This window comes from Apium graveolens, chromosome 2, assembly GCF_009905375.1.
Source record: "Apium graveolens cultivar Ventura chromosome 2, ASM990537v1, whole genome shotgun sequence".
Lineage (NCBI taxonomy): Eukaryota > Viridiplantae > Streptophyta > Magnoliopsida > Apiales > Apiaceae > Apium > Apium graveolens.
This window is the reverse complement of record NC_133648.1, coordinates 1110087-1249118: the sequence shown is the minus strand read 5'-3', so window position 1 is coordinate 1249118 and position 139032 is coordinate 1110087. Positions and strand designations below refer to the sequence as shown.

The 139032-nt window shown below is 35.1% G+C and overlaps 14 protein-coding genes and 2 long non-coding RNA genes across 22 annotated transcripts; 7 read left to right on the top strand and 9 right to left on the bottom strand.

Moving 5' to 3' along the window:
- Positions 1–18377: 18377 nt before the first annotated feature.
- On the top strand, positions 18378–26421 carry LOC141706612 (NAD-dependent protein deacetylase SRT1). The gene is made up of 14 exons (XM_074509384.1): positions 18378–18554; positions 19543–19572; positions 19655–19747; positions 19950–20069; positions 20554–20654; positions 20825–20933; positions 21497–21576; positions 21969–22047; positions 22291–22344; positions 23277–23367; positions 24112–24194; positions 24391–24458; positions 25284–25386; positions 25742–26421. Exons 1-14 carry the CDS (start codon positions 18456–18458, stop codon positions 26078–26080), a joined length of 1449 nt encoding a protein of 482 aa, XP_074365485.1. The 5' UTR covers positions 18378–18455; the 3' UTR covers positions 26081–26421.
- A 673-nt stretch (positions 26422–27094) lies between these two features.
- LOC141706610 (disease resistance protein RPM1) lies at positions 27095–30230 on the top strand. The gene has a single exon (XM_074509383.1). The coding sequence runs from the start codon at positions 27192–27194 to the stop codon at positions 29904–29906; it is 2715 nt and encodes a 904-aa protein (XP_074365484.1). The 5' UTR covers positions 27095–27191; the 3' UTR covers positions 29907–30230.
- A 1091-nt stretch (positions 30231–31321) lies between these two features.
- Positions 31322–37574, top strand: LOC141706609 (acetyl-CoA acetyltransferase 2). Of its 2 annotated transcripts, XM_074509382.1 has the most exons (15): positions 31322–31566; positions 32075–32124; positions 32918–33016; positions 33125–33298; positions 33414–33519; positions 34276–34414; positions 34742–34819; positions 34898–34963; positions 35375–35460; positions 35877–35976; positions 36086–36196; positions 36300–36341; positions 36580–36666; positions 36740–36842; positions 37348–37574. In XM_074509382.1, the coding sequence occupies exons 2-14, from the start codon at positions 32094–32096 to the stop codon at positions 36827–36829; spliced, it is 1209 nt and encodes a 402-aa protein (XP_074365483.1). In that variant the 5' UTR covers positions 31322–31566; positions 32075–32093; the 3' UTR covers positions 36830–36842; positions 37348–37574. The 2 variants fall into 2 exon arrangements, with proteins under 2 accessions (XP_074365483.1, XP_074365482.1); XM_074509381.1 differs by lacking the exon at positions 37348–37574 and having other exon boundaries at positions 36740–37298.
- Positions 37575–38427: 853 nt separating this feature from the next.
- On the bottom strand, positions 38428–42376 carry LOC141706608 (transmembrane emp24 domain-containing protein p24beta2). Its single transcript, XM_074509380.1, has 5 exons — positions 42220–42376; positions 41922–42120; positions 40005–40191; positions 39784–39891; positions 38428–38758 (listed from the first exon to the last, which is right to left on the bottom strand). Exons 2-5 carry the CDS (start codon positions 42117–42119, stop codon positions 38625–38627), a joined length of 627 nt encoding a protein of 208 aa, XP_074365481.1. The 5' UTR covers position 42120; positions 42220–42376; the 3' UTR covers positions 38428–38624.
- Positions 42377–43532: 1156 nt separating this feature from the next.
- Positions 43533–47728, bottom strand: LOC141706607 (uncharacterized). 2 transcript variants are annotated; one of them, XM_074509378.1, is made up of 7 exons: positions 47283–47728; positions 46217–46498; positions 46085–46130; positions 45639–45948; positions 44828–44903; positions 44508–44712; positions 43533–43923 (listed from the first exon to the last, which is right to left on the bottom strand). In XM_074509378.1, exons 1-6 carry the CDS (start codon positions 47598–47600, stop codon positions 44542–44544), a joined length of 1203 nt encoding a protein of 400 aa, XP_074365479.1. In that variant the 5' UTR covers positions 47601–47728; the 3' UTR covers positions 43533–43923; positions 44508–44541. The 2 variants fall into 2 exon arrangements, with proteins under 2 accessions (XP_074365479.1, XP_074365480.1); XM_074509379.1 differs by having other exon boundaries at positions 46106–46130; positions 47283–47727.
- A 16036-nt stretch (positions 47729–63764) lies between these two features.
- On the bottom strand, positions 63765–68200 carry LOC141706606 (indole-3-glycerol phosphate synthase, chloroplastic-like). Its single transcript, XM_074509377.1, has 10 exons — positions 67933–68200; positions 66940–67194; positions 66654–66830; positions 65983–66057; positions 65813–65857; positions 65561–65725; positions 65008–65086; positions 64732–64814; positions 64556–64624; positions 63765–64252 (listed from the first exon to the last, which is right to left on the bottom strand). The coding sequence occupies exons 1-10, from the start codon at positions 68104–68106 to the stop codon at positions 64169–64171; spliced, it is 1206 nt and encodes a 401-aa protein (XP_074365478.1). The 5' UTR covers positions 68107–68200; the 3' UTR covers positions 63765–64168.
- An 865-nt stretch (positions 68201–69065) lies between these two features.
- Positions 69066–75497, bottom strand: LOC141706605 (ribulose-1,5 bisphosphate carboxylase/oxygenase large subunit N-methyltransferase, chloroplastic). The gene is made up of 12 exons (XM_074509376.1): positions 75011–75497; positions 73871–74034; positions 73690–73773; positions 73484–73541; positions 72535–72588; positions 72110–72181; positions 71687–71767; positions 70993–71165; positions 70757–70859; positions 70555–70683; positions 70097–70219; positions 69066–69354 (listed from the first exon to the last, which is right to left on the bottom strand). The coding sequence occupies exons 1-12, from the start codon at positions 75392–75394 to the stop codon at positions 69262–69264; spliced, it is 1518 nt and encodes a 505-aa protein (XP_074365477.1). The 5' UTR covers positions 75395–75497; the 3' UTR covers positions 69066–69261.
- A 327-nt stretch (positions 75498–75824) lies between these two features.
- LOC141706604 (long chain acyl-CoA synthetase 8-like) lies at positions 75825–82260 on the bottom strand. 2 transcript variants are annotated; one of them, XM_074509374.1, is made up of 12 exons: positions 82106–82260; positions 80321–80888; positions 80165–80245; positions 79799–80071; positions 79316–79447; positions 79065–79238; positions 78730–78959; positions 78290–78407; positions 77323–77454; positions 77097–77231; positions 76698–76904; positions 75825–76279 (listed from the first exon to the last, which is right to left on the bottom strand). In XM_074509374.1, the coding sequence occupies exons 2-12, from the start codon at positions 80804–80806 to the stop codon at positions 76115–76117; spliced, it is 2133 nt and encodes a 710-aa protein (XP_074365475.1). In that variant the 5' UTR covers positions 80807–80888; positions 82106–82260; the 3' UTR covers positions 75825–76114. The 2 variants fall into 2 exon arrangements, with proteins under 2 accessions (XP_074365475.1, XP_074365476.1); XM_074509375.1 differs by lacking the exon at positions 82106–82260 and adding an exon at positions 81001–81122.
- A 3198-nt stretch (positions 82261–85458) lies between these two features.
- LOC141705329 (uncharacterized) lies at positions 85459–86025 on the top strand. The gene is made up of 2 exons (XR_012568298.1): positions 85459–85680; positions 85775–86025. It is a non-coding gene; the product is annotated as an uncharacterized LOC141705329 (long non-coding RNA).
- A 1006-nt stretch (positions 86026–87031) lies between these two features.
- LOC141706602 (uncharacterized) lies at positions 87032–89272 on the top strand. The gene has a single exon (XM_074509371.1). The coding sequence runs from the start codon at positions 87356–87358 to the stop codon at positions 89063–89065; it is 1710 nt and encodes a 569-aa protein (XP_074365472.1). The 5' UTR covers positions 87032–87355; the 3' UTR covers positions 89066–89272.
- Positions 89273–89633: 361 nt separating this feature from the next.
- Positions 89634–93195, bottom strand: LOC141706603 (heterogeneous nuclear ribonucleoprotein 1-like). Of its 2 annotated transcripts, XM_074509373.1 has the most exons (7): positions 93001–93194; positions 92633–92673; positions 92363–92526; positions 91184–91283; positions 90909–91078; positions 90099–90465; positions 89634–90047 (listed from the first exon to the last, which is right to left on the bottom strand). In XM_074509373.1, exons 1-7 carry the CDS (start codon positions 93054–93056, stop codon positions 89887–89889), a joined length of 1059 nt encoding a protein of 352 aa, XP_074365474.1. In that variant the 5' UTR covers positions 93057–93194; the 3' UTR covers positions 89634–89886. The 2 variants fall into 2 exon arrangements, with proteins under 2 accessions (XP_074365474.1, XP_074365473.1); XM_074509372.1 differs by having other exon boundaries at positions 89634–90465; positions 93001–93195.
- Positions 93196–97544: 4349 nt separating this feature from the next.
- On the top strand, positions 97545–98379 carry LOC141706601 (uncharacterized). The gene is made up of 2 exons (XR_012568866.1): positions 97545–97672; positions 97839–98379. It is a non-coding gene; the product is annotated as an uncharacterized LOC141706601 (long non-coding RNA).
- A 53-nt stretch (positions 98380–98432) lies between these two features.
- On the bottom strand, positions 98433–100340 carry LOC141706600 (putative E3 ubiquitin-protein ligase XERICO). The gene is made up of 2 exons (XM_074509370.1): positions 100178–100340; positions 98433–99128 (listed from the first exon to the last, which is right to left on the bottom strand). Exon 2 carries the CDS (start codon positions 99112–99114, stop codon positions 98647–98649), a length of 468 nt encoding a protein of 155 aa, XP_074365471.1. The 5' UTR covers positions 99115–99128; positions 100178–100340; the 3' UTR covers positions 98433–98646.
- Positions 100341–103016: 2676 nt separating this feature from the next.
- On the bottom strand, positions 103017–107806 carry LOC141706599 (zinc finger protein CONSTANS-LIKE 10). Of its 2 annotated transcripts, none has more exons than XM_074509369.1 (5): positions 107664–107806; positions 106066–106818; positions 104993–105214; positions 104115–104410; positions 103017–103830 (listed from the first exon to the last, which is right to left on the bottom strand). In XM_074509369.1, the coding sequence occupies exons 2-5, from the start codon at positions 106642–106644 to the stop codon at positions 103701–103703; spliced, it is 1227 nt and encodes a 408-aa protein (XP_074365470.1). In that variant the 5' UTR covers positions 106645–106818; positions 107664–107806; the 3' UTR covers positions 103017–103700. The 2 variants fall into 2 exon arrangements, with proteins under 2 accessions (XP_074365470.1, XP_074365469.1); XM_074509368.1 differs by having other exon boundaries at positions 107660–107795.
- A 3982-nt stretch (positions 107807–111788) lies between these two features.
- On the bottom strand, positions 111789–116507 carry LOC141706598 (uncharacterized). Of its 2 annotated transcripts, none has more exons than XM_074509366.1 (4): positions 116267–116500; positions 116085–116181; positions 113781–114170; positions 111789–112208 (listed from the first exon to the last, which is right to left on the bottom strand). In XM_074509366.1, exons 1-4 carry the CDS (start codon positions 116371–116373, stop codon positions 112080–112082), a joined length of 723 nt encoding a protein of 240 aa, XP_074365467.1. In that variant the 5' UTR covers positions 116374–116500; the 3' UTR covers positions 111789–112079. The 2 variants fall into 2 exon arrangements, with proteins under 2 accessions (XP_074365467.1, XP_074365468.1); XM_074509367.1 differs by lacking the exon at positions 111789–112208 and adding an exon at positions 112258–113112 and having other exon boundaries at positions 116267–116507.
- A 12291-nt stretch (positions 116508–128798) lies between these two features.
- Positions 128799–132868, top strand: LOC141705324 (protein transport protein sft2-like). Its single transcript, XM_074508331.1, has 4 exons — positions 128799–129143; positions 130750–131008; positions 131163–131267; positions 132363–132868. Exons 1-4 carry the CDS (start codon positions 128938–128940, stop codon positions 132471–132473), a joined length of 681 nt encoding a protein of 226 aa, XP_074364432.1. The 5' UTR covers positions 128799–128937; the 3' UTR covers positions 132474–132868.
- The last annotated feature ends 6164 nt before the right edge of the window (positions 132869–139032 follow it).

Below are 139032 nucleotides of genomic sequence, written 5' to 3'. Positions count from 1 at the left end.
TGTGTAATAGATTTGCAATAGCAGATAGATGATTAACACTATTACAATGCACACAGCTTTTTCTAGGAGCATACTTATCAGGTGTGTAATTGTTAGTTTGTTAACCCCTACCTTCCCATTTCTATTAGATTTCCTTTTAGTTTCCTTTTTATCCTCAACCACTTTGAGCCTATTCTTTAACTGTTCTAAGGTCATGTGTCCTATATTCACCTTACTGAAATCTTTGGATGTGCTTGCTTCTTCTTTGACAAAGTTCTTGGAAGTTGAACCAAACTTTTTGTTGAGTTTCTTTAGATTTTCACTGTTAGAAACATCTGCCTGTTTTAATTGAGGAACCTTCAACGGATGCTCCTTTTCTTCCTTCAACGGATAATTTTCATCATCCGTTGATTCCACATCCGTTGACAGCCCATCAATTAATTCCATTTTCTTTTTGTTTTTATCCCAGGCAGTCTCACAGAATGATTCAATTCCTTGGACCTTGACAATTTGAGCACTAACATCCCTAGATGTCTTCCAGGCTTTAATCACCTCTTGCTCTCTCCCTAATTGATTAGAAAGTATTTCTACTTTCTTAACAGATTCAGCTAGTTCATTTTCAACAGATATATAATGTAGCTTAGTTTTCTCTAGGTCAATCAACTTATCTTCTAACACAACATTTCTATTACTTAAAAACAGATTGTTCTCTTTAATCCTACTATTTTCTTTAGCAAGAGATTTAAGAGACACACGCAAGTGATACAATTCAGTAGACATGTCATTAAAAGCATCATTGCACTCTTCTTTAGTAAGCTGTGTTAAATCAGTAGTGATTACCTGGTTGCTTGATGAACTAACTTCATTTTCCTCAGAATCAGCCATGAGAGCCAAGTTGACATATTCCACATCTTCATCCTCTTCTTCTCCATCAGCTGCCCGGTCTTTTTCTTGAGTAATGAAAGCCTTCTCCTTTTGCTTGAGCAGATCAAAATATTTCTTTTTGTAATCTACTTGGTCAAATTTCTTCTTTTCAGTAGTTGGCTTTCTGCACTCACTTGCAAAGTGTCCACTTATACCACAATTGAAACACTTGAACTTGGATTTGTCCACCATGTTCTTATGAGGTTTAGTGGCTCTAGTGTTTTTCTTAAATTTCATCTTTGCAAATCTTCTGGATAGAAATGCAAGATGCTCATCAATACCATCAGAGTCATCTTGGCTGGAGTTGTCTTCATTCTCAGCAACTTGCTCCTTCCCCTTGCTTGATTCTGATTTGCTTGTGCCATCTTTGGAGTTTAATATTGATCTCACAGTTTCTTGTCTGCATTCTTTCTCATTTTCAGCTACCAAGGCAACTGAACCTCCTTTCTTTCTTCCCTTCTCCAATACCTCATCCTGTTCCAGCTCTAGTTCATAAGTCTTCAAGATTCCATATAATCTTTCAAGAGTGAAGTCCTTATAATCTTGAGAGTTTCTCAAGGAGACAGTCATGGGTTTCCATTCCTTTGGCAAGGATCTTAAAAATTTAAGATTTGAATCCTTCACCTGGTACACTCTACCATACAGCTTCAGTCCATTCAACAGCTTTTGGAATCTATTGAATGTGTCATTTAAAGATTCATTTTCTTCAAAATGAAAATACTCATACTGTTGAATGAGAAGCTGCATTTTGTTTTCTTTTACTTGTTCTGTACCTTCACACAGTAGCTGAACTGTGTCCCAAACCTCTTTGGCAGTTGTGCAATTTATCACATTATCAAACATATCCTTGTCAAGACCATTAAACAAAATGTTCATAGCCTTCTTATCCTTGTGGACTTCTTCTGTGTCTTCCATTGTCCATTCTGCTCTAGGTTTTGGAATGGATTGACCAACAACAATTGTGGCTGTAGCAACTGTGGCTACTTTGTGGGGAATGTGAGGACCATTCTCAATGCAGTTTACATAACCTTCATCTTGGGAGAGTAGATGAAGGTGCATTTTCACCTTCCAATGGTGATAACTGTCTTTGTCAAGAACTGGGATTTTTACTCCAATATCCTTCTTACTCATCTTTGTTAGTTTCCAAGAACTTTAAACTCTTTGTGTGTCAAGAGCCTGCTCTGATACCAATTTTTATTCCTAGTGAACTAATAATGAGATTTACAGAAGGGGGGTTGAATGTAAATCTCAAAACTTTTTCAAGTTTTGAGCAGTTTCAAAGGCTGTGTGTTTAAGATAAACAAGTGTGTGAATTGCTTTATGCTAATACAGACAGATATATATTCAAGCACAAAAGTACAGAACACAACAGACCTTAAAAAACTTTTCTGGTGGATTTGTTGTTCCACCAGAGATGGTATTTCAGAAAATCTGTGATTCAAGAAGTTGATCACAGCTGCATCCTAGTACAAACTAGATAATTTTTCTCAAGATTTTTCTAAACAGCTCTGGAAAAATTCTCTTCTAATTACTAGCTGCTACTTGGTTTATATAACACCAAGTTTACAAGTGAAGACAAAGATAAAAAGTACAATAATAAAATAAGTTCTCCACTTGTTTCTTCTCCATTTTACTCCAGTGCATTGTTGACTATTGCCTCTTTATACTAGAGTAGAACGACTGCTTTTTCTGATGTTCCTGAAATAGGCTACCACATCTCAGTTGTCTCTGTCAACCCATGTGCCTCTGTTTGTAGGTACAACTACCACTTGTCAACTGCTATTTAACAGAACATCTGTTGAAGCCTTCATCCGTTGATGGCTTTATCCGTTGATGTGTTAGCAGTTGAAGCTCTATCCGTTGATGCACTCATCCGTTGAAGGATGTTATCCGTTGAAGCTTTAGAGACATCCGTTGAAGCTTTGTTTCTCATCCGTTGAAGGTCTTTAAGTTATCCGTTGACACCATTTCATTTATACAAAATTACAAGGCATGAAATATTTACAATTGGCCTTCCTATCTGCATATCCTTTAATAGTCCACATGACTTATAATTTCCCTCAACATTTAAGAATTATATCTCAAATTCAGAGACTGAAATGTGCTACAACACTAGACTTATTTCTAAGTAAAGCTACACCATCAACGGATAGCCAAAGTGGTCTTATCCGTTGAGGCTACAAACACTAGATTTCTACTTAAGTGTTTTGTTAAACATATCATCAAACTAATGCACATATATTCCTAACAGTTATCTAAATATGGTCCATACTTGTTATGGATAAAAAACTAAGGTTATTATTTGCTGTATTTATTACTAAGATTCGGGAGCTCAAGGCCTTTAATGGCTGCTCTCGTGTTTCGTAGCTCAACTCTGCCTTTACGAGATGCCTACGTATCTCTGTGAATTACAGAATCAAGCCAAAAAACGTAGTTCTGATTTGTGGGGTGAGACCCCTTATATAGATGTTGAGAGTCCTTGAATTGGACTTGGTATAGGAGACTTGGTGGGCAAGTCTCATAATTAGAATGGACTTTGGAGTCCTAAATAGTAGGAAACTGATTTCTTATCCTTTTAGGTCCCCTTGAGGCCAATCTACAAGGATTTATATCCCCACTAGGACTTATCTTAATAGCTGTTTTCCTCCTTTATTTATTAATAATTAATAAATAATCAGGGTTTTTGGGCCTTCTTTGTTCCATCAGGCCTGATCTGGTCCATCAGGCCTGATCAATGTGTTGACCTTCTTGGTCTGAATGTCATACATCTTCTTATTGGGCCTACCAGCCCACACCTTGCAATATTTATTTATACAATCAGGATTTATTTATCCCTATCATTTGCCCCCCAACTTTGGGAAACATTGATTAGGTTTCGCAAAAGTTAAGTCTATTCATTCCCTTACAGAGTTTCGTTTTTGTGTAAAGTGTGGAGCGACCTACATATTTACAACGATTTTTCCTTTATTTCTGGATTTTCCCTAATTTTCTGGGATTTATCCTTAATTTCTGGATTTTTCCCTAATTTTCTGGGATTTATCCTTAATTTCTGGATTTTTCCCTAATTTTCTGGGATTTATCCTAATTTTCTGGGATTTATCCTTAATTTCTGGATTTTCCCTAATTTTCTGGGATTTATCCTTAATTTATGGATTTTTTCCCTAATATTCTGGGATTTATCCTTAATTTCTGGATTTTTCCCTAATTTTCTGGGATTTATCCTTAATTTCTGGATTTTTCCCTAATTTTCTGGGATTTATCATTAATTTCTGGATTTTTCCCTAATTTTCTGCCTTAAAATCGATCAGGATGTATAAAAAATCGATCAGGATGTATAAAAAATCGATCAGGATTCTTGACCGATTTCGATCAGGATCCTGATCGAACTAGCTCAGGAAGTAACATTCTGGTCGATGGGATCTTCGATCAGGATCTATGCGGAATCGACCAGGATTCCTGATCGATTTCGATCAGGACTCTGATCGAACTGGCCTTCAAAGTGACACTCTAGTCGACTGAAACATGGGCATAATCGACCAGAATTCTTGATCGATTTCGATCAGGATTCTGATTGAACTAGGTGGCTTTCTACCGTTCTGATCGAATGAAATATCGATCTGGATCCTCTTCTGTGTCGATCAGGACTCTGATCGATCTTAGTGGTTTTCTTTCTTCTTGCTCGAATGAGATATCGATCAGGATCCTTTTTGGGGTCGATCAGGACTCTGATCGAACTTAGGGGATTTCTTTCCTCCTGTTCGAATGAGGTATCGATCAGGATACTGTTTGGCATCGATCAGGACTCTGATCGAACTTAATAGGTTTCTTCCCTCTTGATCGATTGAAGTGTCGATTAGGATTTTCTTCTTTGTCGATTAGGACTCTGATCGAACCATTTTAAATTTCTGGTCGATTTTCGACCCTTCATTTTCCATAGGAGCTTCTAGATTATTCCTGATATTTCTAGTAGATGGGCTTTTAGGTTGAGCCTGGCTAAATGGGCCTAGAAACGCCTCGTATTCCGAGCTTTTCGCCTATATAAGTGTAGTGTGAAGTGAGAATCCTCACTTCACTTCACATTTCTCATTTTCTCTCACAAATCTCTCTAGAGTTCTCCATTTGAGAAGGCGATTTCCGGCGACCTCAGCCACCGCAGCTCCACCTTTCTCAGGTTTTTCTGGGTTTCAAGCCTTCAACCGAAGCATATCAATGGCGGATCGTGACTTGGCTCGTTTGCAGAAGATGAATGTCTCTAAGAGAGGTACAAACATTCAAATTCAATCTCCATATACTTCCCTACTTGATATGATTAACTCGAGAGGTGATGAATATCCCTCTCTATCTGAGTTAGATTCGTATAATCATGGTAACACCTTTCATGAGTTAGATGGTAGGATAGAGTCTATGAACACCCTGTACAGACTTCCACCCCACCTTAGGATTACTCCAGCCGCCCCTGGGGATAGGACTTGTAATTGGGAGGGGGATACTTTGTTTATCTATCGAGGAGCCCTGACCGCGGGTCTCTGGTTCCCATTCCATGAATTTATTCCTCGCTTACTTGCAGATGTACAAATTAACCCTTGTCAACTCCCTCCTAACGCTTGGAGGAACATTATCTGTTTTATGGTCCTTTGTCTTAGAAACAATTTTCCTCTTTCCGTAGCTGTCTTTAGGAAAGTTTTCCAATTCTATAATAGCGCCATGAGTCAACCAGGTTGGGTTTTAATTCGTCAACGGCCCAAAATCCCTCATATCTTCGATAGTAATTCTATAGTTGAGAATAACCCCAAATGGAGGGACGAGTTTGTGAGGCTGACCTGGGCTGGGGGTGATTAGGCCACACTCTTTCGTAGGCCCTTTTGCAAAGTGTCAGATGGGAGTCCAGGTAGCATCAGATTATCTGATGAGGAGAAGGTGGCCTACGAAGCCTTAATTTCAGATGATGGGAAAACAGACACCTGGACCCTCTTAGAGGAGTTTTCTCTGAAGAAAGTTGGTCTCTCTCAGGCCAGTGATAAGGGTAAATTTATAATTGGATAACCATTTTTCCTTCCCTTTAATTGTAACGTTTTATCTCTCCTGCAATTTAGTATTATTTCTATCTTTCCTTTTCAGCTTGCGAGGCCGTCAATAATGTCAACAGGCCCAAGGAAGGGGAGTCAGGCCGCCAGAAGAGGGCCAAGCTAAACAAGGACCCCAGGAGCAAACCTGACGGTCCTTCTTTTCTTAAGCCCCACGTCCCGGTGGTCGAGTTGGGGGACGATGTGGATCCTCCACTTAAGGCACATTCCTTCAGGCCTAACTGGGGCTTCAGGAGGAGCGATACGGTGGTTGGATCCACCAAACATGCTAAGGATTGGTCGTACCATTCCATCACTCCCCATGACTTTACTGACATTGTTACGGGGAGTGATATCGAGACTATTGAGCTTCTGGGTTCTCAAGCCCAAGCTGCGGTAACTTTCTTTTTTCTCTTTTTCTTTGAATCCCAACTTTCTCGTATTTCAACGAACTTGTGCTAACTCATACATATTTCTTTGCAGAGTAATACCTACTTTCAGGCGGCCCTCCACCAGGCTAGGTCCTGGAAGGGTAACTCAGATGGGTTTGAGAAGGAGATGAAGAAATGGGAAGAGAGAGCCAAGGTCCTGGAGAAGAAGCTGGACACGAAGAAAGAGGAGCTGGCTAAGGCTCATTCCGAGCTGGTGAAACTTAGGAGCGATAAGGATAAGCTCATTGATGACTACATGGATTCTGACAAGTTTAAGAATCTCATGGAGATTCATGATGAGGGTCTTTATTCCCTACAGTTTACTCAGGGATGGGATGCGGCCGTAAAGGCGGTTTCTGAGAAGCACCCGGGCTTAGTCGACCCTAAGGACTTTATAAGTCCCGAGCAGGCTGAGTCGGAGGACAGCATAGACGCCCTCTTCAACTCCCCTCAGCCAGATGATCGCATCTTGGATCCTAACACTGCTTCTCCTGCGAAGGATGCTGAAGGCGCTGATAAGGAGCAAGAGAATGAAGGCTCCCGCATGGAGGAGTAGTTTTTCTATTCTGTAATTTTATCCTTAACTTATGTCTGGACTTTTGTTTGTATTAAAACTTATTACCCTCCGGGGCTATTTTATATGCTACTTTCCTTATTTGCATTCTCTCCTTTATTTTTTTCGATACTTTAATATTCAAACTTGGCTTAATGGGCCACACAAGTATTATCACAACTCAAACATCCATAGGTTGAAATAATTTCGAACTCTTCAATTTCAAGTCTGGTTTTCCAAAACCTTACATAATATGGGTTCGACCCTGATCTATAATAGCTAAAAAATAAAAATCCTATGCAAACAAAGCTTCAAGGTGCTTTTAAACCTACTTGTCACAATGACAAGTGAGAATCGTACTTCGACCATCTTACACGTAGTAAACCTTCAGGTTTTGTGCGTGCCAGGTTCTCGGGACTTCAAAACCATCCGTAGTCTCCAGCTTGTAGGTTCCTCTACCCTGAACGCTCTTGACTATGTACGGCCCTTCCCAATTTGGGGCAAGTTTCCCTTTCTGTCCTACCCCAGAAGCTTCTATCTTCCTCAAGACTAGGTCACCTTGTTTAAAGAACCTTTCTTTAACCCTTAAGTTGTAGTAGAATGAAGCTTTCTTCTGATACTCTACTATCTTTGTATGTGCTTCATCTCGCACTTCATCGATTAAGTCTAGAGCCAATCTTTGTCCTTCCTCATTTTCCTCGGCATTGAAAGCCTGAATCCTTGGAGAGGAATGTGATATCTCCACTGGAACTACTGCTTCTGCCCCATACGCCAACATGAAGGGAGTTGCTCCTGTCGTGACTCTACAAGTAGTCCTATAGGCCCACAATATGGGAAGTATCTCATCCACCCAATTATTTCTTGACTTCTCGATCCTCTTCTTTAGTCCATCCAGGATTATTCGATTTGCTACTTCTGCTTGCCCATTGGCTTGTGGGTGAGCCACGGAGGTGAACCGTAACTCAATTTCATTTTCTTCACAATACTTCTTGAATTCCTCGTTGTTAAACTGCGTTCCATTATCGGTGACTAGGACACGGGGAATTCCATATCGGCACATAATGTTTTCCCACAGGAATTGTGCAACTTGTTTAGTTGTGATTTTGGCCAAGGGTTTGGCTTCAATCCACTTAGTGAAATAATCAGTGGCTACAATCAGGAACTTCCTTTGTGTCGTGGCCATAGGGAAAGGCCCTAGAATATCCATTCCCCACATAGCAAAGGGAATAGGCGAGTTGATAGATGTCAGCATCTCGGGAGGTTGTCTAACAACAGGTGCATGCTTCTGACAGCGGTCACACTTCTTCACATATTCTTTGGCATCAGCCATCATTTCCGGCCAATAAAAGCCTAGACGAGTTATCTTATGAGCCAGGGCCCTGCCCCCCAAGTGTTGTCCACAAATACCTTCATGCACTTCTTCAAGAGCCAAGCGTGCCTCATCGGGCCTGAGACACCTCAAGTAGGGAACCACGAAAGATCTTTTGTAAAGAATCCCATCTATCAAAGAGTACCTTAGTGCTCGAACAGTTAACTTCCGTGCTTCAGTTGCATCACTTGGCAACCAACCGGTTTGAATGTGAGCCTTGATAGGATCAATCCATGACGTCCCCAGGCCTATAGGAGCCACAAGCTTAACATCTATGCTTCGTGTCTTCAAAACACGGAAGTACACACTTTCTGAACTTTCTTCTATCTCGGATGAAGCAAACTTTGATAACGCATCTGCCTTAGCATTTTCTTCCCTTGGAATGTGCTCAACATGAAATTCATTAAATTGGGTCATCACAACCCTTACTAGGCGGACATACTTAGCCATCGTATCATCCCTTGCCTCAAATTCTCCCTTTACCTGGGATATGATCAGCTTCGAGTCTCCCCGGACCTTTAAGTTTTTGACTCTAAGTGTCCTAGCTAGATCAAGGCCAGCAATCAGGGCTTCATACTCTGCCTCATTATTTGTGGTTGGGAAGTCTAGCTTCATAGCATACTCAATTAAGAATCCATCAGGGCTTTGCAAAACCAACCCTGCTCCACTGGAATTTGTTTTTGATGCTCCATCAAAATAGAGAACCCAATATTCTTTCTCCTTATCATCCTTTTCTCTGTCCCCATTGTCGACTCCCTTGTATTGAGGTCTGGTATCTTCCTGCCCCCCCGACTTCTTGGTTGGGTATGGTACATTCCACCATGAAGTCAGCTAGTGCCTGGGCTTTTATGGCCGTACGTGGCTTATACTTGAGATCGAACTCTCCCAGCTCTATTGCCCACTTAATCAATCTCCCACTTGCCTTGGGACTGTGAATGATATTTCTCAGGGGCTGATTTGTTAGCACCTCAATCTGGTGAGCCTGAAAATAAGGACGCAGTTTTCTCGAAGCCATTACTAGGGCTAGAGCAAATTTCTCAATAGTTGAATAATTTAATTCAGCACCATGCAGAATTTTGCTGACATAGTATACGGGTTTCTGGACTTTCAGTTCCTCCTTAACCAACACTGCGCTCAAGGCGCTCTCTGAAACAGCCAAGTACAAGAACAAAACTTCACTTAGAACTGGCTTGGCCAACAACGGGGCCTGGGCCATATACTTCTTTAACTCTTCAAATGCCTTCTGGTTTTCCTCACTCCATACAAAGTCTTTGATGCTCTTTAGTGACTTGAAGAATGACAAACACTTGTCTCCCGACTTGGAGATGAACCGTCCTAGTGCAGCAATCCTTCCTGTGAGCTTCTGAACATCCTTAACAGTTTTTGGTGGTTCCATGTCCAGGATCGCCTTTATTTTATCAGGGTTAGCCTCAATTCCCCTCTTTGAGACCATCAATCCCAAAAATTTTCCAGATCCTACTCCGAAAGCACACTTCGTAGGATTCAACATCATCTTGTGGTACCTCAGGACCTCAAAAGCTTCCCTCAAATGGGTTATATGATCATTCTTTACTAAACTTTTGACTAACATGTCATCAACATAGACTTCCATAGTCTTACCAATAAGATCCTTAAATTTTTTGTTTACCAACCTTTGATAGGTGGCTCCTGCATTCTTGAGACCAAACGTCATAACAAGATAACAATAAACACCAAAGTCAGTGATGAATGATACCTTTGGAATGTCATCCTTATGCATTTCGATCTGGTTGTATCAGCTAAATCCATCCATGAAACTCAGCATCTCATGTCCAGCAGTGGCATCAATCAAAGTATCAATTCTTGGCAGCGAAAAATAGTCTTTAGGGCATGCATCATTCAGATCAGTAAAGTCTATACACATCCTCCACTTTCCATTAGCCTTCCTTACCATTACAGGATTTGCTAACCACTTCGGAAATTGGATCTCCTCAATGAAACCAGCCTCTAAGAGCTTTTCTACTTCCTGTTTTATAGCCTCTTGTCTTTCTGGGGCAAAATTTCTTTTCTTTTGTTTTACTGTCTTCCGGCTTGGATCCACGTTTAACCTGTGAGTAATCAACTCCGGGTCTATGCCTGGCATATCAGCTGCTGACCATGCAAATACATCACTATTTTCTTGCAAAAATTTCACCAACTTCCCTCTAAGGGGCTCCTCTAGTGTGGCTCCAATGAAAGTCATCCTCTCAGGATTCTTGGGGTCTAAAGGAACCGAAACCAAGTCTTCTGCTGGCTTTCCTCTCTTCTCGTCATTTTCTCGGACATCCATATCTTCAATAGGAAGAACCTGCCCCCCGACTCCATTTTGGCCCTCAAAGAGGCCACATAACAACTTCTAGCCATTTTTTGATCTCCTTTCTCTTCTCCAATCCCATTTCGGGTGGGAAACTTCATAACTGAATGGTAGGAAGAGGGGACTGTCTTAAAGGCATGTATCCCTGTTCTCCTCATGATAGCATTATAAGTTGAACTAGCCTTTACTACCACGAAATCCAACATCTGCGTTGCTTGTCTTGGTTCCGTACCTATGGTGGTTGGCAGTTTGATTATTCCTTCCACAGGACATTCTACTCCAGCAAATCCATATATCGGCATGTCGGTTGGTGTCAACTGGGAATCGTTATACCCCATCCTTAGAAAGGCGTCGTGGAGCAATATATCCACAGAAGCACCATTATCCACAAGAACCCTCTTAACCGGGCTATTTCCTATTATTGGTGTTATGACCAACGGGTCGTCATGAGGAAACTTTACGCCCTCTAGGTCAGAATCATCAAAAGCCAATGTTACTTCTGTCCTGGCCCTCTTCGGGGCTTCTCCAACAATATGCATAACCTCTCTAGTATATGCCTTTCTTAAATTTTTGGACAATCCAGCAGCAGTCGGACCTCCAAAGATCGTGTTTATCACAGGTCCTCGAGGGCGTCGTGGTCCTCCAAAAATTACATTTATAACCGGCCCTCTAGGTTGGGGATTCCGCCCCTGATCGTCTTGGTCCCTCCTACGATCTTCAAAATTCTTCCTTCCACTATTATTTATGTCCCCTCCATCTCCAGTATACTTGTTCAATCTTCTTTTTCGAATCAAAAACTCAATTTCATCTTTCAATTGCCTACACTCATCGGTGTCATGGCCAACATCCTTGTGAAACCTGCAATATTTGCTCTTATCTAGCTTGGCGGGATCAGCCTTCAAGGGCTTAGGCCAGCGAATATCTCTATCCTTCTCAATCTCCATCAAAATTTGACTTCTAGGAGCATTCAGCTTAGCGTATTCAGTGAACTTTTGCCCGGGTCCTCCCTTCTTGGAGGTTGAATCAGGGTTTTGTTCGGTTCTAGGATATTTGTCCTTTGCAATATATTCTAGATCAGTTTTCCGCTTCTTGCCTCCAGTGGGCTCATTACTTATTACGGTCTTCCTCATACTTTCTTCAACCTTGATATACTTCCCTGCCCTCTCTTGGAGCTGCAACATGCTTTCAGGGGGACGTTTGGCCAAGGACATCTTAAAAAATTCGTCCCTAGTTCCTTGTTGCAGTGCTATCATGGCTACCTTATCATCAAGGTCCGGGACTTTTAAAGCCTCTTTTGTGAGACGATTCAGGTAATCTCTCAAGGATTCCTTAGCTCCCTGCACAATACTCATAAGAGATGCTGAACTTTTCTCATGGACTCTCCCGCTGATGAATTGCTTAATAAAAGTCTGACTTAACTCTCTGAACGATCCAATAGAGTTTGGGGGTAAGCGACTGTACCATCTTTGAGCCATACCGACAGGGTTTGCGGGAAGGCCCGGCACTTAATAGCGTCATTCACGGGTTGCAGCAGCAGTGCATTAGAGAATGTCCTGACATGGTTAGCGGGGTCTCCGGTGCTATCATAGGCTTTGATAGTGGGCATCTTGAATTTCCTTGAGATATGGGCATTCATTATTTCTTCTGTGAAGGGTGGAGTTGGATGATCAGGGTCTCCAAGGGGAAGGAGATTGTTTGGATCAGTTCTTGGGAAGACAGCCCTTCTTCGTACCGGACCATCCAGGTCTATGACAGGAGGAGGATTTCTCCCCCTAGGAGGCATCTGGGGTCTGGTGGCCTGGTGAGCTTCCAAGTCACGCCTCAGCCTTTGGATCTCAGCCTCATGAGCCCTTATCCTTTCCTGCACTTCCTGGGGATTCGCCCCTTGGGTGCTTCGAGGGCGTTGCCTTCCATCGGCCATCGGCTCCTTGCCTGGACGTCTCCTTCTTGGGGCCACTTCATCATCCGAAGATTCGGAATCTCTCTCAGTGTAAGGACCAGAAAATTCCCGATCCTCGGGGATAGGAGCCAAACCTCGTATATAAGGGGGCGATTGCCCTCGTGCTTTACTTCGCCCAGCATATCCACTTTCTCCAACCTCGGGGTAAAGGGGCATCCCATAAGGGGGTTAGTGGTAACAACAATTGAATATTCATACCCGACGGGTCGAGAATTCACAGGTATATGTACTTGTTGAACTTGAGGATTCGTACCTTGAATAGTCGGGGGAGTCGTCCCTTGTGGCTGAGATTGAGTTGCCCCTATCTGGGTTTCCGCTTGAGTAGATGCATAAGTTGAGTGGGGAGGAATCTCCACGGTTGACGAAATCACCTGAGTTGTCCCTGATGGTGTTCCCTCCTCCAGAGCGCTAGTTGTTCTCCGTGTTCTCGCCATGGTTGTTGTTCACTTCCCACAGACGGCGCCAAATGTTATGGATAAAAAACTAAGGTTATTATTTGCTGTATTTATTACTAAGATTCGGGAGCTCAAGGCCTTTAATGGCTGCTCTCGTGTTTCGTAGCTCAACTATGCCTTTACGAGATGCCTACGTATCTCTGTGAATTACAGAATCAAGCCAAAAAATGTAGTTCTGATTTGTGGGGTGAGACCCCTTATATAGATGTTGAGAGTCCTTGAATTGGACTTGGTATAGGAGACTTGATGGGCAAGTCTCATAATTAGAATGGACTTTGGAGTCCTAGATAGTAGGAAACTGATTCCTTATCCTTTTAGGTCCCCTTGAGGCCAATCTACAAGGATTTATATCCCCACTAGGACTTATCTTAATAGCTGTTTTCCTCCTTTATTTATTAATTACGAAATTAATAAATAATCAGGGTTTTTGGGCCTTCTTTGTTCCATCAGGCCTGATCTGGTCCATCAGGCCTGATCAATGTGTTGACCTTCTTGGTCTGAATGTCATACATCTTCTTATTGGGCCTACCAGCCCACACCTTGCAATATTTATTTATACAATCAGGATTTATTTATCCCTATCAATACTATAGTAGTCAAGCCATCTTCAATCCTTTTTATGCAACTTTGTTTGATAATTGTTTGAGATTCCATTACACAACGTCAAGCAAAACTCGGGTTCTTGCCAACTACTGCATTCAGGAAATCAGTGTGTGGGTAGTATATAGTAGGGGTGAGCATCGGCCGGTTTGGGCGGTTTGGAGGGTCCAAACCGAACCAAACCGAAATTAGCGGTTTCTCTAAAATCCAATCCGAAACCAAACCGTTATGTGAAAAAACCAAACCAAACCAATCCGTTTAAAACGGTTCGGTTCGGTTTGATTTCGGTTTAAACCGTTTTTTCTATAAAACAAAGTTAGAAATTAAATTAAACTTGAAATTGTAAATAAGAATCAAAATTTTGTATCATATTATACAATTATATTTTCTATTATAATCATATTAAAAATATATATATATAAAAATAATGACTTTGAAAAATAAAAAAAGGCAATAAGACGTACGAAAAAGATGCGACCAATTCTTATGCTTTTTTAGAATAAAAATAAAAATAGTGAAAATATAACACATACATGAATATTTATATCTTAGAATAAAATATATTATGATTAGTTCTTTTATATGTTTTAGTTTACACATATGTTGAACATAATAATTTTATTATTAATTGCACTTTACTAATACATTAAAATATTAGGTTCGGTTCGGTTATATCGGTCGGTTTGGAGGTAAAAACCGAAACCAAACCGAAAAAATTCGGTTTTTAAAATGTTAATCCGTAACCGAACCAAACCGTTAGTAAACCGTAAAATTCGGCTTGGTCGGTTTGGATTGGGCGGTTTCGGTCGGTTTGGGTAATTTATGCCCAGCCCTAGTATATAGCCTTCATAAAATTAGTGACTAAGGGGTTTATATTGTTAAAAAGTATAAGATCTTGTTCCGGCCTTACTCTACCAACTTAAGATTTTAGAGCGACCGATTACTTAACATGGTATCAAAGTTCGGTTTATGGAGGGACTCGCGTTCGAGTCCTCTCACCCCCATTTATTTAATTTAGATATTTGTTGTTCGTATTGATATTTGTATTGGTTGTATTTGTCGTTGTCAATCGTAGCGAAAAGTATCGTACGATTGAGGGGAAATGCTAAAGAGTATAAGATTATGTTCGGGCATTTCTCATCTTAAGGTTTTAGTGACTGATTATTTAACATATATTATTGATCAATTTACATACTTGTTTAGCCAATATAGCCACATTAAAATTCCTCATCTTCCTAATAACCCAAACCCCCTACATCTTTTATTGAAGTAAGTCTCTCTCATAACATCCATTTTATCCGTCCTCACCAAAACACATTCATTTTTCTCTCAATTATGTCACATACCTCAGCTGAAATTATGAACAAGTTCATCCAAAAGTTTGGAATAGATCAAGCTATTGTCTTTAAAAGAATAACCTTATCAGCCTTAAAGATCACTTTATTATTTTATACTTGCAATTTCTATTCTACACGCTACACCGGGAAACTAGGGGCTGATACTTTACTACGCCCTATTTGCATTGGCAAACCCAAATACTTTCCTGGGTGCTACATTTCTTCTACTATTAACCAAAAACAGACTGCTTCTCTTTCTGGTTCCTTTGTATTTGGATAGAATGTTATAGTGTATTTATTAAAATTTATCACATGGCTTGAAATTTCTGCATATATTTCCAAAATACGTTTCATGACATTAACTTCCACTTTCGTTGTTTTTAAGAAAAAGTAACAATTATCAGCAAATAAGAGATGTAAAATTAGTGAAACTCCTTTAGCCATATTGCAACCGTGTATTAAAACCACCTCATCATTACGTCTAATAATGGCATTCAACCTTCAACACATAGTATATGCATGTGTATATATATACATATATATATATATATAGTAAAGTTCTATGGAGTCCACCTTTAATTGTAGTCCTCGGATTCCATCTATGTTCTGTAAATAAAATAATCTTCTAAAACGTGTTATCTTGCAAAACATGTTTTACAAATATCATTACTTCAATAAAATCATGCAAATCTCATACAATTACAAGTACAATATGTATGTTCTGCAACATGAACATTTATGTTCTGCAAACTAAGCATGTTTTGTAGAATAATATATTTTGCAACGTTCTACTTGTAAAATCTATGCGATCTGCAAGATTTTCAATAAAATTGTGATATTTATAGAATATCATTCGAAAAATAATACGTTTTGCAACAATTTAAGCTATATTTTACTTGCAGAACATATATGGACTTCAAGGACTCCAATGAAATAGGGGACTCCATAGAACCTAACCTATATATATATATATATAAGAAACGTTGCACATAGTAAAAATATTGTTAAGTCAGATTTTTAAAAATTATAAAATTTCTAGTTTTTATTTTAACATTGTTTCTATTTTCACGGTCCCATATATGCCTTTATTAAGAGAGAACCCTTTTAATTATATAAAAAACCGTAGAGAACCCTTGATTATATTATAGAATTTTATAAAATTCGTTGCTTATGTAGAATAATAATTATATTTAAATATATTAAATCGTTTAACAATTGAAATTTGAAAAAAAAATATTTTAAATTTTATTTTACTGTAGAATAATTTTGGATAAATGTGATATTAATGTGATTGTACTACATAACCACTTTAAACTATTTCATCAAATTTCAATGAGTTTTTAAATAGAAAAATTGTGCAACTTCATTTTTTAATTTGGTAATTAAAATTTGTAAATATACATGATAAAAAATGAATTAAATTATGTATTTATAATTTTAAATAATGATTCACTACGAACCTCAATCTAAGGGAGCCCTATGTGGATTGCATATATATAGACATTTCTTCAAGAAATGACACTCTTATACAAAAAACCAGAGAGTTACCTTAATTTTATTATAGATATTCATCAAATTCGTTGCTAATGTAGAATAATAATTATATTTAAAAATAATAAAACGTTTTACAATTGAAATCCAAAAAAATTAATTTTACTGTGGAACAATTTTGGATAAGTGTGATTTTACTGTGATTCTACTACATGATCATTTTAAACTATTTAATCAAATTTCAATAATTTTTTAAATAAAAAAGTTGTGTAACTTTATTTTTAATTTATTAATTAAATTTTATAACTATATATGATGAAAAATGAATTAAAAATGTATTTATATATTTAAAACAATGGTTCTCTACAGAACTCTATTTAAGGGAACCATTCATGAATTATCATATATATATATATATATATATGACGATATATGATCCCGTCGGTGTAAACCTCGTCCGGGTATAACATCTCCAAATTCGACACCATTTTGAATAAAACCATATGAAACGGACTGGATAAATTTCTTCACTCTAGCAATCTATATCCCATTAAAATCGATTTTTAACATCATTTTCTTGATAAATCCCACTCTGACATGTCATACGCCTTTGACACATCTATCTTTAGTTCGTCAATTCCGTTATTATCTTTTGTACGTCTGTTCATGTAATGATTAACCTCAAAAGCGATGAGTGCATTGTCCATAAGTTGCTTTCCTTCAATAAACACACTTTAATTATTCGCTATAATCGAATTTAAGCACCCATTTTAACTTTTTCGACATAACCTTGGATAAAATTCTAACAAATACATTGCACAGTGATATTGGTGTAAGTTCCCTAGTATTGTGCGAATTTTTTACTTTGGTTATCAGACATACAAATGATTCGTCACCCCTTCTGGAAACTCTCATGTTTGCATAAATTCACGACGGAAATTAACCTCGTACTTTTACTCGACATCCCAAAACGCTTGATAAAATGTTAGGTTTAGGCCGTCTGGGATGCATAAAAAACCGTTTGTTTCATTTATTCAGTAGTGACTTCATTTATTAAATTCGAATTTTGCACCTTCGAAACCTATTTCAATTGTTCGCAATCAAGTAACTTACTATTTGTCGTTTTTGTTGTAAACTGTAAATAATTGTGCAAATTAATCTTCAATCACATTTTGAATTTCATTTGTCATTGTCATTCTTTATTCTTTTCCCCAAATTCGCTTTTCTTCGTGTTGATGCATATTGATGAAAGAAACGTGTATTCTGGTCATCCTCGCAAAGATAAAATTGTTTGGCTTATTGCTTTTGATATTATACTTTTTATTTTTCTAATAAATTTAAATATTGTCAACATTCCTTATTGTACTCATTTATGATGTCATATTATTAGAAAAAAATGATAATAACTTATTATACAATAAACAAAAATCCAAATCGATGTTTCGGTTACATTTTTCAATTTTTTAAATCATATATATATGGTTCCGATTTTATTCAATAATCGATCAAATAACCCACACAAATGTTCTTGTTCTTGTTCTTCCAGAGTAATAAGCAAGATTTTCAATATAATTTATACCATACAAAAACAAATGGATTTTCAATTATACATAGGGCGAACTACATTTTTACGAGTTCGGTAGATTTTAATTAGCAAGAAATTGATAGAAAATTCGGCCTATATTAAAATAATGCCAACTCGAATCTAAATCATTTATCCAATATCAATACCAGCAAAAAAAGACTCTTATCCTAAAAACAATTCAAATTCCCTTTTTCTAAAAAAGGAAACGAATACCAAAGGTCATAACTCAGAAGGTGGAAAATAAAAAACTTACAGCAGTTACTTCCAAATACAAATATAAAAAAAAAAAACTCATCATATTTACCATACTTGTTTTTGGGGGTTTTAGCTTTAAGATCATTCAAACAAGCTTGAGCATTTTGATCGAAGAAGAAGAATGTCTCTAGGTTATGCTCAGAAGCTCTCTTACAAAGAAGATGTTGGCTCTGTTGGAATGCCCGAGTTTTTTGACCCGAACAAATTGCTCCAACAGAAGGTCCTCTCTCTCTCTCTCTCTCTCTCTCTCTCTCTCCCTCTCCCTCTCTCTCTCCCTCCCTCTCTCTCTCTCGCTCCCTCCTTTCATCTCTCTCTCCCTCCTTTCATCTCTCTCTCTCTCTCTCTCTCTCTCTCCCTCTCTCCTTTCATCTCTCTCTCTCTCTCTCTCTCTCTCTCTCTCTCTCTCTCTCTCCTCTTTCATCTCTCTCTCTCCCTCTCTCCCCCCCTCATTTCATGTTATTGTGGTTTTCTGATGTATGCTTTGTGATATAAAGTGAGCACAAAACTAATTATATATTATATTATATCATGTGCCTATGTATGTTTTCAATATAATTTTTATGTGAAATTAATTTTTAGGGTTTTATTAGTGACGTGTTTGGCTGTCGAGTAACTGATGTTTGTTAGAGTTTAGAAATGTTGATTTGGATTTTAGTTGGGGTTTCAAATTGTTTTAGTTGCGGAATCAGGGAGGGTGAGGTAAGGTTTTAGTTTCGAGTGTGTCGGAGGCCTTGTTCCGTAATTGCTATGCATGTTGGTTGATCAGTGTGTGTTTTTATGGATTTTGGTCTGAAAGCATTATAGCATAGTATGCTCCCTTCGTTTGTAAGGAATAGAACTGAAATTTGTGAAAAATCGCGAATGAGGATGATGTAAGGGGAGTAAGTAGGAAAGTGAGAGGGAAATAAGCCTTTGTTCTCACATTGGCGAGGTATTAAAAATGAAAAAACAAGAATATATACCTACAAAATAGTGATAATTAGATTAGATTCATTTTTAATAATTCAACCAAATGGGGGCATTTGTATATTTGTTTTTAAGTGCTGATGCTTTGTTTACTATTAAGAACCCTTGTTTATAGTTTTTTTTTAAAATTTTTAAATTTTAATTGTGTACCTATTATCTCTTATTTGTCATTTTGTCGGACTGTTGTTTTGGACTGTTGTTTTAAGCGCTCTAAATGCTGCTGATGTCATTGTTTTTTGCAGATTGAAAAACTTGCACGGATGATAGAGAAGGTTGACTTGCAAAAGCTATCTGTCAATTTTCATGAGTTTTACTAGTTTTACAGTCTTTAAACTTGTATGACTTCGTTTGCAGAGTAAGCACTTGGTGGCATTTACAGGTGCAGGAATATCAACTTCTTGTGGCATACCTGATTTTCGTGGCCCTAAAGGAGTTTGGACACTTCAAGTATGTGTCATGATTTCCTTTGTTAATCTCACTCTGTTTTTTTTAATGGGTGGAACAAATAAGGCTAAAGTTTTGCCTCCGCTGTTGCTTCAAACACATCCTGTGCCTTCCTTCAACCTGAACCAAGAATAATACAACTAAGATTTCAGTTAATGTCCACAATGTTACTTATTTGGTTTAATTATTATTTCTTATGTTGCAGCATGAAGGGAAAGGTGTGCCTCAAGCTTCATTGCCATTTGATCGAGCAATGCCAAGTATTACTCATATGGCTTTGGTTGCACTGGAAAAAGCTGGTATCCTAAAGTTTGTCATCAGCCAGGCAAGACTTATTGTTGTAATCATTCTTTTAATAATAATAACAATAATAATAATAATAATAGTGTGATATCAGAAATAATACTAATAATTTTCATAATAGGAACCTATTATACAAATATTTCATTCTAAAATAAGTGAAGTTTGTAGATCAAGAGTAAAGATTAAGAATGCTTTGCAGCATAATTGCAAAACTTTATCAAATCCCTTGCAGCATATTTGCAAATTTCAACTACACTATAACACATTGCCACCTCTAAAATGAAACCAATATGAACACAAAAACTAAATAAATCTACAAATATTCTTTTTGGTTAATTTTTTTTGTTCTGCCCTCTGACATTAACCTGCTGTAAATAGTCATCACTCTGGTGCATTGTTTTAAGGTTGACCTGGGTTTTCTTTTCCTCCTTTTTTCCTCATCACTGTTTTTTGTTGTTAACAAACACATTTAATCTATTCTTACCCTTCATGCTTATGTCATCTAGAATGTCGATAGTTTGCATCTTCGATCAGGAATTCCCAGGGAAAAACTTTCAGAGTTGCACGGGAACTCATTCAGGGAAGTTTGCCCTTCATGTGGAGCAGAGTAAGAACTAATTCTGTGTGTCTTTGTTTATTATCAATTTTAAGTCCCCAAAATATGTTTGTCCATGTTATCTTTGAACTATGCCCCCAGGAACTTTGACCTTGAAAACTCAAGTCCTTTGCATGAGAAGCCTTTTAATGTTTTTCGAACTACATTTATTTTGTGGTAAGGTATGTGCGGGATTTTGAGGTGGAGACTATTGGGTTGAAGGAGACACCAAGACGTTGTTCTACCAATAATTGTAGGTCAAGACTAAGGGATTCTGTTCTTGATTGGGAGGTATTAATTTTTTATTTATTTTAAGTTTACCTAAATAACATTCATTTTATGGCATGTGACTGGCTATGATATGAGATTGAATTGTTTTTCTCTGTGACTATGTTTGTGTAATAGTTATGAGTTGTAACTTGTTATAGTATTAAGAAGCACATGACATAGAGTATTCTGTTGGAAGAGTATACATCATGTCCAAACAATGAGCTATCTCAAAGTGATGAAGACCAAGAAGGCATTGGACCCAACCAGATAGGAGTTTGAACATGGGAAAACAGTTTTCAACTATCTACAGTAGACATTTCCTATCATGGACACTGTATGATGTTTTCAATCAATCTAAAATAGACATTTCTCATGACAGTAAACTTGTGTGCAACCTTAATCTCTTCACCCTAGCCTGCCAGGCCTTTTGCTTTTCTAGTTTTATTATTGTGCGTTATTTGAATTTTGAGGAGCAAATGATATTATTTGAGTTGTTTTTTTTGTATTTTTTTTGTTTATTCAAGCTTAGCTGTTTGTGTTTCTAAAACCCTCCGTACCTCTCTTTATTAACATCTTGTTTTTAGGATGAGTTACCTCGAAAAGAAATGAATTTGGCGGAAAAGCATTGCCAGATGGCTGATGTTGTGTTATGCTTAGGGACCAGGTTAGTATCAGAGTGCGAGTTGCGTGGTTATTCTTTAAATTAAGTGTCCTCGTCTATGATGTATATCTGATATACAACTAAGTTATGCAATATATCTTTTTACTTTTAACCCAAGGCCACATAGGTTGTATAAGAACATAATTCCTTAACATAACAGCAGTAGTACCAGCCAAATCTGAAGTATCTAGTACATCAAATTGCAGGATTCTGGATTAAATATTGTAATTAGCATCTAGTGGCTTTGAATGACTATAATGTAGGACCTCACGGTCACGTTTATGAAGTTAATTTTAAGATTGCTATTTCTAGTTGTAATTTAATCGTGTAGGCCCTTCTACCAAAGTGCATTCTCAACTCCAGAATGGTAACCTTCTATAAGCTATACCTTGCAGTTTGCAAATAACTCCAGCATGCAACCTTCCATTAAAGTCTGTCCGTGGTGGGGGAGAAATTGTAATCGTCAACCTTCAGGTACCAAACACTCATACAGACATAAAGATGTATGTACTATCAAAAAAAGGATTGGCAACAGTCCCTATAAATAAGAAAAAGATTCTCCCATGAATGCAATAGGGAGAAAAGGGAAATGGATGTTGAACCTGCTTAGGGTTAACATGAATATTTCTTAGTGCTAATGCATAAATTAGGTCTTAGGTATTCTTTTACTTTAAAGGAGATTATGGATAGACATACACTTGTGTTTTGTCTTTGCAGCAAACTCCAAAAGATAAGAAGGCCAAATTGGTGATTCATGGTCTTGTTGACAAGGTACGGTACAGTTTAAAATGTGGTGTAGATGACATGATTAGATGCTGTTTGTGCATAATATTAAAGTAATTATAGATTAGAACTATGTCACGGGATTATATATGTAAGACAAATCCAGCGCTATGATCATCATTCTTGATTAAAAACAAATGACTGAATCAGGTTTGCACATATAGTTACGTAACTGAATATAAGCTAGTATGACATTATCCCTCCTCCCCATTTCTCTCCTTCCGCAATTTATCTTTTCTCATCATATCTCAGTTTTTTATTTTTATGAATAATTTTTTTGACAAGTCGTTTTCATGAATATTATTTATTAAAGTACTTATCAATTTTATTTTATGTCTACCTGATTTTTTTCTCTATCTATCTACACAATTATCTTTAGATAATGTCATAAATCATAATGGTTGATATTGTCAATATCTTGCTAAATCTTTTCTACTTCTTTCCATCCACTAGTTATTCTCACTCACTTTCCTGTGTTAATTCTCTCTACTTTTTTTTTCATTTGTTTACCCATTCGTAATATTGCATAATATACATCAATTAAATTTATATTTTTTTAATTAATTAATAATTTTTTTATTAACTCTTAGATATTTGTGTAAGATTAATTTAGTTACATAAATAATTGTAATTAAAATTTGTAAAATGAAAATATTTAAGTGACATATATATAACACTTTATTTAATTATATTTTGTAAGTATATATGACTTTGTTTTGACAAATATTTTGAATATTTATAATTAAACTAACATATTACTTTTTAAATATAACACATATTAAATATCCGGGCATCAGCCCGGGAACTAATCTAGTGTAAGACTAATCCAGCACTATGATCATCATTCTTGATTAAAAACAAATGACTGTATCAGGTCTTTGCACATATAGTTATGTTAGTGATTGACTGGGTACTGGCAGGTAATTCTGGGGGTAATGCAGATTCTTAGTATGCGGATTCCTCCATATGTTCGAATTGATCTCTTCCAAATTATTTATGGCTGCAATACAGGTATGTTTACCTGAAGAACATATTGGTGGCTATATGCCCAGTATTCATAACAGTAAAAAGTCTATGTTTGACGAACTCTGTACCTTTTTCTGCTTAAATAACCAATGTTTGCATGTATGGTAAATGTAAACCACCATTAGTGTTAATGTTCGCTTCACACCGAATATGCTATTCGTCAAGGATCGTCCATTCGTACTCAGAGGAGATCTTATTTACTTTGGAGTGCAATGTCATATTTCGAAGTATTATTTGATAAGATTATGCTAGTATATGGCAGTAATCGTATTTCAAGCTAAAAGGCATTGGTATAGACTAGTGTTTAGTGATTGCTTGGTTCAATGAATGTTACTGGAATGTTACTGGCAATAATGAAAGTGGTATTGATATTTATATTTTCCACATAAGCGTTAGTTATCTCTGTTTCTGGGAAGGATTTTTGCTTCAGTTCTGTACTCAAACTATCATTTTCTCTTTTCAGCCAAAAAATATTGTATTGCAGACTGCATTATTGTAGCCAGTAGTTTGATAGTGGAAACTGTTTCGTAGTACTAGTATTTGCTGGTCTTGTCACCATTAGTTCATCTCAGTGGCTCCATGATTCTCGCAGAGACTGCAACTTTGAGTTGAACTACTGTGTTCTCTACTTGTTTTATGACTCGTTAATATAGTTTTCTTCCAGTTGCGTGTATCAAACCCGATATCTGGATTTTTTGCTGGCTAATGAAATTAATTCATGACTGGCAGGGAGTAAATATGCAAGATGGTCGATTAAAGTCTGTAGCGTGCATGGAGAAAGTGCCCCTTTGCCGTTTATTAAATCAGTTGAGGTATGAAGTATAATTTGTTGTATAAATGTTGAACTGTCAATTTATTAGTGGCTTATATATATACATGTATATATATGTATGTAAATATGTATGTGTGTGTGTGTGTGTGAGTGAATGTATATATTTTTGTGTTTATCCTTGCATTGTGGCACCTTTTGTTAGATATATATTCTTGCTCACTGAATTTGATATTTAGGTTTCGTTCCCTGAGAGACCAGAACTGAAAGCAGCCTTACTACAGCAGCAACCATTTTCACTGAAAAGGTAAAGTTTATTTTAATTTTTTAGCCAGGGTTGTTGTGGGCGACATAGTACTAAAGAGTTGGGATAGGGATGTTTAATTTTTCTTGATGCTTGCTTGATTCACCGTGATCTTTTTGTATCTGGTTATGTCACCAAAACTAAGCCTGCTAGTGGGCATGGTCACTTTGGTTTGTTCAAGTGGACAGGAATGGTCCTACTCTTCTACCTCTTTAGAATAGCCTACAACCAATCTTTGATTTGGAACTGTTTTGAAAAGTTAAAGCTAAAACATAATGGGAATGATGATATTTGTTATAAATTAACTTTTGTAGTTATCTTCGATGCACAGTTGTTTTTTTAATGAATATCTTCCTATAAATCTTTTTCGGACTATTAAATAATTAACTGGTTTGTTTTTTCTTGCAATGGGTGGTGTAAAAGCCTTGAAGCTTCAGCAAATTTGTGGAACTGTTTAGGAGACATTAGGTTTTTTCTAAAAAAAATAAATAATAGAATTGTTCTCTTAGTAAAGTTAAATACAGATTAAGAACCCAATTTAATATAGTATCTAGGTTCTTCATTTATTTCCTAATTTTTATACACACACACACACACACATGCATACATACATATTGAGTGTTCGCATGCGTGTGCCTAGATAAAGATTCTGGAGCCTTAAATTTATAGGCATAAATCAATTGCTTTACTGTCCTAGTGAGATGCCTGCCCCTGCAAATAAGTGCATTGAACAGGCGACAATTGGTTGCATAAGCATCTATTTTTTAAAGTCTGCGGTTAAGAATCTGCTGCCCTAAAGTCTGTCCCTATTTCCTTTCCATTTTACAGGGAACTGATCAGAACAAGACCAGTTAAAGTGGTACTGAAGCTTAACTTTAGTGATGGATGTGCTTGTCGTTTCACCTCTATCGAGTTACCTGTAGATTTTCAGGTAAGGATTTCGGCGACTGTTTTACCTCTATAACCCTTTCATTTATCTTTTTGAGGGGGAGTTGAGGTACCAAGCTGTCAGTATTTGATGAGCATGAAACTTCAAACGCAAGGACCCATTTTGCTCTATATTACTAAATGTGATTACTGATTGACTAACCCATTCAGAGCACGTGCATTGTGATTTGCTGAGACCAGATGGACTATTTTTTCAATGATAATGAATTTGTATTGCAGTTGTCCTTTTATACATGATGAAATTAAAGACCCTTATCTAATTACCTTCGTGTTTATAAATTTTCTGCCTGAATCACGCTGTTCCAAGCTACAAGTTGTTATGGAATTATGCTTTGCAGGCCAGCGCAGACTACATTAGTCGAGAAAGGAATGTTGTGTTTCAGAATCTTAGAGACACAGCCATTGAGTCTGAGTGCTGCGGTCATTTTTCAGTTGTTGAGAAGAAGATGCTTTCTGCCCCTGCCCCTACCGCTAAAAGGGAAAGCATGACTTACGCTATTGCCACAAATATTATTGAGTATGCTGGTGTTCCTCTCAGTAATCGCCTATCCAAGTTCAATCCCAAGGGAAAACGTGGGAGTAGAAAAGTGAAGTTATTGGGTGATGGCAACGTGGTGAAGAAGCACGAAGACGTAATTTCTGCTGAAACGCCTATGAAGAGAGTAAGAGCCTATTAATTCGTGCTTTATGGTGTATAGGTGTTCTGCAGATTTTACCACGGGAAGGAAATATGTTTTTGGATCTTGGCACTGCAGTTATAGATTACATGTAAAGAATTCCGTTAGCTATCAAGTTTAGATGAGGACACATGGTTACGATTTCCCACCTTTTTTTGTGCAGATTGAAGTTATGAGGTGAAAGTTTCAAATGAGGTTAAGTTAAAATATATGTCAATGGTTGTTATCCTCCAAATCATTGTATAGATATGGTTCTTGCTTGTGTTCATGAATAGATAGTTTCTGAAAGTGTAGCATATATGAGTTCTCAACCATGATAATCAATTTATACTTGCCGTTGATATGAGTTCCAAACCAATCCAACTCCCTGATTTGTTTTACTATAATAAAAAAAAAGTTTACCAAAACACCATAATGCTGAGAGAGGGTCAAATTACCACCTAAAATTTGTATTTTGAAGATTATCAACTGGTATATGACATCAAAAATCACTGTACCTTGTGCCTAGATGTGCATTTGAGAGCGAATTTTGATTAAATTTGAGGACAGAAACTTTCTTACAATTGCAACGAATTGTATTTTCCGGACATCCCAACTAGTACCACGTCGACTGTCTTACATTTGCGGTGAATTGTATTTTCCCAACATCCCCACCATTACCATGCCGGACCGGACATCCCAACTAGTACCACGTCGACCGTCTTACATTTGCGGTGAATTATATTTTCCCAACATCCCAACCATTACCATGCCGGACCGTCTCAGGACCACGTAACATGTAAATCGGATTTATTGAGCGATAAAACCACACTGGTGGCTGAGTCTATGACTGCCTTCATACAAGCATAGAAACAAAGTTACAAATACCCCTTGTAGTAAAAACCTCTAACTTTAGAAAACAAAGGCCTCTCAGAAGTCTTCCAGAAGTCTACCCTGACTTTGTCAAACATGATATTAAAAATGGAACTCACACACCTACTATCAAATTTGAACCTTGAATAAGACTAATCAAGTCACTTGTTCTTGCTGAGAACCTTCCTCTTTGGTTAGTTTCTAACTTAGAAGTCTATGCAGTGGAGATTGGTAGGGAATTACAGACTGAAACAAAAGAATGGCTGATGGTGCTGTTCAGTTTTTACTTGATAAACTAACTACAATTCTGTATCAGCAGGCCTCACTGTTAGGAGATGCTCATAATGAAATCGTCGAAATCAAACTTGAGCTAGAAAGCATGAAATCCTTCTTAGAAGATGCAGAGAGGAGAAAGCATAGGAGTGAACTGGTGGAAACTTGGGTGAGGCAGGTACGAGAAGTTGCAAGTGAAGTTGAGGATGTGATTGATGAGTTCATGCATTATAAAGATACGCGGAAGGATAGGAAGGGCTTCAAGCATTTTGTTCAGGATGTTATTGACAGTCCAAAGCACATGAGCTCGAGGCATCAGATATCTTCCAAGCTGAAAAAGATCAAAGCAGAAGTCTGTGAGGTTTCTGATAGGAGTAAGCGTTATGCATTTGACAAGTCAGTTGATGAAGGGAGACGCAGACATCCTCCTGATGACTGGTGGCAGCATCATGGGGAGTCTTCAATCTTTGATGGCGGTGATGAGATAGTGGGGATGGAAGAAGATAAAACTAAACTGTTAGCATGGCTGGAGGATGCTAATCCACGACGCACTGTTATTTCAATCGTTGGCATGGGAGGTTTAGGGAAGACAACTCTAGTTACAAGAATCTATAATGAGCAGGTAACTCGAGACTTTGATTGTTGGGTGTGGATATCAGTTTCAAGAACAGATGAATTTGAAATTGATGAGCTGCTGAGAAGCATGATCAAAGAATTCTTGGGAAAGAAAGTGATGGTACCAAGCAACTTGGGCTCAATGGACTACAGGCACCTTGTGGAAATGCTCATTGATATTTTGCACCTTAACAGGTACTTTGTTGTTTTAGATGATGTCTGGAGCATAGATCTGTGGAGTAGAATAAGAGGTGCATTTCCTGATAATGGCCGCGGAAGCAGAATTCTTTTTACTACAAGGAACGAGAATGTGGCAAAATCTGTTGGACCTGGAAGTCATGTCCATCGCATTGAGCCTCTGAAAGAGGATGATGCCTGGTCTCTTTTCTGTAGGAAGGCTTTTTGGAGTAGTCCTGACAGAAATTGTCCCTCGGAGCTTGAATCATCAGCTCGCTTCATTTTGAAAAAGTGTGAAGGGTTGCCTCTGGCAATAGGGGCAATTGGGGGCCTAATGTGTTCACGGAACAAACTGGCAGTGGAATGGAAGAAAGTCTGTGATAGCCTTAATTGGCAGTTAAGCAACAATCCCATGCTTGAACGAGTGAAGGGCATCTTGTTGTTGAGTTTTAATGATCTGCCATACAACCTAAAACATTGTTTCTTGTACTGCTGTGTTTTTCGTGATGGTTACCCAATCAAGAGAAAGAAGCTGATACGACTTTGGGTAGCAGAGGGGTTTGTTTTAGAACAAAAAGGAATGACAATGGAAGAGGTTGCAGAGGACTATCTTACAGAACTTATTTATCGAAGCATGATCCATGTCACAGAGACTAATGATGTTGGGAGGGTAAAAACATTCAGATTGCACGATGTTATGAGGGAATTAGCTATGACAACTTCTCAAAAAGAGAATCTATGCGCAGAGTATGATGGCAGGGACTCGAGGCTTGAAGAAAAAATTCAGCGCTTATCAGTCTACCACAGAGGTGAAAACATCCAATTAAGTAAAAATACATCTTATCACCTTCGCTCTCTCTTTGTTTTCCCAACTGATGCCTGCTCTTCATTCTCTTTAAGTGCGATGTCATCAAGATTCAGATTACTAAGGGTGCTTGACTTACAGGGAGTCAATATTGAGACAGTACCAGGTACATTGGTTAACTTATTCAATTTGAGGTATTTAAACTTGCGAGAAACAAAGGTTAAGGAGCTTCCTAAGTCAATGGAAGCGCTTAGAAACTTGCAAACCTTGGATTTAAGAGACACTGGTGTCAAAAAGCTACCCAAGGATATACCAAATATGCAAAAACTTTGTCATCTGTTTTTGGGCTGCAACATGAATTACAATTTGGATAGTTCAGGTTCTTGTCATGGACTCCCTGTACCAGCAGGGATAGGAAGAATACGAGATTTACAAACTCTGACATGCGTTGAAGCAAATGAACAGCTAATCCAACAACTAAGCAATTTAACAGACCTCCGGAGGTTGGATATTACAAAGTTGAGGCCAGTTTCTGGGGAAAAACTGTGCACTTCAATCCAGAAGATGACAAACCTCTGTCGTCTAAGTGTTGTAGCAAGTGAAGATCAAGAACTCGTGTTGGATAACTTAACCATACCACCACTATTCCTCCAAAAGTTAACTTTGATAGGAGGGCTGAAGAGGCTGCCTCCATGGCTTGAGTTACTAGATAGCCTAACTCATCTTCACTTGGTCTCTTCTCATATCAAAGATGATCTGCTCTCTTCTCTACAAAAGCTGCCTGCACTCGTGTTCCTTGAGCTTAACAAAGCACATGAAGGTAATGTATTATGTTTTAAGAAACACGGGTTTCCTAAACTTGTCAAACTGAAGTTGAGGGAGCTTCTAGCCTTGGAAAGTGTGAGACTCGAGGAGGGCACATTGCGATGCATAAAGGAGTTACATCTAATACATTGTCCAGAACTAAAGGTGTTACCACAAGGCATTGAAAACCTGACCAGCCTTCAAAGCTTAAAGTTGGAGGCAATGCCTGATGAAATCGTACAAAGACTTGAAACTGATTTTGCTGAGAAGCATAGTTCAAAGGCGCGGTTCATAAGTTGAATAATCCACTTATTCTAGGTAGATTAACAAACTAGATTAGAATGTACATGCAAATCAGATTGGTTTGAGTGAAATTATGAATCATTAGGCCTTACGCTGCTACACTCGTACGGCTGTAGACGTTTCAGAAAGTTCCGATTTTCAAATCTGATTCCAGGCAAGAACATTCCCTGTGTTAATGCATTGCACAGTTTCAGCAGATAGCAGGCTTTGTGAAGCACCTTGAAGCAGGAGATGTGAAACTCCTTAGTCTGTACTTAAGGTAAATTTTAGCAGTTCTGTTAAATAACAATCTATGCCTCTGGCCCTCTGCACTTGTTTTTTTACTGAAACAATGCTTATGATAATCATTAACAGTATTGTCAAGTCCTTCTGATATGTGCACCATTTACAAGTATGCACTATCAACTTTAATAAGCTATTAGCCTCCTGTATCCTTGTCCTTTCGGGACGGGATTTAGTAAGGAACACGAGGGACTTTAATATAAGAACGTGTTTCCTCCAAAATTTAACAATACCAGAGTGTCTTTTCAAAATTTACTCGATTTCCTTCTAAAACAAAGTTTGTAGATTTAAAAATTTGACAATTTTCAATATACAGATTCAGCAGAGAGGTAGATGAGACAAGCTTGGAAATTTTAAAAATGGACAGAAAAGTACAAATTTGGTTAGGAGTTTGGATCAAGAATTTAATCTGCAATCTGTAAGTAGAACAACCCCAACCAACTAACCAGCCCATTTATTTACGGATTATTATCGTTTTTGAGAGAGTGTTGGACTCACATTTTAACATGAATAGAAAGTATAGTTCTTTAATTTTTTTTACAAACATTTCTTTTTCTGAATAAAAATTTAAACATTCTGTTGTTATTCAGAAAATGAAAACTTAAATAAAAATTATAGAAATATAGTTTCTATTCATCTTAAAGTGTGTGCCGGACACTCTTTCAGAAACGATAATAATTGGAAGGGAAAAAAGGAATAATAGATTATAATTATATAATTTACAATAAAAACAATATCAAGAATATTCAAGGGATAAACAAATTTCATCGCCATCTCTATACAATATACCCTTTTCTGTTGTTAAAAGTGTAACAACAATATTATAAATTCCAATTTATTCTTTCCTTTGTCATTTTCACGACATTTGAATCGAATATCCATTATAACCGATCGTCATTTTTCGATTGATATCGCAATTTAACAACGTAAATTTAATCGATATAAATAAAATAAAATAACTCATTACATCAACTAATTTAAAATTTAAATATTATCCTACTATTTTGTATCAGTATATTTTTTTTGTAATTAATCATACTAAACCGAACCAAAATCGAACCGAATGATCATCCAATATCGAACCAAAATCGAACTGAAACCGAACTACAATAAACTTAGTAGAACGCATCTTAGTTTGAAACATAGCCGCCACCTACTTCGTTACGTAGTACTTAAAACTCTCTCTCTGTTTTCTCACTGCTTGCTCACCATCTCCATATCTATCCCCTATTATATATCGAGATCGAGAGAGAGAGACTAATAAACACAATCACTTTGCTTATCGTTTGATCACATTCAAGGGGAGAGAGAGAGAGAGAGGAGAGAGAGAGACTAATAAACACAATCACATTGCTTATCGTTTGATCACATTCAAGTAATTCTTCTCATTCTCTTTAATCATTTTATATGATTACATAATATTTTATGAAACTTTGTTTTCTTGATTGATCTTGACATCTTGTTATGTTACTTTGTTCATTGAAATGAGATTGATCATTAGTGATCTATTAGTTTGTGATATACTAAAGCTTCTATAAATTATTAGCTTGGGACAGGAGAGTTATATTCATTTATCGAGATTATTCATTTATCGAAATTTGTAATGCAGTGTATCTGTTATGTTGTGATTTAATTTTTTGAGGTTATACTGTATATACTGATCTATATACTAAAAGTATCTGTAAATAATAGCTTCGGAACATTAGAGTGATATTAATTTATCGAGATTATTAATTTATCGAAGTTAATAATGCACCGTATCTGATGTTGGGATTTAATTTATTGAGGTTTATACTGTATTTGTTATTTAATCTAGCAATTTTTTTAGTTTTAGGATGACATTGTGAATTTGTGATTCTTATATGGTTTTGTTGATAATACAGGTAAAATTTGATCTATAATATGGCTGCTGCTGATACCATCAAACCTAGAGGTGATTTTATTTTACTTCTCCGTGTGTTTAGTTTACGGATCGATATTATTTTTATTGGTTGTTTTTCTTTGTGTTTTGACAATTTTATGTATGTGATTAGCTTGTTTAAAAATATTGATGGATGAAGTTTTCAAGAAGTCGTAAAAGAATAAATTGAACCAGTGTATAGTTAAACCTCTATAAATTAATGGTAGTAGGATTTGATTAAGATTGAAACTACATTGTGTCTAGTCTCTATTATGCCTACATTGTCTCTAATCTCTATTATGCCGGGACCAAGAAAAAATATTAATTTATCAAGGTTATTGTTTTGAAATTGGAGTTGCTGTTATAGTTGTAAAAATGAGAAAATACGTTAATTATCAGAGATCATATCTGGAACACAATTTCCTTAATGGTATAAAATTATATGAAATTACGAGTAAAAATGCTACTCCAGGTTGGTATAGATGAATATGCACTTGTGCATCACTTGTTATAGAAAAGAAAAAGAAGTGGAATAAGGCGAAAATGATCAGCCTGTGAAGGAACTTAATTTAGTTATCTATTTTTACTAGAATTTTTTTGCTAATGGCTTGTATCAGTTCATTGTTGAATTTTGATTCTAAAAGAAAAAATGACAAATAAATATTTCAATTCATGAAAATGAAATGCATTAGCAACACTGCTAGCTGTTATGTATATTGGGAGTGAAAATGTGATTTAAACTTCATTTAAATATTCCCATTTAACTGATTGATTCTTCAGATCTTAAAGTCATTACTTCACCTAACATATTTTCTTAGCTGTGCAGATGTTTGTATTGTTGGTGTTGCACGTACACCAATGGGTGGATTTCTGGGAACCCTTTCATCTTTATCAGCCACCAAACTTGGAAGCATAGCCATTCAAAGTAATTTTAAACAAGTTCCCTTTCTAAAATTAATAAGTGACCCACTTTACTTTGCAGCATTGTTCTAACTAATTGTATCTTCAAACCTCTTTAAATGTTTACTTTTAGGCGCCCTTAATAGAGCAAACGTTGATCCAGCACTTGTACAGGAGGTTTTCTTTGGAAATGTTCTTAGTGCAAATTTGGGTCAGGCTCCTGCTAGGCAAGCAGCATTAGGAGCAGGTTTACCTCACACAGTAGTATGTACCACCGTGAACAAAGTTTGTGCATCAGGGATGAAAGGTGAGTGCGTCATGTATAGAAACAAATTATTCCGTCTTTCGTTCTTTTTCATGAATCAGACTTTTTCTTTCTATGTTTTATAAAACTAAAACATAGTATCATTTGGTGTTTGCAGCAACAATGCTTGCTGCGCAGAGTATCCAGTTGGGTATTAATGATATAGTTGTTGCCGGTGGCATGGAAAGTATGTCTAATGTCCCAAAATACATAGCAGAAGCAAGGTCTGCATCGTTAATTACTTCAATAATATAAACTGCACTTTGCATCTGTACTTATGATTGTTTATTAATTGTTTTTAATCGATGGTAAGTTATACAAATTAACAAGGATTTGTTCAAACGAGTCACCAAATTTTTTTTCCTAGATATTGTTGTTTGACCATTATTTGTAACTTGATATAAAGGATATTCATGGTTAGGCCCTGGTAATTAGTTGTATGACAAAGTGGCATGTGCAAACTTGTCTAGCTGTTGGGGATTCCATCTCAGTTCAGCTATGTACCCTTTGAAAGAGGAAAATTTTCTTCAAGAAAATTACACTTCACAAATGATTTCTATGTCTGTTAGGAATGTTGATCTCTCTCTGCAACAGTATTGCGTGTTAACATTGAATTCTACCCAAGTAGGTTGTCTGGGTGTTTGATATCACTCTAACTAGTTGAAATTCATATGTAAATATCTCATTTCTCAATTGGGGTAAAAGATCAAAAGTTCAAATTTGTTATTGGCCACTGATCACTTGTTTGTATTGTACCTGAAAGTACTACCCTTGTAAATATATTATGTTAATTTTTTGATAAAATGCTTCCAGGTTCAGTCATTTGTTACCTATCTTATGTAGAACTCTTAACATTATGTTGACAGTGTAATAAGTGCCCTAGCTTTTTGTGTTTCCGTTTAGGCGGATATACATTTAAGTTTAATGAAAAATGCTCAATGCTTGGATGTGCTGACATTAGAATCTAAAATTACTCGCAGGAAAGGATCGCGGTTTGGACATGATTCTCTTGTTGATGGAATGCTTAAAGATGGGCTGTGGGATGTGTATAATGATTTCGCCATGGGGTCTGCTGCTGAAATATGTGCTGAGAAACATGGAGTATCACGAGAGGATCAGGTAGTTCTACAAACAGCACCTGCAAATATGTTTTTCATAAGAAACCAAATATTTATCCAATTTATCTACCATCAGCATGTGTCAAATAATATACAACTTTTTGTCTATATTAGTCATTAAATGAATACATTTATGATCCTCCATATTCTTTAGTGAAATTTGGCTTGTATTACAATATTTACTGGCTCACTATTCTTCTGTCTTCATTCTGTTCTATAAAAAGCTTTTATTTGTTGAAGTACACTGATTGTTTGGACTCTAAGAGACAGTTGCAGAACTTTTACCATGGGGTCGCTATTGATAAACTCTTTTGGCTAATATATGCAGGATAATTTTGCCATTCAAAGCTTTGAGCGTGGTATTGCTGCTCAAAATGAGGGTGCTTTTACATGGGAAATAGCACCGGTATGTGTTTGTGTTAAATATTGGAGACTTTTAATTTTCTGTTTCACCACTACATATCATACTATCATGAAATTTCAGGTTGAAGTTCCTGGGGGAAGAGGAAAGCCATCAACAGTTATTGACAAGGACGAAGGTCTAGGAAAGGTGAAACATTGGAAAGACATGTGATTATTTGATTGCTGTATGCATGTTCAGATCTTCCCTTTTATTTTGGTTCTGTAGGATAAATTTGAAACTGGAATGGGTGTTACAGTTATAAAAAAATGAGAAAATCCTTTTTTACCTAATATCATATTTGGCACACAATTTTCCTTTAATGGTATATAATTATATAATATTACGAGTAAAAATGCTACTCCAGGTTGGTATAGATGAATATTCAATTGGGCATCACTTGTTATAGAATAGAAAGAAAAAGAACCGGAATATATGATTCTATTGCATGCCTTTGTTTGGGATCATTCTTCTGATCCAAGAACTTTCTCGTTATAATATCTATCTGTTAAATCCTAATTTTAGATTTATTTATAGATATTTGTTCATGTGTTTATATAGTTCGATGCTTCAAAGTTGAAAAAGCTCCGACCAAGTTTCAAGGAGAATGGTGGTACCGTTACTGCAGGAAATGCTTCTAGTATAAGGTTAATCATTTGTTGCATATTCTACTATAACACCATATATTCTTGTTTCTCTTATCATTAGCAGATAATCATTATTTAAGTTTAGTTCCCCTAATAAACAAGACCACACGGTAAATTAGTACGGCCAACTTTAAATTCTAATTGTTTTACTTGACATCTCCAAAACTTAAATACCAACGTGTTTGTTACATTACATGTAAATGTTTACTTTATATTTCAATTATTTAATAGCAATGTTAGTTTGTGATAAAAGGATACCACCATTTCAACTGAAAAAAGTAATCTACTACTGTTGCATTTTTAAAGCAAGAAACATATTGATCTTGATCTTATACCAATTCCAGCGGAAATTAGCAATAAACTTTGTATTGAAACTTTCCAAGATATATATTAAAAGAGAATTGCTTTATTATCAGTGATGGTGGTGCTGCATTAGTCCTGGTCAGTGGAGAGATGGCGGTTAAGCTTGGGCTCCAAGTGATTGCGAAGATTTCAGGTTATGGTGATGCTGCTCAGGTACTTGCTGATTTATTATAAAGTTGCTGATTCTATGTCCACTGTATAAGACGCATTACAGACAGTATTGAATTACCGTTGTACTTAAAGTATGCTATGCATTCTGCAGACTCCAGAGTTATTTACGACTTCTCCAGCTCTTGCTATACCAAAAGCTATTGCTAATGCCGGCATAGAGGCTTCCCAAGTTGATTATTATGAAATCAATGAAGCCTTTGCAGTAAGCTTTAGAACAGAGTTCACTTGACATAACTAGTGGCTCAGGCCGGCCTTCGTTTTCTAGTACTATTTTCTTACTTCAAATTTTCATATGGTGCCTGCAGGTTGTGGCTCTTGCTAACCAGAAATTGCTTGGCCTTAATCCAGTGAGTTCCGTTGACCTAATATTCTCTCTGCGTTCCTTCTTTGGGCGTTTTTTCTTACGCACTTATTTGTTCTCTTTCATGAACGAACCTACAGTCTTGCATATGTCTTGCTAAAGAAAATTATATAGATAAAAACTAATTTGTGAGCTGCCTGTGATTTCTAAATTTCTTTTTGCCAAGGACAGGTGTGACATGTCTGGGTATCCTCCTGTATGTAATATCCTTGTTTTGCTTGCAGGAGAAGGTCAACATACATGGTGGAGCTGTATCTCTAGGACATCCTCTAGGTTGCAGTGGCGCTCGTATCTTGGTTACTTTGTTGGGGGTATGCTTGAATAAGTCTGACTAATATCTATGAGTTCCATTTTAGTATCTCTAACCTATGTGAACCGTTGCAGGTCCTTAAAAAGAAAAATGCAAAATACGGAGTTGGTGGTGTGTGCAATGGCGGAGGGGGTGCATCTGCTCTCGTTCTAGAGCTTGTCTAAATTTCATTACCAGGCAAGTATTATGAGTAAATGGAAAGATATGGCCCATGCTCTGTACTGCTGATTCAAAAGACTATAGGCACATCATGCACATTTAAGTTGCAGTGCTTCTTCAGCTTTCTCTTTCAAAAAAACTAACAGCATGGAACAGAAATTGCATCAGTATTAACCGGATATATGGTATTGTAGGTCATAACTTGTACTCTGAGCCCATAATTGCAAATCAGTATTGTCTTTCAAAAAAAATTGTTAGGAAAGTCAGAACCATACCCTGGCACGAGAGTACGTTTCTAGTCATGTGCAGAACGCTACTCGTTCTGGTTTATCGTTTATGCAGAACACACATCTCTGCTACTACTTTATTTGGAGGTGACTGATTATGCAGCAGTCACTTTGATGTTTTCTAGCTGGTCCCTTTTACGGGAATCTTCTTGACAGTTTTTATCAGATATCTAAATCGTTTGGATCAGTGCGATGAATCTGGCACTTCTTGTACTGATAGTTATCTTCTGCTGCAGGTGGCTTAATTATGCCGAAGAGTTGAGCTTAGATAACCTTCCATATGGTGTGCTAAATCGTCCGTCGCTCAAATTCGCTGCTTTACAAAACTGCGATTTCTTTCTTACCAGTAACCGGACAGTGTATCATAGTTTTTTTCAAGAACAATAGTATAGATCCTCTGTTCTTTCTCACTCAGTGTTGCCAAGTTTCAAGAACAATAGTATAGATCCTTTGTTTTTTCTCACTCAGTGTTGCCAAGTTTGTTTCGCTGACTATAAAAATTTACAAACGTTTAAAATATCACATGTCTTCGTAATCGTGCTCCCGAGTTTTTAAAAATAGCGAAAACAATGTTATTGAATGCAAATTTGATTAATTTTCACTCCAAAAATGGAATAAAAATACTTTACCTCATAACAACTTACTTTCGTCTCATTTAAAAACTCAGGAGTACGGCCTTAAATATCAGAGGTCTTGATGCTCTTTGCCCAAAAGTTTTAAGGACGTTTCATTATTTTAATAGATTGGAATATTAGGGTTGTAATTTGGGCTGAGCGAGCCGATTTTTGAGCCGAGATTAATCGAGTCGATCCGAGCCGGCTCGTTTAGTTAAACGAGTCTAAACCTCTGTCCGAACTCGACTCGTTTAATTTTGCACTTAATCGAGCCTAAACCTCTACCCGAACTCGGCTCGTTTAATTTCACGAGTCGAGCCGAGCCGGCTCGAGTAATTAAACGAGCCGGACCCTCTGCCCGAACTCGGCTCGTTTAAACGAGCCGAGTCAAGCCCACTTAAACGAGTTCGATCCGGGCGAGCTCTCGCCGAACTCGAATTACAGCCTTAGATTGGAAGCTATTAAAATACAATCTACTTCAGTATATGACTATCAGGCACAAACACTGCCTATAATTGAATTGTAAATGACATTCAGCACTTGATTATTCCACCAGACAAACTTGTTATGTTTTTAATTATAAATATGAAATGAACTGATATGCACAACATAAAACAAAAATATGCTGATTAACAAAATAATATTTGCTCATTTTAAATTTCATTAAAAAAAACTAAATTACTGATTATTCAAGTACAAAAATTATAAATGCAAGATAAATATATAATTATTAATGACACTTGGAACTTAAAAAGTGGGATGGCCCGTCTTCAGGAGCTGTACATGTCCTTCATCTCAACTAATACATATCAGCTGTGAATCTATTAAGAAAAAGGGGCCATAAGCAGAGCATTCCGGTTTGCATTGTTACAACTCTAATATCTCAAATGAGCCGATATTTAAACTCTGGATGTTCCAAGTTTTCGCTCGAAGAGGCGCTGCAGGAGGTAGACCTGTAGGACACTAGCACCAATGAGTGCTGCAGATTCGAATAATGCCTTGTGAATGGCTCTCCTACTCAGTCCTTCATTCACTGAAATCAGAGGCAAAGACCAATATCATTATGAATAAAGCTATGATCCTACTAATAATTTTATTCTGTTCTGAAGAAGAAAAATTAACACTTCACTGAAACCAAAGCTAAAAGAATGGATATCATGGTTAAAGAAGTTCTAACCTACTAATAATAATGTTACATAAGAAAAAGAAAATTTAACATTTCACTCAAATTTCTTCCTTGGTTACCGTATAGTAGTTATGTCAGGAGCAACGCTTGGCAATATAACATTTCACTCAAATTAACATTTTACTGAAACCAAAGCAAAAGAACGGATATCATGGTTAATGAAGTTATGACCTAAACCTAATACTTATAAAATGTTTCAGTAAAATGTTAATTAATTATAATGTTACAGTAAAATTGACATTGTACTGAAACCAAACCTAAAGAACATGCATCATGATTAATGAAGTTATGACCTACTAATACTGTTTAATAAGAAAAGAACAATTGTTAATTTTACTGAAACCAGAGCTAAAGAACGAATATCATGGTTAATGAAGTTATGACCTACTAATAATAATGTTTCATAAGAAAAAAAAAATTAACATTTCACTCAAAGTTCTTCCTTGGTTGCTGTAGTGTTGTTATGTCAGGAGCAATGTTTGGCAGTATATGATAACCACATGAAGCTATTATCATTGTCATCGTTGGAAAATGGAAACAGTAAATCCATGACTTGCCAAAAAAAATTATAACCAAGGTAACAAAATAATTCAACTTAAATGATTGTTGTATTATTAGATTTGACTAAATTCTAATGAAACTTTATGCAAGACTACTGATATTAGTAACAGTTAGGGAGACAGAAAGTCATAAGGTCACTAAAAGATATTAACTCAGAATAATACAGTTTTCTATGTTAAGTGAATAAATTCTAAATTTGTTTGTAGATAACACAGAAGTGATCCAAATTTTAGCAATGCTTATATCAATCAGTAGGGCGCAGTGATGATAGAGAAATAAATCAAAAGAAACTCATTTTTTCTGTATTGTACCTATAGCCTGGCGGTCAGTTTGAGCCTCTAACCAATGCTGCTCAAATTGGATGTTGTACAGTGCTTCCTCTAACTTTGAAATATGTTCCAGCAAGGGATTGAAATGCTCTGCCAACATTTAGGTAAAGCTATTAGAATATAAGCAGAAAAATATAAGAAATAGCAGAAGAAGGGAATCCATAGAACACATAGCCGTTCGAAAAAGTGATAGTTTAGTTTACCATCCTTTGCGTGTTGATCATAGTATGCAAAATGACCAACATGCACATCAAAATCTATGGTTTCATGGTAAGGAGATTTGTTTGTAAAGCAGAAGCGATATACGCCTCTCTTTTGAGCCATGAACTCGTACTTCTCAGTTGTCTTGTCACGGAAATCATGTATCTGGTCACCAGTAGGCCCTTTAATCTACAATCAAAACAAAAGAGACTTACAAAATAAATAAGCAATTTAGTCTGGATTTGAGCATGACTATTGATGCTATTGGTACTCAAAATACAATGCTTCTCTGGAAGTATGCGCATTAGAGGTTATATCACAATAAATCTAAAACTCCTCGAGCATTAAGCTCTATACCTACCGAACCTCGAGCATTAAGCTCTATACCAACTGAAATAAAATGATAACTGGGCGAACATCCAAAGCTGAATGGGAATTTCTAGGATGAAATATAATCCATTTGACAAAGTGTTTAAACCTTTTTCATTGGAATTTTACACATAGTTGTTCAAAGAAGTATACCTTACTTTCCTTTTTCTATTAACAAAGTTCTCTTTTATAATAATCTAGCAGTTGTACTTCTTTTAGTAGATGTAGACAGTACCAGCTCCATTTGATATATTTAGAAAGATGATCTATATTGTTTAGTGTGCGGAATATTTGTGTACTCGCAATCAATTTTTACAAAAAATAAACTATAAAAACAGCAATGACACATATTATTGTTGCTGGATAAGCATTGTGCAAATATTGTATAGATAATGTATCTGCGAAGAAGAACTTTACTGTTAATGAAAATTAGGCCCTGCAGGTGAGTTCCATATAGGGGCAACAAAAGACTAAATTAAAGAATCACTTCCATAATAGTTGGTTAAAAAGGAAAATCAAGAACTTCCACAAATGTAAAGTTTTTTTTTAACATATCCCATATCTTTCAAACAAATTCTCTCTCAAACCAGAGCCTTCACGAAACAACCTATTAACTTCTAGGCGTCTAGCTACATCTCACCCTCCTCCTACCACTTACCACTATAAAAACATAAACTACAAAAACAGCAATGATACATATTATTGTTGCTGGATAAGCATTGTGCAGATATGGTATATATAATGTATCTGCGAACATGAATTTTACCATTAATGAATCTTAGGCCTTGCGGGTGAGTTTCATATTAGGGGAAACAAATGACTAAGTTAAAGAATTACATCCATAATAGTTGGCTATAAAGTATCGAACTTCTTCTTTCACCAAACCAAAACCTGATTATATATACATGCCACTAGGCATTACTGTAAATAAAAATGCACAAGAAGTTACCAGATGCATCAAAAAGCACGAGTCTTTAATCAATAACTATGAGGGAGATAATCATTACGTAGAATATTGATTAAAATGAAGCAATGTATTCAGAATCCAAAGGGTTGGCAGCACAAAGTTTGCATCTTTAACAAGACTATTCTGAAAAATACACAAAACTTGCACCTAAATGACCAAATCATGTTGTACCAGGGTTTCCTAGTCTACAGAAAATGTACTAAACATAAATCATCAACTCCCGCCCAATTAAATCTCCGAACTCTATCAAAAAATGCAATCTTTAAAAAAAATAATCAACAACTTCCATAAATTTTAAGTTTTTTTAACAGATCCCATATCTTTCATCAAATTCTCTCTAAAACCGGAGTCTTTACTTAAACAACCTATTAACTTCTAGGCGTCTAGCTACATCTCACCCTCCCCATACCATTGAAATACACCGGAATTTACTCAATTTATCCCGAACCATCAACAATTCATCTAACAAACATTCCAAACAACTTCCACAAAACACATAAAACTCAAAAAAAAAACAATCTTTAAACCAAATAATCCAAAACAAAAACACCAAAACATCGAAAAACACGAAAGGAGGCATTACCACAAGATCAACACCCTGATCACCATAACTCCAAGGAGCATCACTCTTAATAACAACAAAAGAAAGATGAACATTATCACCTTCATACTCAACTTTATGAGAGAAACACTCTTCTCTATCAATCACAAATCTTATCCCACCTACTTGTTGCACTAAAATTACCAAAAAGCCCATCATGGCCATCATTAATTTTGTCATCCTACACAAAACAAACAAGAACAAGATTGAATTAGATTTATAGAGACAAGAAGTGTTTGATAAAGAAAAGACACAAGTGAAGAGATCTGAATAAAAGTACCTTGGATTGTTGGACAAGATCTAGATGGGGGGTTGATTAATTGATGGATTTACGGTAGATTTGTAAGAGTTTGAGGTTGCGGACAACGTTGTCGTCTTTGTCTTCGCCAACTCTCTTCCTCAATGTTTTGTTTGCCTTTTTTAGTTGGTTTATTATTGAAGGATAGTAATACTCTTGTATAATTTTATGATGAAATTGATAAATTTAATTTAATTTTAGCTCATGTAAAATTTACCAAAACAATATAATATTGATATGATTATAATATAGAAAATTATCAAAAATATTAATTATTTTTTAAAAAAATTGCGATTTTGTTATCTTCGGCAAATATTTGTATTTTTTTAAAGTTGTTTAAGAAAATATGTTGTTCTTTTTTTCTTTTTTTTTGCCAGGAAATATAAAAATTACTATATAACTGGCGATGCATTGTCTTTAGTAATATATATTAAATTATAATATCGATATGTTTTGGCGGGATTCGAACATTATACATCTTAAATAATAATTTTTAAAATTATATTTCACGTTTTTTTATCAATCCCATCTGAATTGAGTGACCACTATGAATTGAGTGACTGCAAAAACAATAACCAAACTTTCGATATTTTGCAGAGATATATATTAAGTAGCCCATATCATTCTTTTTTTAATTAGCAGTAACCCTTAGTTTGTTTTTTGTTGTTTCGTTTGAACTTTATATCAATTGTTATTTAATCTTTTATGAGCTAACCTTGACTGCAATATCTCATAACTAATATCACCTTGTTTTCAGAAATGAGATTGAATCCGATGGTGATGATAATGAACATGATTTGCTGCAACTTCCACTCTGTAGCGAGGAATCACTGTTTGATCTCATTATAACCCAATGTAACAAGTTTTAAGTTGAATTTCAAGGTGAGGGTGAAAGTAATATATCTGCATCAACGATATTTAATGAACCACAAATTATTGAAGAAAGCTGGAGTCACGGGAATCCATCCATTAGAACAGCTCCAATAATATACTACCATTGAAGAATGATAACTATATAACTATGACAATGACAATGATGTAAGAGTATTGATATGCGACGGATGCATTCAGCCAATAACCGCTTCTCATCCATCTTACTACACTTGTATAAAGGAATATTTTACTGTAAAATATGTGAAGAACAAGTTAACAATCAGCTGCGGCTCTATCATTGTCGTGACTGATCATTCTTTTCACTATAATTGCCTCAGTTGTAATGAAAACGTGAAGTTAGGAGGTATTGAACTTACTATTGACAATCAACCACACAAACTTACATTGGTTTTAAAGAATCCTACAAAAAAAATTTCTCCTCTGTACTTTTGTTATCGGTGTGTCATTCAAACTAATTTAAAGCATGAAAATATGTGTTTGGACATCCCATTACAATTTTTCATACATTTAACCACATAAAGGCATCAAAGAGTTTCGTTCATGGAAGAGATCTACATAAAAACATGCATAGAAAATGACATGCCAATCATACGCCGCTACCCCAAATGCATTCCACAAAAAAGACTGGATACAATCATAACAATAAGCAACTTGCACAAAACTATCTAGGTTCAACACAGTTAACTATATATTCTTCAACGCCTATGGGGAATAATAAGATGTACAATTCCGCATTATTCATTTCAGAAGCTGAGATGCTTTACTTACAGCCTGGTCTTGCTTTAAACACAACTGGAAAATAAGATAAGACAAAATTATTTACTGTATTCACATTAAGAGGCCACAAAAATATTTAGTAGAGCATTAAATAAATATTATGCGGTCAGCTGGTGTCAGGTTTAGCTAGGGGCTCCGGCTTTAGAAGAAGTTGAGATGCTTTACTTACAAACCTACTATTGCTTTTAAAAAATGGAACATGATATAGCACAAACTATATACCATAGTCAAACTGAGAGATCACAAGAATATCTTAGTAGATCTAAGCAGACAGGTTTAGCAAGGGGCTCATACTTCAGAAGAAGCTGTCACTGTTAATATCTAGTCCCAGACCTGGTCGGCTGACTCAGCTCTGTACAGACCTTGTTACTTACTGAACCGGTTAATTCTGGCTTTTCTTTAAGTCCGCCAATTAGTCATATGATTAGAAGAAATCAGTATTGTATTCTCCCACATGTTCAATTTTTTTTACTTCTGGAAAGGATAACGATAAAAAAACCAAATGTGTACAAAGATCATATGATACACAAAAGAACCACACCAAACTAAATCTGCTTAGACCCACCGAATCTTAACACATACTCAAATATGAAAATTACCTTTTTGTATGAAAATATTCTAGTCCGCAGCGGGCTAAGATTCACGTGAAGGACATAAGTTCTTTTTATGCTCCAAAGTTAACCTCTCGTGAAGTTGTCGTTGATGATCAATAAAGTCCTTGAACAAATTCTTCAGTTTTGCAGCTCTTCTATATTCTTCAGTTCCAACACGAACCAGCTTTAATTTGTCCTCGACAATTCCAGTCTAAAATTTTTCAAATAACAAGTCAACATCAATAAATCATGATACATACAAAACCAAATAACCATACAGAATCCAGATGAAAGATATTTATTAGCAAACTAGAGACAAAGATCACCTGAGTTTTTGGCATTAAACTCCCTACAGATTTGAAATATCCACGCCTCATTTTCTCCTCGGTTATCACCCATGGCCTGAAAATAATAAACGGGAATTCATGACCGTGACAATCAGACAATGTTTGTAATTTATGAGCATCTAAATCTGCCATCCATGCAAGATTCTATATTACTTCCATTTATTTTAATAGCGACATTGAATTAGTATTCAAACTACTGTTCAAATAAGTAGCTAATGTAGAAAACCCTGGAATAACTGAATAGAGTAAATTACATGCAGGTACTGAATCCAGCAGCCAACCAAATTTGGGGGCATGTAGATAGTAAGGTACTCAGCATAATAATAGCACAGACATACATTATAATATATTCTATATACTTAAAAAAACAGACAGATACCATCTCACATATAATAGAAAGCCATAACTGATTTGTTTAACTGATTCCCTTAAAATTAAGCCTGCTATCCCGGCAAAACATAGCCGCATACGAAGATGGTCTTGTCATACTTCAATTAGTTATAACAGTTTCCTTACACACTTATTTATGATTAACAAAGAACTAGAATAGCATGTAAACAAACTTGTCAACATAAAAAAAAGTCGCGATTCTGTTGCTATAACTGTTATCTCAAACATGATAATTCAGCATGCAAATTTGACAAGACCTCAAAGAATTGAAATACGAAATGGAACAAGTTTCAATATGTAATGCATTAATGAGCAAGAAATGCACATCGGCTTATGGCTGAAACTAATGATGTAAATTCATGTAGAATTTGAAGTATAGACACAAAATTCTACGACATACCTTCCTGTTGACGATATGATAGCGTGACCAGGGTTGATTAGGAATTCATATATCTCCTCGAGACTTCTTTTCGAATCCAGGACTATAGCTCCTCTTGTATACGACTCTGCTAATAAACTAGGAAAGACATACGCTTCTGCTGCAATGGAAGTTTGTTTGTGTATAAATTCCATGACCGATGTTGGGGATAAATCTTTCTCCAAATTATCAATAAGAACATAGTAGCGATTGCCAGGTTCCTCAATTTTATTCATGTTGAAAGGAACTCCCCCGATATCCTGATCTTCATCCATTTGAAAATTAGACACAGCTGCAACAAGAATAAAGTGGTAATTTAATAATAACAAACTGGACTGAAAAAAAACTCATAAGCTGTAATGATTCAGCACAATGATGGTTGGTGGGAAGAGAACTTCATGCAAAGGCAACATGCCAAAGCCAGAAACCTTCTTTTGTTTGTAACGTACCGGGGAAAGGACTGGGCTTTGTTTCCTGAAACAAGGAGCAACCATTCAAATATTGAAAGATAATGTGTGCATCGAGAATATATATTCAAACAAATCTCAAAATGTACTTGCCTGGACTTCATCCTGCGAAATTGACTTGCGTTTAGTTGTTGCAGGCACATAACTCTTAGAAACTGAACTAAATTGAAGCGAAGCCCTTTTTATGTTCTCCTTTACCAACTTTGAAAATGTTGATATTGTGGAATTAAGAGGGGAATCACTGTTCACTATGCAGATACTTGCGACACCTGAGGAAGACATATTGCCCGCATTGGGACCATGCAGCCAGGATAGCACGAAGGTGCACAAGCATTCCTCTTCTGCTTTCTCAAACAAATGATCCTTGTACTCAATCTATCAAGTCATTAACAACATTTTAGGGAAGTCAAATAAATGAAAAGACAGCATATATATCATGTCAATCAGTTCTAGTAAATTCTTGTTACACATTATCAAAGTACTAGTATCAAATATACACCACAGTAGAAAATATAAATCAATACAAGGTCGAAAAGCCACGCCACAGTGCAAAGTTAAAACACATTATATATAAAATTGATAAAGGAAAACTCTAATTTTGCGTTTCTCTACTTTGGTCCTCTAAAAATAGAAAATAGGGCAATGAATGCAGTTACGCATCAGTTAGCTAGAAAAATTCACCGTAAATTACAACCTATTTTATAATAAACACCGATGAATGTATGTATAAATAAACATAGTAGTAAACACAGATACACATCATTTCAAACATCAACTAACCTAAAAATCGAAACAATCACATCTAATTTAACCTAACATTCGATAATTTCACAACAAATCAAACATATACGTTTTAACTAATCAAAAAAAGTTACCATAAATGTTTAAAATACGGAAACATAATAACACACACAAATACACAGCATTTCATATCTAAACCAACTAACCTAAAACTCGAAAAAATCGTATCTCATTTAACCTAAATTTCATCTAATTTTTTAATTCAAACACTTATAATGCATGATGATCAATTAATTTATACATAACAAATAAAATAACAATATACACAAAACAAAAACTCACAGCATTTAAATAAAATAAAAAACTACTACGAGATTATTCATTTATCGAACATTCATTTATCGAGAAATAAACTTACAGCTTCGACAACAGCGTCATAGTAGCGGAGATCATCCTCTCTCCAGCTCAAACTTGCACACACTCGCATTCCTTCTTTAATCTTGTAACACTCAAAGTCCTGTAACTGAGTCGACACCGGCCTAACTCGTTGAGCGAACTCGTCGATTTTTTCAACCGAGTCAAAATCGCTAACAGTGTAGGATCTCTCCGGAAAGTTCTCGAACTGAATCGTGAGCGTGTCGTAGGAGAGAACCGATCGCACGCTGTACCACGCGTCGTCGTCGGCGCACCGGAATTCCAGGTCGAATGTGTCGCCGGCCGGCGGTTGCGTCGCCATCGGAATACAGAGAGTCAGGCGAGTTTGTTTTGTGTGTGTGTTTTAGTGCGTGTTTTTGAAGAGTTTGTTAGAGTGCGTGTTTTAGTGTGTGTGTTTTGTGCGTGTAATTTTTGTTTTGAAATAAGTGGTGGGAGAGGAAGAGTACAGAGTACACTTTTGCTATGCCGTGTTTGGTTTGTTTTTTTTCTATTTTCGACTTTTTTTTATCTGTTTTTGTTAATATTAAAAATTTACGATTTATATTTGGGCTTTTTTTAAAAATACCCAAATCTAAAAATATTTTTGTAAAAATACTTTCATTTTTTAAAAAAAAATACAAAATACTTTTTAATTTACAAAAATACTATTTTTCATAAAAAGATGTAAAAATATGGTTTTTTGGCAACTCGGATCAACTGCATACAACCTTTGACGAATTTCTGCAACTACATGCAATCTCAAATCAACCAAAAAACCTTTATTCAACTAATTGCATATCTGGTTGATTTTGGTTGATTCCGTATTTTTACAAAAAAAATTAGAAAATAGTAAAATCACAAAAAAAACTTAAAAAAGTTAGTATTTTTGTTAATTCTCTTTATATTTTTATTCACAAAGAAGAATTTTAGAAAATGATTAAAATAATTATGCAATCAATCCATGTCAAACTGAATAAATAAATTGGAACTGAGGGGGAATATGATGGAAATTAAAAACTTTTGACTCATTGTGCATGTATGAGTCAAATTATTGCACTAATTTATTAAAATAGTAATTTATTACTCGAGTCGAGTGAGCCAAGTTTCGAAACAATTGTAATTCGAGCCGATATTGATCAAATTAGGTTTAGTCAGCTCGTTTAAGTAATCAATCCTAAATTTCTGTCCGAACTCGACTCTTTTAATTTTATGAGTTGAGTCGAGCAAGTCGTTTAACCAGAACACCTCAAACTTGGCTTGGATTCGAATCCAAGCATTTGACGGAGTTATTTTGCCTTATGTTTGTTTAACGAAAGAAAAAAAAGTGTCAAAAATATTCATATTTCAGCATCAATGTCCAAAATACCAAAATATGAAATGTATGGCTCAAAATAACGACGGGATACGTATTTTGGGAAAGAAGCATTCGAATTTATAAAAAACACGCATTTTGTAAATGTGCAACTCATAATATGTATTTCAAGAATGCGTATCTTCACTTATTTTTGTTTAAAAAAATGTACAAAATACGCATCCTGTACATGCGTATCCCTATATACACGTTATAAAAATGCGTATCCAGCCTTGATTTTTTTTTTAATTTTTTCCCATTTTCCCAATTGAAAAAAAAAAGATACGCATGTCTCACATGCGTATTCCATTATGCGCATTGAGATGATGCGCATATCTGAATACGATATCATGTCGGTATTTTAGGCCATTTGAATTGAATCTGGGCATTTTTGACCAAATTTTTCTTATGGCTGGCATTTAGGACCAACACCATTAACAAAATTTAATATTTTATTATTAGTCATATATTTTGTGCTTTTTCCTAAATTAGATGTAAATCGTTTATTTTGTTTTTAGTTTATAATTTTTATAGAAAATAATGGTAATTACTGATTTGATTATAATTTATTTTTTACTTACCAATACATTAGGATCTATGCACAATAGTACTTTATATGGAATAATATTTGTATTGTAATAAAAAATTGCAGTCCCAGCTTGGTTCAATTATAATTAAGAATAAACTATATATTGTAATATTCGATACTTTTTAAAGTTCATCCCTATTAATATTCCTTTATATATGAATAAAACTACTTGAAATTAATTAAATATATATATATATTCAATAAATATGCTCTTGTTATATAAGCATTCAAGACAACTTAAAATATTTATTTTAAAGTTGTTTGTGATAATAACTTGGTCATCGGGTTAAATTGCATCGTTTGGTTTGAGTATCCGTAATTATTACTCCCCCCATCCGAAAAAACATTGTTTGTTTTGACTTGTTACACTGTTCATGGTAAGCGATTAAGTATTAATTTACGTCTAATCTATAAGATCAAATATAGTCATGAGTGATTTTGCTGGATTCGTATTTATGAGTACTTTAATACAATGAAATTTCTATATTTAATACTAATACGAAATTAAAGATATTGTTAGGAATATATGTGCATTAGTTTGATGATATGTTTAACAAAACACTTAAGTAGAAATTTAGTGTCTGTAGCCTCAACGGATAAGACCACTTTGGCTATCCGTTGATGGTGTAGCTTTACTTAGAAATAAGTCTAGTATTGTAGCATATTTCAGTCTCTGTATTTAAAATTGTAATTCTTAGAAGTTGAGAGAAACTATGAGTCATGTTGACTACTAGATGATATGCAGATAGGAAGGCCAATTGTAAATATTTCATGCCTTGTAATTTTGTATAAATGAAGTGGTATCAACGGATGACTTAAAAGACCTTCAACGGATGAGAAGCTAAGCTTCAACGGATGTCTCTAAAGCTTCAACGGATAACATCCTTCAACGGATGAGAGCATCAACGGATGAAAGCTTCAACGGATAACATCCTTCAACGGATGAAGTCATCAACGGATGAAAGCTTCAACGGATGTTCTGCTAATCAGCCGTTGATAAGTGGTAGTTGTACCTACAAGCAGAGGCACGTGGGTTGACAGAGAAAACTGAGATGTGGTAGCCGAATTTCAGGATCAACAGAAAAAGCAGCCGTTCTTCTTTTGTACAAAGTTGCAATAGTCAACAAAGTACTTGAGTGAACAGGAAAAGAAGCAAGTGAAGAACTTATTTTACTATTGTAATTTTATATTGTTTTTCACTTGTACACTTGGTAATATATATGAACCAAGAAGAAGCTAGTAATTAGAGAGATTTTTCCAGAGCTGTTAAGAAATATCTTGAGAGAAAATTCATCTAGTTTGTACTAGGATGCAGCTGTGATCAACATTGTTGAACACAGATTTTCTAATACACCATCTCTGGTGGAACAACAAATCCACCAGAAAAGTTTTTAAGGTCTGTTGTGTTCTTTACATTTGTGCTTGAATATATATCTGTCTGTATTAGCTTAAAGCAATTCACACACTTGTTCTTCTTGAACACACAACTTTATAAACTGCTCAAAACTTGAAAAAGTTTTGAGATTTACATTCAACCCCCCTTCTGTAAATCTCATTGTTAGTCTTCTAGGAATAACAATTGGTATCAGAGCAGGCTCTTGACACACAAAGAGTTTAAAGATCTTGGAATCTAACAAAGATGAGTAAGAAGGATATTGGAGTAAAGATCCCAGTTCTTGACAAAGACAGTTATCACCACTGGAAGGTGAAAATGCACCTTCATCTACTCTCCCAAGATGAAGGTTATGTAAACTGCATTGAGAATGGTCCTCACATTCCCCACAAAGTAGCCACAGTTGCTACGGCCACAATTGCTGTTGGTCAATCCATTCCAAAACCTAGAGCAGAATGGACAATGGAAGACACAGAAGAAGTCCACAAGGATAAGAAGGCTATGAACATTTTGTTTAATGGTCTTGACAAGGATATGTTTGATAATGTGATAAATTGTTCAACTGCCAAAGAGGTTTGGGACACAGTTCAGCTGCTGTGTGAAGGTACAGAACAAGTAAGAGAGAACAAAATGCAGCTTCTCATTCAACAGTATGAGCACTTTCATTTTGAAGAAAATGAATCTTTAAATGACACATTCAATAGATTCCAAAAACTGTTGAATGGACTGAAGCTGTATGGTAGAGTGTACCAGGTGAAGGATTCAAATCTTAAATTTTTGAGATCCTTACCAAAGGAATGGAAACCCATGACTGTTTCCTTAAGAAACTCTCAAGATTATAAGGACTTTACTCTTGAAAGATTATATGGAATCTTGAAGACTTATGAACTAGAGTTGGAACAGGATGAGGTATTGGAGAGGGGGAGAAAGAAAGGAGGTTCAGTTGCATTGGTAGCTGAAAATGAGAAAGAATGCAGAAAAGAAACTGTGAGATCTACATCAAGCTCCAAAGATGGTGTAAGAAATCCAGAATCAGACAAGGGTAAAGGGCAAGTTGCTGAAAATGAAGACAACTCCAGTCAAGATGACTCTGATGGTATTGATGAGCATCTTGCATTTCTGTCCAGGAGATTTGCAAAGATGAAGTTCAGGAAAAACACTAGAGCCACTAAACCCCATAAGAACATGGTGGACAAATCCAAGTTCAAGTGTTTTAATTGTGGTATGAGTGGACACTTTGCAAGTGAGTGCAGAAAGCCAACCTCTGAAAAGAAGAAGTTTGATCAAGTAGATTACAAAAAGAAATATTTTGATCTGCTCAAACAGAAGGAAAGGGCTTTCATTACTCAAGAAAGAGACTGGGCAGCTGATGGAGAAGAAGAGGATGAAGACATGGAATATGTTAACTTGGCTCTCATGGCTGATTCTGAGGAGAATGAAGTTAGTTCATCAAGCAACCAGGTAATTACTACTGATATAACACAGCTTACTAAAGAAGAGTGCAATGATGCTTTTAATGACATGTCTACTGAACTGTATCATTTGCGTGTATCTCTTAAATCTCTTGCTAAAGAAAATAGTAGGATTAAAGAGAACAATCTGTTTTTAAGTAATAGAAATGCTGTGTTAGAAGATAAGTTAATTGACCTAGAAAAGACTAAGCTGCATTGTGTATCTGTTGAAAATGAACTAGCTGAATCTATTAAGAAAGTAGAAATACTTTCCAATCAATTAGAGAAAGAGCAAGAGGTGATTAAAGCCTGGAAAACATCTAGGGATGTAAGTGCTCAAATTGCCAAAGTCCAAGGAATTGAATCATTCTGTGAAACTGCCTGGGATAAAAATAAAAAGAAACTGGAATTAATTGATGGACTGTCAACGGATGTGGAATCAACGGATGATGAAAGTTATCCGTTGAAGGAAGAAAAGGAACATCCGTTGAAGGCTCCTCAATTAAAACAGGCAGATGTTTCTAAAAGAGAAAATCTAAAGAAACTCAACAAAAAGTTTGGTTCAACTTCAAAGAACTTTGTCAGAGAAGGAGCAAGCACATCCAAAGATGTCAGAAAGGTGAATGTAGGGCACATGACCTTAGAACAGTTAAACAATAGGCTCAAGATGGTTGAGGATAAAAAGGAATCCAAAAGGAAATCCAACAGAAATGGGAAGGTAGGAGTTAACAAACATAACAATTACACACCTGACAAGTATGCTCCTAGAAAAAGCTGTGTGCATTGTAGTAGTGTTAATCATCTATCTGCTAACTGTAAATCTATTAAGAAAACTCCCATAACTGTACCCTCTTCCATGCCTAACATGTCTGTATCACCTCTACATGCTCTGCCTGTTATGTCTCAACAAAATCCTTATGCACATTTTGCAAACATGCCATATTTTAACAATTCTTATCTTGCTGCATTCAGTATGCCTCAATTGCCATACAATATGCCAATGTGGAATAACATGTATGCACAATCCATGCCTAATAATACTATAAATGTGCTGGATAATGTTGTGACTAACCCTACACCTCAACCAACCACATCTAAGACCAAGGTTGACTCAAACTCACCTAAGTCTAAAGATGCAGGAGGAATGAAGTCTAGGAGAAAGGCTAACAAGAATGGACCCAAGGAAACTTGGGTACCAAAATCAAATTGATTGATTTTGTGGTGTGCAGGAAAATAGAAGAAATCTATGGTACTTGGACAGTGGCTGTTCAAGACACATGACTGGAGATTTCTCCCTGCTCACAGAGTTTAAAGAGAGAGCTGGCCCCAGCATAACCTTTGGAGATGACAGCAAAGGGTTTACTATGGGATATGGCTTGATTTCAACAAGGAATGTCATCATTGAAGAAGTTGCATTAGTTGATGGTCTCAAGCACAACTTACTGAGTATCAGTCAACTATGTGATAGAGGGAATACAGTTTCCTTCAATTCTGAAGCCTGTGTTGTCACTAGTAAGAAAGACAACAAAGTGGTTCTAACTGGAGTTAGAAAAGGAAATGTGTACTTAGCTGACTTCAACTCTACAGATGCAGAATCTATTACTTGTCTTTTCAGCAAAGCAAGTTCAGTTGAGAGTTGGCTATGGCACAAGAAGCTATCCCATTTGAATTTCAAGACAATGAATGAACTAGTCAAAAAGGACTTAGTAAGAGGAATTCCTCTTGTTGAATTCTCAAGGGATGGTCTGTGTGATGCTTGTCAGAAAGGCAAACAAAGGAAAGCATCATTTCAGAAGAAGCTTGAAACAACAATTGATGAACCATTACAGCTGCTACATATGGATTTGGTTGGACCAGTCAATGTATTGTCAATAGCAAGAAAAAGATATTGCCTAGTGATTGTAGATGATTTCTCAAAGTTCTCATGGGTCTATTTTCTTGGATCAAAGGATGAGGCAAGTGAAATCATTATCAATCACATCAGGCAAGTCAATAATCATCCTGACTTGAAAGTAAGAAACATCAGGAGTGACAATGGAACTGAGTTCAAGAATTTGACATTAAGGCTGTTCTGTGAAGAAAATGGAATCATGCATGAGTTCTCAGCTCCAAGAACACCTCAGCAAAATGGGGTAGTTGAAAGAAAGAACAGATCTTTAATTGAGGCTGCCAGAACAATGCTTGAAGAATCAAAGTTACCAACATATTTTTGGGCTGAAGCTGTTAATTGTGCCTGTTTCACTCAAAATATTTCTCTGATCAATCAAGCTAAAGGCATGACTCCTTATCAGTTGTTCAAGAAAAGAAAACCAACTCTAAACTTTCTTCATGTCTTTGGATGTAAATGTTTTGTACTAAGGAATCAATCTGACCATAAAGGGAAGTTTGATGCAAAGGCTGATGAAGGAATATTTGTTGGTTATTCAGCTGGAAAATCTTATAGGGTCTACAATCTAAGAACCAACATTGTTATGGAATCTGTGCATGTTGTGTTTGATGATAAAAAGATTGATGGACTAACAGATGAGGAACATTATGAGAGACTCAAATTTGACAATATTGAAATATATTATGATGATAGTGAAGAAGAGATTGATGGAGACGACACTTCAAAAGGAATACAAAATTTGCTCCTGGATAATGCACAAAATTCAGCATCCGTTGAAAGACATTGTGCATCATCCGTTGAAGTACTTAATGAAGCATCCGTTGATCATAGCTCATCAACTGATAATCAATTTACATCATTAATTGATGGAACTCCAAGTTCCCTGCAAAGGACCAACAACTCAGGGGGAGTTTCAACTAATCAAAACTCTATCTCACATCATGACAATACTGAGATCACCTCATCTAGAGCTCATCTTCCACCTCAAAGGAAATGGACCAAGAATCATCCCTTTGAACTGATCATTGGTGATGCATCATCTAAAGTGCAAACAAGAAGAGCTACTCAAGATGAATGTCTGTATAGTAGTTTTCTATCTCAGGAGGAACCTAAGAAAGTGGAAGAAGCCTTATTGGATCCAGATTGGATACTAGCTATGCAGGAAGAGCTAAACCAATTTGAGAGAAACCAAGTTTGGAAGCTGGTACCCAAACCAAAGAACAAGAGTCCTATTGATACAAAATGGGTATTCAGAAATAAGATGGATGAAAATGGCATTATCATAAGGAATAAAGCCAGATTGGTTGCTAAAGGCTATTCTCAGCAAGAGGGAATAGATTTTGATGAGACATATGCTCCTGTTGCAAGACTTGAAGCTATCAGAATCTTTCTAGCCTATGCAGCCCATGCCAATTTCAAAGTCTATCAAATGGATGTCAAGAGTGCATTTCTAAATGGGAAATTAGAGGAAGAAGTCTATGTAAGTCAACCTCCAGGATTTGAAGATCCAAATTTTCCAGACTATGTGTATTATCTGTTGAAAGCACTCTATGGACTGAAGCAAGCACCTAGAGCCTGGTATGAAACATTATCAAAATTTCTTTTGGAGAATCACTTCACTAGAGGTACTGTTGATAAAACTCTCTTCTTTAGAAATGTTAATGGCTCTAGTATACTTGTTCAAATTTATGTAGATGACATAATATTTGGTTCTAAAGATAATAATCTTTGTAAGAAGTTTGCTAAGCTAATGCAAAGTAATTATGAAATGAGCCTAATGGGAGAACTAACCTATTTTCTTGGTTTACAAATTAAACAAGTTAGTAATGGAATTTTCATTAGTCAAACTAAATATATTCATGATCTTTTAAAGAAGTTTGACTTAATGGAATGTTCATCTGCAAAAACTCCCATGGCCACTGCCACCAAACTTGAATTAAATAAGACTGAAAGGTCTGTGGACATTACAAGTTATAGAGGCATGGTTGGTTCACTTTTATATTTAACTGCTAGCAGACCAGATATAATGTTTGCTACATGTCTGTGTGCGAGATTTCAAGCTGATCCTAGGGAGTCTCACTTAATTGCTATCAAGAGAATTTTCAGATATCTCAAGGGTACACCAAATTTAGGAATTTGGTATCCTAGAGAATCTGGCTTTGATCTAATTGGTTATTCAGATGCAGACTATGCAGGTTGCAAAATAGACAGGAAAAGTACAACAGGCTCCTGTCAATTCCTGGGAAACAAGCTTGTATCATGGTTTAGCAAAAAGCAAAATTCAGTCTCTACTTCTACAGCTGAGGCTGAATACATTGCTGCTGGAAGTTGCTGTTCTCAAATGTTATGGATGAGGAATCAACTCCTTGATTATGGACTTCATGTTGATAGAATACCTATCTTTTGTGACAACACAAGTGCCATAGCCATAACAGAGAATCCTGTGCAGCACTCAAGGACCAAGCACATTGATATAAAGTACCACTTCATCAGGGAGCATGTCATGAATGGTACAGTGGAACTACATTTTGTTCCAAGTGAACAACAAATTGCTGACATATTTACCAAGCCACTTGATGAATCAACATTCACAAGATTGGTAAGTGAGCTAGGTATGCTTAATTACTCTTAAAATTCATGTCTTCTTTGCAATTTGATGTGGAGCCTGAAATATATTAGTTGCTAGAACAAATTTGACTTTTAACAAAGTTTATTCCATCAACGGATGTTCCCTATCCGTTGAAAGTCAAAATTGCTCTATCAACGGATATTCATTATCCGTTGAAAGACAAGTATATCTCTGGAACTTTTATCCGTCAACGGATAAAGCTGAAGTACCTTTCAACGGATGACAATTTACATTATCCATTGAAATGTCACATCAGACGTTTGAGGTGTTTCACAGCCGTTGATTCTATTTTCTTAACCGTTGATACCATACATACATCTGTATGTATTGGTTTTAAAGGTAGTTACTAGAATACTTACAGTTTATTCTTAAACGGCTGAAATTCACTAACACCTATTTATTGATTAATCCTTTATTTATTTTTTTTTTTTCTTTGAAAGCATATAAGCCCTTCTGATTGTTCATTATTACTTTACGCTTTCTTAGAATTTCAAGCATTTACCATTTTCTCTCTGCAAAACCCTCAAGTTATTCTCTGCAATTTCTACTCACAACAATGGCACCAGTCGTGAAGATTATGTCTCAATCTGGGTTCATCTACGAGAAGAATAATTTCATAGCTCTGGTAGAGAAGAATGAAGCCCACTCAGATTATCACAAAATGATGGACTTCATCAAAAACTGTAAACTTAGCTATGCAATGCTGGAAGCCCCAACGATTTTCTGTGAAGTAGTTGAAGAGATTTGGACAACTGCTGAGTTCAACTCCATGGATATGACTATCTCCTTCACTCTCAAAGGTAAAAATCACTGTATTAACTGTGATGACTTACAAGCATGTTTTAAATTACCTGAGAACAATGCCATGACACCACACACTGATAGTGATGTATCCAGCATGTTAGATTCCATAGGTTACTCTCTTAACTCTGCTAATTTAGGGGGTATTAGACGAAAAGGCCTTAGGAAAGAATGGAGTTTTCTTGGGGATGCCTTCATAAAGGTTTTCTCTGGGAAAATTAGTAATTTTGATGCCATAACTTCATCTCTTGTTAACATGTTCTATATGCTTGTTTCTGATAGGTACTTTAACTTTAGCAACTATGTGATGCTAGAATTAGGTACTAGATTAGGTAACAAAGCTAATAGACCTAATAACATCTATTATGCTAGATTCTTTATGTTATTGGCTAACCATGTTGCTGAAGGTTTAGTCATAATCAATGAGAATAATAAACTCAAGTGCTGGACACAAGAGAAAAGAGTTCTTGCAGACTTGAAGAGAATGGATCTTAACAGCAGTGTGCAATTGGTATATTTACCAATCATGAATGCACCCCAGGTAGGTGAGGTAATTGCTTCTACAACTCCTACTTCTTCCAACCCCTCTATTTCTTTATCTTCTAGTGTGGCCATGAAATCTGTGTCAATGCCCCAACAGATTTCTACCAAGGTCACCAAATCCAAACTTTCAAAATCCAAGACAAAGAAAACCACCTCTGTTGTTTCTCAAAAGACAACAGTTGTAACAACAACCATTAACCCTGAGGGAAGTGATCAGGGTGTGAGTGGTGAGGGGAGGGGTGAACATCAAAGAAACCCCCAGGATAAGGAAGGAGAGTTGAGTGCTTCCCAAGCTAGCCAAGCCCCAGTTTCTCAAAAAGCTGTGGTGGTTGAAAAGGTCTCTAGCACATCCCTAGTAGCATCCTCCCAAAAGGATGTTACTATTGAAAAGAGTTCCCATCCAGGAACACAGAACAAAAGAGGGAGGGACACTAAAGCCAAACACTCACCTACAAAAGCCTTTATTAGAAGAAAGAAGGCTAGAACCCAATCTTCTACACAAGGTGCACACACTGCACAGATACATCCATCTGTCTCTGTGCCTTCTCAAACTCAGTTTGATGTGACTCCAATAAATGTGGAGTCACAGCCCCATTCTCTCACAATAACTACACATCAATCACCAAATACTTCTTCACCATCTCTGGATGTGGATATGCTATTCCCATCAATTCCTGATTCTCCCTCTTTACAACTCAGGGAGGAGCCCCACTCAAATACAGGTGATCATCATCTTTTAGATGATTTGTTGGATCACCCGCAAATTCTTTCAGATATAATTGAAGGATCTGTATCAACACATATCAAATCAATCTATACAGATTCAACAGTTATATCACTTTCAATTTCATCTTCTTTTCCTTCTTCAATGGATATCACTCATCCGTTGACAAGTGGTTGCTCTTCAACGGATAAGCTTAACAGCAGTTATCCGTTGATAACAACAGTTTCAACTTCAACGGATATTCCACATCCGTTGATAGTCTCTACACAAATAACTGAAATGATTCCAAGTGTAGAAGACATGAATACTGTGCAATCACTTTTAGGATTGAGGGCAGGGAGTGAAAATTTGAGTGAGAGGCTGGGTTGCTCCCAGGCAAAAGGAGAGATTGAGAGCACAAAAATGCATGCTATTTCTTCCAGCATGGCAAAAGTCAGTGAGTGGAGTACCACCTTAGAAGGTGAAGGTGAGGGAGTGAGATGTGTGAGCCAGGGGGAGCCCCTGATGCAAGAACATAGAGAAAAAGAGAGAAAAGCAGGTACAGTTGATACAAGGGTGGAACCAGCCATTGCTCATGAGTCAATGATTGTGGATGATGCTGAAAAGGAAAGACAATTTCAGCAACATTACAAAGCTGTAATTGATAACATTTCCTTGGATGCTGACACTTTTACTCATCCTGTGACAGCCTATCAACTGTTGGCTGCTCAGGGCAATGAGGAGGCAGAGAGGACACTACATCTAGTGCACTCAACAGAATCTCTTCAAAGGGATAAAGCTGCTATTAACAGGATGCCTTCTACAGCTGGTGAGCCATCTGAGGAATTTGGAGTAAATTCTGATGATGATGACTCTATTTCTTCTGATGGAAGCATGAACATAGGGGGAGATGAAGACCCTAGTTCCATTCCTAATCTACCTGAATGGGCCCTGACTAAGGAGCATAGAACAGGTGAATTCAATGTCCACCTGGTCAAACAAATCATCACTATTCAACAGGCCATTCAGAACACTTCAAATGCAAATATCAAGGCTATCCTCCAAGCTCACCTGGACTCACTGCATCTCATGAAGTTGCAGAAAGTAAAGCAAGATATGAGTCTAAATGATCTCAGGAAAGATATTGCTGACTTGAAATCCTTCACTTCAGAAAAATTGGATTCAGTCATGCCCTATGGTACTTTGCAGGACTTGGTTTCGAGATTGAAAAAGGAATCAGTTACTGAACAAAGGCTGGCCAAGTTGGAAGACAGAGTTCAAGGAATTGAAGATTCTGTGGCCACCCTTCTTCTCAACCAACAATCTCAAACCAATCTCCTAATGCAGCTGGCAAAAGCACAAGGCTTGACCCCTCTCCTTGATGATAACAAAAAGGGGGAGAATAAAAGGGAAGGGGAAGGAGAGCCCTCTACAAAGATTCAGATATCTAAAGTGCTAGTTCCTGCCATCACTACCTCTCCAATCATTCAAATCAAGGGAAAATCTGATGGAATTGATTTGATTCAGCTAGCAGCAGCTGAAATACAAATGAAAGAACAATGGAGGAGAATTGATGAAAGGTTGCAATTGGTGTTTGGTTCTACACAAAATAAATCAACATCTGTGAAATTTAGCACAAAGATTGAACCAATCAACATGGAGCTCATGCCAGTAGGGAGTCTTAAGGATGGAGAAGCTTCTTCCAAAGAGCTACAAGCTATAATCCTCAAGCCCAATGAAAGATCCAATAAGGACTCAACAAAGAATCCTTTAAAAGAAGTGGACTTTCCTCCTTCAAAAGATGATGAGAACAAGATCTTAGGCAGGAGTATTGCCTATCTCAAAAAGTCCATGGATGAGGCTGTAAGGAGAAATAGAGCTATTATCATTAGAGAGGGAAAGAGCATATGTGTGATGCAAGGACATCCCAAATTCTCAATAGCTAAGAAAGAAGAAGCCAAGCAATTAAAGGCTGACAAAAGAGCACAAGCAAAGCTTGAAAAACAGCTAAAGTCAAGCCAAGTTAAAGAAATGAAAGGAATTGAAGTCAGGGGTGAAGAAAAGATTGCTAACTTAGATGAGGTTCTTGGGAGCATATTTGGTGAAAATATGGAGGAAAGAGAGGAATGGCAGAAGGGAAACAGAAGAAAGGCCAAGGCACACAGAAGGAGTAAAGATAACCCTGAAGATACCAAATCTATATCTAAACCACTACCTTCCATACCTGAACCTTTTGTTACTGATCCCTCTATAAATATCCATGGTGAACCAATCATTCCAAAAGAGGAACCTATTGATTGGGACAACATCACATTGCCTACCTTTCTAACCACTCTTCCACCACCAAAGAAACAGAAAAGAAAACCAAAATCTACACCTCCCACAACCTCTAAGAAATTCACTCAAAAACAAAAACCTAAGCCTAAGTCACCCATTTCTAAAGATGATTATGTTCACATTTGTGACATAAAAGAAATTTCAGACATTGAACTCTATCTGGATGAGCTGGAGGATGTAAGGGGAATAGCTGCCTACAGACAGTTACCAGAAAGATTAGTGTTCAGATATAAAGGAGCTGGGGAAAGAACATGGCCTCTCCACAGGATTCTAAATGAAGGCTACTCTACCTTGATCAGAGTCTTTTCAGCCATCAAAAAGGATTCTGGCTTTACCAGAACAGCCAAGACTGAAATTCTCAACAAGATTGCCAACATAAGGAAGACTTGGAGGGAACCAAATGCTTTGCCCAGAACCTTACTCATACAAGAAAGGGGAACTAAAATTCACAAATCACCTCATTGGTTGATGGAATTTAGAGATGACAAAGGAGTCAGAAGATTTTTCAGACTTGAAGACCAACTCAAGATTGCCAGCAATGAAACTCTCAAAGAAATGCAATCTAAGTTGGATATCAGTGATGAAGATGAAGCTGAATTCTTCAGAAAACTCCAACTCCAAATTGAGGGAAATGACAAAGGGCTAGGAAAGAAAACCAGGGAACAAAGAAGAAAATGATGATTTGCTCAGGCTAGAGGAGCACCCTTGGAAATACTGTAAATCTTCAATTACCTCCTAGTACATACACTTTTGCAGCACTTTTTATATTTCTACTTAGTTTCAATTCAAATATTTGTTAAGTGTTTTGTTATCATCAAGTTAACCCTGAATTTATGCCTACAGTTCTTATAGACATAAATAGGGGGAGATTGTTAGGAATATATGTGCATTAGTTTGATGATATGTTTAACAAAACACTTAAGTAGAAATTTAGTGTCTGTAGCCTCAACGGATAAGACCACTTTGGCTATCCGTTGATGGTGTAGCTTTACTTAGAAATAAGTCTAGTATTGTAGCATATTTCAGTCTCTGTATTTAAAATTGTAATTCTTAGAAGTTGAGAGAAACTATGAGTCATGTTGACTACTAGATGATATGCAGATAGGAAGGCCAATTGTAAATATTTCATGCCTTGTAATTTTGTATAAATGAAGTGGTATCAACGGATGACTTAAAAGACCTTCAACGGATGAGAAGCTAAGCTTCAACGGATGTCTCTAAAGCTTCAACGGATAACATCCTTCAACGGATGAGAGCATCAACGGATGAAAGCTTCAACGGATAACATCCTTCAACGGATGAAGTCATCAACGGATGAAAGCTTCAACGGATGTTCTGCTAATCAGCCGTTGATAAGTGGTAGTTGTACCTACAAGCAGAGGCACGTGGGTTGACAGAGAAAACTGAGATGTGGTAGCCGAATTTCAGGATCAACAGAAAAAGCAGCCGTTCTTCTTTTGTACAAAGTTGCAATAGTCAACAAAGTACTTGAGTGAACAGGAAAAGAAGCAAGTGAAGAACTTATTTTACTATTGTAATTTTATATTGTTTTTCACTTGTACACTTGGTAATATATATGAACCAAGAAGAAGCTAGTAATTAGAGAGATTTTTCCAGAGCTGTTAAGAAATATCTTGAGAGAAAATTCATCTAGTTTGTACTAGGATGCAGCTGTGATCAACATTGTTGAACACAGATTTTCTAATACACCATCTCTGGTGGAACAACAAATCCACCAGAAAAGTTTTTAAGGTCTGTTGTGTTCTTTACATTTGTGCTTGAATATATATCTGTCTGTATTAGCTTAAAGCAATTCACACACTTGTTCTTCTTGAACACACAACTTTATAAACTGCTCAAAACTTGAAAAAGTTTTGAGATTTACATTCAACCCCCCTTCTGTAAATCTCATTGTTAGTCTTCTAGGAATAACAGATATTAATAATTAAAAGTGTGTATTGACAAACGTGTACAACACAAACATGAAACGTTTTTAGGGACGGAGGGATAATTACCAAGTCACCATCTTGTTGTATTTAGGGCTGTAATTCGAGTCGGGCGGCTCGCGAGCTCGACCGGCTCGAACTCGTTTAAGTGAGCTCGACTCGGCTCGTTTAGGTAAATGAACCGAGTTCGGACAGAAGTTCCGGCTCGTTTAATTACCTGAGTCGGCTCGACTCGACTCGTGAAATTAAACGAGTCGAGTTCGGGTAAAGTTTTTGGCTCGATAAAGTGTAAAATTAAACGAGCCGGCTCGACTCGACTCGTGAAATTAAACGAGTCGAGCTCGGACAGAGTATTAGGCTCGATTAGTTAAACGACCGGCTCGGCTCGACTCGATTAATCTCGGCTCGAATTACGCCCAGCTCGAAACTCGGCTCGCTCGACCCGAATTACAACCCTAGTTGTATTTCAATTAATTTCATTTTTTTGACCATTTTTAAAATTTCTTGACTTTAACCTTTTCGATTTATACACTATCATCTTGATGGCTTCTTACTTATTCTTGCAATGATTTCTTCTTAGGCTGAGGTATAAACCACTCGTTGCTTATCAGGGTGTTTGAGAAATTTAGTGATATATTGAAATTCTTTAACTAAATATTCTTTAATTAAATATTTTTTAATTTTTAAATTTATATATTAACCTTTACTTGAGAATAACCCTCTATAATAATATTTTTTGCGAGGATATTCATATTCTTCAAATAGACAAAAACACAACCCAAAGTCGTTGAACATATACAAGATACTTTTTGAGAAGAACGCTGTAAAAATTGTGCTCGCAAGAACAGTGTAATGTCAGAAACTGTTGCTTTAGATAATTTTACTGGATATTAACTCATTATCATAGACATTAACTTAAAAAGATTCATTTCTTTATAATGTTAATAAACAAAAAGGTTGAAATGAAAACATATATCAAGATAAACAACATCTTGGGTTCTGAAGATAGATACACGCTTCCTCAACCAGTGAAATCAAAGATCATTAGCCAGTAGCAATCTACATTACAAGTTGAGTACTGTCTTTTCTATTCTTTTTCCCTGTTCCGACAAGTTCGTATTAATCGATTATAACAGGAGGAAACCTAATAACATGCTCCAAGGATTTGTGGAGCTGAGAACTTGCGTATACAAAATTGAGAAAGAAACCCCCTCGTTACTCTTCCAGCAAAACAGCGATAAGAATTCAAAAGTTGTAGCTTAGGAAGCTATATCTTTGCCATAAAGTGCGGTTATACCCTTTGTTGGATCATCTTGTTTCACGATCGACTCCCCAACCAACACCTGCGACGGGAGTGCAACATATCAAGACAGGAATTTTATATGATAAAAATATATAGTATAACAAGTAATTCAAATCACTATAGCCGCGTTCAATTAAAGCATTAACAATCACAAATCAATGTATTAGCCAAATACTGATCAAAGATCTTTGATGCTGCTTGCTACGATATGTACTAATCCAACTAGTAATTTTAGGAAAATAAATGACCCAGGCAGGAAGCCCATAAATTGAACAGTTCCTCCTTCGGACTTTAAAATCATACAAACTGCAGAGTAAGAAAACAGGGATTAAAAATTGCTTACTGCTTTGACCCCAGCTTCTTGTACATAAGCAATATCATCTGGAGTGAATATTCCAGACTCACCAACCACCTAGAAATAACAAGTAAAACTTTAAGAATCTCCGAGTACACGGGAATGCATCTACTACAACTGATAGTTTAGCAAATAAATACAAGACAAAGCCGAAGTCCACATACAAGAATGTCCTTCTCCCGAATTTTTTGCCCACGTGCACCTTCGAGAAGCTTTTTAGTGTTGCTAGTGTCAACCTTAAATGTTTCTGCAGATACAGAATATTAATATTTCTTAATATTAAGATTTTATTGATCGTAGTAAGTATAGCTAAGTCATAAAGTCAAATTTCTTGTCTAATATACCAGAAACATATATAAAATAATTGTATAATATACAAAAGATCATGTACAACTAAGCAATACTAAATGTGCATTTAAGATGTTTAGAGGGAAGAGTACCAAGATCACGGTTATTGATGCCAATAAGTTCAATCCCATCTATTTGAAGAACACGATCCATTTCCCTCTCATTATGCACCTAAATAACAATGAAGAATAGATAAAATGACAAACTAATATAATTTGGTTAACATGAAAGAAGCCAATTTTTACACCGAGATACATAGTAGAAGTGAATTTGAACTTATCAACGCAATTGAGTGCCAAAAATGATTATAGTCTTAAATGTAGAGGGAAGGAGAAAGAGAAATAGAGAGATTTTTTAAAAGTCACATGTTTGCAGGGTTCACAAGAAATATATATTTGTCACAGACTCAAAGTAAAATCATTTCACCCAATCTAGAAAAAAGTGACTTGTGTCTACAAGTCAGTGCCAGAAAGATAATATATTGATTGCAATTTAGAATGAAATTTTAGCTAGAAGTATTACAAGTATAGAGCTAATACCATGACAAACTTTCCAAAAAAGAGATTAAATTTCATATTCTTACCATTCGAGGAACATCAACCTATTAAAATTAAAGATAGAACATATAAGAAAGCACAATCTAACCTCAACAAGTGCTGCCAAACCAAGCTTCTTGCATATCTTCGACATGTATTTGATATCAAGATCGGGCAAAACGCTAGCAATAAGCAATATTGCATCTGCACCTTTGCTTCGGGCATAGTAAATTTGCCATGCATCTATAATAAAATCTTTGCATAATAGTGGGCACTGCAAACATAAATTGTTCAGAGTAATGCATTTTCAACCACAGTTTTACTTCGGTTAATAGTGAAAATGTTTCGGCAAAATGGGTACCTTTACTCCGGAATTCCGTACGCTCGCCAGATTTTCGAAGCCTCCCTATTTTGATAAACACCAAAAATAATCATCAAAACATAATAAATAGCCGCAGGTTCGACACAATACAATAATCTTGGAAACGGTTTTTAATCTAGATACGACAAATATGATAATGTTAAATTCACCTGAAAAAACTTCTTGTCTGTCAAAACACTAAGACATGCTGCTCCGCCTTTCTCATAAGCTTTAGCAATTTGAACCTATTAAAAAAGACTCAGAAAATTACTGCAATCGCCTCAGTAAGTTGTATGTGCGTGTGTATATAGTTCTGGTCAAGAATATCTGCTTTTAATGGATGAATTAAGTATCTAGCATCAGGCAGAACTTAAAATTTTAAGTTCTTTAATTACTTCTAACTCCAAGTCAAGAGCATTGTTATTACAAGTAAAGGCTAGAAATAGTAAATGGAAATAGATTGAAATGGAAGAATAAAAAATAGGAAAAATCTTCTTTCTATTTTACGTTAATCCTCCAAAACTGTTAATTGCAAAATAAATCACACATACATACTCGTCCATCCCTTGATAACTGAAACTTCGTTATGTCTGTGATGTGGACTTGAGACTTGTAAAATATGTGTAAATTTTAGAGTGTCATAATTTTATAATGCATGAGTACCTAACTCGTCGGATAAAAAAAACAGTTTAACATACTGAATTACAGGTCAAAGGAAATGTAACCAAGAGTTACGATTATGGTACAGAGGGTGTAAATCCCTTTTAGATTATATACAGATACATGCATATGAAAAAAAGAGTGATAATAACAGACAGATAAATGTTAATTGTAAAAGTACCGGATCAAAATCTTCTCTTAAAACTCCCCTACTAGGTGAAGCCTTTTTCACTTCAGCAATTAAAGCAGGCAATCCAGTGCGCGAATATGATGCTTTCAGAGCTCCGACAAAGTCTCTAACTGGAGGAGCAACCTGAAGAGTTTTCGCAACTGCTCCCAGAGGTAACTTCTCTTTCATCTAAAAAACAAAACTCATGAACATCCTTGAAAATGACCAATTCACAGAAAAGGTAACAAATAAAAACATCATAAGAAATAACAATTTGTATACTTAGGGAAAATCATACCTGACTCACTTCCACATCCGTATTCCATATAATCTCCTCGAGAATATTACGAGGAGTGTTACCTGCATTCTGCAAACGAAACTCAAACGGACCTACTGCATGCTGAGGAGGTCCGGTTGACGGCCGCCTTCTAATCCTTATACCTTGAGCTTCAGCTATTTCATCTTGATATTTCCCACCTTCCCACTCAACTTTAATCTCCTCTCCTTCGGAATCACTACCACCAGAAACCACTTCCAACCCATCTTTCAAATCCTACAAACCCAATCATAATTCATATCAACCATCCATCACCACTCAAAACCGTTACAAACTTACACATATCAACAAAAATTGAATCTTTTTCCAAAACACCACTAAAATCTAATTGCAGTTATCAATATACCTTACGCAATCAAATACAAAATCAATTTAAAAAGCATAATACCACTCAGGCATAACATCAACAAACTTACACTAGCAATACTCATTAAAAACACCTACAATTAAAAATTGAATCTTTATCCAAGAAACCAATTATATCTAACCATCTCTCCATGTATCAGTACACCACACAATCTAATCAAATAAAAATTTAACTTACACTATACAATGTCACTCAGGCATAACAGATATAGATAGATAGGAGAGAGGGAGAGAGGGAGAGAGAGAGAGAGAGAGAGAGAGAGAGAGAGAGAGAAGGAGAGATGGGAGTGGGAGAGAGAGGGCAGAGAGAGAGAGGTCAGAGAGAGGGGGGGATGGGGAGAGAGAGAGGGGGGAAGAAGGAGAGAGAGAGTGAGAGAGATGGGGGTGGGAGAGAGGGCAGAGAGGGGGGGAGGGGGAGAAGGGGAGAGAGAGAGTGAGAGAGAGAGAAGAGAGATGGGAGTGGGAGAGAGAGAGTTCAGAGAGAGGGAGAGAGAGAGGGAGAGAGAGAGAGAGAGAGAGGGAGCGAGGAAGGGAGGGGGAGAGAGAGGGAGGGAGGCAGGCAGGGAGGGAGAGAGAGAGAGAGATGACCTGCTGAGCACGAATAGAGCTACGCATTGGGAGCTTAGGAGAGCAAGAAACCCCTCTAGCAATGTAACCAATTGACCTCGGAAATCTAATCAACACACCCAATTTCTGTAAATTTGGGTTGAAATGTGAAGAACACACCCTAAGACTAAGTGGGGTTGCTCTCAATCCTTCCATTCAATCACACAACCCACCCAATTGATATCCCTTTCTCTGCTCTCGCCGGAATTTTCACCGTATATTTGTCTCAGTGCATGTCTGTTTATATATAGCCGCCGGAATATTATATATTATTTTTTTTGAATATTAAAAAAGAAAAATAATATCTACAAAACTTTTAGTTATATAATATAATTGTAACATATATTCAGATTCTTATTTATTTTCCAATATTAGATTATTTTCTTTTCAATATTCTGAAAAGAGAAAATATAGGTTTGTAATGAATATTCAGATTCTTTTAATTTTTTCTAATATTATAGTATTTTCTTTTTTGGAAAAAGAAAATTAAATTTATAACGTATATTTGTAAAAATATCCTAGATACCTTTTGAAAGTGATGATTGTTATTAAAAATATCTTAGTTTTGGCTATTTTTTATTTTTATTTCGTATTTTTACGAAAGTAAAAAAAATGTTTATGTTAAAAAATTACACCTCGATTTTTTTTAAAACTCTTATCTTGTATTTACAGTATTTTCTGGATGATTTGAGAAAGTTTAAAGGAAACAAAATGAAGTAGGATTACAGGAGACAAGAACTCAGAAATGCAGCAGAACATTGACATAAACATAGTATCTAACTATCTACTACCTACCAGGCTACCACCTTGAACAAATAATGGAATTGCTCAAGGGTTTCGACTTCTATTGTACACAAATCATGTCAGACATACATAACCGTGGTACGAACACGGTTAAATAAGTGGTTATAAGTTTATCATCTGTCATCCCGCTCATCCGAAGAATCTCTTAGGACGGATACTCATATTAGTCAAAAAAAACTGTGCCCATTTGGATTATGGAATTTAAACCCGTTCACGAGAATGAGAATGAGATTCTAATTCGTATTGAAATTTCATTCACATTCCCTTTAACAGGGTCCTATTATCCAAACAGACTGTTGAACATTGCAACAAGCTGAAATGTTTTCTCTATGGGTAAAAAACATGTATCTTTGTCCAAACTCCAACCATACAAGTTTCAACTTTTATATACTACAACTTTCACCTTTCTGAACTTTCATACCCATATGTGAAGGATTACATGTGTTTCAGCTGTTTTTAGTATACACCTAACCTTTACATTTTGAAACTACAAACAAAAATAACCCTTCAATCAGATTTGAAAAAATTCCGGAATCCGTCAAAGAGTTTGAGAGCTTTCAGTTCTCCGCTCCTAATATCCCTTAATCTCCTTCTCAGTATCTGTATCATCCACAAAAAGACACAGCAAATGTAAATGATTAACTTGATGCCACGTTAATTCTTGGCGGGAAGATACATGTCAAAACTTAATGCCACGTTATTTCTTGGGAGGAAGATACATGTCAAACATCTGCCACACGCGTAACCACAACATGACATTTAAACACACACATCTAACATCCTAAGCGCCTGGGTTAGAGTTGGCTACCACAATCCACAAATTTCAAACCTGTACAAATCTAGCACTTCAATGTTATTACGATATATTTTTCACATACAAATTTGTACACGCAGCACATGTAGCTAAAACTAGTCATATAATATGTGCATAAGACCTATCATACATGAAAATCTGGATATAACAAATAGTAGCAAGTAATTTAAAAAATATATATTACAAGCTTAAATAATGCTCGCAAAAGTGAACCCCTCTTAAATATAGATATCTTTCAGTAACATTTTATGAAGCCTGTTTTTTGATAATTCGAGTACTTTATGGCAAGTGATATATATACTAGAAGTTTAAACAACGTTTACAAGAATAAAAACACATAGGGTAGGTTTTTCCATCAGGATACTGAAGAAATCTCTACAGATCAATCAGCACTGATATTAACAAATGCAGATAGAACAAGAGCTTCCAGCTCAAGTGGTGTTTCTTATCATTATCGAGTTATTCAAGCATTCAACTCTTGTTGCCAAAAATTAGAAATAGAAATGGAGGTAGGAGGTATATCCTTACATATTGGGCACGATATAGTATTCTTCTTTCACTTGTAGACAAATCTACAGCCAGTTGTTTCAGGAACAATTTTCGGCTCAGCTGCTTTGGAGATGTCACATCCAAATCCATTGACCCACTTGCCTGTTGGGAAGTAATTTATCAATAGTACAAAAATATCTAATATGTAAGATAGCAGGAGGGTCACTTGTTTGATCTGAATCATATTTTCTGAATGATAGCAGTTACAAAATTGATATACTTGTGAGATTTAAATATTATTTCTTCTAACAAAAATGATTCACAGTTGTTATTTTTTGTACGAATACGAGTAAATTTGTTTTTAAACGAGTCACATTCAATTCGGATCCAGATTGCTCGCATTCATTTACAACTTTTCATCCCTGAAGGTTATGTTTAGTTCAATAATGACATATAATACATCTTCACTGATAAAACTGAACGGGAAACAATGTTACCTGAAGGAACTTGCTGTACTTCGATATGCTGGACTCACAACTATCCAAAATAAACTGCAACGCCTGTTCTTCTAGTTCAGGATATCTCAAATCCTTCCTTTTTGTTTCATTTGATGCAGCAGCAGCCATCTGTTAATCTTGTGTAAGTTGAGGGATCATGTCTGGAGGATAAGTCAGATTTCAGTAAAATAGTAATGCAAACCTCTCCAAATTGTTTGCTCAGACTTGGGGGGCTGACAGCTAAATATGCATATGCCATTAGTTCCACAGGCCAGCCAGTAATTTGTAAAGGAAAACATTGAGGTCTGTAACAAGTACATGACAAATAAGTGTGAAATGAAGTAAAACATGACCTTTCTCAAATGATTAAATACAAAAGGTCCTACAACATCTATTACTTTGCAGTTAATAGATTGCATATATAACAGTACCACTCACGTTGAGAGACCATGCTTCTTCAGAGCCTCCAACTTCTCCTTATAACATTTATCAGATTTCTTGAGTGAAAATGATAACTCTACTGAATCAGTTGGATTTGTTCCTTCCCTAGGAACAAATCCATATGATAGCAATAGGTCTCCATTAGATTTTTTACCATACGATATGAAAACCTGCATATAGCCATGTAGTAATTTTTCAATGACAAATAACAACTTCCAAACTACAACTTTAAGCACCGCAGCATAAACATTTGCCATAACTGCAATAAATAATTTATTACAGATTAAAAAAAAACTTGATAGCAACAATCTATAACAAATTAAAGGGAATCCTTTTCTCATCTTTCTCCTCCTTTATGTCTAGTTGTCGATCACAGACAAGGGAAAATAAACAAAAGTAAAGACAGACACGGACTTAGAACATCAGGTACATTAACATGTAGGATGATGCCAAGTCATTAGATTATAGGTGATTTAGAACACAACAATGTTAATTTGGAAATCTCTTTAGGTTTGCAGTAATGCCTATGCAGCATGTTTATACTTTATTGGAATATATATATCATGACATCAAAAACAGGCATCAATAAAAGCATAATACATCAAAATTGGCAATTTTGAACAACAGCAAACAGTCGGTGTCTCCACAATCTCCGCTTAAATGAATGCTAACAGTGTAGAAAGTCATGTACCTGCTCACCTGGCTGATACGGCCGGTCAGTTGTAAAGACGACCCCTTGGGAAGACCTATCATAATCCAGAAATGTTTCCACCTGAACCATTTAGATGCAAATTCCTAGTTATGGTTCAGCATATTGATACTCCTTCCATTTAAAAGTATTAGTCCAGTCTGACTTTTTGGTGGTCAAATTGACCAAGCTTTGACTGAAATTTACAGATATTGTATCATTTTTAAAAATTATATTTTTCAAAAGTATATTTAATAGACTTTAAATTATTTTTCAGTTTCTTAAAATGATAAAATAATAAATATTATTTTCAAGCCAAAATTTGGTCAATATATTCACGAGAAAGTCAAACAAGACTATCAGTTCGAAACGGAGGGAGTATATGCTAACAATAAACATCTAGGATGACAAAAATTTCGTATATACCTCACAACTATGGTTCAGCATATCTGCCCAAGGAACTAACGCGACCCTTCCGTCCATTGAGGGCAATCTGACCTGCAGTCATTTGCAAAGAAAGTCTATAAATTATCTTACTAGACTATAACCCCTCTTACAACCTAGGTCCAGGACCATCGATTTAGCCCAAGGCTCCAAGATAAGAAAATTATCAAAAAATAATGGAAATGTTAAATCACATAACTAAAGATAATGAATTTATAATATAGAGGAACAAGTGTAGGATCTTGTGTACTTCTACACGTCACGCACGCCACAGATGTTTATTGATATGAAAATTGATCAGATATGTATCGATAGTTTAATACATGTCACAGCCATGAGCTCTAGAAAAGAAAGAAACTTAAGAACATAGACTAAGCAGGCAAGCACAAACTGCTGGTAAAACTCACCAAGCGTGAGAAAAGAATCCCGAACGACCACTTGAAGGTCTCCATATTGTACACCTGCAAATTATAAGACAAATTGAATATAACTTAATGGTATTGACCTTTAGCATATAAATTTTAAATAATGCGATTAAAAATAACAATACATTCTGCAAGGATGAAAGTAAAGTTTTACTGAATATAGTGTTTGTGTGTGTGTGTGTGTGTGTCTGTGTGTCTTTAAATTCCTGACTTTATAGAGGTTCATGCATTACAACTTAGGTGATAATTTAACTTTTTTAAAGGAGGGGAGTACATAACAGCTATCCTCAGTTCCTCATCCACTTCATGTTGCAGCTCTTTTCCTCGTACTCTAGAACTTGCAATATAAGATACAGGGCTAAAATATATGTCTGGTTTCTGCTAGGGCAAAACTATGGCAATGGTTTTATTATTTAAGAAAGGGGCACTTCACTCAGGAGTGATTTTAAAATAGGAATATATACCTTTCTCTAATGTTATTTTTGTGAAGAACATCAAGCATTAACAGATTATGAATAAGTTTACTGCTACATGCAGTGATCTCATTAAGCTATTATTGACTGTAGTAGTGGTTCAGGTGTTGATTTGTGTCAGTACGAAAATCATGGTGTCCCTGTATTAAGTGACAAGGAGCATAATGTGATTTTCTAATAGTTTTGTTATCAGATTAAGTTGTGTTTAAGCAATGACAATTATACTCAATAAAGCAGTCCTTGTTTGGCTTCGAGAAGAATGAAACAAGCTTTCTGGGAAAAAAACCCAACTTTACCCTTTACATGTATATATATCCTTTTTTTGGGGGGGGGGGGTAAGAAAAGAAAACGAAGTTTTATTAGTACAAAGTGTAGCATTAATAAATAGTAATATAGAGACGCAACCCTTTGCCATAGATATAAACATGGGAAGAAACTAGTTGGCGATAAGAGTATACCGCTTCAGGAAATAGATTAGGATATTTGGAAAATATCCGTCGCCGCAAGTCATTATATCTGCATAACACATAAAGAAGATTTTCAGATAGTTGTTTATAATAAATTAAATATGACGCCAAATATTTATCTTCTCCTGATCTCTGTAAATGTAAATACATTAACAATCACAATTCTATTAAGATGTATCAATTCAAACAAGCCCTACGTTCCGGTGACCCCGTTAATCCTTTCGATTGCCCTCTCTCGTATTTGTGATGCTTCCAAATATCTATCTAGCTCAGAAGGAGTCCTGAAATCATATAGAAGCGCTGTGGCAAAAACTCCTGAGAACAGACCCAACTGAACAATCATATCATGTGAAAACACTGAAGAAAAACAAGCCTCACCAATACAAAAGTGAGTAGGGCTGTCTAGGCAAGGCAGAGATATAATTCATCCATCTTGAGGAATCTTTCATACTAGCCTCGCTGATCAGGTAGGTTGCTAGCAGTGGCCAGTCTGGGATATTTTCCCTTTTCAAAATATCACCAACTTCTGGACAACTCCATTCCTGACAGGCAACAAATGTAAACAATATAGTTTACAATCAGGTAACTGAAATATTTAATATATGTAATCAGTTCCCAACGCTCAGATGATATAGAAATTTTTAATAGATACATGTTTACAGCCTCAAAAAATAAGTAAAACATGAGATTTAGGGTCAAGTTTATACAAAGCTTTAATCTTGCCTCAATGTGTTTTATGAAGAGGAACAAAAAACTATAAGAATAAGACAAAAGATAAGGAACTTAATACTAGGTGTAAGTGCAGGGGAATGACGGAGGAACTCGCAACTGAGGTTCTATACATAGAGGTACATTATACCACCAATCCTTAATCCAGTTATATTTCAACCTTGTATTTCTTTAATAAACAAATGTTTGCACGCAGCTTGAGTAGACTATAAACAAGTAATTATCTGTTACGCTGCCTTGAAACATTCCACAATGTCACCAGGAGCAACAGAAAAATAAAGGCACCCGCAATTTGACAATATTAAAAGTAGGAGGTTATAAACTATTAAAAGTAGGAGGTTATAAACTAAAGACATTTCGTAAACATGATCTAAATGACCAATTGTCCCAAACCCTCAAGTAATTAGTAGATGTCACTTAACAATTCTTACACCTTTCAACAACTACCCTCAAGTAATTAGTAGATGTCACTTAACAATTCTTGCACCTTTCAACAACTATAAGAGTACAAGTTAGTGCAACTATACTCCAACAAAGCATACACTAATCTAAACATATACCTATCATTTGATCATCATCCCCTACAAAACAAAGGCGTTCCCAATTTACAAAAAATGCCAGCCAACATACTAATCAATCAAACACATACAGGAGAGAGAGAGAGAGAGGGAGGGAGGGAGAGCGATGGAGAGAGAGGGAGAGAGAGAGAGAAGGAGAGAGAGAGAGAGAGAGAGCGAGAGGGGAGAGAGAGAGAGAGAGAGAGAGAGAGAGAGAGAGGAGAGAGTCTACCGAATCAGCAGTAATAAACAAAGAAGGAGGCACAAACAACAACTTCTCCCCTTTCCTAATATTAGTCAAAGCAACAAGCCCTCTCTCCCCAACTTCAACTTTCTGAATTCCCATTTTCTGATTAGGCAATCCAGACCCATACAACCATTTCTGCAACCCTTCTGCATTCTCAGGAGAATCCATTTCACAACCCCATGTTATATTTTCAAACCCACTACTTTTCTTGGTTTCTTCATTAGAAGTAGTGGTAGCTAAGCACCGAGTTGTGACCCGTTTTATGAACTTCTGAGCATATGGGTATGCTAAAGTTCTGGGCTTTTGAAATGGGGTTTGAGTAAAAGTTGAGATTAGTGTTGTTTGCAAGATTCTTGAAGCTTCTGCCATGGCTGTAAAGCAGAGCTAGTGAAATCTTATCTGGTTGATGAAGGTGGAGATATTGTTTATAAATAGGAAGGGCAAAAGTGTAATTTGGGGTATTATTAAGAAAGAAAGCTAGTAGTGATTAGTTTTGACAGTTTGATAGAAGGGCGCCAATGATTTTTTAATAGATAATATTTAATTTTAATTTTATATTTGTAATGCATTTTATGAAATTTGATAATTTTTTCTTGGAATGAGAATTTGAGGTAGAATGTTAGGAGCATCCAAATGATTCTTTAAATAAGTATAGATATTATGTTTACATGGTATATTTCTTGTATTTATATTCGACTATCGCTCACACGAAATTATATTGGACTATTGTTCGCCACCAAATTTGAGTAAATTATATACCATATTAATTTTTATTCTATGATATTTTTTCACAGCTGTAGGATGCCAAGAATATTTTATTCTATGATATGTGACTATTCCTTCTCACTTGGCAATTTGGTCAATGAAATATACTACAAATCACATTGCAGTTTCATATTATCCCTCTGAAGTCCAAAACAATTAAAATTTCCCAGAATTTAAAGTAGTTCAATAGAGACTAGAGAGTAACTTGGGAGAAATGCTGGTAATAAGGAAAATGCTGCTGCTTTGCAACAAAGATGCAGAATAAGCGTGGAACGAAACATAAACATCAGAACTGAAGTAACGATAATGTATCGGACGGTTGCTTCACTGGTATAACTTTTCGAGCTCATCCTTAAACTTGGCCTTCACTGCTTCCCTCTTCAGCTTGAGAGCAGCAGTTACCAATCCAGACTCCGGGGTCCATGGATCTGGCAATAGTTTGATTTTTGCCGGAAGTTCAAACTTGTCCAAGTTTGCAGATTTAGCTTCCTGGTAAAAGATAAACAAGACTTGGTTATGTGCTAGATAAATTAGCAAATGAAAACTGAAAGTGTACATACACAGAATAATCCACTGCTACAAGCATTGTTACTCGGACTCGTCTCAAAGTGTCCCAACATTGATACATGTCCAAGTGTTGGGACTCGGTAACATTTTAAAATTTTTAAATGTTTTTGGCCATAAATAAGTGTCCAAGTTTCTGTACCCATGTCCGAGTCTCTAGAGTCCGACACGGGTACTTGAGGCGAAATGAAGAGTCCAAGTAACAGAGGCTACAAGCATATATCCCCAAAATAACTCGGCAAACTTCAGTGCCAGATAAATATTTGTTTTCTGCATCATTTCTTACCAGACATGCAAGTAAACATTACAGATTATGTTTCTTATGACCAAAGCTAAGACAAACCTTAGAAAGGGATTGTTGAACTTCATTTACAGCTTCCTTTTTGTCACACAACTCAGCGAAGTCCTTAAACTCAACTCCAGCTTGTTGGGCCCAATTCTCGAGGACCTGACGTGAGGGAACAACTAGAGCCACACAAGAACTACGCATGGGATCCGCATATACCATGACATCTACAACATAGTTACTAGACATCAAGGCTGCCTCAATCTGCAGTCAAGCAATTTAAACACAGTAAAACTTCTAGGCACATGCTTAATACATGACAGCGGTTATTTGCATCTACCAATCTACCAGCTGAGGAAAACAAATCAGAAATCTCAAATTTTGCGACACTGATCCATATTCAACCAATCTACCAGAGTAACACGAGAAGAAAAGAAATGGGGCTTTAATACACACCTTCCCTAGAGAAATATACTCCCCGTGTTGAAGTTTAACAATATCTTTCTTCCTATCGATAATTTCAAGACATCCGTCAGGGTGAAACCTTCCGATGTCACCAGTGTAGAACCAACGCATGCCATTCTCATCAACCTATTTTCAGCAAAATTACAGATAAATGTATTAACAGGTCACGGAGAATGTATACGATGCCACTTTCAGGTACACAATGATAAGAAATTACCTTGTAAACTTCATCTGTTTTTGACTCATTGTTAAAGTAGCCATTAGTTACACAACTTCCACCAACTACAACCTCTCCCCGCGGCATAGGTTTGTCAGTAGTCAAATATCCACCCTCTTTCCAAGAAACAAGCTGCAAAATGAATAAATGATGATCTTGACCCATGAGAGAATAGAGCCTATTTATATGCTGAACAGCGCTGAACATGCTCTATACAGAAAATGTTAAAAATACAGAAATTTTAAGAGCAGGATCCTCTATCCTATACTTCAGATAATCTCATTAAAATGAGTTTCATAGCCAAGGAACCAAAGTTGATAAATCCACAAACTAAAATATTTATATAGCAATAAGAAGAAAGATGATAACCATATCAGCATGTTTGTGTAGACTAAATACTCTGTTTCATGTCGATTTTGAAGAAGAAATTGCTTGCAGGCAACTTGAAATACTTTTTCCATTTAAGTCAATCAGACGGGTATATAAACAACAATGCAACTCCATACAAGGATCAAGAAGATGTACTCTTTTCTAGTTACTCATTATTTAATTGTAAGTGTTCTAGTCGACAACTGGGAATGACGAAAACAATCTTTTTTCATTGCATTTCGAAAAAGATAGGGAATGGAAGGGAAATGGGCAAAATATCCCTTGAGTAGTACTATGCAGGTATCCATAACACATAAGCTACTTTTATTCCAGGCCTTGTTAAAATCATTTCAAGATTGTATAACACAACTGCCAATAATCACTTACAATTTACCAAGAACTCATAAAGAATACAACGACAAACTGTGGTTATTTAGCTCATTGTGTGTTGGTTAAAATTATTCATAGGTAGAGGATGAAATTAAGATGCAACAAGAACAAAACAAAGAGGATAATTTACGGCCTTTTCCCAAGTACAAAAAGTAAAGCATTAATTCGAAATTGCTTAGAATCCATCCAAATATGTAGTTTTGCATACCTTAAGAAAGCAGCAAGGAAGTGGCGGCCCAACTCGCCCAACTGAAGTGTCGTTGAAATCAGAAAATGCACCTCCACCACAAGTTTCTGTCAGACCATAGGCTTGAACAACAGGAGCCCTGGTAATTATCGTGCACATAAAAAACTAATTTAAGTTGAAATGGTAATGTAATTGGATTTAAAAAGGAGAAACTCAGAGAATAACTGACTGTTTTAATGGTGCAATTAGCACGAAAATTTATTAAAGAAAAACAATTACAAGTGGAGTGGCATAATTTTGAACACACATGTATATTAATGGAATAAGAAACAAACACACACAGTGAAAAACGAACAAAAATAACAAACAATTAAGTAATACTGTCACCAAAAACGGACAGCGCAAACTTTTAATATTCTCTCAACAAACCATAACCTAAAAAGATAAGAGATATAGCATACCCTACGCAGATGTTAACAAAACGTTGTGTATCACCAGATAAAGGGGCTCCACCACATAGCATAGCACGAATGTCTCCACCAAGAATAGACTTTATCTTATTAAAAATGACCAAATCCCACAAACGAGTCTCGATTCCCCAAGCTCCAAACCAGCTACCTTGCATAGCAGAAAACCGGCGGCCATAGGCAAAGTTAAATAGTTTCTCTGCAAGACCTCCCGTATCCGCAACCTATAGTAGGTTTTAGAATAAAAGATAAATTATTTTTACAAGTTACATAAAAAAAGGGATCAATTATATTGAATAGAATAATAAACTTCAACAATATAGTTCAACCTTTTTCAAAACTCCATCTCGAACTCGATCTAGTATGGCTGGAACTGTTACCATTAGAGTAGGCTTTAGCACAGAAGCATCTCCCTTAGTTCCTTTCTTTATTTTGTTAGACGTGTCTGTTAAAGTCAGAGTTGATCCATAACCAATTCGCATTCCAGCACATATCATCACAGTCTGGGAAAATGCAGCTTATAAGTACAGAACTATCTTCAGTAAGAACACACTCTAGAAGAATTTAATCTGATATTTACCTCAGCTACCAACTCCAGTACATGAGCTAGTGGCAAGTATGCCAAATAGACATCACTGCTTCCAATGTTCGGGATGACTGTCAAAATTGCAGCAGCACTAGCGACAAGATTTTTATGGGCCATCATAACTCCCTGTAATAAATAGTATCAGCATAAACATAATCTTGAACTACTGGAGAAAGGGTATGTGAGGTTACAGCAAAAAACACAGAACCACACAAAATCATCTCTTATGATGCAACATTTTAAAACAGCTAGTTGTACTTGACTGTAGCCTACAGCTATATTATCTCATGAAAAAATCCTTATCACTGTTACTTGGTGTCAATGACAAATGACCCTCTTTACCTCCTGCTATTGATCAGGAGGTGCATTAACATTATGAAGGACAGTGGGTACATATATATCTCATGCAATAAGCTATTTTCATTCCATCAATGGGCATACAAGAGCTTCAGAAGAGTAAGTTGAAAACAATCAAACCTTTGGCAGACCCGTGCTTCCACTCGTATACATTATGACTGCAATATCTGTATTTACTGGTAGCTGAGATGATACAGGACTGTTCTTGCCAAGTTTTTCAACTTCTGAAAAAGTTGAAATCACCCAATTGCTCATATCTTCAGAAAGGTTAGGATCAACTGCAGCCTCACCATCATCAAAATAAATTACATTCTTTACGGTTTGTAGCCTCAAACGAACAGCAGACAACTTTTTCAATTGCTTGTAATCACATATCAGTGTTGATACTTGAGTCTGTTTCAAAGTTTAAAACAATAAATGATGCACAACATACAAATAATAAGTAAAATACAAGAAAAGAGATAATTCAAAAGATTGTCTGTCAACCTCATTAAGTGAGTGAATAAGAGCTTCTTCACCCAAAGAAGCATAGATGGTGACAACAGTTATATTTTGCCGGAAGCAGCCCTGCAGTTCAAACCAAGGAATCCAGTGTCACACCCCTACTAAGATCACGAACAACAATATACAACAAATGGTTACCTGCAGTGATATGAGCCACTCTGGACGACTTTCAGAGAAAATAGCAGCACGAGTGTTCGCATCATGACCAAGTTTTACAAGTCCAGATGCAAAGTTACACACTCGGTCATATATTTCCTTGTAGGTTTCCCATTGATACTCCCCAAGATGAAACTTTTCAAACTTCCTCCCCTTACCATCTTCAATGAATTCCTTACTGATTACCTTTCGTGTCCCAAGACACTGCAATGGTGAATTTTTCTTACAAGACTGCTCAAATAGAGCTACCATAGTGTTTGCTCCTTCCGAAGGAACTTCAAGTAATTCAGCTCTTTGAGCATTGCGCATAGCATAACCTGGCTCACCACCAACTTGAGCTGCAACCCCTCTTCTATTTGTCTTTATTTTTCCCACATATATAGTTGACAATAGGGTTAGAAGTACAACAAAACAAGCAGCAACAATTCCATAATATGAATTTCCTTCAAAAGCTGATAACCACTCCATCAAAATGTTGTGTAAACAACTTCGTACAAAGTCTCTCACTATGTACTCTTCTTATATGTTCACAAGTAGCGTTCCTGTTTGCCTGGACAAATAAGACATTTAGCATACATCATTATGTGATTCAGAGCAGCTGACGATAATGTTTCACTAAATAATTTGAAAAATAAAATCCTCCACACAGAGTATACACATACCCAGACACCAAGCATACGAAAGATATCTATGAAGTTAGTAAACTTGATAAAACTAAACTAAATTATGGATGATTTGAAAGAAGTCTTCAATAGTATAAGAACAGAACGATATATATCATATATTGCAATTAGCAACACAGACTTCCAAACCAAATATATATGCAATTTATCTTCCTGGTAAGTAGACTTACCCCCTACTCAAAAAAAATAGAGAAGTCGTTTTCGTAAAGACACCAACTTGATCTTTACAAGAGATGTACTAAATTCAAAAAATTATCCAAACTATTTTTTGTTGAAACTCACTAAGATTTTTCAAAATCACAAACTAGCAATGTTAGGCAAAAAACCGAAACCTCCCATCCTCTAACCTATGCCGTGCTCCTCTAACCCTTCTAATTACCCCAACAACCATATTACCATAGCATTCAAACCCAACAAGTAATCTACATCCCTACCTCATCATCCTCTCCCCGGAACACTTAAAAAACATCATGTCCTAAGAAAGTTTCAGTGTCGACATAGTGACATATCCTACACCAATTCTCCACCCCATGTTCCTCCACCCTCCTCAACACATCCAACATAACTACATGATATGCATATCTAATCCCTTGGCTAGCTTCATTAGCAATGCCTTATTCACTTTCCCCTTCATATTACATAATATGCATATCTAATCCCTTAGCTAGCTTTATTAGCAACGCCTTATTCACTTTCCCCTACATATTACATAATATGCATATCTAATTTATCTATACCATCTTATAAAAGCCGAATCATTGGAAGTTTTGGTTTTCGGTTTTTGATCCTTAATCCTAATAAGTTCCTATATAAGCTAAGCAATCAAGTTGTACAAAGCTACAAACCAAGAAAACAGAAGTACTTGACAAGCATGTAAAAGCTTAACATGGGTCATAACTGATCAGGCTAATCAAGCAACAACATAAACACTAACTAGTGCATGAATCATAAAAATTGAATCTTTACAAATAAAGAACATAACTACAATAAATTGATAATTAGTACTACAAATAACATAAAAAAATAAAAAAAATATCAGTATATTTAAAAACACACACTAAAACACACACACACAAACACATACCTTGAAGTCTAGGGTATGTATCTTCTTGCAGCAAAACTGAGTTTAAAGAAGATGAAACTTAAAGGGGGATGTAGTTAATAGTCATGTAGTAGAAGCTTTCTTGGAACACCTTTACCTAGTAAAACACAGAGGTAATAATATTATTAAATTAATTAATAAAACCTGACAAAAAAATTACTCTCTCCGTTCCTATTTGTGTTGACAAGCCAATCCACGTTTTTGGTTATTAATATATTTAATTTCGTATTAGTATTAAATACAAAAATTTTATTGTATTAAAACACTTATAAAAAGAAATCCAACAAAATCATTTACAACTATATTTGAACTTATAAATTAGACGTAAATTAATAATCTGTCATGAATAGTCTAAAAAGTCAAAATGGAAAACGTAATATGGGACGGAGAGAGTAGTTAATAATGGATTGAAACTCAAGATAGCGTAATTATAGGACACGTTCTTATTTTTATTAAAAGAACCCAAAAATTATACTCTTTCCGGCATGTCCAATTTGAATTTTCCTCATATTTAAGGTGCATTGATCAAGTATTCATCAATTATAAATTTTTATTTTTCTAAATAAAATTTTAATTTTTTATTCAAAAAATAATAATTAAAGAAGGTATGCAATCAAGAAATCTTAAATTAGAAAAGTTGGAAAAATATTTTGGGACGGAGGTAGCTTTCAAAACGAGTCACGAATACGTAAAAGTTGGACAAGTATCTTGGGACGGAGGTAGCTTTCATAACAAATCAAGGATTGAATTGGGGATTTTATGCCAATAATTTCTCCTCCCCATATTAATTATCCTGGTTTTACTCTTCGGCAGTTAAAAAAATTACAAAAATTAAAGCTATTTAGCATAATTCAATCACCTTTTTTTCTCTGTGTTAATTAATCATTTTATTTTTACAATTTTTGAATATTTTTTCTAATAATTGGATACATCATACATATATTTTATCATATTTGTTATTGTTCCAAAAATCTAGGACGAAAAAAAAATCTTAATAGATTTATTAATATTTATTTTTCAAAATTGTTCTCAAATATATTTTTTTTGACAAAAAAATATTTTCAAATATTTAGTTGACATAAGCACGCGTGTATTTTAAAAATAAAAGAGAGTTCGAATAGATAAAGAAAACGACATTTATTATTGGAAAACAATTTTGAAATTATGTTCAAAACTTTGATTTGAATATTTTTTTTAAAAAAAAAAGTAAAATTAAATATAATTTGAAGTTTAAAGAGCCGACATAAATTGGATAGGGCGTCGAGGTGGACATCGCATAAGAGGTGGTCGGGACACCACGTGTCTTTTGCACATGTTTTCTTTAACCTTTTTTTATCTCCTTAATTAAAGTGACACGTGCAATGCAACTCTGTTATTTAAATTCCTTTCAACTTTTTATTTTGAGTATTTCACAAGTTAAAGTTATCTCCTATCAATTTAAAATAAAAATGCTAAATAGGAAATGGTCCAAAAATGGTTGGTAGCGGCAAACAAGATTGAGTTATTGTGATTCTTGCGAAATGTTAAGAGTTCGATTTTTAATAGGCATGTATAATTAATATATAAAAAAAACAAAATTGTTGGATAGCGTTAATTTAAATCGCACCACGAAAATCAAAGATAATTTATTTATAATTTGCATAAAATGGATTTGGTACATGCAAACATGGGATATATCAAATTTCTAATTAATTTCCAATTTTGATGATTATCCCATCTATCTATATTTTTTATTAAAAATTAAAAATTTATTCGTTGATCGTTCATAGAGATGCACAAAAAGTCCGGGTCCGATCCGGTCAAAGCTCGGTCAAGCCCGGGCCGAGTAGGGCCTCGACGGACCCTATATTTTTAGGCAAAGTCCGGTCTGACCCGGTTAAAAGCTCGGATTTCGGCCCGACCTGATTACAAACCCGAAAAAACCTGGTTAAAATCTGATTATTCTAATATATTTTTTTTATGTATTTATGAATTCACATTTATTATAAATATAAATAATACTTTAAACACGTATATATTTATATACTTGTGATTAATAATATTATTTATATAATTCATTGCATAAATAATGAAAAAAGATATAGTAAGTACACTATATATATTTGCATAACAATGATAAAATATATTATTTTATGAACATATTTATTTTTTTTCTGAATTCAAATGTTTTCAACGAAGTAATGTTTTCATAAAATATTCCACGTAAACTAGTACATTTTTACGATAATCTAGTTGCTAACATATGTAGTATTCGGAATCTCTAATAAAACTCGATCCGATTTAAATTAGAAAAAAGTTCGGCCCGACTCGATCCGGCCCGAAAAAAAAGCCCGATTAGGCCCGCCCCGATGGCCCAAACGGGCTCTCATATTTTCGAAAAACCCGGTCCGGCCCGATCAAAGTTAAAGGCCGAAAAGCCTGGTCCGGTCAAAGCCCGAGTTTTTTAAGGCCCGGTCAAAATCAGGTCCGGTGGACATTTTGTGCATCTCTAATCCTTCATCACTCTATCTAGAGTTGTTAGATCAAGTTGATGAGAAACATTAGATATAATTTTAAAAGTTATTATTAAAGTGATATAAGATCGAATCCTGCCAACAATATATTATTAAAATTATAATTTATAATATATAAAGATAAAAACGATCGTGCATCACACGGATTATATACTAGTATTTATTATATCTAACCTGATTTAAGAACTAATTATTTATTGTACCCTAGAATAATAAATTTGGACTTGAAAAGAGCTCGGTTATTTTAAATAATAAAGTTTGAGCTAAATTAAGTACATCATTAAATTTAAAAATGTAGTCTTCATTGCACTTGAAACTGAATTAAGTTTGAAAGAACATACGTTACAATACTCAAAACAAATAAAAACCAGATTTACACAGTGAAATTTACATGTTTGTGAGATAGTATTTTTATGTTTTGTCTTTCAAAATTTATTTTTATATAAAATTAAACCTCTTTAAGATAATAGGGTCAGGATCAAGAAAAAATATTATTTTAACGAGTTTATTATTTTACATTACATAAAAATACAATGTGTCCATTATATTGGGACCGGAAAAATATTATTTTAACGAGATTATTATTTTATCGATTACTCCCTCCGTCCCAATGAGTTGTTTACGTACACTATTTGCACGTATTTCGAGGCTTCAATAAAGTATAGTTTCATAATATTTTTTAATTTTTTTTTTCTAAATAAAAGTTTAAACATAAAACTTTTTTTCAGACTTTTTTAAAAAATATATATATATTATGGAAATATACTTTAAACGAGTATTGAAAAGCGTGTCAAAAAATAACGTAAACAATTCGGTGGGACTCAGAGAGTATTATTTTATCGAGATTTAATTGTAAATTCTCACACATTCCTATATAAAACACTCCAATAATCCATACCCAATATCATACACCAATTTTACATTAACCTTTTATAAACTAACACTTTGCTATAATAAAAATTCTTTCTATGGCTCACACATCAAAATCTTGGCCAACTCTCTTCTTCATCATTCTTCTTGTTTCAAATTTATCATTTCATGAGTGTAAGTATAATACTCTACATTCTTTCACGCAGATCACTGCAAGAAACAGTGCCATTACTGATATGTTACATTGTTTCGTTTTCGAAAAATGCAGGTTCAGATGATAAGGAAGGTATCAGAGTACATGACGACGACAGCATTTTGAAATCGGAAAGTGCGAATAAGGAAGGAGGTTTTGATAACACAAAGTCACCTGGAGTGTGCTGGCCGAAAAGATGTGCAGGAGAATTTTGCTGGTGTTGTAGCTCAAGACCTTATTGTTCAGAAGGGAAATATGCTTGTGATATCATATGCCAAGTAGTGTAGGGCTTGTGATGATATTAATAAAATAACAAGTTGTGATTAGAGTCAGCTGAACTTTAGCAGTTCACGAATTGAGCCGAGCTGAGCCAAATTTTAATTTTTTTTTGTCAAGCCAAGCCGAGGCGAGCTTTTTTAACGAACAAAAAATCGTGTTCAAACTCGAGCTCGAACTCGTTAACGAACGAGGCAAACACGAGCTTTTATCGAACAAATCAAACACTTTTCCGTGTTAGGATAGATATTGGAATTTGTTAACAGACCTTTTTGGCAATCCACTTATAAGTCATTTATGTCTTACAAGCCCGTAACAACTTATCGACGAGTGTTTGTCGACCCAACTTATAAGCTGAATTTACAACTTATAAGCTGATAAGTTGAATGTTAGTAACTAGGTACTTTTTCTCAACTTATTTTGATTTTTCGTTAATTTATTAACCTCAATTTTAAAATTTATACTTTTAATTGTTAATCTAACTTAATTATTTAATAATTATATATTTTATTACATTTAAGAGAAAAAAATTCTAACTTATAAGTAAAATTATCTAAACACTTGTTTAACTTATAAGTATTATTTTACTTATTACTTATAATTCACTTATTAATTTAAGTCGTAAGTTATTTATTTTCAGATTTCCCAAACGGACACTATGACAAAAATAACTTAATCTCAATTTCAAAGGATGTGAACATATCAGCTCCCAAATCGTAACTATTTTTTTTTTGCGTTGATCGGATATGTCGGTGTGACAATTACTAGCGCATCTGATATAGCTCTCGTACTGACAAAATCTGTCGGTGACCGAAACTAATTAAAGAAAGTAACTAAATAATCGTAATTAAACCGTCCTGTTGAGGACTCGATACAACAACCCATATCCCACCGTTTAATCTAACTAAATTGTACACGTGTACGGTTCACATCACACCCTCTTCATATTACCCGCGCATTATATCAAAAACTCCTTAAACTTAACAGAAAATCACACATTCACACTAAGATTCACTTTACTTAAACACACACACAGATTCCTCAGCTGATGCTTCTTCAGAATCTATCTTCACAAGGTTACAACTAACAAATCTCTCTCTCTCTCTCTCTCTCTCTCTCTCTCTCTCTCTCCCTCTCTCCCTCCCTCATTCCTCTCTCTCTCTCTCCCTCTCTCCCTCCCTCATTCCTCTCTCCCTCTCTCCCTCCCTCATTCCTCTCTCTCTCTCCCCCCCACTATCTCTCCCTCCCTCTCTGTCCCACTATCTCTCCCTCCCTCATTCCTCTCTCTCTCTCTCTCCCACTATCTCTCCCTCCCTCTCTCTCTCCCACTATCTTTCCCTCTCCCTCTCTCCCTCTCTCTCTCTCTCCCCTTTTACTAAAATGTGGGACAGGACGGCATTGTCTCGGAAAAGAAGTTTCAGGGCAGATAACATAGGCCAAAATGCCTTAGCAATGATAAGTAATCTCTGTTTCACAATATTTGTGCTTATTGTCTTAATTTTCACTATAATTGCTGCTACTTATGAACCCGAAGACCCCTTGTTCCATCCCTCTACTAGGATCACTACATTTCTCACATCGAACTCGAATGCAACCTTTAAATCGGATAATACTATTGTTAGGACAGGTGAGGATTTTATGCCTGTTAATCAGACTGCATTAGGTGGTTTTATAAATGTTACTGATGTTAATTTAGGCGTTCCGTTGAGAGTTGATATAAATGCGGATGAGGTGACCCCTTTTGAGTGTGAATCGCAGATTGGTACTCCGATTGATTGTACTGATCCGGATGTTTTTCATTTGATGATGACATCCGCGATTGAGCAGTTTAAGGATATACATTTTTATAGGTTTGGGAAGCCGGTTAGGGGGGATAATGATAGTACGTGTCATATGGCGTGGAGGTTTAGGCCTAAGGAAGGGAAGACTGCTCATTTGTATAAGGATTATCGGAGTTTTTTGATTGATAGGTCGGATAATTGTAGTTTGAGTGTTGTGGGGATAGGGGAGTATCATTCGGGTGGGAATGCTAGGAAGAGGAAGAAGAATGTGAGGCCTGGTTTTGAGAAGCCACGAGGAAATCAAGAAGGGGCTGTTGTTCCTGTTGTTGGAGAGGTTGTGAATGACACACTACCTGCGGTTGAATCAGAGGGGTCGTTTAGTAGTGGGAAGTACTTGTTTTATACAGGGGGTGGAGAGAGATGCAAGAGCATGGATCACTTTTTGTGGAGTTTCATGTGTGCTTTGGGCGAGGCTCAGTATTTGAACAGGACCCTTGTAATGGATATGAGCATTTGTTTGTCATCAGTTTATACTTCCTCGGGTCAGGATGAAGAGGGGAAGGATTTTAGATATTACTTTGATTTCGAGCATTTGAAGGAGTCAGCTTCTGTGCTGGATCAGACTCAGTTTTGGGCAGATTGGAACAAATGGCACCAGAAAGATGGACTACCTCTTCTTCTTGTAGATGACTTTAAGATTACACCAATGAAGCTGGCAGGGGTGCAAGATACTCTAATCATGAGGAAATTTGGCTCGGTAGAGCCAGACAATTACTGGTACAGGGTGTGTGAAGGAGAAGCAGAATCTGTTATTCAAAGGCCTTGGCACATGATATGGAAATCCAGACGGTTGATGGAGATAGTGTCAGCAATTGCTACAAAATTGAATTGGGATTTTGACTCTGTTCATGTTGTAAGAGGAGAGAAGGCAAGAAACTTGGAGCTTTGGCCTAATCTTGCAGCCGATACTTCCCCTGAAGCTCTAATATCAACCTTGAGTGATAAAGTCGACGAAGGGAGGAGCCTGTACATTGCAACCGATGAATCAGACACCGCCTTTTTTGACCCTCTGAAGGACAAGTTCTCCACTCATTTTCTTAATGAGTACAAAGATCTTTGGGATGAAAACAGTGAGTGGTATTCTGAGACCGTGAAGCTCAACAATGGGGTTCCAGTTGAATTTGATGGTTACATGAAGGCATCTGTTGATACAGAAGTTTTCTTGCGAGGCAAAAGACAGATTGAAACTTTTAATGACCTTACCAGGGACTGCAAGGATGGTGTTAACACTTGCAGTTCTGCCAGCTAAGCAGGCCAAGACCTCGATGATGCCTGGATATGGGACTCTTGGTGCAATCACTGGGTACATTTGTTGCTTCTTCAGTTCTCATGGTAGCTTATCTAGATCATGTACCTTGGATAATGCATTGTTAGGTGCTTTCATTGCAATTGTGAATTAAAACTGTGCCTGCCCTACTGTTTCTCTTAATTCTGTTTAAAGTACTGCTTAATCTTATTTCTTGAGGTGGAACAACAATACAGAATCTCTGTATGGAAATTCTAAGTCAATGTGCTTCTTAAAAAATCTGGTAGATTAGATATAAAATCTCTGTAGCTGCTCTTTAGCACAAAGGAGACAAATTGAGTCCAAAATTGACATAAACGACCAAGTAATATTGACAATTAAGGGATTTCAAAGTCTGGTAATGGTACATAATCATTTGTAATTTCATCACAAGCATGGCCAATATGTCTAATTAACCATAACTTTTGTCAAGTTGCGCAAAACCGACTAAATGGACATCAAGATTATTAAAGATAATCTCTGTGCAAGGACAAATATTTGCATGATCACTAAAAGAACAGACACTAACAAATTCAATAATCTCGTTTTCAATTTTTAATCTCATTGTACAAAATGTCTTTGCTGAGAAAAAAATTCAGGAGTTTCAGCACCCGAAAGATATTTAAATCTGGTTTTCTGCATACATTCGACAATAGAAACTAAACTAATAATTCTTCTAATGAAAACAGCCATGCACCGAGTAGCTTTACACTCTGATCCTCATCCAGCAAACAGCAAAGAAAATTGTGCTACTTCAATCAGAAGTTTCAACTTGCTACCTGTCTCTACCTGCCATAGGGATGGTAACGACTGCTACCACCATAACCTCCCTTACTTCCGTACAATCCCCCTGCCCCAGTATAACTAGGACCTGGACCGGAATCATAATCACCACCAGGTCCACCATAAGCCCCAGCACCTCCCCGGCCATACGAACTTAATCCACCTCCACCATATCCACCACCAACACCTTCACGGCCATATGAACTTAATCCACTTTCACCATATCGACCCCCAACACCTCCACCAAGGGACCCATAGCGACTAGAGTAGCCAGGCGAAGGCTCTCCACGATAACCACCATAGTCTCCATATCTCCCACCCAAGTCCCCGTATCTCCCACCTACGTCTCCATATCTTCCACTAAATCCACCACCATACCCACCAAATTCTCCATACCTCTCAGGTATCCCACCATATGACCTATAGGAAGGTGGACCAAACCTATCAGGACCGTAACTGTTGAAAGAGTCACCATAACCACCAAAAGTTTCACCATAAGAACGCCCTCTAGATTCACTACCATATAGAGGACCAGGTGCGGGGTTTGAGGATTTTTTTGGTTCAGCCTTTTTTATCTCAACCTACAAGAGAGCAAAACTAGCTTAGAGCAGTAGCAAACAAATAACATCATAGACAAAAAGTGAGAAGCAAAGACTGCTTATTTTAACAAGATTTAACACAAGATATAGAAATTAAGACAAAAACAAACAATGTACTTCCTCTTTTTAATGTATGATTTTCATACTTTAAGTTATTTGTTCATTCATAATAATCAAATTCAACATGCTTTTACTTATTAAATAAAGCAAAATAATAATCCAAACCAATGAAATTTTTTCATAATTTTGTTTTTTACAATTAGTGCACTGGCATAAATTGATTCACAAATCTTCACTTCAAAAGTAAGATGAACCTCAGATGATTCAAAAGAGTTAATACACATCCAAACAATAATGAACCTCAGATGTTTCAAGGGAGAGAGTCATGTTATGATTCAATATAAAATATAGTAATAATAACGCACCTGTGTACCATTCATGTCAATTTTGTTCGTATCAACCAATATATTGTCAACAACCTGCTCACTGTCAAATACTACAAACCCAAAGCCTCTGGAACGCTTGGTCGTATGATCTCGTATAATTTCATGCTCAACCACATTGCCATACTTCGAGAAAAAATCCTTCAACTCCTCTGTTAAGAAAAAATATTCAAACAACTGTGACTCTTCTTCATTCTTTTTTAATATTATTATTGGACCAGGTATAAAGGGGGATGCTTAATTATTAAGTGTCTAACCTTCAGTAACAGATGTAGGTATCCCACCAACAAATATCTTCTTAGTTTTGAAATCTTTGGAATCTGATGAACCCTTTGGAATTGTTCTTTTGATCTCAACCTGCACAGAAAATTCAGCAACAATACAAGCATTATTCTAAGAATTATCTAATTAGAAAATTTCAAAATCAACACCATAATATTTTAAAAGAATTATCCAAAGTTCTGTAAAAAAATGACGTTCAGATCATAAGCTACTTTATGCTTGATAAGGCTCCCAAAATTATTATTTAGTTTCCTAGGTCCAGTAAATAGTTTCCATACATCAAGAAATACAAATGTAACCACCTGAGACCTAAAACCTTAGGTGATACTGAATGCTAAAGGCAACTTGTGTCTAAGCAACTAATTTGTCAGTGGATATATAAGGTATAAGATATATAACATAGACGTATACTACTCAACATGATCTTAATACGTCAAAAGAGCCAAGGAACCTCATTCACATGAAAGCTACTCACTAATCCATTCCCTGTCTAAGATGGGACATAACTAGGTCAATTTCGTATAATTCTGAAGATAGGATGCAACAAGAAATAAAAATTTGCAACACACACAGCCTCCAGCTGCTTTGTTTGCCATTGCTTAAATAAGTAACATAACACAAGAAATTTCATTGGCGACTAAGCAACAAATACCATCCAAAAAATATAATGGGACATAAAAAATGACAAATGGCCCATTATGGCACAATTTGATGCTAAAATGCCCAAAATGGCACAATTAAAAATAATGGCCACATTTGTCACCTATAAACGAGATATCAGTAGGCATCAGCAGTTTGAACTGAATTTCAGTCCGATATCACGTGAAAGCAGTCAGGTGCAGGCAGGGAGCCCACAAACCTAAAAGCAAGTTACCTATTTATCTTACAGGAAAGTTTATAAAGGCATAATAGATATGCATTTCTTCTTTTTATTCTTTATTTTACAGAATTTTTTTTAATAATTATTTAATTAAAAAACGGCAATAGAAAATGCATATACAGAAAATGCGTTTTTAAGTGACAAAAGGGCTTTTTTCCAAATGTGCTGTTTTGGGCATTATTTCCTTCAATTGTGCAACAAAGAGCAACACTCATAAAAAAATCAAACACTGAAATAAAGATCATACAAAACAAATTATAAATATTACACTCACTTGTTTGTCATCTATGACATGAGTTTCACCAATGACGGTGTCCACAACAGAAGGATCCGCATAAGTAATAAATCCAAAACCCCTAGGCCGACCTGTCATTCGATCTTTCATAATAACTGAGTCCGTAATCTCTCCATACTTTCCAAAGTACTTGACAAATGTTTCTACATACCATCACCACATTCCAAATTAGACACACAATACAAAACAAAAAGCACAGCAAAACCACATTGCTTAAAACAATTTAAAAAAGACGAATCAAAAGCTAACCAAGGATAGTCTCTTTCGATAAACCCCCAATGAAAATCTTTCTGCAATTCAACAACAAAATTGAATCTTTAAGTCAATTATAGATACACAAACAACTACACTGCATCTACATACATACATATTAATAAATCTTGTCTAAAAACATACGATTTGTATATACAATTGCTACATTATTGTGTGTGTGTGTGAGGTAGAGAGAGAGAGAGAGGGAGAGAGAGAGAGAGGGAGAGGGGGAGAGAGAGAGAGAGAGGGAGAGGGGTAGAGAGAGAGAGAGAGTGGGAGGGAGAGAGAGAGATGGAGAGAGAGAGAGCGAGAGAGAGAGTGAGAGAGATGGAGAGAGAGAGAGAGAGAGAGAGAGAGAGACGAACCCAGGACTAGCACCATCACCAAATCTAGGGTTATCAGAGGCTCCCCTTGAACCCATCGCCTATAAACACAATTGTTGTATGTAAATGTTATAGATTTAGAACTAATTAAAGAGGGGTTTTAGAGGATTTAGGGCTAGCAATGAAGCTAGGGCTTATAAAAGAGGTTTTTTAATTGAGAAAGATAACTGTGTATTTATATAACAAACTGCGTGTCTATTTATTATCAATCCATTTGATGGGTCGAAATTAGATGACTAAAGAAGTTTCTGGATCAATGACGGCCCGGCCCGGATATAGTTGATATGACCCAACGCCCAACGGGTTACGGTTGAACCTCGATAGATTAATAATCAATAAAGTTCTGTCAAAATAATAATCTATACTATATTATAATAGACGAAACATTTAAAATTTGGTAGTCGGTCGGTCAGTACTTGGTGAAATTACTTAATTATCCTTACTTAATTATTTCAATTCTAATTATTGGGCCGATCAATTCTAATTCTAATTGATATTGAAGTCAACTTCCTCTATTGTTTTACCAATTTTATATCAAATTTTATATCATTATAATTTATATTAAATTCAACTTCTTCTACCAATTTATATTTTAATTCATATCAAGTTCTATATTATTCTAATTTGTTATTTCAGGCTAAATTAATAAGCAAACTAATTATAATTATTAAGATTTATTTAATATGTCATGTGAATCAGGCTAAGATAAAATAATAATACTATAAGTCCTCCTAAAAAAATTAAACAAATGAACTTGGATAAATACAATAAAAAATTTTATTTATCCAGGATAAAAAATTACATTATACGATTGATTCAAGCTAATACAAAATTAAAATAAAAATACAATTCGACCAAAAAAAATATATACAAATTATTAAGTCTAAATTAAAATTATCGTATTGATCCACACTTAAAATAAAATAAAATTAAACTAAAAATAATTAGTTTAATTTGGTCGGTGTATTCTAAAATAAAATATAATTTCAATTCTATTATATTTTATATCAAACTCTATATCATTATAATTTATATTAAATTCAACTTCTTCTACTAATTTATATTTTAATTCATATTGAGTTCTATATTATTCTAATTTGTTACTTCGGGCTAAATTAATAAGCAAACTAATTATAATTATTAAGATTTAGTTGATATGTCATGTGAATCAGGTTAAGATAAAATAATAATACTAGAAATGCTCCTAAAAAAATTATACACATGAACTTGGATAAATACAATAATATATTTTATTTATCCAGGATAAAAAAAATACATTTGCGATTGATTGAGACTAATACAAAACTAAAATAAAAATACAATTCGACCAACAAAAAAAAGTATAAATTATTTAGTCTAAAATAAAATTATCTTATTGATCCACACTTAAAAAAATTAAAATTAAACTAAAAATAATTAGTTTGATTTGGTCGGTGTATTCTAAAATAAAATAATATCAACCAATGATCAAAGATAAATCAAATCTATACTATATTATAATAGACGAAACATTAAAAGTTTGATAGTCGGTCGGTCGGTACTGGTATGAAATTACTTAATTATCCTTACTTAATTATTATCGGGTCGATCAATTCTAATCCTAATTGATATTGAAGTCAACTTCCTCTATTATTTTATCAATTTCAATTATGTTTTATATCGAACTCTATATCATTATAATTTATACTAAATTCAACTTCTTCAACCAATTTATATTTTAATTCATATCGAATTTTATATTATCCTAATTTGTTACTTCGGGCTAAATTAATAAGCAAAGTAAATATAATTATTAAGATTTAGTTGATATGTCATGTGAATCGGGCTATGATAAAATAATTATACTATAAGTCCTCCTAAAAAATTATACAAATGAACTTGGATAAATACAATAATATATTTTATTTATCCAGGATAAAAAGATACATTATACGACTGATTCAAACTAATACAGAACTAAAATAAAAATACAATTCGACCAACAAAAAATATATATACTAATTATTCAGTCTAAAATAAAATTATCTTATTGATCCACACTTAAAAAAATTTAAATTAAACTAAAAATAATTACTTTGATTTGGTCGGTGTATTCTAAAATAAAATAATATAAACCACTGATCCGAGATAAATCAAATTAATATTAGAATAAGTATAATTTGTATCCTATTGATGTGAACTAAAAATCAAATTTTAATTAAAACATAATTATTATTATTTAAAAAATACACATAGAATTATCAATAAAATTATATCGTCCAACCAATAATATTGTCTTTTTCAAATATATTTTATAGAATTACTGTTAATCGATTAAGTAATCAACATGTTAAAATAATATTTTTTAAGGTCCCAACATAATCAAGACATTATATTTTTACTCTCAATAAAATAATAATTTCGTTATAATAACATTTCCCTCCTTACCAATGCTATCACTTTAAATAAGTTTAAATATTCTAAAAAATTATGAACATATACGTCTACTAATATAATTATTATGATGTAATATCATTTAAAGTTTTTAAATGAACAAAATTCAAAATTGAATTCAAATTTTTTTTTAAAAAAAATATATGCGATCCGATCGCACAGGTTTTAAGCTAGTAATTAATAAAGTAATAACCTCGCTAAAATAATATTATTCCCCGTTCCCAACTTAAATCACAAAAAATGGGCCCCTAATTTTTAGTTCAACAAAAATTTTAATGAGATAAATTTCGACAAATATAATAAACTATCAAACATGTAAAGAAGAAATATATTTCAGACAATTCAGCCAAAAAGAGAGGGTCTTCTCACAAATTATAATAAGTTCTTCTCACATATTTTTAAACAAATTCGTTAGAACACTTTTGACGTCCACTTCATCCATAAGCCCAAATTTGCTTGTCAACTAAGTAGGTTCATTTAGTCTTTATTGTAATATTATTATTCGTAAATATAAATATATAAGTCTTCAAAATTTGGGGCTATGCATTTTCGAGGGCATGTGCGGTGGCTCACCCCGCGCTCCCTCACCTGCACCTCTCTGATTAGATTGTTACAATTGGCATTTGGTGAAGGCATTAGCAAAATTATGGTTGTCAACAATGGAAACCTTGTTAACATTGGCTGGAGAAAGAATGTTAGTTTATTAATCTAGTTTCCCATGTTTAGCTGGTGTGTAATACTTAATTGTCTAGTTAAATAACAATACAACATGAACTGTGTTTGATTATACTTATTATACTTTCCTCTATCTCGCCTTGAGGGCCTTGATTGTATCATCCACACCTTTTGATGTGAATAGGTAACACATCGTTATCGTCTTATCCACACTATTCTAGTAAAGTACGAAGGTATAAAACAAAGCCTAAACAGATTGTTTTTGCCGCTCATCCTGTCTATAAACATGCAGGTTTTTTGGTACCAGAAGCTGGATAAGCTTACTTGATTTCTGAACTTCAGAAGAGAAGATGCTCCACAAGCTCTTCGGTGCCAGGGAGTGCAGGCTACCTCCTGTTCAGAACCAGTTAAATGCCGAGGAGAGATCTTCAGCCTTGAAGATCATCCATGCTGGAGGTAGAACTGATCACTACTATATGGCTGTCCCTGCATCCAGGGTTATGGAGAAGTACCCTTCTTTTATACTAGCAAGGCCTGAGGTTTTCCGGACGCCATGGGACTCAGTGGTGAGGCCTGAGGAGATACTTGTACCAGGACAGAAATTTTACGTTGTTCCAAGACAAACTGTTAAGAAGCTGAGGCAGAAAACCAGCAGAGAGCCTGACAATGCTAGTCCTCCTCTCGATTTATTTGTCTTGCAACGCAAGGATGACCTTTGTAGCAAGTCATATCTCCCGAAGAAGGATGTTAGCAGGTCGAAGGTGAGAGCTGTTGACAAGCGTTGTGTGAGTTTCACTGGCATTGATAAGAAGTCAGGTGGTAATGATCTGGAGAAAAAGAGAAAGAAGAGAATTTACAGGCTGAAGAAGAGCTCTAGTAGCAGGCAGTCTAATGAAGATAAGACGAGGAGGGTGAAGATGATAACATGGGAGCCATCTCTAACCGTGATTGCAGAGTGTCACGATCCTGTTGAATGACAAGAGTATACGAAGCTTATAATTTTTTTTGGCCTGATTAATTGGTAGTAATGCATTAAGAACTATAATTTATAACAACCATTTTCTATGAGATCCCGAGCTTGGTTTTGCAATTGCATTTGTTAATCTCAGTTGTGCCTGCTCTGCAATTTCTTATTTTGTACTGTTTATAAGCTGCTTCTGATAGAGTCTGTGCTCATATATCTCAGTCTTGATCACATATGACTTATGAGATTTAAACCATAAAACAGGATAGCTTAAATATGAAACTTTTCGAATACTATTTGAGATGGGTAAATATGATGTATGTTAGATTACCAGGAATAAGGTCTTCCTAATCAGAGTAAAAGGATTTGTGGTGCAAAGTTAAGGGTCTGGCATAACCTCAAATAATATGCAGAGAAGAGTTGAGTATATCTACTAAATATAGGAGTAAAAAATATGAAAATAGGCGTCGAGGTAGATGTTCTGCTTTCTATCTCCTTTCGTGTCTGCAAGGCAAGCGGAAAGGGGAGAGGGGGGAAAGATTTACAGAAGCTACATTATTATTATCTTAAATCCAAGCCAAGGTGATTCTGCAATTTTTTTCATCATTTCTTAGTTTAATAATCTTGCGTTAATTGTTTATCCATCCAAAAATGAAATTTCATCTATAACTGGGCCTCAGAAAGACCTGCATTATTTTGCAAATGTCGTTTGAATGCAAAAACTTGCAGCTAATTCTAGTTCTTGCAGTGATTGCAGAAGCATTGTCATATGGCACAAGAACAATTGATCAGAGAACTACATGAGAAACCACATCCAAATATATCTGTTTCAAATCTCCGGGGGGAGGCTCTGAGAAACTCTTTACAATTAGCTTCACCAACACAACCCAAAGGTGAAAAAAAACCAGCAGGCATGAAACCAAACTGCATGTGTTCACCAACAACTCATCCAGGTTCTTTCAGGTGCCGCATTCATAGGAACCCTCTTATCAGAAACAGCATGTCTGTTGGATCCAAGCTGTCTGAGATGACCAATTAACCTGGTGCACTGCAGGCTTGGTCTGAAGCTGCATTTGTTGTGCAGTATAATCTTATCGTATAGTGTGTGTGACATATGGACATTAGATTTTGTTTACGTTCTCTTAATATTGTTAGGGGAAGCGGTGATGAGATTCTGTGGTAGTTCTCTTGGCTAGTACACTCTCTAGACCTAAGTCTGGATCTCCATTCAGGACTTGTTATTGATAATTCACTGATATCATCATTAAGTTGTTCTGATCTTCTACAAAGTACTAAATCTCGACATTCTTCATACATGTTTCAGACTTGTGCACTCATCTAGTTCATCATGAAATGAAGAATCATCTTTAAATATAAGAAGTAATTACAACTAATGTCACATATTTATGTACAATACAACCATAGACTAGACCAGAACAAAAAAAATTGGCGCACAGTGAAGTGTGCACCTGTGCACCAGATTTACTTACAAACTCCGTATAAACTTCTAAGCTGTACATAGACTGTTTGCTCAAAGTGTCTAGCAGTTAAACTGCTCACATTGGGCAAGTATCTTCTTCTTCTTCTTCGTCTGCTTGGTGGATCATATTTGTTCTGCAGTTAGGGCAGGTGATCTTGTGATACTTAATCCACTTCTCTACGCAAACTTTATGAAAAACATGGCCACATGACAGATGGTTTATCACTGCCTTTGGTCTAAAACTCGTCAAGCAAACAGAGCAGTCATGTTCAAGTAGCTTGGAACACAAAGAGTCATAATGCATTGCAGGTATCTGGCTACGGAACTCTTCAATAGAGGCTTCTGAGGAGCTTTCATGACATTCTATTAAGTTTAGAGGACTCTCAGTGATGTTAAATTCTTCCCATGATACGATATGAATGCCTATAGTCTGAAGTATAAACCGGACCATTTCCCTCATTGTTGAGATGTATTTAGCCGCGTGTACCAAAATTATGCATAGCATTCCTGCATCAGCTGGATCTGGGTAATGTGAGAGGCCCATATTTGATTTCAAACCTAATCAGCACAAATGAGTGTATAAGTTTAAGATTACAAAGCAAAATAAATAAATAAAAATCACATGCTGTGAAGTGTGGACCTGCAAATAGCCAAATTAAAGACTCAAACTTATAACTGATCATCTTATAATCTTATTTGGACTTGTTATCTACAGATACAAAAAATAGACAATTTACAAATCATCATAGTCGTGTTTCCTCTTCCTAAACAGCGAAAAGAAACAAACCAATTAGATTTAAAACCAAGCAACAGACCAATTCACTAGAGGCCTAATCTAGCTCTCAGAACAGCTAAGTACATTTGGAGAAAACAAACATTTTCTTTCTAGACATTTTGACTCAAAGCTCTCATACCAAATAGATTTAAAACCAAGCAACAGACCAATTTAGCCAAGAAACCAAGTGACCGAGATTCGGATATCAAAAATTGAAATAAGCATAACTAACAATTACAGCCTGCAAACTCTACAAACCTCGAGAATTCATCAACTTCACAACTAAGTTTCCTGTACAATCTGATCATAAAAATATAGTTTCTGATCCACCACTCAGATACAAATGAAATTTACTACTAAAACACTGGATATTATTAGTCTGTAGACTAAATCAGTTTATATTTGAATGTTTAAGTCTATAAATTATACCTCAACACTTTCTTGATCAGAGGAACAAAAAAGTTCAAAACTTCTGCATGTGTCAAGTAACCGGTTCATCTACGACCTTAAGCTTTTAGACGAGTCGATTACTCTTTTTTTTACAAAAATGGCTTATAATCTTACAAATAAGTATATATTCTAAAAATTTTCGGGATGAGCAGGGCCGAACCCAAAACATTGAACTACAGACCATAAACTCTTGACCACTTGAACTATTCAACTGTGAGTTGGTTACATAAGTACTTGACAACATGTAACTAATCAGTAAATTTAAGCAAGAAAAGAAACTAGTAGGAAACTGAATCAGGGCAGGTGACAAAAAGTATAAAAATGATCAAAAATTACATGAGAACATATAAAAGACAAGTGAACATTAAGAAAAGATACTCACAGTTACAGGTAGTCCTTCAAGAAGTGGAACAGTTTAAAGAATATGCAGGAGAAGGAGATTTTATGTGTGATATATATGCACAGACAAGTTATAAAATAGATCAGGAAAACAATGGGTGGCTGAATGAGACATGGCTTGGCTGGTATGAATTATGATTGAGTTTATATGTAAGTCTCTCCCTCTCTCAGTTGCTTAATAAATTAAGAAAATAATAAATGGCTCTTTTTTTTCAAAATTTTATTTGTTTTCTTTTTATTTTAATATGTTTTTTTGAATACTATGTGTCAAGTAATCATTAGCTCCATTTTTTATCCATGTGTCCTTGGCAAGAGCTCATATTGCACACCCTAAACGTGCACACCCTTTTGTTAGAGTTAGGACAAATAAATATTAAGAAATGTTGAAGTTAAATGTGTGGCCGAGGGTATCATAGTCTCAATGTCAATAAAAGGTGTGCACCTATATATGAAGGGTGTGCACATATCAGCTCTCTTGTGATAATATTTGAATGACAGGATATCAGGATATCGAACATAAGCCTCCCTAACCAGACTTTAATCGTATGTTGATTAATCCGTCGCTCTAAAATAAAACTTTAATGTGTGGTAGGGAGTCAAACTTCTGTCTGATATCATATTGAGAAATCAGTTGTTATAAAATAAAATTTTAAGATGTTAAAAGAATATTCCAACATGATTTGAATAGCTCGATCGAATAATGCCTTTATGTTCATAATAAATTTTAAAAATATTATGGATGACATAGTTGAAATAGAGCTCACTCAAATGTCGTTTTCGTGTCCATAATAAATAATTAAAATATTATGAGTAGTATCGTTGAAACAGCTCACTCAAATGACTCGAATGACGCCTTCGTGTCCATAATAAAATCACGAGAATATTATGAGTTGCATGTCGAACTCCAATATCCCCGACTTGATCTATACTATCATGTTAAAAAACTGGTCGCTAAAAGTTTAAGTCCTCAGATGTGGTATTAGACGAAGGATTCAATGATCGACAATAATTGGGTTAAAATTATCCAAAACTTTTCAAATCCGCGTGTAAACATGAAAACTCTCATCTATCGCCGGAACTATCAATTCATAATCCACTCAAATAAAAAAATTACTAACGTGGCAGCTTTTAAGTGGAGCATTTGTATAATTTACAAGTTTCCTTTTTCTATTCAACCTTCTAAGAAACTTCCCACACAATCTCTAAGTCCAGATATTTTTTCCAATCTTGTTTTAGAAAGTTTCGCATTGGAAAGCTAGGCCTGCTTTCTATTTCTATTTTTTGTTTACAACTTTGTACAAGTAACGTGCTTGCAAGTCTTCCTACAGAGGAATGAAAGCAAGTTGTACATTTTGATGCAAATAATGTGCCATGGGGCAAGTCTACAAGGTCCTTTTTCCGCACGTAACGATAACAAGTAGATATTTTGACCATCATGAATAGAGATGCGCATTTTTCCCGCCCCGCCCGATCCCGATCCGATCCCTGTCCAAACGGGATGGAGAATTGGGGATTTTTTCTGGTACGGGACGGAGATCGGGGAGATATGCGTGAAAATTTCGAGGGCGGGGAGGGATTAGTGTATCCCCGCCCCGATCTCCGACCCCAATTCATATTTTAAATAAAAATAATATTGTATATATATAAATACATCAAAAAGATTTTTAAATATAAATAATATATTATTATTTTCAATTTCTTATCTACTAAATGATTTAAATTTACTTATCGTAGTATTATTTAATTATAATAATAGTATTTTTGTTTATTATTGATGCTAGAAATAAATATTAATTCAAAAGAGGGGATAATTATCCCCTTGCTCACATATTCGAATTCGTGGAAGGAGAATTTATGATTATGTCTCCTGAGCCAGAACTTGTCGCTTAAATGCGATTTACCTTGCTATTGCGTGAGCCCGTAACACTTACTCAGTTCGGGTGTACGCACCCGAATGATAACGGTTGCGGGTTAACTACGATAAAAAAATAAAGAATTTTTTCGAATCACCGCGAGGATCCCCCTTCCCCGTTTGGGGCGGGGATCCGGGAATAAAATAATCCCCTTCGCGGTTCGCGGATCTCGTATATTCTGATTGCAAGTTAGTATATTTTATTAAATGTAATGGAGCTACCCTAATATGATTTTCGTTTTGCTGATGGAGTCGTCGTGGCATTACATATTAAGCGTAGAGGATGCAAGGACTATCCTGATTATAGACGAATAAGCATATTACACGGCTCAAAAATTTTAAGTTCCATTTAGTATAACCATATATAAAATATCGGGATTTATATGTATCGGGATTCTGATTTCGACTAAGAACTCACGCATTCGGCGGCTATTGCCCGCCCTGAAGGGACGAGACAATGCATTTCAAAAAAAAAGACAAGGGAGGTGATCAGAGGTTATATAATGTATGGAGATCACAGATGCATACACTTGCTAGCAAATCCCTTGTTTTGAGGCAGGGAAGGAGCTAGGCAAGATTATATTCCCTAATTCCCATGTGCAATGCAGTCAGAGGAGTATTTTGATGAACTAACCGTGGAAAGTCGAATACTGGCGATGTCGTTGTGACTCGATTTTTTTCGAGTTGAACGATCGAATTCTCGACATTTAGAGGCTGCGGATCGACACAGATTTAGATACTCTTTTTCCTGTGTCCATGCACAGAAAAAAGAGTATCTTTGTGTTCGTATACGAGCAAAGAAAGATTTCTTTGCTCGTATACTACCGCAAAGATAAAAAGTGCCAAGACTCGGACTCAGATATGAATATGAAGATAATGACGGGAGATTAGACCTACTACAATTTAACTAGGTTCAAAAAACCCAGATGCACAACTAGCATTCAGAACTTCCAGCAATCTATCAATGTTTCGAAGTGGATACTGCAATAAGACCTACAGGCTAAAATCTAACAATGTAGAGCTATATATGTCAAGCGAATGGTACTAGTTTACAAATGCATAGCCAGATTCTGGAATCTATTATGTTTTCGGATGCTTATATACTGATCCTGCATATATGACATGCAAAAATTGACCAAAAGAACATGTTACACAACAAAAATCTTCATGCCAGACCTCACAACTGAATTGGCTGCTCGTTACGCCAAGTCCTGTAGTTCATAGATCTGCTACGAGCAGGATGCACGGGTTCAATATCAAATGAGAAACCAGAAGACCTGGAACTCTGCTGAGCTTGACAAATCATCTGGTTCCTATACAGCAAAAAAGGTTCACCATGCAAACTTTACTGTATCCACATTCTACAATACTTCTTAATTTTACTGGCTATGACTAATTAGGGTCTCTTCATGATTATAGCTACAAAATCTATACATGCACTTTCCACATCCTCTTCTGATACATTGATCTGCTTTACTCTCAAGCAAGGACATACTGATCAGTGTCGTCCATTCCCAAGTAATATTACAGGTCTTCCAACTTGGTATTGAATATTGATCATTCATTGCTCGTACGTAGGTAGAGATTTCACCTTTCAGAAACTTCGAGTTTGGCTCAAAGGATCATAATCAAAAGCATCACCAGCCTTCACAAAACGGCCTTTCACACGCTTTCTCACATCTGCTCTTGCCTTCCGTGTAGCATACCTCACTCTCTTCTCAAATCTACAAATATCGAAATTTAGATGGTTGAAGTTCAGAGATATACAGATAAATATAATTAAAATAATTTATGTAAAAATACAAACTGCACATACTTGATGTAAGATCTGAAAATGCACTAATCACGTGTGAGTTAAAACCCCAACATAAAAGAGATTGAAATCTAGACATCTTAGATGACGACATGTGTTAACATCAATTTTTATGAAATACAATTTTATGTTCACATGTTAGTGAACAAATGGTTCAGCTTGATCAAATTGAAAAATATGTGAGAGTAAGCTTACTTGCGTGTCTTCTTCTTATCCTTGTAACGCTGGACAGCACTACTCCTGGTACTTGAAGCCAATGAAGTTTCAGGAGTACACCATGGCGGTGGCTCTCCCATAACAAGCATCGGAGAGGCCCCACAGTCTTGATAATCACCAGTGCTGCTGTCTCCAGTGAGACCTGAAAATGAGAGATTGGAGGTTTGCCTTGCAAAGCAAGCATTTGGTTCAGTCTTACAGCTCATTATAGAATCAGCAGATGCAGCATTGCTGCCTGTAGGCTGTGCTATATTTTCCAATCCAATTGATGATTTCTGTCGAAGAAAAGCAACGGTAAGCATATCTTTGTCAAATTGAAACAAATATAATTCATATAATCTGTTAAAAAACATTGTGACTGACGGGTTGTTGTAGAACATACAAAACTTGTGACATTATTAAAACACTGGAACACATCTCTTAGGCTGAAAATGCACAAACAAAATACTCTCTTACAAAAAGTTTTGATTGGCCACTGTGATATAACTGTTAAGCACTTCTTTTCCGAACTATAGGAACTACAGGATGAGGGTTTCAAAAGAAGCACAAAACTCTGTCAAACAACATATGACTAGAGATATATACAACCATCTCCAGGAGAAGACTGTTATCAGAGAAGAATATTAACTAATGTAAAAAGGGGTAGTAAAATCTGTAAGTTTGAGTGTTTTTGCATAGGGGAAGAGAAGATAGTAAGTTACGTACTAAACTGGATTATCAAGAAAACTAAGTAACTCCATTGAACAGATAAAGGTGTAAGAGGTTACAAAGGAATGAAGGTTTATATAGCTTAGCAAAAAAAAAAGAAAAAAAAAAAGGTTTTTATAAACAACTCAGCATGGGACGAAAAAGCATACCTCAACATATGCATCCTGGCAGCTGGAATTGGCCCCAAGGCCTTTCATTTCAAACAAACTGTCAATTCCATCATCGTTGAAAAGATGTTGGGGATCGTTATGGCCAACACCAAAGAGTTCTTCATATTTCTCAATATTCAGGTCAAGCTCATCCATATTGAAGTCCTCGTAGTAATCATCCTCTTCACGTATATTAAGCTCTTTCGCTCCAGAAAATCCCATCTGCAGATACATTAGACAAAGTGTCAGGGAAATCATTAGGTAAAGGAAGCACTGACAATCCATAACTTTAAACAAGTAATACAATTCCTTGTGGAAGACAGGGCCACTTGTAATCAGCTAGAAGGCTACATACTTATCTTGACATTAGAATATATTCTTGTGCAAAGTCTGAAGGAGATCAAGTATATTGCTTGTTGGCTGATATTCTTAAACTCCACGACAAAGATGAAACAAGCAATAAAGCTGCAGGCTAATGTGAAGATAATACAAACCTTTGCTTTTGGATGTCATTCCAGACTTGTATAAAATACTCAACTAATGAGATAACATTCTAGCACCTTTAGTGGTGTACCCAGGAAATTAGAAAATGATAGTTTGAGATGCCAAAAACTATAATCACAAGGCACGAAAGGCTAAGATACCTCTAGCACCCCTAGTAATTTAGCACCTAATTTTTAGTATATCTAGGACTAGCAGACTAGCACACTGATGTTTGCTAATTTGTACCTCTAGCACCTACTCTCTACGAATTCACTGAAATTATAGCACATGTCTTTAGCAAATTTCCAGTGTGTACAATTATTCATTTCCTTCTTCTGACAACCGACAAAGCATGTGGGACTAAGACATGAAAGGTGCTAGATACAATTGAGTAAAAATTAGGGTGCTAGAGATACAAAAGTAAGAATTAGGGTGCCAAAGAATATGGATACAATTAATCAAACATTAGTGTTCTGAAGTGCTAGAGGTAGTTAGCCGACATTATAAACATATGCTAGACTACTACTATCAACTAAACACCGTATAATTCTACAAATGATTGTCCTCGTCACCTAAAAATTATTATTTACCTTTGGAGGTGCAGCTTTTGCAGATTCAAGTTGCCGGTTTCCATCAGCTCTCTTCTTGTCAACTTTAGACACTGCAGAACCTTTCCATAAGTTTGACTTATCTCCATGTTTCAAGGTACTTGCATCAATACATTGATCTTGTTGATTGTTGCTTCCCGTAGTAGTTCCAAAGCTTGCTTGACTTTTATCAGCAATGCTCATTGAACCAATACCCTGTTCACAAGTTGAATCAACAACCGAAGGAAGATCCAAGAGAAAAGACCAGATATTGGAGAGTTCATCAGCAGACGGGCAGCCAGAGTAGCAGTTGACAGCTTGTGTCTTATGTGCAGAGCCTGAATTTAAGTTACCATGTGCCACCCAATCACAATTCTGACAAAGAGATAAGTTTTCCTCGACACATCTAACAAATGCAGGCTGCAAGTTGCATCTTTCACACACAAGTGTCCTGGAATGGCGCTTCGAAAGTGCATTTGCAGAATGCACGCTGCGGTCACACGACAAACATAAGCAGGCTGCATCAGACCGACAGTACACCATTGATCTTTGTTCCCCACAGAAATCACACAGATAACCCATATTCACAAATAAGCAAAATTTGCGTCTAGATCAAAATTCACAACCAACAGTAAGTAATTTCCTAAATAAATTTCTTCAGAGAGCTAGTTTCCTGGATAAACCTGGTCACCAACTTCTATGTTTAAAAACTGCAAGACTTGAACCAATCCTGTTGCCCTTCCAATGTAAAGCAATCTGCATCCAAAGACGAACACGATTAATAACATCAAAAGACAGCCTTAACTAAATTTTACAGCAGAAAATGCAAGAAAAGGTCACTCACAGATACAAATCATTCTCACTATAATCAATTAGAACAGTTACCACTACCAGTGTCAAAGTTCAAGACTTCAGATTTAGTAATACAGTAACTTAAGAGGACATACAGTAACAAACTATGAGCATTTGGAATAGAGATATGAAGAGAATTTTAAAGATCAGGGAAATTTCAAAATCAGCAAGTATCAAACAACCAGAAAATATAATTCAGTGAGAAGAATCCAAAAGATGAAAGAAAGAACTCAAGTTCCTTTTATTAATGGAGTTTCAGTTCTTTGACAGATACAATCTTAATCTACATCTTCACATGCAAAATGATGTTTGAAAGAAAAAAATACAGAAACAACAAGTAAGATGAACATGAAATTAGTACAAGACTTGAGCCAAGCTAAAAATCCATCCACAACAACATAAAAAATCAAAGACCACAATATCTCTTAGCATCAGATTCAAGAAAACACTCCATACATGTAAAAATCTGAACTTTAACTATAAATCAAAAAAAACATAGCACAAAAACACAAATTCAAGCAAAAAATCACAAACCCACATAAGAATCAACAAAATAAAAACTCAAAGACCCAACATATCATAGCATTAGATTCAAGAAACCACTCCAGACATGTAAAAATCCAAACTTTAACTATAAATCAACAATAACACAGCAAAAAAACACAAATTCAAGCAAAAAAACACAAACCCACATAAGAATCAACAACATATCACAAGAATAACAACTCAAGATTATAAAAGTTACCAACTTGAAGCAAGCCAATGTACAATAGAAGTCCACAAAGCTGAAACAAAGAGCAGACTTTTTATCTGTACCTATCTTTTTGATATAAAGGGTGAGGTATTTAGTGTTTTGAAAACTTGTTTTGGCTTTATGCACCATCTTATAATAAATATCTAACATGTCCAAAAAGTGCAGATGAGTTTGAGCTGGTGGGAGTTGTGAGGTGGGCCCATGTCACTTTCTTAATTAAAATATGTGGGCCCCACCACTGTCTTGGTCCCCACTTGCTCACTTTTCATAATTTTTTAAGAAATGGGAAGATATTTTTGTGAATTATTAGGATATTTTGATGCTTAATGGTTACTGTGGGTTATACACTTGATGAAGCTAAATTATTGTTTTTTATTCCAAATTTTGTATTTATTGTGATTAGGTGAGTGTTTGTATAAATATCTTTAGATAGATTTGTAGGAGGTAGTTTGGACAATACTAGCTGCCCACATTCTATTATTGCGGCTACATTCATTTTCTGAAAATAGACAAATACGTAACACTGAATTTACGAATTTTTAGTATTCGCCTGACTGAGTGTTTGGTTCGCCAAATTTTGGTATGGATTTCAGTCATTCTAACCTGAATTTGGTTTAGATAAAAAAAATTGATACACATTTTTAAAACCCCAAAATATGAATTTTTCATACCCAGGGAGGAGGTGGGTAGGAGATAGTGGGTGTTATGAGATTAACTTTATAACTATTATTTAATTTCTACTTAAATATTTAAATGTAACTGTTTAATACCAAAATAAATATATGAACCAAAAATATATTAAAATAATAATAAAATAATATATTTAATTAAATTAAAATTATTGAATTAAAATATTTTAAATTAAAAATATTCTTTGCAACACTCAACCAAACACATGATATTCACATGATACATCAACCCTATATCACCTTCGCCTGATTCCTCGATAACATGTCTTAAACCAAACGACCCCTAAATTTTTTTAGTGCAGAACTTTTTAATAAATAGATCTCACCATGTACAAAAAATTCCACCAATAAAATTTTGACAACTTATCTAGTATGAATTTTTAGCATGCCAGTAAAAAAATCGTTGAATTTAAATTTATTTTTCTTTGCAAATACTATGTACCAACAGTCCAAAATCACCCAGGTATGGATATATGGCTTCAAAATTTGTCGAATAAGGGGTACATAAATGTGTTAAATTAAAAAAAAAAAGTAATAATTTTTGATGTAATATCCGATTTATATCCGACCCGGCTTGAAATACGAACCAAAATCTAGTTCATTTTACAACACTATTTAATGAATATTTTTTATTGATGACGAAATATTCAAGCTCATTAATTCAACATTATAGAAATTTAAATAATATATATGTTTATATAATAATTCATTTAAATTAAATCTAATTCAGAAATACGAACACGAAATAACATAAAGTTTGATTGATAATCCAAAACTAATATATTTTTTAGTTTATGCTACTCCCTCCGTCCCTAAAGACGTTTCCTATTTGTGTTGGACACGTTTGTTAATTCATACTTTTGATTGTTAATATCTTTAATTTTATATTATTATTAAATATAAAAATTTCATTATATTAAATTACTCATAAATATAAATCCAACAAGATCACTCATGACTGTATTTGATCTTATAAAATAGACGTAAATTAATAGTTATCGCTTAATATGGATAGTGTCAGAAGTCAAAAGACTGACGTTTTATGGGACGGAGAAGTAGTAGATGGTTCACATGGAAAAAAGAAACGTTACATGAACAAGAAAATTATGTGCAGAGTTGGATATTTTAATTCCATTATTGATTATCCCACTAATAACAAAATAGCTGGACCATTGAGAAATATCTATCGAAACTGATAAAATATCTTATAAGATGTCATCTTTCGCATATGGCCTTTTGTTTGTATATGCAATAAACAATCGCAACATTCTTATTATTCTAATCGAAAAGTATATGTAGTCGACCAAGTATATGACCAATTAGTCAATTAACACAAAAATTAGTAGTTTATTAAAATCAGCATAAATTACGGTCACAAAAATATTATTTTCTCCTATAAAATTAGTAATTACTCCCTCTGTCCCTAAAAACGTTTCCTATTTATGTGAGACATATTTGTCAAAACACGCTTTTTATTGTTAATATCCTTATTTTTTTATTAGTATTAAATATAAAAACTTCATTGTATTAAAGTACGTATAAATACGAATTCAACAAGATCACTAATGACTATATTTAATTTTATAGATTAGACGTAAATTAATAGTCAATCGTTTATCAAGAATAGTGTCAGAAGTCAAAATAGGAAACGTATAAAGAGACGGAGGGAGTAATGACGAATAGTTAACGGAATTCGACGAGGAGTCACTATTTTAGAAGCAAAAAATAAAAACCGACAAATTTTGAACATCCGATAATTTGACCAATTTTATGAAAATGACAAAAATAATTGCCAGAGAACAATTATAGGTTTAGGCAAAAATAAACATTAACTTGAAATGTAACACGTCAACTGTTACAGATTTCAGAAATATGAATAAGTCTGTTAAGTTACGAAATATGTCGAGCAAATTATAAAAATTGAATAATTTATCAATTTTACTGATGATTTATCAAATCAATCAATATCGGTCATTTTTGAAAAATCAGCTGATTTCTATAACGGGAATACGGCAAAGGAGGAGAAATATCTTGCAGTAGGGTTGGTGGGATACTCCGTGACACTTTATTTTACGTTTCCGAATTGAAGATATTTTTATAGCATGTGTTATACAGTCAGTGGGGATAAAAATAAATGCATTAACAAAAAGTAACCGAAAGGAGGATCGTAGAATTAACACCCACCTGTCATCAGGACGAACTAGTGATGAGTGTGTGCGTCTTGAGGTGTACTTCAACTATCACACCCAATTAATAATGTAGTTTAAAGTTAATTAATTAATGGTCTTGGTCCATGACACAAATTAATCAAGGGTCCTGATTCTCACAATCGTATCTCAGGCACCGTTTAAATGACACAATATTAGAGAAATGTCGGATTTATATTTCAATATTAAAGAGTTTTTTTTACCTTCCATTATAAATATCCGCATAAAGGATTTTTTACCTTCCGCTATAAATATTAGAGAAAAAAAAAGTTTTTTTCGCGGATATTTATAACGGAAGGTAAAAAAAAATTTTAATCTGGATACTTGAAATAAAGATGTAAGAGTTGTGGAGCAGTATGTTAGATAAGATTTATTTAACACACGATTATTATTAATTAAAGATTAGTAGTAGTGTAGTGTTTGATACGAGCTCTTCGTGATTTTCTCTAAAGTCGGTGTCACATTTCACACAACTGACAAGACACGTGAGATTCATGGGATGATTATGAAATTTTCTTTTTGTTGCCGACCCAACACTCATTTTCTTTTGGGTCGGTAAAATCAGAAGAGTTCTTTAATTTCAAGTGAACCAATTGGAAATAAATAAATTACAGCAATGTTTCAAGAGGTTAAGCTTGCATGGTACCATGGCATGTCCTCAAGTTTAGTCGAAATCAAATTTCGGGATCCCAATATGTGTTGCATAGCATATTCCTAAATTTATAAACAAAGTTTTAAAATTTTGTAAACGTCAAGTGTCGGGGACTCTAGGCACACCTATTGTCTATTTATACTTTATAGCAAATTACTTGGCATATTTTACTAGACTCGCGTTCATTTTCAGATATATAAAACCACTTGGCATATTTTACTTGACTGACATTCATTTTCAGATATATATAAAACCACCTGGCATATTTTACTTGACTGACATTCATTTTCAGATATATAAAACCACTTGGCATATTATACAAGACTGACATTCATTTTCAGATATATAAAACCGGACCAAACCGAAAAAAAATTCGACTTGATACTCGACCAATTTTATATGGCAGAACCTTGAGATTTATAATCAAATGAAACCTAGCAGCAAGTTTAGGGAAGTACCAAATAACGACCCTCAAAAGCAGCAACCAAAGTCGATCTTCGGCATATCAACAGATGTGGCATCTGAGGCATCTGTCTACACTTCAGATAGATATTAAAGCACCTATAATAATCTTCCGTAAGAGTATTTCTTCTCATAATTCCAAACAATTACAAACTATCACAATAGAATTGGGATCAAATACATATTCAGATGAGGAAAAAAGGAGGGATCTAAAGCCACACATAAAAGAGAGAGATTACTGAAAAAAAGAGAACTGTAGCCCATGTATGGCTGGCTCTGATCTAATTACTGTTTTTAATAGATTACTGTTGGGAGTGTCGGATTTAATTCTTCATGAGAGAAAATATGCTTTGTTTGTTACCATTACAATCTACGTATGCATAAAAGTCAAAACGCACATCTTAACCATACAAGGCACGCCAGGGCTCCACACTCTCTCTTGATATCTTAGTGGGAGTCCATTTTATCTTCTCTCTTATGAAGCACAGGGATGACAAACTTGCTAAAACCTCTCCTATCCCACAAAGTACCTAAAAAAGTTTCCATGGAGATTAAACGGCATGCAATGAAATATTACACAACAAAAAATTTAAAATAGATATTACTTTGCAATTTGCAAGCTGCATTTATCAATGCATAGGCAGATAGCAAAATACTATAATATATAGATTCCACAGACTCAGATAGCAAAAGACTATAATAAATAGGCGAAGCATATGCAGGAGAGAATTGATTTGTAAAAGAGGACTATCAAACATCAACACACATAAGTCCCACATATCGGTATTTGGTAAGCCAATTTGCATACAACACGAGGCAAGAATGTGTTGAGCAGTACCAAGTCTCAAACCTTTTTTGCAGTGTAGTCACACACTTAAGACAAATAAGTGTAATATAACAGAGTAAACCATATTAGTCACCGAAGTATTTAGTTTTATTATTCTAGTAATTTAGTATTTTCTTATTCCCGAGTTAAAAAAAGCCCCACTATACATAGTCAAATATATAATGTCTCACAAATATAATTTTCCGTTTCTTCAGCGGTTTAATAGGTGGTATGTATTTGATTAATTAACCTAGCTCATCTTTGTAAATTGTAATAATTTTCTGATCTATGCAAATTACTTGATATCTTTTCATCCATTGACACTGGTCGCTACACGTAACACATGTACCTAGGGTCAGTTAGATGTTTACTCCTACAATCATATGTAATTATTTAGATAAAAATCTTATATTTAGACTAACTTAGCCTTGGCTTCTATTACTTTTGGACCAAGTTTTAGCTATACAAATCAGTTGTCCAAGAAACTAGATAGTGATGTGCAACAGTATCAATCTTGCCATTTCAAACTTAAACAGTCAAGAGCTGGTTTTCTGTGTGCAGCTGTTGACTTCCTGCTTGGCGTTACTTAAGCCAACCAGCTCGGCCAGCTGCGATAAGACATTGTTAAAATTGACTCAATAATAGAATGACACGAAGTTTTGTTTACTACAGTACTACTTGCATTATCTTCAATGAGTTTAGTTTAGCAGAGTACTAACTGGAGTTCTACATGTCCTGCAATGTGTTCTGCAACATATTTTGCAATATTGAAAAGCAGAAGATATAGCACTTCAATTAGTACTTCATTTAAGAGCTCTCTGTGGAATTTTGCCTATAGTAAAAAAAAGAAGGAAGCTTAATCTTCACTATTAAAAAAACAAAATCAAGATGTGGAAATTTCTATGATGATATTTTAAACCATGTGTACTAAAGCACGCAGACATAACGGAGTCCCCAAAACCAAATCAAAAAATGCTAGCTGCAACTGGTTGTTCGATTTTGTTCTTACCATAGTATAGGCGTTTGTGGTCGGTGGCAACCGTGATTAAAAACATATCGGAAATGAAAAACATAGATCACATTTTGAAGGTCAGTGAGATAGAAAATCTTGAAAAGTTGAAAAGAAGGGTAAGCTAGAACTTGACTATATCGTCAACAATAACAAAATGTACAACTTTAAAACTAAATGCCTAACTGAATATGAGGTGGATCAGGATCACCAGTGAATCAAAAAGATGGTAAAGATAAAATTATAATAAATTAAGGAATTTGGTACCTTCAAATCCTCTTCATAGCTTTTACGTGATTTGTTTTGACCACTTCGTCCAACGAGAAGGAAGGTAGGTATTTTCATTACACGAGCCAACTGAACAGAGCATGCCAAGGCCTCATCATTAATTTGCAAGGAAGATGGTAGCTTCTGAGTGCTGTTGACCAAAGCTTTAATAGTATCTGTATCTGAACCAATCTGTATACCATGGAGCGTAGCATTAATATTTTTCAATGAAATTTTGTCATCCAGCCTAAGCCTTGCCTCTGGCAGTAGGAACGGAATAATAAGAGTAGGTATGCTTGACGAATTTTCACCAGCTATTGATACAATAGCTTCATTGACAGCACATGCCAAAACTGGAGGCTCACATTTTTGCAGAAGCAATATGGATACCTGAAATGAGAAGTACGTTATTGTAGTGCTGTGTACTTTTAGACTGGAGTAAATAGATTTGGAAATTTGAATATTTTTATCATGTGACTGAACTTTTAAAGTCTCAAATTTTATTACTACAAAACAAATAAAAATTCCGAGGAATTTAACTAACAGGTAGTTTTTTCTACAATTTCGTTTCCTATCAGATTATACAAAATATTAAGCACACGGCGAGAAAGAGTAAAGAAGTAAACTAAAAAGAAAAGGAAAGAACATGTACTGTAATTATGAGGTAAACAAGCAATATTGAGTTTTGTAAGTTGCAATATGCAGATATGTAGATTCTCAGTTGCTCTTTATAGTTCAAAAAGTTGTCTGTAAATATGTCTTTATGACTATGCCTACCATTCAGGCTTCTTCATCATATTTGTCAGACAAGCACATATTATCTTTGCAAAACAATATATGGCTATAGGCAAACAGCTTAAATATGAAAAGTTAATACCACCGAGACCGAGTAAAGTGGTACTTCTCAGATGAACATGTCATAAGATGAAAACACATGGTTGGTAAAGATTACATCGTCAAAACAAAATTATTAGCAACGAGTTAGTTTACATTGTAATTCCAATGTTGACCTAGAAAATAATGAGAAATCTTAAACCCGTCATAGATTTTTCATCTTCAATCAAGGTAAGTAGCAACAATGTCAGCACGTGCTTGTACAGTTGTACTTCTTTGTTTTTGACTCGAAGATAGTGCTTGAGCTCAGAATTGCGCCTAATAAATTTAAAATCACATCTCGAACCTAACAAGACACCCTAATTTGACTCGTGTTTGATTTCGTAGACCCACCTCGTATCGGTAAATGCATGTTTGGGAAACAAATTTGAAAGCCTAGTGTTTCAAAACTCAGTAAAGATTAAAAAAGAAAACCTACTCCATGTCAAATACACAATAATCAACATCAACATCGTCCCGACAAGTACCCTAAAGCTACAACAACAGCTCATGTCCGAGTCATTAACAGAAATGCACGCACAATTGGCATATACATAATTCTGCACAATCGCATCATATCAAAGTGCTCAATAGCCCTTTCAATAGTAACAAAACTCGTATCGAAAAAACTTAGTTTACTAAAAAAATTCAAAATTTAAAAAATGTACACACAATCAGCAAATACATAATTCCATACAACTACATCATATCACTGTGCTCAATAGTCCTTCCAATACTAAAACAACTCGTATCGAAAAAACCTAGTTTACTAAACAAATTCAAAATTTAAAAAATGTACACACAATCAGCAAATACATAATTCCATAAAATTACATCATATCACTGTGCTCAATAGTCCTTCCAATACTAACACAACTCGTATCGAAAAAACCTAGTTTACGAAACAAATTCGAAAGCTAAAAAATGTAAGCACAATTGGCATATACATAATTTCATAGAATTACATCATATTACTCAGTATTCCTTACAATACTAACATAACTCGTATCGAAAAAACTAGTTTACATCATATCACAATACTCAATAGTCCTTCTAATACTACAACTCTTAAATAACACTAGTTTACGAAACAAATTCGAAAGCTAGAAAATGTAAGCACAATTGGCATATACATAATTTCATAGAATTACATCATATCATACTCAGTATTCCTTACAATACTAACATAACTCGTATCGAAAAAACTAGTTTACATCATATCACAGTACTCAATAGTCCTTCTAATACTACAACACTTAAATAACACTAGTTTACGAAACAAATTCGAAAGCTAGAAAATGTAAGCACAATTGGCATATACATAATTTCATACAATTACATCATATCACATTACTCCACAGTCCTTACAAAACTAACACAACTCGTACCGAAGAAACTACTATACGAAACAAATTCGAAAGCTAAAAATACCTGATAAGCACCACTGGAATGAACAAAATGCGTAAAATCTCCAGACACTTTCTCTTTAATTCCGTAATTCTCTAATGACAGATCTAAACACTCCTTTCTGTTACATAAAATCAATTACTTACTTTAATTTATACTATTATGTTATTTATTATGAATATATACATAATGTAATCGATACTTACAGTGTTTGAATAGAAGAGGTAGGGTTAGGTTGGAGACCGTCGGAGATAGCGGCGGCGAAGCCGTCGGAATCGTCGAAGAGGAGTATTACTTTGTCGGCGGTCTTCATTTGTTTTATTTCTCCGGCGATTAATATTCACTCTGTACCTTAAAACATTTCCGTTAAAAGCACAGGTTTTGATAGTGGATATAAGTTGTGTGGCTTGCGGAAGAATTCAAATTAATTGAAGGGGCTGTTTGGTTAACCCCTTTTCCTCTATTTGGTTCAACAATTTCGAGTAAGGGCTCATTTGTTAAATCTGAACAAAATTTTCTGAATTGTTAAAATTTTTGAATCAGTAATAATCTGAATAGTAATGAATAAGATTGTTTGAAAAGTACAATCACTAATAATATTAAGATAATACAACATATTAAAAATGAAAATATTTTTTTAAATATATATATATATATATATTTATATATATCTGTGTGTGTTTTTTCAAGAGAGAACCCTTTTTATATATGAAACCGTAAAGAACCTTGATTTTATTATAAAATTTCATCAAATTTATTGCTAACGTAGAATAATAATTATCTATTAAAATATAATAAAAAGTTTAACAATTGAAATTTGAAAAAAAAATGATTTAAAATTTGATTCTATTTTAAAATAATTTTGGATAACTATGATTTTATTGTGATTTTACTACAAAATAATTTTAAACAATTTCATCAAATTACAATAATTTTTAAATAAAAAATTGTGCAATTTATCATTAATTTGGTAATTAAAATTTATAACTATATATGATGAAAAATGAAATAAATTATATATTTATATTCTTTAAATAATAGTTCATCTCTATATAAAAAGTATTTCATGTATTGACATCCCCATATATATATAAGCTTCAAAAAGTTTACGCATTTTTCTATTTTAATTCAAATAATTATACATTTAATTATTTTTTATTCATTCAGAAGTAATTTAAATTAAACTTTTATTTTCTAAATATAAAACATGAAATTTAAAATTTTACAAACTTTTTTAGTCACAAAACAGATTCCACAACATGTGTTTGCATACTACCAGGAGGACAATAAGATTGTTTTTTAATAAAAGATGAATAATATTAATCAAATGACAAAATATAAAATTGCTACAGGAGAATTGAAAGAAGCAAAATGACATAAATATAAAGCAAAATGACATAAATATAATTTCACTGTTTAGTGGAAATGTAGAAGACCACTCGTCCAACACTTATTCAAGAAAAATCTAGACGTCCAGATGCATAATATTTGAATCAAACAATTTGAACAGAGGAAAAAAGAATGGTTCACTTCATAGTCACTCATTCACCCGTTAACAAATGGGGCCTAAGGGAAACTAGCAATCTTGCCCCCGTGCATCGCACACGGAAATTTCTTATCATCATGAAAATTAGAATAAGGAAAATTTAAATAATCCATGAAACTTAAAATTGGCATATTCTGGTTGAAGATTAATTTTGTTGTACATAATATTGTTCATTATTTCTCGAAGAAATGAAATATGTTCTTGCAACAAAGATGCATTTGTATCAACATTATCTTACATTACATTTACTACTCAAACATAAAAATATTAATTTAGAATATAACCAAGCTTAATATTTTAAAAAAATTTATTGCCTTTACGGATACACAAAAAAGGATCAAAATATAACTTTCAACCGATTATTTTTTTGAATAAAAGACAAATAACATTACTAAGAAATGTCATACAAGAGAGACTCCGACAACATACTTGAAGAAGACGTAAACACGTTTTGACAATTCAGAGAACAGGGCAATTTAGCTACCAAGTGAGCAACCCCATTCGCTTGCCTTTTAACAAATGAAACTGAGAAACCTGGTCTAGAATCCAAAATATTACTGCAGGCACTCAATATTATCCCGACTTCCAACACATTATCACCGGGACTCTGAAGCGCCCGGACGGTTAGAAGAGAATCTGATTCAATGACCACTCTGTCATATGGCATAGTAAGAAGCCATTTCAAACCTTCAAACACTGCTAATGCTTCAGCTTCAAAAACAGACATTGTCATGGCTTTACACATTGTTTTACCACTAACCAGGCTCCCATTATGATCTCTTAACACCAATCCCATAGCAAACTTCGATTCTCCCACTTTTACTGTTGCGTCAACATTAAGTGTAAGAGTTCCTAACGCTGGTTTTTGCCATTTGGATACAGCCGGAGAGCTACTAGTCGAACTTCCAGCTGGTTGGAGGAAACGTTTCTCCCTTGCTTCTCTCCACTCTAATACAATCTTTGAACTCCACCCCATTGCAATATCCGCAGTCACCACTTTATTCTCCCAGACTTTCTGATTTCTGAAGAACCAAACACCCCACAAGACTCTAGCAATTAATAAAACTTCATCCGAAGAACTTGTGTCTAACTTGGCTAATAACCAGGAAGCTGCATTTTCTGAGCTCGTCAAATCATAATTATAACCACAAACAGACCAACAAGCTGCTGCAAAAGGACATTCAAAAAAGATATGGAAAATATCCTCAAGTCCCGAGTTACACATAGGACAGCTAAGAGGGATCTGCACTCCCTTCATACTCAACCTACTCTTCACTGGAATGTTGTTCCTGCAGAAACGCCAGAGGAAAATCTTCATTTTGTGAGGCAAGTCTAAGCTCCACAACTTACTCCACCCTTTCGATTGCAGAACAGCTCCTACACCCACATTCCGATTATGCCATAATTGATATCCCGTTTTAACTGAATATTTTCCATTAGTAGTTCTAGTCCAAGCCAGACGATCTTCCACAGGATGCTCCGGAATACGAGTTGCCAAAATAAGGTCAGCATCCTCTCTAGAAAAAGTTTGCAGAACCTTTACAGCGTCCCACCGCCTTTCGTTCTGGATGAATAACTGCGACACAACCAAATTATTATCAGCATACATCCTGGTCTGATCAACCTTAAAATCGCTCTTCCCATGGATCCAAGGATCTCTGGTACATCTGATCGAATCACCCCAACCCAACACCCACCTGTAGCCTTGCATAACTTCGTTCATAGCAGTGACAATGCCCTGCCAAATGAAACTCGAACCTGGGGGAGCCTTTGCCTGAAGAACATGGGAGTTAGCAAAATATTTCGCTTTAAAAAATCTGGATACCAACGAATGAGGTTCATGAATAAACTTCCAAACATGCTTTGCCATTAGAGCAATGTTGTAACCATAGAGACTACGGAAAGCAAGACCACCCTGACATTTTGACATACTCAAGCCGTTCCAACTGACCCAATTTATCCCCTTTCTATCCGAAGAACCCGACTGCCACCAATATTTATTCATCATTACTTCCATCTCAGTGCACATAGATTTCGGGAGAAGGAAGGACGACATACAATATGAGGGAATCGTAGTGGCTACATTCTTAATTAGAACGGTTTTCCCTGCACGAGAGATTTTTTTGGCCTTCCATCCTTGAAGCCGTTTCCACAATCTTTCCTTGATGAAACCAAAAACTCGATTCTTCGACCTCCCTACCAATGATGGCAGGCCTAGATACATGCTGTTCTGCAGATCATTAGAAACTCCCAGAATAGTTGAGATCGCAGCTTGCCTTTCCTGTTTAACATTTGAGCTGAATGTAATTCCTGATTTCAGAAAGTTAATTGATTGCCCCGAAAACGCTGCATACTCATCCAAAATGTGTTTAACAACCACAGCTTCAGTATTGTTTGCTCGAAAAAACAAAAATGAGTCATCCGCAAATAGGAGATGAGAGATTACCGGGGCAGAATTACTGACTTTGATGCCACTGATGGAGCCATCTGACACAGACTTTGATAATGCCGTAGAGAGGCCTTCCACACAGAAAAGAAAGAGATAGGGAGAGAGCGGGTCTCCCTGTCTAATCCCTCTCGAAGGCTTAATGGGACCAATGTTCGCACCATTGAAACAGAATTCATACGAAACTGAAGTCACACACATCATCATCCACTGCACCCATTTAGTACTAAAGCCCATAGCCTGCATCCTCCTTTTCAAATAAACCCAATCGACTCTGTCATATGCCTTCGAGATATCTAACTTTAGAGCCACATCGCCCTCACTTCCTCTAGCTGGCTTCTTCATGTGGTGTATAAGTTCAAAAGCAATGAGCACGTTATCATTAATACTTCTTCCTGGCACGAAAGCAGCTTGATTTTCAGAGATAATGTGTGGCAAAATAAGTTTAAGCCGATTAGCTAGAACTTTTGATAAAATCTTGTACAAGACATTGCATAAAGCAATGGGGCGAAGATCTTTCATACAACAAGCATTCTCTTTCTTAGGAATGAGTACCACATTCGTATCGTTAAGATTAGCCGGGAAAGACTTGTTATCCAACCACTCCTTACAACAGGCAAAGACCTCCCTACCCAAGATAGGCCAGAATTGTTGGAAAAAAGCAGGGTTTAATCCATCCGGGCCACTAGCTTTGTCTGGATGCATTTGTTTCACCGCTACACTGAATTCTGTAAAGGTTATATCAGCCACCAAGATTTTATTGTGAGCATCAGTAACACACCTATTCACCTCACCAAACTGCTGATTCGTGTTATGTTGATCCCCCCTGAAGATATCACTAAAATACTCGCTTACCATTCTGCACATACCCTCCATATCATTAACTCGAATTCCATCCTCAGACTCTAGGAAAGGTATACGATTTGTTTTCCTCCGTGAAGAAGCAGAAGCATGAAAAAATTTCGTGTTGGCTTCCCCCTCTGTCAACCAAAAGACCTTAGCCCGTTGTTTCCAATAAACTTCTTCATGTAAAAGCAATTCATGTAATCTCTCCTTCTCTTCGAAATACAACTTGACTCCGTCACTATCTACCCGATTCACCAGCCTTGCTAACAGCCTCTTTTGATGTTTAATTTTGTCCCGAAATTTGTGAAAAAAGTTTCTCCCCCAACGAGCCATAAACCTGGACACGGACAGCAACTTTGAGATAATGTGTGAAGGAGGAAGAGCAAGCCAGAATTCAGAAGTCTCCTTGTGAAAATTAGGCTCTTGAAGCCAAGTATTTTCAAACCGAAAGCGAAATTGCTTATGAGTGAATGACATACTAAACAGATCCAACAAGATAGGGTCGTGATCCGAAGCAACAGAGTGGATAACCGACAGCTTGCACAGCGGGAACAAATGCAACCACTCTCGAGATGCAAAAGCTCTGTCTAAGCGTTCTTTAACCCAATCGATTGTACCTCGAGACTTTTCCCAGGTGAATTTCCCTCCTTGAAGATCAATATCCACCAAGTGAGAGTCATCAATAGCTGCTTGAAAACCTGCCATTAGAGACGGAGCATGTGGTGCACCACCCCATTTATCAGCAGCCACTAGTAAATCATTAAAATCTCCGATAATAGACCAAGGAAGCTGGGTCATACCAGCAAGAGAACGAATTAAATCCCATGACATTTTCCTGCGAGTGCTTTCTGGACAGCCATAGAAACACGACAAGGTCCACACAGCAGAACCATTATTAAGGAAATTCACATTAATATGGTTACGAGAATAACCTGTAACTTCACAACTTACATTATTTTTCCAAAAAATAGCTAACCCACCACTACGACCTACTCTATCAACTGAGAAACAGTGAGCAAAACCAAACTTAACTCGAAGAACTTTGATTTTATTTGCAAAGGAAATTATTTCAGACAGAAAGAGAAACTCAGGTTTGTGAACCTTTAAAAGGTCACCTAAAGCTCGAACTGTTCGAGGGGAACCCATCCCTCGACAGTTCCAACTTAAGATATTCATTGTAAACGGCTAGCTTGCCTTGCAAGCGTAGCCAAATCAGTAGAAATAGAACCTGAACAATCAGTATTAGAAAGACCAGCTTCAGAACGTACTCCGTTGTTAACGCCCTCTATCTCCATAAAAGTATTATTCTCTGGGCCTCTCCTGCGTTTATTGCTATCCTCCATATTGAGCCCACTTAACTCTTCTTCTGTTGGCCCAACTGGGTTTTTAAAATTGACCGCCAAAATCCCCTTATCTTTATTATTTGAACTACCCTCCTGTTGAGACTCCTTAACAGATGGGATACTACTGAATTTACGCCCTTGACTTCCAACTTGCATTATCTGATTACCAGATTCCCCCGAAAATTGCTGATTTAATTTTGAATTCCCGTGATTTGCGACCCAATCAACATCCCTCTCGTCCCTGAGAAATTTACTCTGATCCTGCCCTGACGCTCGCCTAGCCGGAGCACGCAGCCACAGACCCCAATCTCTAGCTTCATCTTTGGAACTCATGCATAGTTTATTCTCACAAAAACGTTCAGTGTGAGTCACTAGCCCACAAACAAAGCAGAAGTCCCCCAACCTCTCGTATTTGCAGTTAACAATGTTCTCCGTCCCATTTTTCCTGCAAATTTTCTTCTTGCGCTTAAGAGGTAGTCTAACATCAAAACTGATCCTGATACGCATACATTCACGCCAAATACTCGAATTGTTATTCGGATCATAAGCTACAAACGAGCCAAAGAAATTTCCAAGCTGCTTTCCTGCCACTTCTGTCATCAAACCTGAAGGGACACCATACAACTGTATCCAGCATTGTAAGTGAAACAATGGTACCTCCAATGGATCTTCCCCAGCACAAATCTTACCCAGGACAAGCATTGCTCCGTCAAAATTCCAAGGCCCACCATTAAGAACCCAATCCATATCATCTCCATGGTAAAACTGAAATAAAAACACACCTGGTTTGAGGTCTTTGATGTTTAACCCCCTTGCCGGACGCCATATATCCGCCATTTTAGACTTCATTGCCCTGACATTCAAACCTTTCTCTGTCAAAAAGCGACCCACAAGGCACAACTCGAATTTGTTTGAAAGATCTCCCGCTTCTTCATCAAACATGAGTTCAGTGTTCTCTTCATCCTCGATTCCCATACCTGCCATCCTCTCGTTGATATCTTCGACCCTATCCATATCAAAACTCTCACACTCTTAATCAAAGGAGGAGAGAAAAACAAAGGCTCTCACTTCATAGGAGAGAAATATATTTGGCCTCTTATATTGAAAATTCAATATTTTAACATAAAAGAGGTTTTTAACTTTCAACCGATTATAGAATATACATTACTAAATTTGTATGAATATAAAATAACTATAAAAATACATTTTCTCTATCAATCGCTTCCCAATTATATATATATATATAATTTTAAAAAAATATCTAATTAAATTACATGTACTGATAAAGTTTTACATATTAACTTGAGATAATATAAAAATGTATTTTCTTTATCAATTGCTTCCCAATTATATATATATTAATTGTAAGAAAATATCTAATTAAATCACATGTACTGATAAAGTTTTACATATTAACTTGAGATAATATAAAAAAATGCTAAAATATAAAATTTTATAATTTTTAATAGAAAATGTATTATTTAAAGAAGTATAGTTTAGTCAAAAATTAGGTAAATATTTTTCCTCTAAAAATATAAAACTATATACAACATTTTAATGTAATAACATGAAATCTTTTTGACATTATTAAATAAAAAAAAAACTAAAATTATGCACAACAGCTGTCACCATATTTAGACAAACACGGCTCAAAAAAGTTCATTTCTATACCGGCTAAAAAACCCAAATCGGAAGTATGCATACTACAACGACTGATCAAAGACCTTGCCTAACATAGACTTGAGGATTCTAAAGAGCCGTGATGTGCATAATGGAAGTTAGATATGCATTTGTTCTTTCTTAAATTACATCTTTTATTGTTACTCTTTATCAATTTCATTGTAAATATAAAAATGCATACTTCTGCTTACCTAATAATTGATTCCTATTGATGAATTAAGACTTTGTCAGCTATTTATGTCAATTATGTGAAAATCTGAAATATGTTCTTTGTTTAAGTTACTGTATGCAACAGATCTTGCACTTGCGACCCCATATTGTATAAAATATTAGTTTATAACCTGCTTACATACTAGTATATGATTGGAATTTCATTTGTAAACATTGATCTTGTTAAAGGCAAAAAAAATGTTGAAGAAATGGGAAAGCATTGAAAAAGGGCGAGGGAGGAAGATAGACAGTTTTATATCTGCTAACAATGAAAAAAAAACACATTAGACACCTTTGTAAGTCTTATGTATCTTCGAAATATTTCAAATAAATTACTAATTTGTTTGGATTTTGAACGATATGACATGGGTTCTCTTTTATTGAAACAACGTATTCCACAATCTTTTCTTTCTGAACATTCCAAACGGATGCCTAAAGAGTTAAATTTTAGGTGTGGTAAATATATTTGGCCATGAATATTTGATGCTAATATGAGGAGATTGGACGAGTTTGATATTTTTATGAAGTATTACGGAGTAACAATATATGGTCTTGTGCAATTCGATTACTACAACGATGACATGTTCAAGGTTAAAATATTCAAGTCCACCGCAATTGAGGGTGACAGGCCAAAATAAATTAAAAAAAAAATTATTTAAAAAATGAAGATAATGAAGATTGGAATGCTGGAGAATATGTATTTGGTGTGTAAACTTTAGAATTTGACAAAATCTGTGGTCTTTGGGTATTCAATGCTTATGAAAATTATACAGAATACTATTCAATGAAAGTTTATAGATTTGACATTGATCCAAGAATTTATAATATGGTGAGTGCCATGTTTCCTTTCAATATTTACTATTGAATAGCTTCGCAAGTTAATTATATTTATACTGACATAATTACAATGTCCAACTAATTTCAGCCGTTGAGCAATGATTTAAAAGGCCTTTACCAGAAATGGAGGAATCTGTCGTATGTTTCCTTGTTGATTGCTTGAAAACAGTGGAATGTGGAAATAATATGGGAAGGGGAGCGGTGCTTGTTTGGTAAAGGACGGCTACAATTTATCAGCGAGGCAAATGTTCAAGCTGGAGATACTTTAGTGATGATTAATTGTCCTTCGAAGGGACCTAATACTGTATACACGACCATATTCAAGAAAAAGGATGAATTGGATGTAAGCGTTGAAGGTAAAAATTCGATTTGTCATTTACAATTCATGTTATACATGAAATTAGGTACTTAATACTCATACATCTACTAAGAAATTTAAAACATCTTAGTTTCAAATAATTACTCTGTCAAAAGCCAGGATTAAAGGTAGTTACACATGACACTCTGAAAAGGGTAAATATAATTACATATACATTTTATCTGTTGAAGAAGGCGATCCTACAGAAGGACTACCTAACTGGCAAACTGAATATTTGGTTTCTGATTCTCCTTATTTTGAATAACATGTCTATCCATTTGGCCTGCACCTTCGAGAATATGATAATTTGGGTTATCTTTGGATTTTAAAGACATTGATGACGGAGATGTAGAGCTTGTATACTGCATATTTGGTTGACTGGTTTCCTGGAGAGGCTGTAAAGGGCTTCTTTTTTGAACTGTTACACATAATAGTTGCATTAGTCAGGTAAGAATGTGTTGTGCTCCCTTACCAAGGTAGTTTTGTTCAAGTTTTGGGATTTGATTTCGGTTTGTCTTACAGGTTTTGTGGTTGCAAGAAATAATATTGGCATAACAGTGACAAATTGTACACAAAATCTAATCTCACCGTATACCTTAGCAACACGTATAAAAACATATATCTTATAGATTCATATATATTTTCCTTTAAAGGCCTTCTGATTGATGGTCATGAGTATTACAAAGAAACGTAAATGCCAAACATTTTTCTTCCGGCAGAGTACATGGTAGTTTATCATGTAAGATTATAAAAACAAACACACTAACATGTCAAATTCGAAGATGACGGCCTGCTGGTACACGAAATTATATCAATTTCTGCAAGAAAAAGGAAACACGGACAGTGGGAATGACACAAGTACATAGTGAGGGAGCAAGCATTCAAATCAAGAACATTTGGCGACCAAACAACAATTCTATGTTGATATAAGTAACTAATATGCTGAGAAGTACTTACCTGTTGACATAAAATTACTATAACCGGAGCTGTCTTCACAACTTGTTCTGACCGAGGCTGTAAACTCATTTATACGAATGAAACTATATAAGAACAACAATATCCGATATACACACATCAATATATACAAAAACCTACCCACATTCACATCCTCAGAATTTGCATTGATATTAGAAAGGCTGGGATGGACATTCTCTGAATTTCGACTACGGATGCTACGCTTTAATCCTAAACAAAACATCAAACATATGATATTCATTCTCCACATTCTAATATCAAAAAAACAGTTACACATTCAAACAATCACGAACCTGTAAGTGAAGATCTCGAAAAAAATTTCTTTGAACCTGGATCCATATTTATAAGGAAAAATCATTCAGAGCACCATCTTCGTTCTGGTATAGAAAATAGAAAATAGAGAAAGAATGCTAATGCTAACATGAGAAGATTATGATGAAACACTACCTGCTACAAAATAGGACTTATACGTGAGTACAATTTGAATTTTTAAATTTCAAAAAGTTGGTTCTATGTGAGTTATAAACTGGATCCATGGGTAAAATACTAAAAAAAATCCGGGTCAAAATTCTTACCCATGGGTAAAATACTAAATGGGAATTAGGAGAGATTAAGAATATATTGATAAAAAAATTCATGAAATTATGAAAAAATAATGCTAAATGTATCAAATTGATACCCAAAAAATTTCAAATGCCACGTGTTCATGTAAGCATAATTTATTTCACCAATTTTATGGGTATATTTGAACTTCAACTTTCTCGTAATTAAGTTATGATTACAAGTTCAATATAAGGTTTACTAAGCAATCAGAGATTACATGGTTAATTTTAGCAAGTAATTAGTATTTTTATATTAGATGGCTATGCAACTTGTGATAATCATGGTTGATCATGTTAATTAACTTCTCATATTTTTTGTTGTAACTACAAAAATCATTTCACTGCCGGTTTAAATTGCAGCAAAATCAAATACGGTAATTCATTTTAAAATCAAGAAATAATGAAATAACGTCGGTTAAGTAATTCCAACAAGTATTCTTTTTAGAAAAAAATATTTAAGTCGGAGAAAATAAAAAAGACAATTTATTTTACTTCAAAGATAATTGCTTATATACTAAGCAAGTAAAATATTAATTTTTTAAATAAGGGTAATTATGTAATTGAACGAAGGACCGTACCAATCAAATTTTTAATATTTCGTCTTTTATATAATAGTATAGATAGTTGGGTTATATCGAAATAAACGAGGCCGTAATAATTAGAAGAAGTTATTTTTTAATAAAAAAGTGGACCCTCTATTACAATAAATATTGTATATAAAGTTATAGGGGATGTTGAAAGTGTAGTTATCTTGAGGTTGAAAATGTTTTATTTAATCTCAAAATAAATGTTGTATTTAATTTCCGTATGTATTAATTAATTTTTCTTTCTTTACAACTTTGATGTTATTGAAAAAAGCTCTATCATAATACGGGTACTAATTTCTAACAATCGGGTGTTATATAAGTCATATATAACACACTATTTCAGAATCCTTAGATCATTATTTTAAGAACCTATATTTAAAGATTTTTTTACACTTTCGTATATATATTCCGCGGATGGGTTTTTCTTCTTTCTACGGAAATTTTCCACGAAAAAGAGAAAAAACTATCCACGAAAGGGTAAAAAGAGATCTGTACCCTTGAAATATAGATCTAACGGCCTCAAATAGTATGTTAGATAAAGTTTAACCAACACACTATTGGAAGAGGCCCTTATAAAATATACTACTACTATTTTACAAATAATATTATCTTTCATTAAGGCTAATACAAATTTGAGAAATGAGCATTATGTAAAAAACATTAAAAAGAAAAAAACAAAACACGAGATACGCATTTCTCAAATGCGTATCACAAAAAGTCAAAGGCTCCTTAATAATTTTTTTATAGAAATTATCTATTTGTTAAATACGTATTAGTAATACCCAATTTACAAATACGTATTAGACGGGTATTTTTAGTCAAAATTTTCAAAAAAAGTATTTTATCACAAACTATAAAAAAGAGGTATTTTTGTCATTTTTTCTAATATTTATGAAAATGACTCCTCTATCACAAGTCTTGATAAAATCTTAATCAAGGATAATATTTAAAATTGAAAAATCGAAAAACCAAACAAGGCCTTGCGAGTGACAATCTAACATCCCGCAAAACTCCCCAAATTACCACCAGATCTCCGGTCACACCCCCGGATCAAAATCAAGCTCATAATCACCGGACCAGACCAATAATAAGCGATGAACAAAAATTTAAGGCGTTTTTCCGGATCGAATCGGATTTCGGATTTCAGATTTTTTTAATTTTTTCAAATTTAAGGTGTATTAACCGCATAATTTTGTTAATTATTTTTCAATTGAACAAAAATTTAAAATTAAAATTTTATTCAAAAAAATTTGTGAAAAAATTAAAATGCGCCTTAAATTACGTATATAAATTGAGACGGAGAAAGTATTTTAAAACGAAAAATATAGAAACCCAGACACGGCCTTGTGACATCCCGCAAAACTCCCAAAATTACCACCAGATCTCCCGATCACATCCCCCAATCAAAATCAAGCTCATAATCACCGGACCAGACTAGTAACAAACGATGCACAAAACAGCCCAGGCCTGGTTCAGCGGCCCAAGCGCAAGCGCCAATGATCTCCCAACCCAAACACCTTCTCTACTCGCTGATTGGAACGCTTACGCCGCCTCATCGCGAGCTGCTGAAGAAGCAGAAGATGCTGCCCTCGGTTTCGATATCGAATCCGCTGTTCGTTCCGCCAATGACAAAGTTTCCGGTACTTTTAATGTGTATGTCTTATTTCTCGGGATCGGAAAATTTTATTCATTTATCGAGATTAAAAATGGACAAGATATAATAATTTGTGTTCAAAAATACGTTCAAAAGTATGTGTATAGTTTATTAAGTGTTGCCTTTGACGCGAATAAGTTATTCATTTATCGAGTTTAAAAATATGTAAAATACACTGTCTCGGAATGAATTATGTTCAAATATACTATGTTCCTGTTTATAAGTATGTGTATAGTTTATTAAGTGTTGCCTTTGTAGGATTGTTGAAAATGCACGATTAAGTTATTCATTTATCGAGTTTAAAAATAAGCAATATACACTGTCTCGGAATGAATTATGTTCAAATATACTATGTTCCTGTTCATAAGTATGTGTATAGTTTATTAAGTGTCGATTGTTAAAAATGCACGAGTAAGTTATTCATTTATGGAGTTTAAAAATAAGCAAAATACACTGTCTCGGAATAAATTATGTTCAAATATACAATGTTCATGTTCAAAAGTATGTGTATAGTTTATTAAGCGTATGTCTAGTGTCTATGCATATTTACTGCCTTTCTAGGATTGTTAAAAATACACGAATAAGTTATTCATTTATCGAGTTCAAAAAATTTGCTGTCTCGGAATTATCGTTTTTCAAGTTTAAAAATATGATGCTCATGTTCGAAGTATGTGTATAGTTTATGAAGTGGATGTCTAGTGTCTTTGCATATTTAATGCCTTTTTACAATTGTTAAGCAGTGACTTTTTTTTTTATTTTTCAAATATTGATTTCGTTAGTTTGTGTCTTTAGTGGTAATATAAATCAATCGTCGGGCATTAATTTGAATAGTTTGTGTATGATTTAGCGAATGAGGTGAAAAGCCTTTGTTTGATTGTTTAGTGGTGATATGATATGTTTCGATGATCGTACATTGATTTGAATATACTTTGTTTATTTTAGCAAGTATTTAAAAATTTGTGTCTGTATGTCGTGTTGTTTAATGCTTCATATATTTGTTCGTAATATTTGGTTAGTTAAACGAACAGTTTAAGCAATGTGTTATCTGTGTGTACCCGGAAAAGTTCTATTGTATGTCTGACTGTGTGTTATGGTGTAATGAGCGGTAAGGTACTGCAAGGGTGTGAATTACTGGATAAAGCTAATCTTTGTAGAGTTATATATGAGAAAGTGAATATCGCGACTATGTATAATTCTGCGTAAGCTAACAAATTTTTCATCTTCCACATGCAATTTCCTTTATACGTTATTGTCTAGATATATATCTTGATTGTTCGTAATCCACAATTTAGTGTAACATATTTTTTATATAACATGATAACCATTTCCAGAAGGTTGATTAAAAACTATTAACTTGGATGCTGTCTCCACCATACTGTCAACTTGATTAATTTCTGGGGTTTGAACACTACTCGTCATTTGAGCTATTCTATTAAATATATATTTTCCTACTCAAGAATTAACTTTTTTAAAAGAAAATTTAACAAGGAAGTTCCCGGTTACCAACTTGACTTTGTCTTTATAAACCGCTGATACTAGTAGATTATTTACTGACATTGTGGAAATGTATATATTTGGTCTTTATTAATTATTTCCTCATTTCAGGGTTTCAAAAGGTGTGCGAGATATACCCGGAAGCTTCCAATCTAATGTTCCTTCAGGGAAATCTCTCTTGTACTTCGGATTACTCCTTGCTTCAGGGGTATTTTTTATCTTCATCGCATTCACCATGTTTCTCCCTGTTATGATGCTGATGCCTCAGAAATTTGCCATCTGTTTCACTATCGGATGTGCCTTCATCATTGGTTCATTCTTCGCTCTCAAGGGACCTAGGAATCAGCTCGCGCACATGTCATCTAAAGAGGTATTGTCCTTGTGCCTAATTTTTCAGTTATTTACATGGTTTGGTTGCCTGTTATTTATTTAACTAAACGATTTTTTAAAAGTCAGAAGATATGTATGTTTTTTGTATCACTATTCGTTTTTCTCATGTTTGTTTTCATCATTTTTTGGTGCAGAGGCTACCATTTACTTTGGGATTTATTGGCAGTATGGTAGGCACCATTTACGTTTCGATGGTGCTGCACAGCTATGTTCTTTCTGCACTGTTCTCCGTTTTACAGGTAATAATCCTTTTGATTGTTTTAAGAGAAAATTGGGTCTGAGGTTGACCTCAGGTATCTTACCTAAGGTTATAACAATTTTCCATACAAATGCTGGATGTCATTTTTGTAATAATTGAATCTCACCCCAAGTATTTACAAAAATATCTCCACTTGTATTGTATTTGTTTTAACCTCAGGGCCAGCAATCTCTTGTTTTAAATTTAAAATTCTTAGTCCATTCTATGTGTATTCGATGCAAAATTATTATTAAGGTTTAGGGAATGTAGATAAGTATAATGCTTATATTTGCTGATGGTGAATTGTATTATTCTTCTACTTTGTTTGGCATCTCTAGTAAAACACAAAACTTAAAAGTGCGGGATGGGCTTGTTTAGTGAGAATACTAGTCTCAACTCCAAAATTTACCTTCTTGGCTTTTTGCTTGTCATACCTGGTCCGTAGCTTATTACAATCATAATGAAAGTCCTTTTGGTTAACATCATTCCCTTGTATATTGTAACACAGAGAGGTTTGACAATAAATTATAAAGTGTGTTTCACAATGATTGGTATGGATCGATACTGCGAGAACCTCCATATTCTTATGTGTGCTTTTCCTTTCAATAGATTCGTGATTGGTTGCTCAGATTCCCGTGATTAAGAATTTTTTTAAATTTTTTCCTCATCATTTAAGAGCCTTCATTATTATGATATTTTCAATAAAAAGGGAAATATCATCCACGAGGACTGCTCTTATCACTACTTACTTTTGTGAGAATATTTTGCTTGGCTACCATCTTACTTCTTTGGTAAAATATACATAAGAAATGTAGTATATGAAATAAAGGCGCTATTGCTTGACCAATGATATATAGAAGTATATGGAGCTAAGGTGGGCAATATTATAATACCACAGATCATATCATTATTCTGGTTTAAATTATCATTTATCATTTTAGTTCCCATTAAACCATGCACACTGAAATTACTTTTACAAAATGTTTACTTGATGCGCTCTTTCAAATTTGATAAATTAAGATTAATCCTTGTCATACTTTGTGTATCTTTCAATATTGTTATGCAATTGTAACTTGAGGTTTCTCAATGTCATCAGGTTCTTGCACTTTCTTATTATGCTCTTTCCTACTTCCCGGGAGGATCTGCTGGCTTGAAGTTTCTCTCTTCTACTCTAACCTCTTCAGTACTAAGATGTTTTGGAAGGTGATAAAAATCATATTGATAGCCTTATAAACTTATACAGCCAAGATGCTGCGATGCTCGGATATCAATTTATTGTGTAATTTATGTCTCGCGTGGGTGAATGACCCATTAGTATTACTTTGGTTAATCTTTTTGTCCTTCATTTATGAATTTGGATTTCTACAAACTGAATGAGTTATGAGTCACCATACCATTTAAACGGAAACAAAAGTTCCTTTCATAATCCAAAAGAACGAGAGTTAGAAGCTGACTGTTTATTTATTTACTTAGTCTACGTTCTATGATGACTTAGCACTTCAAAAGGAGAACTTCTGAATTGAGGCTCTTGTATCAAATTAAGAAGGGAATGTTAGATGTTGCTGTGTTCTGCTACTGAATTTTTTAGTTAGTTGAACGAGAATTACATTCGAGCCGGCATATTTTCCATTATTGTGATGTTATTCGGAAATTAGTAACTTTATATTTCTTTTGGGCTTCTCTTTTTTTTTATTGCTCATTTTTACACACGCACATACATAAATCGAACTCCTGATTTTCCGCAAAAGATACAGGAGTTCAACCTTTGTTGACAATTACAAAACTTTTGGGCTCATCTTGTTATTTTTTTTTGACGAAATACTTTTTAGTGGACTTACAAAGTGAAATATTATTGGATGGGCTACAAGTTAAACTAATTATGTGATGGGCCTGGCCCGTTTTGTCTAAATATTAGTACCTGGTATGGCCCGCATGAATCTCGTAATTACCGAAAAATAAAACTGAAAATAAATATTGTCTAGATAAGAACTTGGTAAGTAAGATAGAGGAAGATACGAGGAAATTTTGATGTAGAAGACTTAATCAAGTTGACTTTTAATTAAAAATATTAAAAGACTTATTTTTAATTAATATTTGTCCTAGCTACTCCAGCTATGTGAATACGACTTTTATACACCGTGATTGCAACACCGAGTGGGGGAACGTAGAAAATTCGGGTCTTTATTTATAAAATAGAAAAAAAAACTTATAATTATTTATAAGTGTAGAAAAGTAATTTATTCTACTAATATTTATATGTGGGGCTGTTTACGTGACTATTTATTATTAGAAACACGGAGTAAATTTGGCTCATTTCAAATTCAAAGAGTTGTTAAATAATTATATGATTCTTAAAGTTGTACAATTTGATTCAGATTCGATTTGGTTTTGCTCTACACTAAATTTAATATTGTAAGTAATTTCACATTTCATAATTTTTATTTATAAAATTACACGTGAATTTATGATACCAAAAATTCAGTCTTTACTAATGATAATTATTTCTTTACTGTTGTGAATTGATGTCCCTAGAACTTTGTAGATATTGTGAATGATTCTAGAACATTCTCAGGTTCTCAAATTCATGTATCTTATATATCCTACACCTATAAATAGCCATTTAAATGGAATTTGTAAACTCACTTGGAAATAATATATTCTCTCTTCTTATCTCTTTCTCTTCTTCTCTCTTGGTGTATCGATACTATATTTATAATACGTTATCAGCACGGCATGCTTTAAAAGTTTGGAGGCCACTTGCCGTACAAGAAGTCACCTACAGATCTTCTTTATTTATCTCATATAAGGTATATAATCTTCATGTTAAGATGACTTGATTTGTTATTATATCTTTACATAAACATATATTTAGAATATGTCCATTTTTTGTACTATATTTCTTTGCACTTGACATATAATAAAAGAAAAATTACATGTATGTGTCCCGCCTTATAATATGTTTTATATGTACATAATGTTAAACCTAGATAAAAGATTTATCATATGTTAGACTAGTTAATTACCAAAATAAGTTGTTTTAATGTGCCCAAAATATTTAAAATTATTAGTTTATAAGCATTTATGTAAATTTATAGTTTCATTTTAAATTATGGATGCAAGTGATAAAAGTTGTTTATTGATTATATGATACCTGTGATATAATAGACATCAAAAAGATTATATGGTAATCTCTGAAAATATTTTATTCTATCAACATCAATGATAATTATAAGTTTTCTAGCATATATAATCTGTTTAGCTTCACATGCATATATTTAGACATCACAAATTTTTTTGTAAAATTAGATATACATACATGTTTGAAATAATAATAATATATTTTTGTGATTATTTTTCTAAGAATGTCAAATTTCACCAAACTTGAATCAAGGTCTTGGAGACACCATTAAAGAGGGAACAAAAAATATGAATCAAATCGCGCAAAAGCGATGATTTTACTCTGCCGTCATCTCCACGAAGGACTTAAAACTGAATATCTTATTGTGAAAGATCCACTTGAACTTTAAATTTTTTTTAAAGATAGATATGATAATCAAAAGACGGTGATTCTTCCTAAATCTCGATATGATTGGATGCATTTGAGGCTTCAAGATTTTAAAACCGTCAGTGACTATAACTATGCGCCTTTTAAAATCAGTTCTCAACTAAAATTATGTGGAGAAAATATTACTGACGCGGATATGTTAGAAAAAACTTATTCAATTTTTCATGCCTCGAATGTACTCCTCCAGCAACAATATATTGAAAAAGGTTTTACAAAATATTCAGATTTAATTTCCTGTCTTCTTGTTGCTGAACAAAACAACAAGTTTTTGATGAAGAATCATGAGTCTCGCCCACCTGGCTCTAGCCCTTTCCCTGAAGTGAATGCGGCAACTTATAGTTTTAGCGTGGACGTGGAAGCGGTCGAGGAAATAAAGTAAGAAACAACTATCCTTGTAAACAAGAAAAATCAAATTACAACCCGAAGTTTGTGAAAAAGGATGAAAAGGTGGAGAAAGATAAGAGAGGGCAAAAGAATGTTGAGAATATTTGTTATAGATGCGACATGAAGGGTCATTGGTCACGTACCTGTCATACGCCTAAGCACTTAGCTGACCTATACAAAGCATCCCAGAAGGAGAAAGGAAAGATTGTTGAAGCAAATTTAGCTTTCCAGAATGAAGGACCCGAGTACAACCCCTATGACATGACACATTTAGATGCATCTGATTTTTACGAAATCCCTGAAGGAAGCAGCAATATGAATGATACAGATATGATATAAATAATTATTTGGATTAAAGTTTTTTATTATGTGTAAGACATTTTATTTCTATGATTATTATTATTAAGTTACTAATTATATGTACTTTTATTTTAAGTCCTATGGATATTTCTCATTCTCGCATTGATCACAAAATAAACGAAGATATTTGTCTTGTGGATAGTGCAACTACTCGCACCATTCTTAAAAATGAAAAATATTTTACTCATCTACAAAAATGTAAAAGTAATGTCTATACAATTTCTGGAAGTACAAGTATAATCGAAGGCTCTAGAAGAGCTCATCTTTTGTTACCTGAAGGAACAAAATTTATTATAAATGATGCATTATTCTCTCCGAACTCATAAAGAAATTTATTAAGTTTTAAAGATATTCGCAGAAATGAATATCATGTTGAAACAATGAGTAAAGAGAATAAAGAATTCCTTAATATCGCATGCATCATATTGGGTAGGAAAAGTATCAATGAACAACTACTCGCCTTTACTTCCAGATTATATTATACAAACATTCGTACTATTGAAGCAAATGTTATCATAAATCAGAAGTTTATTGATACAAATAATTTTATGATTTGGTGTGACCGGTTGGGACATCCGGGATCAAGTATGATGCGGGGAATTATTGAAAACTCAAATAGGCATCCACTGAAAAATCGGAAGATTTTTCAGACTAATGAATTCTCTTGTGCTGCTTGTTCTGAAGGTAAGTTGATTATTAAGCCCTCTCCAGCAAAAATAGGAGTTGAATCTCCGAGATTTTTGGAACGTATTCAGGGTGACATATATGGGTCCATTCACCCTTCATGTGGACCATTTAAATATTTTATGGTACTAATTGATGCATCAACAAGGTGGTCACATGTGTGCTTATTATCGTCCCGTAACCTGGCGTTTGCGAGAATACTTGCACAAATAACTTGATTAAGAGCATAGTTCCTGGATCATAATATTGACACGATCCATTTAAATAATGCTGGGGAATTTACTTCACGTGCATTTAATGATTATTGTATGTCAATTGGAATAAAAGTTGAACATCCCGTTGCTCATGTTCACACACAAAATGGTCTTGCGGAATTTGTTATTAAAAGACTCCAATTGATTGTTAGACCTTTAATTATGAGAACAAATCTCCCAATTTCAGTTTGGGGGCATGCTATTTTACATGCAACATCACTTATACGTATCAGACCCACAAGTTATCATAAATTTTCTCCCTTACAATTGGCCTCTGGAAGAGAGCCTAATATTTCCCATCTTAGGACTTTCGGGTGTGCGATATATGTCCCTATTGCTCCACCACAACGTACAAAAATGGGTCCCCAAAGAAGATTAGGGGTATACATCGGTTATGAATCTCCCTCTATAATAAAGTATCTCGAACGTTTGACCGGTGATATGTTTACAACAAGGTACGCTGAGTGTCATTTTGATGAAACAGTTTTTCCAAGATTAGGCGGAGAAAACAAGATTATCTTAAAATCAGGGGGAGAAAATAAACTGTTGAAAAAAGAAATTACATGGAATGCATCAAAATTAAATATTTATGATCCTCGTACAAATCAGTGTGAACTAGAAGTTCAGAAAATAATTCAGTTACAAGGCATTGCAAATTAATTACTTGATGCATTCACTGATATAAATAGAGTGACTAAGTCACACATACCAGCTGAAAATGCTCCTGCAAAGATAGATGTCCCAGAAGGACAATTAATCAAAGCAAGTAAATCAGGACCTCGCATGAAGCGAGGTAGACCGATTGGTTCCAAAAATAATAACCCTCGAAAAAGAAAAGGGGTAAAAAGTGGAGATGCCCAAATAGAGGAAATAAAATCTCCAGAAGAGACTCTTCAAGAGACATGTGACACGATAGATGAAACATCAAAAGAAGACCAGGTACCTAAAAATGTTGAAAGTGAAGAGATCTCAGTTATTTATGTTGTCATAGGAAAGAAATGGAACCGATATGACACTACCGTTCGACGAAATTTTTGCATATAATGTAGCGCTCGATATAATGACAGAAAATGAGGATCTTGAACCAAAATTCGTCGATGAATGTCGACGTAGAAATGATTGGCCAAAGTGGAAAGAAGCAATTGAAAATGAATTGAGCTCACTTAATAAACATAAAGTGTTTTGACCTGTAGTCCGAACCCCTGAAGGGACAAAACCTGTTGGTTTCAAATGAGTATTTGTGCGAAAGAGAAATGATAAAAATGAAATTGTAAGATACAAAGCACGTCTATTTGCTCAAGGTTTTTCGCAAAAACCAGGCATTGATTATGAGGAAACATACTTTCCTGTAATGGATGGAACGACATTTCGTTATCTTATCAGCCTTTCAGTGATTGAAAAATTAGAAATGCGTCTGATGGATGTTGTGACAACATATTTGTATGGTTCCTTGAAAAATATGTATATATGAGGATCCCTGAATGATTCCGAATACCAGAAGCATCTAGATCACATTCTCGCGACCTTTACTCGATCAAGTTGCAATGGTCAATATATGGATTAAAACAGTCTGGTTGAATCTGGTACCAAAGGTTAATTGAGTACTTGTTAAGGGAACAATATATAAATGATCACATTTGTCCATGTGTATTTATAAAGAAAACTGGGTCTTTATTAGTTATAGTTGCTGTGTATGTTGATGATTTAAATATAATTGGTACTCCTGAAGAGCTCAGGAAAATAATTAATTATATTAAGGCAGAATTTGAAATAAAAGATCTTGGAAAAACAAAATTTTGTCTTGGACTTCAAATTGAACACTTGAGAGATGGAATTTTTGTTCACCAATCAACATACACTGAAAAATTACTTAAACGATTTTACATGGATAAATAACATCCATTCAGTTCCCCCATGGTTGTTCGATCACTTGATAAGAAAAAGGATGTGTTCCGGCCAAAGGGAAAAAATGAAGAGGCACTCGGTCCTGAAGTACCTTACCTTAGTGCTATCGGTGCACTTATGTATCTTCCTAATAATACACGACAAGACATTGCATTTTCTGTAAATCTATGAACAAGATATAGTTGCGCTCCTACTCGGAGGCATTGGTATGAAGTTAAACATATTTTTCGATACCTTCGAGGCACAACTGATATGAGATTATTTTATTCTAATAAATCCAAAGCAGTGCTAACTGGTTATGCAGATGCAGGATATTTATTTGATCCCGATAAAGCTCGATCACAAACAGATTATTTGTTCACTTATGGAGATACAACCATCTCATGGCGATCAGTGAAACAATCTTTGGTTGCTACCTCTAATCATGTATAAATTCTTGCAATCCATGAAGTTAGTCGAGAATATGTTTGGTTGAGATCAATATGCCACCATATTAGGGAGTCATGTGGCATGCATCATGACAGGAAAGTTTGGACAATAATATTCGAAGACAATACAACATGCATCGAGCAGTTAAAGAAAGGATATATCAAAGGCGATAATACTAAACATAT

What these genes read in the sequence shown, in the direction of transcription:
- LOC141706612 (XM_074509384.1), top strand. Translation starts at nt 18,456, where the DNA reads ATGTCTCTAGGTTATGCTCAGAAGCTCTCTTACAAAGAAGATGTTGGC. An exon ending in TTGTAATCGTCAACCTTCAG is followed by an intron (nt 22,048 to 22,290) that starts GTACCAAACACT and finishes TTGTCTTTGCAG; the next exon opens with CAAACTCCAAAAGATAAGAA. An exon ending in TTCATGGTCTTGTTGACAAG is followed by an intron (nt 22,345 to 23,276) that starts GTACGGTACAGT and finishes GGGTACTGGCAG; the next exon opens with GTAATTCTGGGGGTAATGCA.
- LOC141706610 (XM_074509383.1), top strand. Translation starts at nt 27,192, where the DNA reads ATGGCTGATGGTGCTGTTCAGTTTTTACTTGATAAACTAACTACAATT.
- LOC141706609 (XM_074509382.1), top strand. Translation starts at nt 32,094, where the DNA reads ATGGCTGCTGCTGATACCATCAAACCTAGAG. An exon ending in TGATACCATCAAACCTAGAG is followed by an intron (nt 32,125 to 32,917) that starts GTGATTTTATTT and finishes TTAGCTGTGCAG; the next exon opens with ATGTTTGTATTGTTGGTGTT. An exon ending in GTTATGGTGATGCTGCTCAG is followed by an intron (nt 35,977 to 36,085) that starts GTACTTGCTGAT and finishes TGCATTCTGCAG; the next exon opens with ACTCCAGAGTTATTTACGAC.
- LOC141706608 (XM_074509380.1), bottom strand. Translation starts at nt 42,119, where the DNA reads ATGACAAAATTAATGATGGCCATGATGGGCTTTTTGGTAATTTTAGTG. An exon ending in TGATCAACACGCAAAGGATG is followed by an intron (nt 39,892 to 40,004) that starts GTAAACTAAACT and finishes AAATGTTGGCAG; the next exon opens with AGCATTTCAATCCCTTGCTG. An exon ending in AACTGACCGCCAGGCTATAG is followed by an intron (nt 38,759 to 39,783) that starts GTACAATACAGA and finishes CTCTGATTTCAG; the next exon opens with TGAATGAAGGACTGAGTAGG.
- LOC141706607 (XM_074509378.1), bottom strand. Translation starts at nt 47,600, where the DNA reads ATGGCGACGCAACCGCCGGCCGGCGACACATTCGACCTGGAATTCCGG. An exon ending in TTTCGCAGGATGAAGTCCAG is followed by an intron (nt 46,131 to 46,216) that starts GCAAGTACATTT and finishes TCCTTGTTTCAG; the next exon opens with GAAACAAAGCCCAGTCCTTT. An exon ending in ATCATATCGTCAACAGGAAG is followed by an intron (nt 44,904 to 45,638) that starts GTATGTCGTAGA and finishes TATTATTTTCAG; the next exon opens with GCCATGGGTGATAACCGAGG.
- LOC141706606 (XM_074509377.1), bottom strand. Translation starts at nt 68,106, where the DNA reads ATGGAAGGATTGAGAGCAACCCCACTTAGTCTTAGGGTGTGTTCTTCA. An exon ending in CAGACAAGAAGTTTTTTCAG is followed by an intron (nt 65,858 to 65,982) that starts GTGAATTTAACA and finishes TTATCAAAATAG; the next exon opens with GGAGGCTTCGAAAATCTGGC. An exon ending in AAGAAGCTGGGGTCAAAGCA is followed by an intron (nt 64,253 to 64,555) that starts GTAAGCAATTTT and finishes CTCCCGTCGCAG; the next exon opens with GTGTTGGTTGGGGAGTCGAT.
- LOC141706605 (XM_074509376.1), bottom strand. Translation starts at nt 75,394, where the DNA reads ATGGCAGAAGCTTCAAGAATCTTGCAAACAACACTAATCTCAACTTTT. An exon ending in CTAATCTATTTCCTGAAGCG is followed by an intron (nt 72,589 to 73,483) that starts GTATACTCTTAT and finishes TATAATTTGCAG; the next exon opens with GTGTACAATATGGAGACCTT. An exon ending in GGATTCTTTTCTCACGCTTG is followed by an intron (nt 72,182 to 72,534) that starts GTGAGTTTTACC and finishes AAATGACTGCAG; the next exon opens with GTCAGATTGCCCTCAATGGA.
- LOC141706604 (XM_074509374.1), bottom strand. Translation starts at nt 80,806, where the DNA reads ATGGAGTGGTTATCAGCTTTTGAAGGAAATTCATATTATGGAATTGTT. An exon ending in TTATTCACTCACTTAATGAG is followed by an intron (nt 80,072 to 80,164) that starts GTTGACAGACAA and finishes ACTTTGAAACAG; the next exon opens with ACTCAAGTATCAACACTGAT. An exon ending in GAGATGGAGTTTTGAAAAAG is followed by an intron (nt 78,960 to 79,064) that starts GTTGAACTATAT and finishes AACCTACTATAG; the next exon opens with GTTGCGGATACGGGAGGTCT.
- LOC141706602 (XM_074509371.1), top strand. Translation starts at nt 87,356, where the DNA reads ATGTGGGACAGGACGGCATTGTCTCGGAAAAGAAGTTTCAGGGCAGAT.
- LOC141706603 (XM_074509372.1), bottom strand. Translation starts at nt 93,056, where the DNA reads ATGGGTTCAAGGGGAGCCTCTGATAACCCTAGATTTGGTGATGGTGCT. An exon ending in ACCTACATCTGTTACTGAAG is followed by an intron (nt 91,079 to 91,183) that starts GTTAGACACTTA and finishes TTTTCTTAACAG; the next exon opens with AGGAGTTGAAGGATTTTTTC. An exon ending in TTGACATGAATGGTACACAG is followed by an intron (nt 90,466 to 90,908) that starts GTGCGTTATTAT and finishes GCTCTCTTGTAG; the next exon opens with GTTGAGATAAAAAAGGCTGA.
- LOC141706600 (XM_074509370.1), bottom strand. Translation starts at nt 99,114, where the DNA reads ATGGGCCTCTCACATTACCCAGATCCAGCTGATGCAGGAATGCTATGC.
- LOC141706599 (XM_074509369.1), bottom strand. Translation starts at nt 106,644, where the DNA reads ATGGGTTATCTGTGTGATTTCTGTGGGGAACAAAGATCAATGGTGTAC. An exon ending in CAAAAGCTGCACCTCCAAAG is followed by an intron (nt 105,215 to 106,065) that starts GTAAATAATAAT and finishes ATGTATCTGCAG; the next exon opens with ATGGGATTTTCTGGAGCGAA. An exon ending in GATAAGAAGAAGACACGCAA is followed by an intron (nt 103,831 to 104,114) that starts GTAAGCTTACTC and finishes CGATATTTGTAG; the next exon opens with ATTTGAGAAGAGAGTGAGGT.
- LOC141706598 (XM_074509366.1), bottom strand. Translation starts at nt 116,373, where the DNA reads ATGAAGACCGCCGACAAAGTAATACTCCTCTTCGACGATTCCGACGGC. An exon ending in ATTCCAGTGGTGCTTATCAG is followed by an intron (nt 114,171 to 116,084) that starts GTATTTTTAGCT and finishes TTCTCATTTCAG; the next exon opens with GTATCCATATTGCTTCTGCA. An exon ending in GCTATGAAGAGGATTTGAAG is followed by an intron (nt 112,209 to 113,780) that starts GTACCAAATTCC and finishes AAACTTTTTTAG; the next exon opens with GTACTTTGTGGGATAGGAGA.
- LOC141705324 (XM_074508331.1), top strand. Translation starts at nt 128,938, where the DNA reads ATGCACAAAACAGCCCAGGCCTGGTTCAGCGGCCCAAGCGCAAGCGCC. An exon ending in GTTTCCGGTACTTTTAATGT is followed by an intron (nt 129,144 to 130,749) that starts GTATGTCTTATT and finishes TCCTCATTTCAG; the next exon opens with GGTTTCAAAAGGTGTGCGAG. An exon ending in CACTGTTCTCCGTTTTACAG is followed by an intron (nt 131,268 to 132,362) that starts GTAATAATCCTT and finishes CAATGTCATCAG; the next exon opens with GTTCTTGCACTTTCTTATTA.